The sequence below is a fragment of the Mobula hypostoma genome, chromosome 4 (assembly GCF_963921235.1).
Source record: "Mobula hypostoma chromosome 4, sMobHyp1.1, whole genome shotgun sequence".
NCBI lineage: Eukaryota > Metazoa > Chordata > Chondrichthyes > Myliobatiformes > Myliobatidae > Mobula > Mobula hypostoma.
Genome location: NC_086100.1, coordinates 31,542,580 through 31,664,475, shown reverse-complemented (window position 1 = coordinate 31,664,475; position 121,896 = coordinate 31,542,580). Strand labels below are relative to the sequence as shown.

At 41.8% G+C, this 121,896-nt stretch overlaps 2 protein-coding genes across 3 annotated transcripts; both read left to right on the top strand.

Annotated features, from left to right (window-relative positions):
- Positions 1-6,027: 6,027 nt before the first annotated feature.
- LOC134344749 (apolipoprotein D-like) lies at positions 6,028-58,555 on the top strand. Of its 2 annotated transcripts, none has more exons than XM_063044834.1 (6): positions 6,028-6,077; positions 35,902-36,041; positions 41,064-41,185; positions 47,544-47,623; positions 49,768-49,803; positions 58,181-58,555. In XM_063044834.1, the coding sequence occupies exons 2-6, from the start codon at positions 35,922-35,924 to the stop codon at positions 58,426-58,428; spliced, it is 606 nt and encodes a 201-aa protein (XP_062900904.1). In that variant the 5' UTR covers positions 6,028-6,077; positions 35,902-35,921; the 3' UTR covers positions 58,429-58,555. The 2 variants fall into 2 exon arrangements, with proteins under 2 accessions (XP_062900904.1, XP_062900903.1); XM_063044833.1 differs by lacking the exon at positions 6,028-6,077 and adding an exon at positions 34,220-34,254.
- Positions 58,556-80,660: 22,105 nt separating this feature from the next.
- On the top strand, positions 80,661-92,910 carry LOC134344748 (apolipoprotein D-like). The gene is made up of 6 exons (XM_063044832.1): positions 80,661-80,762; positions 82,391-82,523; positions 85,428-85,549; positions 87,467-87,558; positions 90,939-90,977; positions 92,681-92,910. Exons 2-6 carry the CDS (start codon positions 82,407-82,409, stop codon positions 92,908-92,910), a joined length of 600 nt encoding a protein of 199 aa, XP_062900902.1. The 5' UTR covers positions 80,661-80,762; positions 82,391-82,406.
- The last annotated feature ends 28,986 nt before the right edge of the window (positions 92,911-121,896 follow it).

Genomic DNA, 121,896 nt, shown 5'->3' with positions numbered 1-121,896 from the left:
GCTTCCAGGGTCTCGTTACCTCGAGTGTCGTGTGTGTGTCCTGCCTTAGCGAACCTGTCCCTTTTTATCCCCCTGCTGGGGTATCGCCTGTCCATCACTTCAAACAGTTCAGGGTTCAAAGGGGGAGCCGCTCTTGACAGCTTCCTCCTTCTGTTACTCTCTCTCCTGTCCCTTCATTACACATCTCCAAATGCTGCTCCATTGTTTTCCTTATCTCTCTCTCTCCTGAAGACAGTGGCAGACCAACTGCTGATCACACAGGACAGCTAACATCTTAATCTATGTGTATTCTTGTCACAGTATGAACATAGAATTCTCCAACTTCCGGTAATTCCCTCCCCCTCCCTTCTCCCATTCCAGTTTCACTCTGCCCCTCCCCCAGCTGCCTACTACCTCTCTCTTGGTTCTGCCTCCTTCTACTACCCATTGTGTTTTCCCCTATTCCTTCTTCACCTTTCCTGCCATTCCCCTCCCTGCTTCCCCTCACCCACCCCTTTATCTTTCCCCTTACTGGTTTTTCACCTGGCACCTACCAGCCTTCTCCTTCCTACCCTCCCCCCACCTTCTTTATAGGGCCTCTGCCCCTTCCCCCTACAGTCCCGACGAAGGGTTCCGGCCCAAAACGTTGACTGATCGTTTCCACGGATGCTGCCTGACCTGCTGAGTTCCTCCAGCATGTTGTGAGTGTTGCTTTGACCCCAGCATCTACAGAGTATTTTGTGTAAAGGAAAGGAGCAGCTCAGTGCAAGGCCAAGTCTGGAAATATGCTATTTCCAGCAGCCGAGAATCAGGTCATTAGGGTTTTGGGGTTTCTCAGGAGAATCAGGGACTCAGATGCAACAAAGGTTGAATTGGAGTGTTGGTGTACAAGGAAAAATTAAGGAATAGGGCCTGAAGAAAGGCTGCCCAAGCTTCTAGAGTAAGGAACCAGTTACTACAGTTAGGTAAGTAAATTTTTTAAAAAGGTCCTATTTAAGTTGGTTTCCCTGTCCTGAACAGGAAGAGGTTACTGCTGCAGAGAAAGGATTACAAGAAAAACCTGGTAAAATCAATTCAGTGCTTGTTTATTTTTTTACTTATTTACTTTTTAAATTCTTTGCACAATTTGCCTTCTTTTACACATTGGTTATGTGTTATTTATAGTTTTGCATAAATACTATTGTACTTCTTTATTTTCCTGTAAGTGCCTGCAAGAAAACAAATCTCAAGGTAGTATATGGTGACATATATGCACTTTGATAATACACTTACTTTGAAATTTGACCCAGAAGTTGGCACAATCATATTCCATTAAATGTATGAAAAAAAATGTCATACATCCAGCACCGAAACAACTACCTGAATTCCTAGGCTATGCTATTTTCAAAATGCTGAGCAGTGGGGTTTTCTCAATCTGTTGGATGGGTACAAAATGATTTCAAACGTTTAATGAAATGTCGGCTTTCAGAAGGATGAAATGCAAAGGGTTGGGAGCTAGGTTACAGCAATATAAAGCATTGCTTACATTGTCACCTAGAGTTCATTTTGGTAACTACAATTAACCTTATTTACACTTAAATATTCCAGGGCCTCTCAGGCACTCAGCAAAAGGCACCCAACAGCTCAACACGAGAAGGCTCTCTGTGAAACCTGGTGTCTTGAGGTGGGCTTCTCTGATAGAAGCTCAGTTTTAACAAATGCCAATTGTTTTTTAAGTAGTAATCGATATTGAGGAAAAGGTCTGTAGGTGTCCAGGATACATGTGGATGAATTGCACTGTGTGAGAACCTACAAAAGCAAGAGTCATAATTGATATTTGATTAAAAAAAGCAGATGTCCTGACTGGCATTCAGGCATTTCCATGGCAATTTATTCTTCAGATGGGGAGTGAATAATTGATGACACAGGGATTAATTAAAAGCGGCCAATTTCTTTTCAAGAGAAGTCGCAGACCACAGAATTGGTTACACACAACTGACCCACTGTTGTGAGCACTTATAATACCATGATGAACTTGAGGTCAAAGGCACCCGGCTTCCAGGAAGGTGCCTTGACAATGGGGGGGGGGTGTGTGAGAGAGTAAAAGGGTACTCACCCATTGGGAATTGGGATTGGTGGGGTGGGAGGGGGGTAGCAGGTTGCTCATGCCACTGAAGGATCTTTGGACTAGTATCTCAGTAAGTGGTGGCAAGCTGTTTAATTAGTAATATTACATAGAGTCATAGAATATGGGTTGAGTTTAATGATCTGACTTCTAACTATCCTGGAATCCACCTGTAAATGACCTCCAGACATTAAATTCTAAGCTGTTTTTCCATTGGAAATAGAAATAATTGTATTGAACTTTGAACACAGAACATAGAACGGTGCAGCACAGGAATGGGCCATCCAGCCCATGATGTCTGCACCAACCATTATGCTATTTTAAACTGCACACTATCTATATTCCCCTAATTTTCTGCCTGTTAATGAACCTATCTGGATGATTCTTAAAGGTGGCTTTATACCTGCTTCCATCATCTCTCTCGGTAGACCCTTACAGGTCCCCACCACTCTGTGTACAAAAAAACTTGCCCTGCACACCTCCTTTAAACTTTCCCCCTCTAACTTCACAGCTATTCCCTTGAGTATGTGATATTTCCATCCTAGGAACGAGACTCTATCTACCCCTACGCTAACAAGATACTTGCAATGCTTTCAGAGTTTCAGAATGTGCAAATAAGCAACTGCCTACAGGTGTCAGCCTTGGCTAAGCGATAGACCTTGTGGTTCTGGGTTACAGGTTTGAACTTTATTCCAGATACCATCTCTGCAGATACTTCAGTCCAACAGTTGTGAAATACTGCAGATTCAGCAAAGCCATATTAAAGGAAGAACCTATCTGCACTGTCTGGTGAATAATAAAGATCACATGATTTATTTTCAGGCAAAATAGTATGATCTTCTTGCTGGGTAATTATACTTAAAGCATTGTGCCGACAGCAGGTTATTTGAACTATGGGCTTTATTGATTTGAGCAAATCGTCTTTTGCATTTCACTACATTCAGAACAATCATTTAACATTGAGCTTCAAGGCTCGCCTAGATAAGCAGGGTAATTCCATGCAGTCCACCAAGATTTTAGCATTGGATTTCAAGTAGATTATGAGTCACTTTAGCTAAGAAGTAGACTATTAAGCATGCCAAGATCATATTAATTCAGTAGAACATCTAGTCAGTCCCATTCTCCTTCTCCTGCTACTTTCTTCATTCCCAGTTGGGCCAAGAACATACTGGCTAAGGAAGTGCACTGAGTACTTCCACTCTGCCCATTACTCTGACATTATCCCTATTGCTATTTAAATAATGAAAGTTCTCCGATAATGCCACCTTACAGTTCTTGCACAACACTATACAGTTGGCCCTCCTTATCCGCGGGAGATTGGTTCCGGGACCCCCCGCGGATACCCAAAAACGCGGATGCTCAAGTCCATTATATAAAATGGTGTGGTATTTGTATATAGCCTAGGCACATGCTCCCGTATACTTTAAATCATCTCTAGATTACTTATAATACCTAATACAATGTAAATGCTATGTAAATAGTTGTTATACTGTATTGTTTAGGGAATAATGACAAGAAAAAAATGCTCAAACGAGTGCTGGAGAGAGAACTTCCGGGTTTTCCTGATTGTGGTTGGTTGAATCCGGGCATGCAGAACCCACGGATAAAGAGGGCCGACTGTAATTTTCTCCCTCTCACTATTTGAATGATTTTAGAATACTCCAGTGGCATCTTCTTGCACTTTTTATGCTTGCACTTCTAAATCTGTCTTTGCTTCTCAAGCATATCCTGTGTCCTAACTCCACAATGTCTTCCCTAATCATTTCTGCCCCCCCATCTCCCTTTTTAAGTATGCTATCTTTTCTGAATATTTTGCACGTCTAAATATTAATCACCTGGTCCTTATCATTTATAAGCCACAATTCTGATGTTGCCTCTACAACATCCACATGGTTACTCACATTTGTAGTTCATTCTTCTTACTTCATTATACTTTGTACATTTACACAAATACATTCTAAACCTCTTTTATTCTTCATAAGCCTGCTTTTAGTCTATCTCTATCCAACAGAGTCTTGGGAAATTTGAAAGACATTAAGGAGGGTAGTAAGTGCTCATTAAATGGTAAGAGGGGCAGTGAAGGGGGGATGTTGGAAATTACTTGCATGGAAAGGAGTGATCTGAAGTGTGGATAGATGTTTGGGAATGAAAAAGGCAATTGTAAGATGTAGAAGTGATCCCTAGAAAGGTAGCATGTCCTGAGAGGGAGAAAGGAATGGGGATGGGTGATGGTGGTGGGGAGCGGGGAAGGGGGAGAGCAACTGAGAAAGAGGAAAGTGATTGAGAAGGTATATGGTAGATAGACATGGTCTTTGGCAGGTGATCACATTGCAACAAACTGGTCACCTCCAAAGATCTCTTTAAGGATAGTTGATTAAGATACACGTGCACTATATTCCAATAAGCCTGAATCTTGGCCAGCTGGTTTCTACATTTACTGATACAGCACATGCATCACATATCTTGAATGATGCTTTGGTGTCTGTTTCCCACCTGAAAAGCATTGGTCGTTCAATGTCAGTCAAAACGTACATTAATTAAAATCACCAATGTTTATACAAATCAAAGCATGAGTGGTAAGATTTGAGAGACCTGAGCAGTGGAAGTCCCAGGTTCAAAGCTGCTATCTTGTCAGGAGTTCGAAAAGGTTGTGTTAAAAACTTGAGTTTGAGAACTAACTTGAATCTGAGTAATACTCTTTGATAAAAATGACGATCAAGAAGATTTGCCAGAGAAAATGCTACCTTGCTCTTTGTTGCTTTACTAATCTGTATCCACCATGAAGACATAGGAGACTGCAGTTAAAAGCTGTTTGGGGACAATGTTTCTTTATGAGATGTACATATTTTTCTAACAACAATAACAATTACCTTTATAATGTTGAGAAAATATACATGGTCAATTTATGAACTGTTCTGCATTTTCTGGCATGGTGCAATAGAATTAAAAATAATGTTGCACTTTACAACATTCTGGTTTATATGAGTTCTCTTTAGATAAAACACACAATGTTTTAACTATCTTTCTTTGTTTAGACATTTGCTCGTGTAACCAATAATCTGAATGCACTGAAGTCTAAGTCCAGCACACAGGTCATCAGCAACATGAAAGCTATACCCAACGCCCTTGTGGAAAAGGGAGGAGTTGTGGCAATTCATCCCCTTGGATTCTAAGCAATTCACTGTTTAACAAGTTTTAATGCAATTGAATTCTTGGTGCATAATACAATAAAGACACTTTCAGCCCACTTGAATAACATTAATACATCAGTCAATAGGCTGCTTTGCAAATTTAGCCTCAAAAGTCTAGTTTAAAACTAAATGTCTGCCTGATCTTTACTTAACTCCTTAGGGTAATGAATTTTCCCTTTCCTAAGATGTTTGTCCAACTTGCGGTTGAATTAGTTATCAAATTAATCTTCTTGGAGAGTTATCATTATCACTGATGATAGGTTATTACAGATCACTGACGGGTTGAGATCTAGAGAAGTGGTATTTTTGTGAGTACATCTGCGAAGTTTTTAATTGTAAAGACTCACATTTGTCCACGATACTCATGGAATTATAGAAATGTATAGAACAAAACAGCACCAGCCAGCCCACCTCATCCACATAGGCAGTCATGCCTATCTATGCTAATCCAGTTTAGCTGTATTGGCCCCATATGCCTCTATACCAGGGGTTCCCAGCCTTTTTTATGACCTGGCTCCTACCATTAACTGAGGGGTCTGCTCTGTACCTTTCCTATTTAAGTACCTGTCACAAATATCTTTTAAGTGTTTGTAACTGTATCTGCCTCCATCACCTTCTTTGCCAACTCACTTCAAATATTCACCACCCTCTCTTTGGATTCCTCGCCCTCAGATCCCCTTTAAATGTTTCCATGGTCCCTGCCGTTCTGAACTCTTCTGCCCTGGGAAGCAAATTCTTACCATCTATCTATCTACACCTCCTCATAATGTTGGAAATCTCTACAAGATCACTCCTGCATTCCGGTAAGAATAAACGCAGCCTATCCATATCTCTTTATAGCTACAGCCCTTCATTCCAGGAAACATCCGTGTCAATATCTTCCGCACTCTTTCCATTGCTACCCTTTAATGATGCTCTTTGATGCTAGTAATAATATGGTTAAGTGAAATCCCACACATACAAAAATCTCTGCGGTAACCTTTTGTCAGCTGATGACTGCACACGTTGTGTGAAACATGCTTTTACAGGTTTTGATGCCACTGAAGCCTCTGAGGATATTAGAGAACCATCTGTTATTCTTTTATACAGTAAACCATTAGTAGGCTATTAAAGCAACTACAAGCATGTTTGGACAAGTACAGCAGCCTTGCAATCAGGTGCTTCAAACTACATTTAATGAGACCCAAGGGTACAAATTTACCCTTTTGATTTTTTAGTTGTGTTTGTGAAGGGATAATCTGCTTTGTAAATTACTTTGGAACGCACTCTTCCTGTGAGAGAAGTTTCTGCGGCTATCTGATGTTCCGTCCCGTAAACATGGTATGGAGCTATGAAGCTCTTCCACTTAGTGTCCACAACTATACAACTTCAGCAGATGTTTTCACTAGCTGTTTGCTGTACAAGAGTCCTGAGGATGAGATTTAACCCTAACCACCCCATCCCCCAAATTTCCATTTTAAACTGCTCCTCATATCATTTTAAAACCTCTAGATGATCCCTCCTCAGCATCCTGTAATCCACTGAGAATAAATCTAGCCTATCCACCTCTCTTTATAACTAACCCCTTCAGTTTGGGTAATATCCTTGTGAATGTCTTGTGATAACAGGGATGGGCATGGGCCAGAAGCTGGGTATCTGAAATTTTCAGATCAGGGTCAGAAGATGGCATACTGTTTTAACAAGTGGTCTGTGTAGGAAAGTCAGATGTACTAGATGTGAAAAAGACTTTTGACCAGAAGATACCCAAACAGAAATGGATGTTATTCTCCTTCCTAGGAGCCCGTTTGTGACTCTAACCAGCCATTCTTTCCTTCTAAGTTTGGGCAGGTACAAGCAGGGATTTGAGAAGTAAGACACAAGAGCTTTTCTTAGTCTCTGCAAGGAGTAAATGCTGAGGCTTCAGGATGCATTAGTCGGACCACATTTGAAGTATCGTCAGCAGTTATAGCCCCAGGTCTGAGAAAGGCTGTGTTGGCATTGGAGCTGCTTTAATGGAGGTGTACGAGAATGATCTCAGGTATTAAAGGGCTAACGTATGAGGATGCTTCATGGCTCTGGGCCCGTACACATTGGAAGTTAGACGAATGATGGGGGAATCTCATTGAAACCTTCTGAATATTGAAAGGCTTAGATAGAATGGACATGGAGATGATGTTTCCAATAGTGAGAGAGTATGGGATCAGAGGGCATAGCCTCAGAATTGGAGGACATCACTTTAGAACAGATATGAGAAAGAATTTCTTTAGTCAGAGCATGGTGAATCTGTGGAGTTTACTGCCACAGATGGCTGTGGAGGCAAAGTTATTGGGAATATTGAAAACGGAGCTTGATAGGTTCGTGATTAGTAAGAGTGTCAAAGTTTATGGAAGTTTTGAAGTAGAATGGGTTGAGGGGAAAATAAATCAGCTGTGATCAAATGGGGAACAGACCTGACGGGCTGAAAGGCCTAATTCTGCTCCTATGACTTATGGCAGGTTGTTCCCTGCCTGGGTTCCATGGATCCCTTGCTTAATGGTATTGGTCCATTAAAAGGTTGTGAACCCCTGTCTTATATTGGGATTTTTGGATATTGTAAAATATTGTAAAAGATCTAGCAATGACTTAAATATTTTCTGTTAAGGTAGTAAGGTGCTGGAGATTTCATTTCAGGAGTATGTATTTGCACAAAGGAATATAGGAATTTTAAGGAAAATTAATATTTATCTAGAAGGAAAATTTATCAATTCATTTGACAAAGAAGAAAAGGCAATTTTGTAACATCTGAGATCTGCCTTCATTTTCTATTTTAAAACCACTTTTAATAGAAAAGGAACACTAATTGGAGGCGATGTGGAAAACCGCCCTGTTGAATGGAAATATCTGCCTCACGTGGATCTTGATCTTACTGTTTATCTGATCCGTGCTGTTTTTCTGGTACCTCTTTATTGTAGCACCTGTCAGAATAAACAACTGTGCAGTGAATTTTGCTTCAAATAGAGCTGTATATTAAAATAAAAATCTAACTAGTTCATTCTGACTTGAGGGGTGATGCTCATCTTCCTGGAGGGCTTTGCCCTCTTACCCGTTCCCTCAGGATTCATTTTGTATTCTATATTACAACAGACATAGTGGCGCTTACTAGCATGATATGCTTTCGAGTATTTCACTGTACATTCCTCCCTACTATAAGATCATACGACAGGTACAGAATTAAGCCATTTGAACCATTAAGTCTGTTCCACCATTGAACCATAGCTGAATTATTATTCCTCTCAACTCAGTTCTCCTGCTTTCTCCCTGAAACCTTTGACATGCCTCAGTAGTCCTACTATCCATGTACCTATCCAACCTTCTCATGGAAGTTAAAATTGATCTTGTGCTGACAGCTCATTGCACACTTTCACGACCCTTTGAGTGAAGAAGTTTCTCCTCATGTTCCCCTTGAACTTTTCACCTTTCACCCTTAACACATCGACCTCTGGTTGTACTTCCACCCATCCTCAGTGGAAAGAGCCTGCTTGCACTTACCTTATCTACAGCCCTCTTAATTTTGTACAACTCTGTCTCCTCTCAATCTTCTTTGTTCTAAAGAGGGCAGCTATGGAGTCATAAGTAGCTAGCCATCTGGACACAAGCTGGGGTCTGATCAGCCCCGGCTGGGTCACCTGGAGGAGGTTGTATGATGTTGAAAGGCCCGAAACACCCGATGATTCCAGGAACATCACTGAAGATATGTCCAGAAGCATCAGTAGATGTATGTACTCAGCTAAAGAATACAGCCTTAATCTACAGAGTCTTTCCTTATAACTCACATCCCCCAGGCCTGGCAATATCCTTGTAAGTCTTTGCTACACTCTTTCAACTTTGTTTACATCTTTCCCATTGGTAGGTGACCAAAACTGCACACAATATTCCAAATTAGGCTTCAAAATGTCTTATACAACTACAATATAACAACCCATCTCTTGTACTCAATACATTGATTTATGAAGGCCAATGTGCTAAAATGTTTCTTTATGACCCTTTCTACCTGTGGCTCAACTTTCAACAAATTATGTACCTGTATTTCCAGATCCCTTTGTTCTACCACACTCTCCAATGCCCTACCGTTCACTGTGTAAGACCTACCCCCAAAGAGTTCCAACAATCTGTCAGGCAAGATTTCCCTCAAGGAAATCATGTTGACTCTTTTATTGTGAGCCCCTAAGTATCCCAAAACCTCATCTTTGGAATGACATTTATGATTTTCCAGTCCCCTGGAACCATTTCAGAAATGAGTGATTCTTTTAAGGTGATTACTAATGGCCCCACAATCTCCAGCTATTCCTTTTAGAACCCTGTGGTGGAGTCCATCTGGTGACCCATCTACCTTCAGACCTTTTAGAATAACGAGAAGTGGTCTCATTGAAATATAGAGAATTCTTAGGAGGGCTTGACCAGGAAAATGATAGGAACATGTTTCCCTTCACGAGAGAGCCCACAACCAGGTTATTTGTAATTACTTGTCCCAGAAAGTTGTGGAGGCTAAAATATACAATTGGTATGGTAATCGTGGATCATGGGGTAATGGCAGGAAAGTGGACAAGGAAAATTAGATCAGCTGTATTCTTGCTGAATGGCAGAATAGGTTTGAAAGGCTAAGTAACCTGTTCCTATTCCTATTTCTTATTATGGAGCAAACAGATAATATCATTAGAGTGAAAATCATTTCACCTGTAGCATATAAATGGAAATGTTTGTTGTTGATACTGATCTGTTCAATTGACTATAACGTGTATACCAGGGGAAGAAGATCACCCAGTTATGTGAAAGGATGGATATGTTTGTGTTTCACATCCGAAAAGAAAAATTTCAGAGATGAAGTTTTAAAAACATATTATAAAGGTTCTATCAGAGTAAATACACTAAGAGTGTTTCTAAATGTGGGGAGAGAGCAAAACGAGAAGCCAAGAGCATAACATAATGACCAAGAAATGAAATAGGAATTTCTTCACCCAAAGAGTGAATAGAGTTGGTAACTTGGAGTAGTTTGAAGAAGTGATGCTATGTAATTGTGAAAGGGAGAAGGAAATTCTAAGGGTTATGTTGATAGAGTTGGCAAAGAAAGATGGAAGAATGCTTGATTATAATGTTCACATTGGCATGGACTGTTTGGGCCTGTTTTTGCACTGCCTACTCTTAATGAAGAGCAGTCTCTTTTGTAGATTGCTAGACCTTTGATAGAACAAATGAAATTTGAACAAATAATATCTTTTAGATGTCACAATGAAAAGCAATTAAAAATACATGCTGAGTAGCCACTTTATTAGGTACACCTGTACACCTGCTCATTACTGCAAATATCTCATCAGCCAATCACGTCTCTGAAACTGCTGATCTCCTGGGACTTTCGCGCACAACAGTCTCTAGACTTTACAGAGAATGGTACAATTAACTAAAACCATCCAGTGTGCGGCAGTTCTGTAGGAGAAAGCACCTTGTTAATGAGAGAGGTCAGAGTAGAATGGCCAGACTTGTACAAGGTGAGAGGAAGGGGACAGTAACTCAAACAACAACACTTTATAATAGTGGTGCGCAGAAGAGCATCTCTGAATGCAGAACATGTCAAACCTTGAACTGGATGGGCTACAGCAGCAGAAGACCATGAACAGACACTCATTGGCCTCTTTATTAGCTGCAGGAGGTACCATGTAATTGGACCATGATGAAACGTGGCAACAGAATTTTAATCACTGATTTTCATTTCATTACCAGCCCAATAACATGAAAAGGTAATGTGAAATCTGTCAATACTCAAGTTAATCCAGCTGATTCTCATGAACCAGACCCACACCTTATATTCCGTCTGGGTAGCCTCCAACCTGATGGCATAATCATTGACTTCTCTAACTTCCGCTAATGCCCCACCTCCCCCTCATACCCCATCCGTTATTTATTTTTATACACACATTCTTTCTCTCACTCTCCTTTTTCTCCCTCTGTCCCTCTGACTATACCCCTTGCCCATCCTCTGGTTCCTCCCCCCCCCTTGTCTTTCTCTCTGGGCCTCCTGTCCCATGATCCTCTCGTATCCCTTTTGCCAATCACCTGTCCAGCTCTTGGCTCCATCCCTCCCCCTCCTGTCTTCTCCTATCATTTTGGATCTCCCCCTCCCCCTCCCACTTTCAAATCTCTTATTAACTCTTCCTTCAGTTAGTCCTGATGAAGGGTCTCAGCCTGAAACGTCGACTGTACCTCTTCCTAGAGATGCTGCCTGGCCTGCTGCGTTCACCAGCAACTTTGTTGTGTGTTGCTTGAATTTTCAGCATCTGCAGAATTCCTGTTGTTTGCGTTCCTAACAACAGGCATAATTTTAACTCTCCAGCTTGAATGCAAGCAGGATCTTCAGATGTGTTTAGATTAAGGATTTATGAGCTGGTGTTTTTAATACATTGGTTTTTCTTGGATAGGCAAAACAATTGCTGAAAGTTAGTAGAAGTTTAGACTTAAGTCTACAGATCATTTATGAGCTGGTGTTTTTAATACATTGTTTTTCTTGGATAAGCAAAACAACTGCTGAAAGTTAGTAGAAGTTTAGACTTAAGTCTACAGATCAGCTACTTATATGCCATCATCTGAGCCAAGTCCAGTTCCAGTCAAGGGTCAGAACACTACTCTTTTCCCACTGAATCAACTGCTATTCAGGACCCTGCAGTGCTGTCATAGACCCTGTCAGGTATCCCTGGATTATCATTCACAATCTCCCAGATACAAAGAACTGCAAATTCATCCACCCAACCTATGAACTACCAATCTAGTGTCCAAGCCGTTATTTCCACATGACAAAGAAGGAGGCAGCTCAGGCTACTGAGTCTATGCAGATTCACAGCAACCCCATTGCCCTGCTAATTAGATTACTTAACCTAGATTCCGGGGTAAATACAGTAGGCAATTAAATTTCATGTGTTTGGCGGGAGGACAAAGGGAATGAACTGGACTGGACTGTATTAAGGGATTCATCTTCAAGTCTGAATGAGTATGCCACAGCTGTCACTGCATTAAAACCTGTGTGGATGAGTGTGTGCCTATGAAAATGCACTGTACATACCCAAATCAAAAGCCATGGATGAACCAGGAGTTTCATAGTCTGCTGTGGTCTATTTCTATGACATTCAACTCTAGTGAACCAGATCCACAAAAGAAAACCAGGTATGACTTGCTGAGGTTTACTTCAAGAGCTTCGGAACAATTCCAATCGAGCCTGGAGGCAACATCGGATGCATGTCAACTCTGGCAGGGTTTGCAGGCCATCACTTCCTACAAAGCGAAACCCAACATCATGAATGGCAGTAATGTTTCACTCCTAAACAAGCTCAATGCCTTCTATGCTGGCTTTGAAAGAGATAATAAAACTACAGCCTTAAATATACCCATGGACTTGGCCTCCACCAGTATGTTGCAGAGCATTCCACAGGTTCACTGCTCTCTTGCTAAAAAAATTCCTCCTTACCTCTGTTCTAAAAGGTCATCTTCAATTTTGAGGATGTGCCCTCTAGTTCTGGATACCCACACCAAAGGAAGTATCCTCCCCACATGCATCTTATCTAGTCCTTTCAACATTCAGTGGGTTTCAATGAGACCCCAAGTATTCTTCTAAATTCCAGTGAATACAGGCCCAAAGATGCTAACTGCTTCTCATATGTTAACAATTTCATTCCTAGAATCATCCTCGTGAATCTCCGGTGGACTCTCTCCAATGACAACACATCCTTTCTGAAAATATGGGGCCCAAAACTGTTGACAATACTCCAATTGCAACCTAACTAGTATTTTATAATGCCTTAGCATTATCTTGTTGCTTTTATATTCTATTCCGCTTGAAGTAAATGCCAACATTGCATTTGCTTTCTTTATCACAAACTGAACCTGTAAATTAACGTTCTGTGGGCTCTTGCACGAGGACTCCTATGTCCCTCTGCATCTCTGATGTTTGAACCTTCTCCCCATTTAGATAATTGTCCGCACTATTGTTCCTTTTACCAAAATGCATTGTCAAACACTTCCCAACACAGTATTCCATCTGCCACTTTTTAGCCCATTCTTCCAGTTGTCTAAGTCCTGCTGCAATCACATTGCTTCCTCAGCACTACCTACCCCTCCACCTATCTTTGTATCATCTGCAAACTTTGCCACAAAGCCATCAATTCTATTATTCAAATCATTGACAAACAATGTGAAAAATAACAGTCCCAATACTGTCCCCTGAGAAATACCACTAGTCACTGGCAGACAACCAGAAGAGGCCCCTTTTATTCCCACTCACTGCCTCTTGCCTGTCAGCCATTCCTCTATCCGTGCCAATATCTTTCCTGTAACACCATAGGATTTTATCTTGTTAAGCAGCCTCATATGTGGCACCTTATCAAACGTCTTCTGAAAAGTAAATGAGATCTATGGCCTCTCTTTTATCCAACCTTCCTTTTACCTTCTTGAAGAATTCTAACAGATTTGTCTGGCAAGATTTCGCCTTTACAGAAACCATGCCATCTTTGACCTATTTTATCATTAGTCTGCAAGTACCCTGAAACCTCATCCTTAATAATAGATTCCAACACTTTCCCAACCACTGAGGTCAGGCTAACTGGCCTATAATTTCCTTTCTTTTGCCTTCTTCCCTTCTTAAAGAGTGGTGTGACATTTGTAATCTTCCAGTCCTCTGGGACCATGCCAGAATCAGGTGACTCTTGAAAGATCATGACCAATGTATCGTTATCTCTTCAGTCATCTCTCTCAGGACTCTGAGAGGTAGTCCATCTGGTCCAGGTCACTTTTTCACCTTAAGACCTTTGAGTTTGCCCAGCATATTTTCCTTTAATAGTAATGGCACTCACTCCTGATCCCTGACACTCACAGTCCTCTGACACACTGCTAGTGTCTTTCATGGTGAAGACTGAAGGAATGCACTCATTAAATTCTTCTGCCGTTTCTTTGTCTCCCATTACTACCTCACTAACATCATTTTCCAGTGGTCCAATATCAACTCTACTCTTCATATAACTGAAAGAAATTTGGTATCCTACTTCATATTATTGACTAGTTTGCCATTATATTGCATCTTTTCCCTTCTTTTATCTTTTTTAGTTGCCCTTTGTTGGATTTTAAAAGCTTCCCAATCATTTAACCCCACTCACTTTTGTTACCTTATAACCTCTTTCCTTGGCTTTTATATAGTCCTTAACTTCCTTTGTCAGCCACGGTTGCCTACCCTTGTCATTTGATAACTTCTTTCTCTGTGGGGCATATCTATCCTGTGCCTTGTGAACTATTTCCAGAAACTTCAGCCACCTCTGCTGTGCCGTCATCCCTGCCAGTATGCTCCTCAAATCCACCTGGGCAAGCTCCTCTGTAATTCCCTTTATTCCATTGCAATACTGATGAATGTGAGTTATGCTTCTCCCTCTCCAGTTGCAGTATGAATTCAATCATATTATGATCACTGCCTCCTAAGTGTTCCTTTATGTTAAGCTCCCTAATAAGATTTGGGGTATTATACTACACAAAGTTTGTACATCTAATTTAAGATAGCCTTTCCCCTAGTAGGCTCAACCACAAGCTACTCTAAAAGCCATATTGTAGGCATTCAACAAATACCCTCTCTTGCGATCTGACACCAATCTAATTTTCCCAATTCCCTTGCATATTGAAGTCCCCCCATTACAATTGTTTCATTACCCTTATTACATGCCTTTTCCAGCACCCTTTGCAATCTTAACTCTACATCTTGACTACTATTAAAAGTCTATATATGGTTCCCATAATGATTTTTTTACCCTTGCAGTTTCTTAACTCCACCAACAAAGATACAACATTCTCTGACCCTATGTCACCTCTTTGTAAAGATGTAATTCTATCTCTTACCAACAGAGCCACACCACCGCCTATGCCTTTCTCAAGTCCTTTCGATACGAAGTGTAGCCTTTGATATTAAACTTCCAACTATGGCCTTCTTTCAGCCACAACTAGTGATGCCCACAATGGCATACTGACCAAGTCAACATATTGATGACATGTCACATGGTGCTGAAGAAGTTTTGTGTGATAAACTGAAAAACAACAGCTTCTCTATGCAGGTTGATGGTGAGTCGACAGATTTCACCAATACTTGTCATGTTGTAGCATTTATAAGATTTGTAAATGATAGTGAATTTTAAGAAAACCTTTTGTGTTGCAAAGAGCTGCCTGAAACAAACAAAGGCCAAGATATGCTTAATATTTTGTCTTCGTACCTGCAAACAAAAAGTCTGTGTTGATGAAATAAAAGAAGTTCTGGATGATGCTACGAAAATGGCTAACTTTATTAAACAAAGACCAGTTCACTCGAGGATGCTTTAAGAACTGTGTGAAAGCCTGGACAAAGGGCACACCAATCTCCTACTACATACAGAAATCCGGTGGCTTAGCAGAGGAAGAGTTCTCAAGTGGTTGTATGAGCTGAAAGGTGAACCATGGGCGTACTTTCAAGAAAATAGGCCAGATTTTGCTGAGTGGTTTGAAGATGACGAATGGCTGCAGAAACTAGCTTACTTAGAAGACAGTTTTCATCTTATGAACCAGTTGAACAATGTTCTGGAGAAAATCTTTTGACTTCAACCAACAAGATTCTTGGACTTAAAAGGAAACTGAATCTTTGGATAAATTCTGTTGCAAAAGGAAATCTTGAAATGTTTCCACTGCTGCTTGGGCTAGAGAGAAAGGAAGGATATTAGAAAGTTGCAAATTTTATTGAAAAACCACCTGGAAGAACTGCAGAATAAAATTGAACAGCGTTTTTCCTCCCTTTCAACACAAGTATATGACTGGATGAGGGACCCTTTCTCTGAATTTTCTGCTCAGCCTGAGAACTTGACTTTGGAGAAGAGGAAGAACTTTGGGAGCTGTAGTCTGCTTGTGCAGTCAAGATGAGATTTACTGACCTGCCCCTGGGAAAGTTCTGGATTTCTATGAAAGAAGCGTATCCTGCCATTCATAGTAAAGCAATGAACATGTTGCCGCTGTTTTCAACTTCTTACAGTACTTGCGCGAACAAGCTTTTTCTTGTTTAACAAGCATCAAAAGCAAGGATAGAAATCACCTTATATCAGTTGAAAGTGAAATCCACGTGTGCTTATCGTAATTTTGACCCAGAATTGAGAATTTGCGCAGCAAAAAAAAAAGCACAGGTTACACATGCTAGGCCTATATTTGAGCCTAATCATGACACTTAATAAGAAAATGGTTTTTTTCAAAGCCTTGGATAAAATTGTGCATTAGGCTATATTTTAATTTGTAATGCTTTGGCTTATGGTTTTTCGTAACTTTACTTTTCAACATTGCCAATAAATGTTCATGTAAATAGCATTAATTAAAATCAACTTACAACCTTGGCATAAGTTAAATTTAAGGAGCCTGTCTTTAAAGAAATTAAATCCCATTTTGACTTAAGCCAGTTATGTAACAGAAATTTATTATGTTTGCCTTATGAGTTTTTCAAATTTATGAGAGGGAGAGAAAGAGGTTAATTTCAAGAAAGGTTGGCTAATAGTTCATTCTCTACACAAAAGAGAATTGACAATTATTTTTGGATTATTATTTCTATAACTTACTGATTATGCTAACATACTGTGAGCTGTAGATATAATAATTTGTACACAGGGATTTTCTGAGACCTGAAAATTATTTCAGGGTTCCTCCAGGGGAAAAAGGTTGAGAAAGGCTGCTCTACGCCCATGACCATGTGGCTAGGCATAGCTCAAGTGCCATCTATAAATCTGCTGATGATACAACCATTGTTGGCAGAATTTCAGATGGTGATGAGAAGGCGTACAGGAGCGAGATGTAACAACTAGTGGACTCATGTCGCAACAACAACCTTGCACTCAACATCAGTAAGACCAAAGAACTGATTGTGGATTTCAGAAAGGGTAAAATGAAGGCACGTATACCAGTCTTCAGAGAGGGATCAGACATGGAAAGGGTGAACAATTTCAAGTTCCTGGGTGTCAATATCTCTGAGGACCTAACCTGGGCCTGACATATTGATGCAGCTATAAAGAAGGCTATACAGCAGTTGTATTTCATTGGGAGTTTGAGGAGACTTGGCATGTCACCAAAGACGCTGACAAATTTCTTTCAATGTACCATGGAGGGCATCCTAACTGGGAATATCTCCTTCAGGTATGGGGGGGTGGGGGAAGGGTGCTACAGCACAGGGTCGAACCAAGTGGCAGAAAGTTGTAAACAGTTGGCTCCATCAAGGGCACTAGCCTTTCTAGTATCCAGGACATCTTCAGGGAGCAGTGCCTCAAAAAGGCAGTGACCATCTTTAAGCTCCTGCATTACCTAGGACCCTAGGACATGTCCTCCTGAAATTGCTACCATCAGGGAGGAGGTACAGAAGTCTGAAGGCACATACTCAACAATTCAGGAATAGCTGCTTCCCCTCTGTCATCTGATTTCTAAATGGACGAAGAAGATGGCAGAGTTTGTCACTGAAGTGTTGTTTATAATGGATACCTGTACCCAGCTTGAAGCCCGAGAAGTGTTTATTCGATCTAAGTTTGTTCAACCTCTTTTAGCCTGGGAAACATCCTGGTGAACTTCTTCTGCATCCTCTCCATAGTCTCCACATCTTTCTTGTAAGGTGGGAGCAGAACTGTATTCAGTACTGCAAATGTGACCTCACAAAAGATGTATACAGCGTGACATGTCACTTTCAGCGAGCTGTGGACGCACCCCCAGCTCCCTCTGTATATGAATGCTCCTCATTGTCCTTTCATTTACTGTGCTGTACATTTTCCGCTTGCATATGACTTCCCAAAATGCATCATTTCGCATTCATCTCGATTAAACCCTCTCTGTCATTTCTCTGCACAAATTTTAAACTGATCCTTCACAACCTTCTTTCTTAACTGCAACTCTGCTAATTTTTGTGTTGTCTGAACATAAAGGAATCAGTCGACCCGCATTTCATCCAAATAATTTATATATACACTCAGTGGCCACTTTATTAGCTACACCTCTACACCAGCTCGTAAATGCATGTATCGAATCATGTGGCAGCAAATCAATGCATAAGAGCATGCAGACATGGTCAAGAGGTTCAGTTGTTGATCAGACCAAACACTAGAATAGGGAAGAAATGTGATCCATGTGACTTTGGCCAGATGAAGTGGGCTGAGTAACTCAGAGACTGCTGATCTCCAGAGATTTTCACGATAACAGTCTCTAGAGTTTACAGAGAATGGCACGATAAATTTTAAAAAATTCTGTGGGAGAACATGCCTTGTTAATGAGAGAGGTCAGAGTAGAATGGCCAGACTGGTTCAAGCTGACAGAAAGGTGAAAGTAACTCAAACAACAACACTTTATAACAGTGGTGGGCCAAGGAGCATCTCTGAATGCATAACATGTCAAACCTTGAAGAGGATGGGCTACAGCAGCAGATGACCACGAACATATACTCAGTGGCCACTTTATTAGATACAGGAGGTACAGTACCTAATAGAACGGCCACTGATTGTATATATCATAATCCCTGCAGAACTTCACTGGTTCCATTCAGAATAACACCACTCCACTGCTCTGTCTTCCATGGCCAAACCAATTTAGAATCCAATCTATTGTGCCTCTGTGGGTCCCATGTGCCTTAATCCTCTGGTACTTTATACTTTATACTTTATTGTCGCCAAACAATTGATGCTAGAACGTACAATCATCACAGCGATATTTGATTTTGCTCTTCCCGCTCCCTGGATTACAAATACTAAATATTAAAAATAGTAAAAATTAGTAAGTATTAAAAATTTAAATTATAAATCATAAATAGAAAATAGAAAAACAGGAAGTAAGGTAGTGCAAAAAAACCGAGAGGCAGGTCCAGATATTTGGAGGGTAGGGCCCAGATCCGGGCCAGGATCTGTTCAGCAGTCGTATCACAGTTGGAAAGAAGCTGTTCCTAAACCTGGCCGTAGGAGTTTTCAAGCTCCTGAGAAAGCTCCTCCGCAACTGTGACTCGGCTTAAGGACTTGTTTCAGCCAGGAGCCCGGCCCTCCTACCATGAGGGGTGTTGATGATTGCTTTATTAAAATTCATGTAGACAATACTGTCTTGCCCTCATCAATCATCTATGTCACCTCCGCAGGACACTCAATCAAATCTGTAAGAAATGACCACCTTGCACAAGTCAGTCTCAGACTCACTCTTGTGAATCTTCTCTACACTACTCTTCATTGGTCTTCAAATGTCTCAGCAGTGTGAGCTGGGCCTGAAGTCTCCTCAGAACTGCCTCTGCCATACTAAATATATGGCAAATTGAGAAAGATAACCATTTCCCCCTTACCATTCCCTTATTGATGCTCCGTGGCATTGTTTGGAGTAACACAAAACTCTGCTGCTTCCATGCAGTCTCAACCCTAATGAGGACTGGAAAGACAAACAAACCCACAAGATATTACACCTAGGGAGAAACTAAGGGCAAGGACTCCCTGCCTTGGATATCGCACATCTCTGAACTGCATCAGCAAGAATCATCACAGATCTGGGTAAGTGAGAGGACGCAAGGTAATAATAAGTTCAAAAAGCAAACCACTGGGTGAACTCAGTGGGTCAGGCACCATTTGTGGAGGGAAATGGTGGACAATTGACATTTGGGGTTGAGTCTTTTCATCTCCCAGTTTTGCTCAGATGTTGCCTGACTCACTAAGCTCCTCTAACAGTTGTTTATTTTGTTCCAGGCTTCAGCACCTGCAGTCTCTTGTGTCTTAATTATAGCAGCATTTGGGATGACATAGTAGCACAGTGGAGCTGCTGCCTGACAGCTCGTGACTTGGGTTCAACTCCAGCCACTGGCGCTGTCTTTGTGGAGTTTGCGCATTCTGATTGTGACTGGGTGTGGGTTTCACTTGAGTCCTCTGGTTTACTCCAACATGCCCAAGATACTTGGTCAGCAGTTTTGCAGCTAGTGCAACGTTATTATAGCAACAGTGGCCCAGGTTTAATTTGCACCACCGGCAGTAAGGGGTTTGTACGTTCTCCCCGTGGGTTTCCTCTGGGTGCTCCAGTTTCCTCCCACAGTCCAAAGGCGCACAGGATGCTAGGTTTATTGGTCACGTGGGTGTAAATCAGTGGCACAAGCTTGTAGCTCTAAAAATATGCTGGGAGGGTTACTGGGCACTGTAAATAACCCCTTGTGTGCAGGTGAGTGGTAAAATCTAGCTCTGGGCAGGGGAGGATGGGAGCTGACGGGAACACAGGTAGAGTAAAAGGGGATCAATGGGAATGCCAGCATCTGCAGGTTTTCTCGTGTCAATGTAGTGCAGAATTGATGGGCTGAAGGCCCTATTTCCCATGCTGCTTGACACTGAGATGACTTTGAGATTTTTACAACAGCAAAGGGATGATGGAAGTGTGTAGACGCAAAGCTTTAAAGGTGGTAGAGCAAGGTTATGAAATAGCTGAGCACTGCCGTACATTTGGTAAAAAGGGGGATTAAATGCAGAAACAAAGAAGTCGTGTTAGATCTCAACAGCGAACTTTTTTGGGGGAGAAGAGGCGTTCTGCTAGAGAAACTCAGTGGATCAGAGTGATAGAGTTAAACAGCACAAGGATAGGCCCTCCACCCAAACTGGTCATGCTGACCAAGATTCCCATCTACTGGTCTCATTTGGCCCTGTTTGACACTTAGCTCGTTAAACCTTTCCTGTGCATGTACCTGTTCAAATACCTTTCAGATGTTTTTATTATACCTGCTTCAAACACTTCCTCTGACAGCCCATTCTATGTGCTGTCCAGTTTCTGGGTGAAAAGGTTGCCCCTCTTAAATGTCTTTCATCTCACCTTAAATCTGTACCCTTCAGTTCTTGATTATACAACCCTGATTACACACTCACCCTATCTGTGCCCTCATAATTTTATACAAATCTATAATATTACTCTAAATTCTCCGACACGATGTTCAAATGAAAAAAAGTCCCAACCTATTTCAATTTCTCTCCGTAACCCACTCCCTCGAGTCCAATATTGAGCAACTTTTCTGGGGAAAAGGATACTTCAGGTTGAAACACTACATTGGTGTTTTACTTCAAGTTCTGGCATCTTGTGTCTTTATTTTAGGAAAGATCCCAAATTTTAGCATGGAGCACAGAGGAGGTTTACTTGAATGATCTCAGAGATAAGAATGAGATTGAAGCATCTTGACAATGTGTTTTTTTGAGTATATAATTGAAGTGGTAAGTATGGAGATATTGTTGCCATCTGCACGTGAACCAGAGGTCATGCATTGAAATAGTTTTCAGATGAACAGACAGGAAATGAGAAGAATCTAAACACAAGAGATTCTGCAGATGCTGGAAATACAGAGTAGCACACACAAAATGCTGGAGGAACTCAGCAGGTCAGGCAGCATCTATGGAAATGAATAAACTGTTGATGTTTTGGTCCTAGACCCTTCATCAGGATAAATGTCAACTGTTTATTACTCTCCCTAGATGCTGCCTGACCTACTGAGTTCCTCCAGCATTTTGTGTAGAAGAAGACTCTATTTTGCACTATCTGGATTTGATTTGATTTATTTCATTTAGAGATACAGTATAGAGTGATAACATGCTCTTCCAGCCCAATGAGCCTCTGGTCTAATTACACCCACGTGGCCAATTAACTCACTAACCTCTAAGTCTTTGGAATGTTTATTTTATTTTATTCAGACATACAGTGTAGAAAAGGCCCTTCCAGCCCCTGGAGCTGTGCTGCCTAGCATTTAACCATGGGTCAATTTACAATAACCAATTAGGCAACTAACCGTACGTCTTTGGTCTGTGGAAGGAAACTCGAGCACCTGGAGAAAACCCATGTATTCCACGGGGAGGACATACAAACTCCTTACTGAGGATGCCGGGATTAAACTCTGAACTCTGATGCCCTGAGCTGTAATAGCGTTGTGCTAACCACGACGCTACCATGGCCAACGTGGGAGGAAACCGGAGCACCTGGAGGAAGCCCATGTAGTCATGGGGAGAATGCACAAGCTCCTTACAGACAGTGATGGGAGTTGGACCTCAGTTGCTGGCATTGTAATAATGTTATTCTAACCTCTATGCTGCCGTGCCTCCCCTATCTGCTTCTTAAGCAATCCATCGAAATTGAGAATGGCTTTGTTTACTCCAACTTTATGGGTTGTGAGGTCATGGATGAGCCTTTGCTCAAACGCAGACCCTTGTACAGATGAGGTGAGACATTCCTAATGGGTATTTGGGTCACTTGTTAGGTGATGCACTCCTCAGGGGTTTCGCATGCAACTGATTCATGGAGTTGTACGCAATATCTTCTCTGCTTTTCCTTCTCTAAAGAGACATGAAGTTATCCAGAGAAGAATCAAAATGATCAAATTGTCACCTTGAGCTAGTCCCATTTCTCTGCGTTTGGCCAATATCCCTTTAGCCTTCTCCTATCCAGGTACCTATCTAAGTTACTGTGGAACATCGTAGTTTTTCTTCCTCTGGCAGCTAATTCCAAATCTCCATCATACTGTGTGAAAAAGTTGCCTCTTAGATCTCTTTTAAATCCTTTCTCTCTCATCTTAAGCCTATGCCTTCCAGTTTAACACTCCCTTGCCCTGGGACAAAGATTGTAATCATTCACCCTATCTATGCCCCTCATGGTTTTATAAATCTCCACAAGGTCACCCCTCACCCTCCTCTGTGCCAGGGAGAAAAGCTGCAGCCTATTCAGTCTCGCTTTATAATTTAAGGTTCTGATAACACCCTCAGGAGTCTTTTCTGCACACCTTCCAACTTTATGATATCCTTCTTAGAGCCAGTTGACCAGAAAGTCACACGGTACTCCAAGACTCAGCAATGCATTATAGTATTCTAACAACAGGAATTCTGCAGATGCTGGAAATTCAAGCAACACACATCAAAGTTGCTGGTGAACACAGCAGGCCAGGCAGCATCTCTAGGAAGAGGTACAGTCGACGTTTCAGACCGAGACCCTTCGTCAGGACTCATTATTCTAACCAAGTATTCTAACCAAGGTTTTGTACAGTGGTAGCATGATATCCCAGTTCCTGTATTTAATGCCCTGAGTAATGAAGGCAAGCATGCCAAATGCTTTCTTCACCACCCTGCCTACTTGTGTCTTCACTTTCGGGGAACAATGTACATTTGTACATGTTCCCCTAGGTCTCTCTATTCTACAGTACTTTCCAGAGTCCTACTGCTGTGTAAGTCCTGCTCTGGTTTAACTTACCAAAGTACAACATCTTGCACTTGTCTGAGTCAAAGCTCATCTGCCAGTCTAAGATCCCCAGTTGATCTATATTCCATTGTAATTTTAGATAGCTGTTTTCACTGTCCATATTACCAATTTTGGAATCATTTGCAAACTTACTTACCCTGCCTACCATGGAGGGATTGTGATAAAAATCGGAACCATGAAGGGAGCAATCATTCCTTTGGGAATATTCTATCAAACTCCCAATAGCAGCAGACACTGAGGTACAGATTGGAAGACAGTTTTTGCAAAGATGCAAAAATAACAGGGTTGTTGTCATGCATGACTTCAACTTCCCTGCTTAGATGGGACAGAATTTGTTAGGCGTGTCCAGGAAGGATTCCTGACATAATACGTTGAGTGGCCAGACAAGTATGGGAAAGAAACACACATAAAATGCTGGAGGAATTCAGCAGGCCAGGCAGCTTCAATGGAAATGGGTTGGATTTCCAGCATCTGCAGATTTTCTCTTGTCTGAAAGGTAGGAAGGGCGAATCACAATGCCATTAGTGAGGAACTTGGGAGTGTAAATTGCAAACAGATGTACTCAGGAAAAATTTGGAGTGAGGGGTTCTGAATTGGTTTGTCCAAAGACATGGAAAGGATGGCAGGCTAATGGAGCTATGGTTGACAAGAGATATGGAATCTCTAGTCAAGAAGTAGAAAGAAGCTTTCTTAAGGTTTAGGGAGCAAGGATTAGTCAGAGTGCAAGAGCGTTACAGTGTAGCCAGGAAGGAACTGAAGAATGAACCTAGGACAGCTAGAAGGGGGCATGAGAAGGCTTGGTGAACAGGATTAAAGAATATCCCAAGATGTAATACATAAATGTGAAAACCAGAAGGATGACTAGAGTGAGGGTAGTACTGATCAGTGATAAAAGGAGCAAGCATGTGTCTGGAGTCAGAAGTGGTAGGCGAGGTCCTTCATGAATACTTTGCTTCAGTAGTCACCAGTGAAAGGGACCTTGACAAATGTGAGGACAGCACAGAACAGGCTTACATGCTAGAGTATGTTGACATTAAGGAAGGGACTGTGCTGGAACTTTGGAAAAAATATTAGGACAGATGAGACCCCGGGGCTGGTCAGGACAGTCCACAGGTTACTAAAGGAAGAAACGGCAATAACCTTTGGTCCTCACTGCCAAAGGAGGGTGGCAAATTCTATTCCTTCGTTCAAGAAAGGTGATAGGGATAACCCTGGGAATTATAGACCAGTGAGTCCTACGTCAGTGGTGGGCCAATTATTGGACAGGATTCTTAGAGACAGGATTTGTGTGCATTTGGAGAAACATAATCAGATTTGGGATAGTCAGCATGTCTCTGTGAGGGGCAGATCATTCTTCATGAACCTGGTTGAATTCTTCGAGGAAGTCACAAAACAAATTAATGAAGACACAGTGGTGGACATGGTGTATTTGGATTTCAGAAAGGCATTTGACATGGTTCTCCATGGTAGGCTCATTGAGATAGTCATGAGGCATGGGATCCAGGGAAACTGAGCTGCATGAATTCAGAATTGGCTTGCCCACAGAAGGCAGAGGGCTGGTAGATGGAGAGTATTCTGCCTGAAACTCAGTGACCAGTATTGCTCCATGGGGATCTGTTCTGGAGCCCCTGCTCTTCATGATTTTTATAAATGACTTGGAAGAGAGGGTTAGTAAGTATGCAGATGATACAAAGGTTGGTGGCATTGTGGATAGTGTAGAAGGTTGTCATAAGTTACAACAGGGCATTGATAGAAGCAGAGCTGGGCTGAGAAGTGGCAGATAGAGTTCAACTGGGAAAAGTAGGAAGTGATTCATGGAGTTCAAAGTTCAAATTTCAAAGTAAAAATATTATCAGAATACATACTGTACATACAACCCTGAGATTCTTTTTCTGTGGGTATACTTATCAAATTTATAGAGTAGTAGCTGTAAACAGGATCAAATGACAACAAGCCGTACAAATGCAGATATAAATAAATAACAATAAATAATAACATGGACGGCACGGACTAGAAGGGCTGAGATGGCTTGTTTCCATGCTGTACTTGTTATATGGTCATATGGAAATAACAAGATTAAAAAGTCCTTAAAATCGGACTGCGAACTCCAGAAGCAGAATGAGAGTAGTTCTCCCCTTTTGTTCAAGAGCCTGACGGTTGAGGTGTAGTAACTGTTCTTGAAGCTGGTTTGCGAGTCCTGAGGCACCTATACCTTCTATTGATGGCAGCAGCGAGACAGGAGCATGGCCTGGGTGCTGAGGATCTTGGATGATGGATGCTGCTTTTCTGTGGCAATGTTTCATGTAGATGTGCTCAATGGTTGGGAGGGTTTTACCCATGATGCACTGGGCCAAATCCACCACCTTTTGTCGGATTTTCTCCTCAAGGGCACTGGTATTCCATACCAAGCCATAGTGAAGCCAGTCATAGCACATCTATAGAAGTTTCTATCACACATCTATAGAGGTTTTTCAAGGTTTTTGATGACATGACAAACCTCTGTAGACTCCTGAGGAAGAAAATGTGTTGTTGTGCTTTCTTTGCAATTATATTTATATGATGGGTCTTGGACAGGTCCTCCGAGATATTAACATCCAGGAATTTATAGTTACTGACTCTCTCCACCTCTGATACTCCGGTGAATACTGGCTTATGAACCTGTTTTCCCTTTCCTGAAGTCTACAATCAGTAGTCTTGTTGACATTGAGTGAGAGGTTGTTGTTTTCACACCACTCAGCCAAATGTTCAATCTCCCTCCTGTATGCTGATTCATAAACCCCTGAGATACAGCCTGTAACAGCGGCGTCTTCAGCAAACCTACGCATGCTGTTGGAGCTGTACTTAGCTACATAGTCATAGGTGTAAAGCAAGAAGAGCAGTGGGCGAAGCACACATCCCTGTGGGGCTCCTAGGCTAATGGAAATTATGGAGGGATGTTTTTGCTAATCCAAACAAAATTTGGATCTACAAGTGAGTAGATCCTCCATCGATAAGCGTTATCATTAGTATTTATTGTGTTCTTTATCTTATTGTGTGTTTTCTGTGCTGCATTAAATCTGGAGTAACAAGTGAGGGTCTACAAGTGAGGAAATCCAAGATCCAAATACACAATGGGGTACGTTTTGAGCCCAGGTCTTGGAGTTCACTGATTAGTTTTGAGGGGATGATGGTGTTAATTGCTGAGCTGAAATCAATAATGAGCATCCTAATGTATGCATCTTTGCTGTCCAGATGTTCCAAATTGATGCTTTATGAAGTTGGAACTTATCATGGTGACTTATCCAACTTGATTCTTTACAAAAGCTCCAGCACATCCTCTTTACTAATATCTACATGCTCAAGCTTTTCAGTCCACTGTAAGTCATCCCGACACTCGCCAAAATCCTTTTCCGTAGTGAATACTGAAGCAAAGTACTCATTAAGTACCTCTGCTATCTTCTCCAGTTCCATGCATACTTTTCCACTGTCACACTTGATTGCTCCTATTCTTTCACATCTTATCCTCTTGCTCTTCATATACTTGTAGAATGCCTTGGGGTTTTCCTTAATCCTGTCTACCAAGGCCTTCTTATGGCCCCTCCTGGCTCTCCTAATTTCTTTCTTAAGCTCCTTCCTGCTAGCCTTATAATCTTCTAGATCTCTATCATTACCTAGTTTTTTTGAATCTTTCGTATGCTCTTCTTTTCTTCTTGACTAGACTTAAAACAGCCTTTATACACCACGGTTCCTGTACCCTACCATCCTTTCCCTCTCTCACTGGAATGTACCTAAGCAGAACTCCTTGCAAATATCCCCTGAACATTTGCCACATTTCTTCCGTTCATTTCCCTGAGTACATCTATTCCCAATTTATACTTCCAAGTTCCTGCCTGATAGCCTCATATTTTCCCTTACTCCAATTAAATGCTTTCCTAACTTGTCTGTTCCTATCCCTCTCTAATGCTATGGTAAAGGAGATAGAATTGTGATCTCTATCTCCAAAATGCTCTCCTACTGAGGGATCTGACACCTAACCAGGTTCATTTCCCAATACCAGATCAAGTACAGCCTCTCCTCTCGTAGGCTTATCTACGTATTGTGTCAAGTAACTTTCTTGAACACACCTAACAAACTCCACCCCATCTAAACCCCTCACTCTATGGAGATGCCAATTGATATTTAGGGAATTAAAATCTCCCACTGTGACAACCCTGTTATTATCACACCTTTCCAGACCCTGTCTCCATATCTGCTTTTCGATGTCCCTGTTACTATTGGGTGGTCTATAAAAACACCCAGTAGAGTTATTGACCCCTTCCTGTTCCTAACTTCCATCTACCGAGACTCAGTAGACAATCTTTCCGTGTCTTCCTCCTTTTCTGCAGCTGCGACACTATCTCTGATCAAGTATGCCATGCCCCCACCTCTTTTGCCTCCCTCCCTGTCCTTTCTGAAACACCTAAAGCCTGGCACTCAAAGTAACCATTCCTGTCCCTGAGCCATCCAAGTCTCTTTAATGACCACAACATCATAACTCCAAGAACTGATCCATGCTCCAAGCTCATCCATTTTGTTCATAATACTCCTCGCATTAAAGTAGTCACATCTCAATCCATCAGTCTGAGCGCATCACTTCTCTATCACCTGTCTATCCTCCCTCTCACACTATCTCCAAACTTGCTCTATTTGTGAGCCAACCGCCTCTTCCTCCATCTCCAGTTTGGTTCCCACCTCCCAGCAATCCTAGGTTAAACTTTCCCCAACAGAATTAGCAAACCTCCCCGCCAGGATATTGGTCCCCCTGGATCTCACCCAGCTTCAGTGGAAAAAGCCTGATTGCCTTGACCCTATCTATACCACACTTAATCTTATATACCTCTATCAAATTCCCCTTCAATCTTCTACATTCTCAGCAATAAAGTCCTAACCTATTCAATCTTGCCCTATAATTCAGGTCCTCAAGTCCCTGTAACATCATTGTAATTTTTTCTGCACTCTTTCAGTCTTATTTATATCTTTTTGAGAAGTAAGTGACCAAAACGGGACACAAATGCCTCATCGCCAGATCTCACCAACAGGCACAAAGATCTCGCCTGGCTGGCGGTGAGAGGGGCCCTCCCAGTCAGATCCCTCCTGTACGCCCGGAATGTCGTCTCCGCACCCCACTGCCCACGGGAGCACTGTAATGGGGTGGAGTCGGGGGCTCACCTCTTTGCACACTGTGGGTTCGCAAAGAAGGTGTGGAGGAGAATGGAAGTGACAGTAACTAAGATTCATGCCCAGCAGCTGTGTTACCGAGGACTCTGTGATCTACGGGCCGTTCCTGGGGACGCACACGGAGACAAACATCCGGTGCTGCTGGCAGATCATCAATTCGGTGAAAGACGCGCTTTGGTCTGCCCGAAACTTGATGGTCTGCCAGCACATGGAGATGTCGGTGACTGAATGCTGCCGACTGGCTCACTCTCGTCTGCAGGAGTACGTGCTGAGGGATGCACTCAAGCTTGGTGCGGCCACCGCGAAGGCCTGGTGGGGAAGGACCACAGTTTAAGGTTCATCACCCGTGGGAGTGTGAGGGGTTGGGTGGGGAGGAGACTAACCCTCATCAGCGGTGTGGACAGATAATCAACATGGTGCCCCAGGAGTGGGTGGAATTGTTAATTTGGGAAAAGCATTAGAGCCAACGCCTGCCTTTATTGTTGATAATTTTATTGTTAATAAGTCTTAACTCTTGACCAAGGGTTGAGAGTAAATGAACGGTTTATTGTAAACATCTTTCATTTGTAAATGAACAGAGAGTCAACGCATCATTTTATTGTAAATAACTTTATTGAATAAGGACTCAGAGTCAACGAATGTTTTTTCTTATATGTAAATAACTTGATTTTGTAATAATTTTGAATAAAGTATTTTTGGAGAAGAAAAAAAAATTCCAAATTAGGACTCACCAATGTCTTACAGAATTTCAACATCCCAATTCCTGTACTCAGTACATTGATTTATGAAGGTTAATATGGCAAAAGGTTTCTATACCTGTGATGCCATTGTTAGACCATTAAGACCATAAGACATAGGAGCAGAATCTGGCCCATCGAGTCTGCTCTGCCACTCGATCATGGCTGATCCTTTTTTTCTATCTCCTCCTCAACCCCAGTTCCCAGACTTCTCCCCGTAACCTTTGGTGCCATGTCCAGTCAAAAACCTATCAATATCTGCCTTAAATATGCCCAACAGCCTGGCGTCCACAGCTGCATGTGGCAACAAATTCCACAAATTCACCACCCTTTGGCTAAAAAAAATTCTCCACATCTCTATTTTGAAAGGGCACCCCTCTATTCTGAGGCTATGCCCTCTTGTCCTAGACTCTCCCACTATGGGAAACTTCCTTTCCACATCTACTCTGTCTAGGCCTTTCAACATTGGAAAGCTATCAATGAGATTCTCCCTCATCCTTCTGAATTCCAGTGAGTACAGACCCAGAGCCATCAAACATTCCTCTTATGATAACCCTTTCATTCCTGGAATCATCCTTGTGAACCTCCTCCGGACCCTCTCCAATGCCAGCACATTTTTTATAAGATGAGGGGCCCAAAACTGTTCACAATACTCAAGGTGAGGTCTCACCAGTGCCTTATAAAGTCTCAGCATCACATCCTTGTTCTTGTATTCTAGACCTCTTGAAATGAATATTAACATGGCATTTGCCTTCCTCACCACCGACTCAACCTGCAAGTTAACCTTCAGGGTGTTCTGCCCAAGGATTCTCATCCCTTTGCATCTCAGAGTTTTGTATTTTCTCCCCATTTAGAAAATAGTCTGCACATATATCTCTACGACCAAAGTGCATGACCATAAATCATTTTTATGGAATGATTTTCATGCCCAGAAGAGGATATGAGAAGTGTATGACCATATTTCATTTACTGAAATAAAAGGTAGGATAGTAAATGTGTGTGAGAAGGAATAGTGTTTTGGTGTATCACTTTGCATACCTTAATATGAAGTTGTCTTTCAAACAGTCGAGGCAAAATTAGAAAATGGAAACCTTAATAACTCATGTTTCATCCACAAATTCCCTTTTTCCTAATAGATTCACTAATGTTTTATTGCTGCAATATTAGCAGTATTCCTTTTGAATGAGATGTTATGGACACATCAACAAAGTTCTTCGCTGGATTTGAAAGAACACAATTTGAAGAGCAATAGCAGAAATGGCTTGACTGACTTTCATTCCTCAACCAGTACTAGCAAAATCATATTATCTGTTGAAGGGGGAGGTAATGGGGAGAAAATGCCTGCTCTGGAACCCATGAGAGACATTACCAAAATGTCAGCGGATCACTCTGACATACCTTCATTTTATTTTAAATTAAAGGCATTTTCTGATTTGGACACAGTAGTTGACCCCAACAGACTCTCAGGTTTTCTCTGAAATGTGGTAGTCTGTCCTGACACAAAGGGAAGTTTCCTAGATGCATCCGATTTTCCAAATTTTGTCCAATTTCACCTAAACATAAGTGGAAATTGCAACTTTTTTTCACAGAACGCAATTAAGGAGCAAAAAGCATTCAATTTATACCACTCAGCCAAATTTTCAATCTCTCTCCTGTATGCTGATTTATAAACACATTAGATACAACCTACAACAGTGGGGTCATCATCAAACTTAAACATGTTTCTGGAGCTGTACTTAGCTACACAGTCATAGGAGTAAAGCAAGTTGAGCAGTGGGCTAAGCACACATTCCTGTGGTGCTCACGAAACAGTCCTCCCAGGTGAGGTGACACTTAACCTGTGAGTCTGTTGGGGTCATCTACTGTGTCTGGTGCTCCTGGTATGGCCTCCTGTATATCGGTAGGACCTGATATAGATTGGGAGACCGGTTCACTGAGCACCCACGCTCTGTTTCCCAGAAAAAGCAGGATCTTTCAGTGGCCTCCCATTTTAATTCCACTTCGCATTCCCATTCCGATACGTCTATCCATAGCTTCCGCTATGGTTGTAATGAAGCCACACTCAGGTTGGAGGAACAACACCTTATATTTCGTCTGGGTAGCCTCCAACCTAATGGCATGAACATTGATTTCTCAAACTTCCAGAAATGTCCTCCCCCCCAACCACCACTTCACCATTCCCCATCCCCTTTTCCTGCTCTCACTTTATCTCCTTGCCTGCCCATTGCCTCCCTCTGGTGCTCCTCCCTCTTTTTCTTTCTTCCATGACCTCCTGTCCTCTCCTATCAGACTCACTCTTCTCCAGCCTTGTATCTCTTTCACTAATCCTTCCCAGCTTTTTATTTCTCTACTTCCCCTTCCAGTTTCACCTATCACCTTGTGTTTTTCCTCCCCTCCCTCCACCTTTTAACTCATTTTTTTCCCTCCAGTTCTGCTGGAGGGTCTCGGCATGAAACGTCGACTGCACTCCTTTCCATAGATGCTGCCTGGCCTGCTGAGTTCCTCCAGCATTTTGTGTGCGTTGCTTGGATTTCCAGCATCTGCAGATTTTCTCTTCTTTGTTGATAATAAATGTGCTTTGAATTTTTGAATCTTTATCATCCCTCTCAACTCCATTCTCCTGCCTTCTTTCTGGAACCTTTGACATTCTTCCTAATCAAGAACCTATCAACCTCTGCTTTAAATACACTCAGTGGCCACTTTATTAGGTACACCTGCACATCTGCTCATTAATGCAAATATCTAATCAAGCATTCATGTGCAGCAACTCAATGCATAAAAGCATGTAGATATGGTCAACAGGTTCAGTTGTTGTTCAGACAGAACATCAGATTGTGGGAAAAATATGATCTAAGTGACTTTCACCATGGAATGATTGTTGGGGCCAGACCGAGTGGTTTGAGTATCTCAGAAACTGCTGACCTCCTGAGATTTTCATGCACAGCAGTCTCTAGAGTTTACAGAGAATGGTGCAAAAAGTAATGAAACATCCAGGTCATGGCTGTTCTGTGGGTGAAAATGCTTTGTTTAATAATGAAACATCCAGGTCGTGGCTGTTCTGTTGGTGAAATTGCTTTGTTTAATAACGAAACATCCAGGTCGTGGCTGTTCTGTGGGTGAAAATGCTTTGTTTAATAACGAAACATCCAGGTCGTGGCTGTTCTGTGGGTGAAAGAGTTCAGAGAAGAATGGCCAGAGTAGTTCAAGCTGACAGGAGTTGCAGTAACTCAAATAATCATGCATTACAACAGTGGTGTGCAGAAGAGCATCTCTGAATGCACAGCAATCGGGCCTTAAGGTGGGTGGGCTACAACAGCAGATCACACCAGGTTCCACTCCTGAACCCAATTAAGTCGCCACAGAGGGTATACCCAATGATTTGGCCTCCACGGCTATCTGTGCAATGAAATTCACAGATTCACCACCCTCTAGCTAAATAAATTATCTCCATCTCTGTTCTCAAAGACATCCTTGTATTCTGAGGCTGTGCCCTCTTGTCCTAGACTTCCCCGCTATCGGAAACATCATTGCCACATCCACACTCTCTAGGCCTTTCAATATTTGATAGGTTTCAATGAAATCCACCCTGATTCTTATAAACTCCAGCCAAGGAGTTGTATAGAATGTACAGGCCCAAGGCTATCAATCACTCATCGTACATTAACCCTTTCATTCCTGGGATCATTCTCGTGAAGCTCCTCTGGTCCTCTCCAATATCAGCATTTCCTTTCTTAAATAAGGCACTCCACGTGTGGTCTGACCAATGTCTTAAGAAGCCTCAGCATTACATCCTTGGTTTTATATTCTCCCCAGTAACTCTTCTTCTCTTAATACAGTATCACTCGGGATTCTCATTTACTTTATCTGCCGGAGATGTCTCATGATTTCTTTTTGCCTCCCTCATTTCCTGCTTAAGTAAAACCCTACATCCCCTATACTCCTACAAAATGTCGGAGGAACCCAGTAGGCCAGGCAGCATCCATGGAAGGGTCTCAGCCCGAAATGTCGACTGTACTCTTTTCCATAGATGCTGCCTGGCCTGCTGAGTTCCTCCAGCATTCCCTGTGTGTTGCTTGGATTTCCAGCATCTGCAGATTTTCTCTTGTTTGTGATTGGATCTTCTATACACCTTGTTCATTTGAGCAATTGTGGCCCAGGGATTCCCAGGAGTCAGTGGAAATGATACATCTTTTTGAAAGAAGTCATCCTTCAGTAGATTGAGGTGAAAACAACAGCTGATGCAGTGTCTGAATCCAATGACACCAATAGGCCATTGGATGTGCTTTTAAAATTACTGTAACTAGTTTGCTGGAACCTGGATAAAATATATAGTTAAGGGTTAAATTAGTTTGCTCTTTGTAAGAACCAACATGGACATGAGGTTAAATTTGAAATTTTTCGAAGCTCTGGTGCCAATAGGTTTGTGGTTCCCCAAAGTGGGGGGCCGCGCCATTACGTCTCGAGTAAAAGACCGATGGGGAATCTTTGGTGCATAAAAAAGCACGCTATGAAGTAAATAGTGCCTTAATTTTACCAAGTATTAATAACACGTGCAGTATAGAATTCAATATTTTCGAGAGTTGCAGCACAGTATTTAACAGCGTAACAGACACTTTTACAGATGTAGGCATGACTGTAATCCTCCCTAGCGCTTCGGGTGGGATTGCTCTCACCTGACCTACTACCGAAAGCTGGTTGGTCGGATATAGGGTTGGTTGTGGGCGGTGTAGTAGATAATGTTATACTTGAAAGGGAGTCAGTGCCAGAATACAGCATCACTCTTTCGGCTTGCTCTGAGGTAAGCTATTGGGGAGTTATACAGAGGGAGGAGAATATATAAGTGGTTATAATTAAGTTTCCTGGATATGAATGGCCCTTATTGAAATGTCATATTTTTGCCTGTTTTATGTTAATTTTAATGAAGTATGATTGAAGGAACCGGTGATCGGAATTTGGGAACTTGAGAGGAAATTCTAGCCTTTCAAAAAAAACCAACACGTAGATGAAAGCCCCAAATAAACTGATAAACGGTCTTGTTTTCCTAAAGCGATTGTTATTTTGTTGAAAAAATTGACATGACTTGTAAGGTAAAACTATTTGCCGGAATAGATTGGATTCACCTTTAACGAGCGGACTATATTATATTGAGATGACTCTAGAGAAACAGGAACAAATACCGCCTGGAGCCCCACCGAATTCGGATTGTTGGGGAGCTGCGTTATCAGTTCTGAGAGAATGCTACAGCAACAGTAGTAACTGTGCGTAAAAGATAGAGAACGTGCCGGACGATGGAATATATGCAGTTAATTGTCAAAGACGTTTACAACATTATTCCCAGATTATAAAAAAAAGTTTTAAATCCTTCGTCTAATATTTGCTTTTTAAAGAAATCTTAGACGAAAGAACTATTCGCACATTGCCGGAGAATGAAAAGTCGGGGATACACTAAATTCCGTCCTTATCTGGACAGATTAAACCCAGAGAAGTGCATTATGTTAAAACGGAAACGACCCGAACAGTGCACCGCTCCCTGCGATGTTTAAGTAGAATCTGAATATGAAACAGGAATTAAATAATTCTGACACGTGTATGTTTTTTAAATTCAAAATTACAAAATATGGTAACTACTTCAACGAGTAAATTCTTAAATACAGGCAATGATCAGAAGGAACACACATTAAAGTTGCTTGAATTTCCAGCATCTGCAGAATTCCTGTTGTTACTGATCAGAAGGAGCTCGATTTAAATGCACGGATACTTTCATCAATATTTCTACAATCAAACAAAGCTTGAAGAAAGACGGGAACAATTCTTTTTAATAATTTGTTGTTAGACTTCCGGATACTGTATTAAGATGATTCTGTCTTTAGCAAAGAGCAAGAATCCAAAGATGTCCTGTTTAGTAGGTTAACTGGTCATTGTAAATTGTCCCGTGGTTAGTCTAGGGTTAAATCTGAGGCGGCAGAGAGGCGCAGCTCGAAGGGCCTATTCTGTGCTCTATCTCAATAAATAAAAGACCAATTGAATCCAAGATTTAACACGCCGAAGGGGTAAAGTGCATATGCCAAATGAACCTTAAGATGACATTGTCATCATCCACAACAGCCTTCTTAAATTAGGAAATGGGAAGAGTAGAAAACACTTCAGAATTTGCACAACGGATAAGTTTTCAAACGGGAGGAAGTTGGGGGATAGAGTAATAGCAAGGTTATTCCATCCATTTTAAAATGGAATTAGCCTGCAAACTGAAAATTCTCTCTTCAAAAAAGTAACTGCATTTTTTTCAGTCAAGGTACCCAGAGAACTAGCGTTGCTTAACAAACTACTTCCTCCATGTAGAAATGCTTCAGTTACCCCCCACCCTCTATTTATTTCTATTTTCTTCTATTTCTGTACCCTCCGAATGAACGAAGCGAATAACCTGTTGTACTCTCTTATCTTTCAGGGGGCTCCTGAGACGCTAACATGCAGGGGCCGCTGCTAATGCTGGCGTTTTCGATCATCTGCCTGCCTGGAGCAAACAGCAAAAATGTCCGCGGTGAATGTCCCAAAGTAGAATTACAGGAAAATTTCTCCCTATCGAAGGTTAGTGAACCATGCGGCTGTATGAGGTCCTCACATTTATTATTCCCTGCAGCCACGATACATGTCAATGAACAGCGCCCAACTGAAGCGACAGAATGGTGCACCGTTTGTTCACAGGGCTCTTTCACATTTTGGTCGTTATTTCTGATCAGCCCGATCAAAATGGACCCCACTTCCCCCATTGCCTGGAATGGAAATCCTAGTTTAAACAAGTTTTAAACAATCCAATGTTTGCCATAGTGTTGGTTCATTATTCACAACAATCAACAAAGGAGAAGGGCCAATAGCATGACTATAATGAATATCAAAGATGGTTGATTATAGAAGATTTTCTCATTTAACTTGTGATAAATATTTGAGAAGCCCTTTATTTTCAGGGTGTAGGCAGTCAATGGAGAGTCAGTGTCGATTACCTCACCCCTAATTGCCCTTGAGAGAATGGTGGCATGTTACGTTATTGAACAGCTATAGTGTTGCTGGTGAAGATACTTGCACAGTAGTATTGCATAGGAAGTTCCAGCATCTAGACACATCAGTGGTGAAGAACTGGTAATATATTTCTGAATTAAGAACACTTGTATGTGACTTGGAGGCTAACTTGCAGGTGCCTTTGTCCTACTTGGTAGTGGAGGTCACAAGTTTAAGGTTTTGGCTACAGCAGTCTGGTTAATAACTGCAGTGCATTTTGTAGGTGATAGATCAGAATATTACTCTAAAGGACACCAGTAGTTAATTGCATGACTTTTTGAATGCAGCAGAACCAGATTTTTATGTCAGTGATTGATAAATGGCTCATTAACAAATTCTGGAACTCGCCCTCGATGCATGTTAACATACTATTGGCATGAAATGGATACTTTTAAAATACATTATTAAGTTAAACATATCCGCAGGAGGTGGTAATCTTATTTATTTTGGTCAAAAGCTATGCAGAGAAATGATTAACAATTGTTGATAACTGAAGTATGGAAAAATCTAGAAAACACTGCTATATCATTAAAGAACAGTTTTGGGAAAAACTTGTCAATGAAATATTAATAGTAGGATAATTTTTCATGGATTGCCAAAACTTGCTGGACATTCAGTAGTATCTTTTGATATATTTAACAGTCAAGCTGTGCTGATTTATCTTGTGAATGTATTAAAAGTTTATTAGTACCTCAGTACAAATTTTACCCGTTATTGTAATTGTTATGCGCAAGTACAACTTGGAGTTTATGACATTAAAACAATGAAAAATTTACTTGCAACAATATTACAGGCATGTAGCAGTAGAGACAACATTCACCCAAAAACACAAATTATACAAGAAAGAACACTACTACAATAAGGAACTGAGTCTATAGTAGGGCAAAGGGGTCATTGCTTTGCTTCACTGAAGTGATGATCAGGTTTTTACCAGTTGGTTTAAGAACTGAATGGTTGAAGAGAAGTAGTTGTTTTTGAATTTGGTGGTGTGAGACTTCAGAGTTGTATACAGCTGGCCTCATGATGGTGGGGGTCTTTAATGGATGTTGCCGCCTTGAGGCAGCACCTATCGTTGATACTTTCAGTGGTGGGGAGGGATGTGCCTGTGATATATTGGGCTGGGCTCCCTATTTTCTGCAGCTTTTCTTTCCTATGTAGAATGGTCAATGCATGGATTTTCAGAGGGTATATGACCTCCTTATTATTCACTATTTCAGCTTGAGAGTTTTGTTGGATAATCCAACAAAGCATTAATGGAAAGCATTCCTGCTGTCTCACTTGAGTTCCTGCTCTTGATAAAATAGCATTGATTGCATCAATAAAAATGATTTGCATAACTTTCATGAAGAGCAATTTTTTTGGGACAAGTGTTGTAAAATATAATGCAGAATTTTTTTGGGCTCCCTATGTCACATATTCAGAATGCAAATATCTTCCTAGAGATTCAAGATCTTCTATTAATATAGCAGAATTTAATAACATTATTTCTAAGTAACTAATTGTAACAGAAAGATTAAAAACACACTTAACACCCTTTTATAGTTGAATATTGGATTGTCCAATATGTCTTGTTTTAACTTGTCTCAATCAGCTGAATGAATACTTGGGTGATATATTTTGCATTTTCTCACTGAACTGTTTTCATTCATTTCTTTTTTGTTTTTATAAATCTAAAATCTTGTAAATGACACTTGTTATACAAATAAAAGCTATGATCAGGATTCCCAAAAACTAAGTCTTCAGGGGTTCCCAACCTTTTTTGCACCGCAGACCGGTTTAATATTGACAATATTCTTGCGGTCTGGCCAACCGGATGGGGGGGGGGGTGTTCAAGTAGGGTTAAACTGGCCTCAACATGTCTTTTACAGTTAGGGTTGCCAACATTCTCACTCCCAAATAAGGGACAAAAGTAGCAGTCAAATCCTGGGACACTTTACCCCAGGAAAGGCTACCATGAACATGAAGCCTTGCGTGGGCAACTGTGTGCGCATGTGCTTTCATACTGATCCCCCCCCCCCGACAAATCGGTTTTGCCTTCATCTTCCTGACTATACTGTACATACATTATTTCTACTTTATATAGGCTATTTATCATATCATTCCTGCTTTTACTATATGTTAGTGTTATTTATTTTCAGTTTTATGTGTTATTTGGTATGGTTTATTAGGTTATTTTTTTGGGTCTGAGAATGCTCAAAAATTTTTCCCATATAAATTAATGGTAATTGCTTCGCTTCACGCCATTTCAGCATGAAAGGTTTCATAGGAACGCTCTACCTTAGCGGGGGTGGGGGGGAAGAATATGGGACAAACCAATTTATTCCAATATACGGAATGTCCTGGGACAGTTGCCAACCCCTACGGCAACTGTGGGACAGTTGGCAACCCTATGTTCAAGTTCAACAGTGCTTGACAGGGAATGAGGAAAGGTGCAGCTGACTCGTATTGTTTCCTCTCGGCCTGGTAGCACATGCTTTGCGGCCGGTACCGGTCCGCGACCCAGTGGTTGGGGACCGCTGGTCTTGCACTTCAAGCAGGATGGAGACCTGGTGAATGAGAAACAGTAGCAACATACTATCCTCTTCTATAAGTTTATGGAGGTATGGCCTGTGAGGGCAAAACAAGTAGTTTGGATAATTGGAAAACCTTTAAATGTTTCCCTGGAGATAAATAAGCATTCTGGTATCTTGGGGGAAGCTGAGGTCTAACCATTTCTGCTCCACTATTACACTCATTTGCCTGGCTGAGCTTGCTCTCATTCTGAGCAATCTCTTCCTCAACCCATTCACTTTCTCCAGATCAGACATGTAGGTATGACACGGTGGCCCAGGTCAAACATGTAGCTGTGTCCAAGTGGATGAACCAGTGTTTGTTGAGAACTATAGCAAGCCCTCGTTTCAGTCTTATCTGGACTCACACCCTCAGTCTTGTCCATGCAACAACTGAGGCAACGTAGCTTCCTAGCTGTCAGTTTCACCAATGAACCAGTGAATCGGACTCTCAGTATTCTACATTGCCAATATCCAACAGTGTCTTGCAATCACAACAAAAATGTTCCAGACAATTACCGCACCATCTGTTGGACTGAACTCTGTGCACCACCTCTGACAATGTATTCCCTGGGTAGATGAAGCAGGCTGCAATATGGTGCACAACAAGTCCAGCTCTGACGCTATCAAACATCTTGCTCGTGGAGTAGACCTGCAGTACTTGACTTTCTTGATATCCAGCAGTGTGTCGCAGTCACAAAAAGGCATGAAGGAAGAAAAATTACACCTTTGGTTGAACCCAGAGAAACCATTGCATCTGAGTGTGCTGCTATCTTACTGCACTGATTACTGATGCAATAGTATCTAAAGAAATATTTTGTTATCTTTAACTATGAACCTTGAATTACATTTATAGTAGGAATCAAGCCTTCTGACTCTGAATGCGTGCATGGATGTGGGGTGGAACAATAATGATTTAAGCAAAAGGCAGATCATTCATTTCTATTTTGTCAACTTGGGCTCATTAGTTATGAAATTGTGTAATAGGGCCAGAACATCTTGGTTTCAAATAAATTCTGAGCATGCAATTTATTTTGCCACTTCAATATAGGCCTGAGAGAGCACTGCATTTCTCAAGGGACAGCTGTTTAGATGCTGAGACTTTCTAAGGCATTGGCCACACCACAGTTAGAGTATTGTGAGCACTTTTGGGCCCTTTATCTAAAAGATCTTTCGGGATTGAAGAGGACCCAGAGGAGGTTCATGAGTGTTCCAGGAATGAACTGGTTAATGTATGTGGAACATTTGGCTGTGGCTCTATATCCACTGGAGTTTAAAAGATTGCGGGAGATCTTATTGAATCCCATCAAATATTGAAAGGCCAAGATGGAGAGGATGATTCCTATAGTTGGGAAGTTTAGGAACAGGGGGACATCCATTTAGAACAGATGAAGTGCAATTTTTTTTTAACCAGAGATCTGTGAATCTGTGTAAGTCATTGCTGCAGATGGCTGTGGAGGCCAAGTTGCTGGGTATATTTATAATGGATGCTGAGTTGATCTTGATTACCGGTAATTAAATTGACAAAGGGGCAGGGAATGGGATTGAGGGAGAGAGTAAATCAACCATGATGGAATGATGGAGCAGATTTGTTGGGCTAAATGGCCTAATTCTGCCCCAGTGCCTTATGGTCTTAGGGAAATGATAAAGCATTCATCCATCTACCTTTTCAGGTGCACAGTTTTATATTGGATATTTTTGAGGATGAATACCGAAAACCCCAACCCCTCTACCACCAATGTTGTACCTCATAAATATAATCATTATCATCAAATATGGTTATTTGCTTTGTTGCCTTACAGTATTATTTGCTAGGATAGTGATTACATTTCAACCACAGAAATGATCTGAGTCTGTACTTTGAGGTTGGAGCGGAGGTCAGCCTGAATAAAAGAAGGCTCCTAAAATGTCTGAATTTGTTGGCATTTTGTTGAGTTATTTCCCAGGATTATGATTGGTATAACTGGCCAAAATTAACTAATATTTTTGCATTTCTTTTCTATAGTATATGGGGATATGGTATGACATTGAACATCTTCCCACACATACTACTTCTGGTGATTGCATTTCAGAAGAGTACACCCTGGACAAAGATGGTTGGGTGAACCTCATTGTTGAGGAGAAGCTGTAAGTATTCTGCAAAAGGGCAGGAAGGAAAGCAAGACAAATGTCAAAAGCATAGTAAATATTCTAGATCGGAGGTTATTAACCTGGAGTCCACGGACCTCTTGCTTAATGGCATTGGACCATGGCATTAAAAAAAGCTGGGAACCCCAGTTCTAGATAATATTCTTCTTTTAAAAAAAGGTTTTGTTAACCTGTAAACTTGCTCACGTATAAATTCTGCTTTTTTTCTTTTTTTTAGATTATGAGGACACGCAGTCCTCTTTTACTGTCATTTAGTAATGCATGCATTAAGTAATGATACAATGTTTTTCCAAAATGATATCACAGAAACACTTGACAAACCGACTGAAAAACTAACAAAAAACACATAATTATAATATATAGTTACAACAGTGCAAAGCAATACTGTAATTTGATAAGAACAGACCATGGCACAGTAAAAGTCTCAAAGTCTCTCTAAGGTCCCATCATCTCACGCAGACGGTGAACCTCCAGCGCCGCCAACTTGCCGGTGCAGCATCCTGGAAGCATCCGACCACAGTCCGACTCCGAGTCCGTCCGAAAACTCTGAGCCTCCGACCAGCCCTACGACACTGAGTGCCGAGCACCATCTCTGCCGAGTGCTTCGACCCCGGCCCCGGCAACAGGCAATAGGCAAAGCCAAGGATGTGGGGCCTTCCCCTCCGGAGATTCTCGATCGCACAGTGACAGCGAAGCAGGCATTTCAGAAGTTACTCCAGGTGTTCCTCCGTGCTTCTCATGGCTGTCTCCATCAAATCCGGATTGTGCATGGCCCCTTAGTTACACATAATCGATATCATTCAGAACGGCCGCGTGTGCTGTGTCGCGCCACCATCTTCTCCTCCCTCCTTCAGTCTAGATCTAGTCTAGATCTGTCAAAGCCAAATATTTGCACCTAACATTCTCAGTAAAACTTGACAACTGGCAATAAGTTGTATGATGTAGGTCTACAACCCAGTATTAACAACAAAGTATTAAATTGTATTTAATGTTGTAAAATGATGCAGATATTTCCACAGAAACAAAACAAGGAAAAAAATCAAAGCCAAGTGAAAGAACATGTTGGCAATCGCTGTTGATTGGTTAATGAAGTGCTGAAGAAACTATATGCTTATGGAGGTTGGGGCATATAATTCGGATGTTACGTTGCAGTTTTGCAGAAGTTTGGTTGGAGTATTGCATGCTCTCTAGAAAGAATGTGGCTTGTGCTGGAGAGAGTGCAGAGGAGATTTGCCTGGATTGGTGATCTTTAGATTTGATAAGCTGGGCTTGTTTTCTCAGTACTGAGGGAGGCTGAGGAGTGACCCCTTAAATAAATTAGAGGCAGAGGTGGTGTAAGTGGTTGGTGGGAATTGTTTTTCCAATGATAAGTTTCAGGTGAAAGTTAGAAAGTTTAAAAGGGAGTCTGGAGTTTTAAAGGAAGTTGCCTTTAGTGTGGTTAATATCTGGAATGCACTGCAAGAGATATGGAATCACTGCATTTAGGAGTTATTTGGCCAGACATTTGAGAAGGCAATATAAAGTTAGTTCTAATATAGGCAAATAGAATTGGTGTATATAGACATAAAGATCAACATGGACACAATTGGCTTATGGGCCTTTATGCCTGCTGTACAACCCTGACTCTGAAATTAAATGTTTGGAAATGCATTTTGAGGAGGGTTCCAAGGTACTCAAAGCTGCAAATAATGGAGATGGTATAGATGAAGGACTAGAATAATTTGAACTAGTAACTGTTCTTCAAGTAGAAAAATTAAGTGAAGAGCTGTTTGAACAAAACAATTAAAATGTTGCAATTACAAGGGATTTCAATTATACTAAAACAATTGCAGAATGGAGAGAATTGTGGAGAATTATTATTTGAAGGGTCTGACTAGAATGTGAGCAGATTAAAGTATTGTGTAATGGTTGAATAATTAAAGTAAAAAGTAACTAAGAAATTTTGATCAAATTGTTCAATGACAAAGCAAGAATGCGATGTTTAGTACTGCCTTGAGTCCTTTTCCTTTGAGTTCTATGTCAACTCTTTGAGTCCTTTTCCTTTGATCCAAAATTAACTCCTTTTTGAGTATACCAATTATAAAGTATTAATTTAATGCATTTTTAAGATGCATTTGTTGGAGATTAATCTTTTATCTGCCTCAATCTCCTTTGCTTTAAGCATGCAAAGGGTGTTAGTCTTGTGACATTTGGAAGCTTTCCAATACATGGGAGTAGAATGCTGGGTGGTTACTGTTCGGGACCATATGAGAGGTTATTGACAATTGGATAATAGAAGGGCAAGGGATTTCATCTGGGAAGCTGAGCATGGGTATTGCCTGTCCACACAAAATCTTTAGACATTTTAGACTTCCGCCACCTCCAACGGGATCCCACCACTAAGCACATCTTTCCCTCCCCCACTCTCTCTGCATTCCGCAGGGATTGCTCCCTACACGACTCCCTTGTCCATTCATCCCCCCCCATCCCTCCCCACTGATCTCCCTCCTGGCACTTATCCGTGTAAGCGGAACAAGTGCTACACATGCCCTTACACTTCCTCCCTTACCACCATTCAGGGCCCCAAACAGTCCTTCCAGGTGAGGCATCACTTCACCTGTGAGTCGACTGGGGTGATATACTGCGTCCGGTGCTCCCGATGTGGCCTTTTATATATTGGTGAGACCCGACGCAGACTGGGAGACCGCTTTGCTGAACATCTACGCTCTGTCCGCCAGAGAGGGCAGGATCTCCCAGTGGCCACACATTTTAGTTCCACATCCCATTCCCATTCTGACATGTCTATCCACGGCCTCCTCTACTGTAAAGATGAAGCCACACTCAGGTTGGAGGAACAACACCTTATATTCCGTCTGGGTAGCCTCCAACCTGATGGCATGAACATTGACTTCTCTGACTTCCGCTAAGGCCCCACCTCCCCCTCGTACTCCATCTGTTACTCATTTTTATGCACGCATTCTTTCTCTCACTCTCCTTTTTCTCCTTCTGTCCCTCTGAATATACCTCTTGCCCATCCTCTGTGTCACCCCCCCCCGTCTTTCTTCCCAGACCTCCTGTCCCATGATCCTCTCGTATCCCCTTTTGCCTATCACCTGTCCAGCTCTTGGCTCTATCCCTCCCCCTCCTGTCTTCTCCTATCATTTTGCATCTCCCCCTCCCCCTCCAGCTTTCAAATCCCTTACTCACCCTTCCTTCAGTTAGTCCTGACGAAGGGTCTCGGCCTGAAATGTCGACTGCGCCTCTTCCTATAGATGCTGCTTGGCCTGCTGCGTTCACCAGCAACTTTGATGTATGTTGCTTGAATTTCCAGCATCTGCAGAATTCCTGTTGTTTGTTGTAGACATTCTTTTTTGTTGGTTTTGTGTGTGAAATTTGTCCTTCCAACACTATAAGGAAAATTTACAATTGCCTGTAATTTTCCTCTGACCTTTATTCTTTCAACTAACTTCACCAGTTGGGAAAACCAAATTATACCTTGAGGGTTTCACTGATTAACAGGGCAGCTGGGTCCTGGTGGTGCAATCTAACTTCATAAAGCAGGATCTCACCAGTTTCAGACCATTGTCCGTGCAGTATATTCAGAAGAGTTAAATTTAGTTGTTGATTAAAGGAAGGGAGTGGCATTTGTAGAGTTGATCTTGCTCCTGGTTTTACTTGTTTACATTCCTTATTTCTGTTGGTCATCAGAACTTCAGTGCGAAAAGTGTCTGAAATTTTTTTAATCAGTGCTCAGAATCAATTGATTTGTAAAACTGAGTACACACACTTAATGTTTTGTTGCTGGCTAGTGAGCTGGCAGTACAATAGAAAAATGCTGAAAATGACCTTTGTTTACAACCTTGCCCAAATAGGTCTGAGGGGCTACACTGGGAAGCTGGTACGATTAAAATTTCCACATTCTGGGAGTTCAAGGCACTTTTTGAATGTATCAGCTGACTCAATCAATTACACTGGACAGCAATTATTATTATTTTTTTTGAAAGTGTTGCTTTCCTCAATTTTGTTTTGGTTATGATGGACCCCTTGAACACAAACATAATTTTAGACTACTTGTATCATGTAGGAATTTAGAGAAGCAAGCAATTGACTTTTATTGAATACAATGCAGTCAGTTACATAATGCTGCTGATGCTTCGCAATAGTCTGACAAAGCTAAAAATATTTTGATTTTCATCTGTACTCAGTCTGAGGCTTCTCGCTTAAGTGTCTGGCAATAATCAGCCAGCATTGATGGATTCCAGTTGCCCTGATACCATTTCTCCATGACCACGATGTCCTGGTGAAACCTTTCACCATGCTCATCACTGACAGCATCAAGATTTGCAGGGAAGAAGTCTAAATGAGAATGCAGAAAATGAATCTTTAGTGATATGTTGCTCTTAATGCTTTTGTATGCTTGAAGCATGACAAGAAGCTGCATGTAGTTTGGTGTTCTGTAGTTGCCAAGAAAATTGTCAACAACATCCTTGAATGCCTTTTATGGGATGTTTCTCGGATCATACTTGAAGTTCTTTGAATTGCCTGTCTGTTTGCGGACCTCTAAAATAGCCTTTCTTAATCTTGGCATCGGTTATTCTGGGAAATGCCGGTCTCAAATATCAAAGTCCTTCACCTTCCTTGCTCATCGCTTTCACAAAATTTTTCAAAGCCCCAGTTTTGTATGAGCAGCAGGCAAAATATCTTTGGGTCTACAAGTGGCTTATGTGCCATACTTTTCTGCCCTGCTGCTTACCAACTGGTTACGGAGTGGTCAATCCTTTTTTTATGTAATGAGATTCTTGGCATGGTTGACGCATTTGCGAATAAAACAGTACTTGGTGTATCTGAGCTGCATTCCTAGTAACAGTGTGGCCACTTTTAGATCACCACAGATGTTACATTTGTAGTTGTGATACTGTATGTGTTTCAACAGGACTTCCAAATTTTAGTAGTTTTTTTCATGTACTGTATTGCTACTGAAGGATGGACACGTTTTGTGGTTTCACAGCTTTCACTGAAGAATCAATAAAAAGGCTCCATTGTCGTGGATCATGCTTGCAATCTAAAGCACGCCCAGGTAGGCCTGGGCAAGACGGAAAATTATTCAGCATACATTATAGGCAACATTTTATTCGACTTGAATTGTGAATTGAAATAACAAATATAGGTGATTCCAAAAGGGTAGCATGGTAGATTTTACGGTGATTTTCATAAACAGCTGCCCAAAATCCATAAGACACACTCAAACATGTCAGGAAAGCAAATTCTTTGTAGTCCGGTGTAATATTAAATAAAGAAGTATTCTACATTTTAAAAACAAAACCATGGTGATAATAACAGTTACTCATTAACAACATGGATTATTTTTATAAATGTGGTAAGAAAGTTAGCCAATGGTTTTCTTTTGAGCAGAAACAGGACTATATATCTGTGGAAATAATGCATACAAAATGGTGAAGAGGCTCAGGCCAGGCAGCATCTATAGAAAAGAGTAAACAGTCAACATTTTGGGCCGTAACCCTTCAGGACTGGAAAAAGAGATGAGAAGTCAGAGTAAGAAGCTGTGGGGGTGGGTGAGGAAGGAAGACGTTTCCTCCCTCTCCCCCCCTACCTCCCCCCCCCCCCACATTCTTACTCTGACCTCAACTTTTTTCTCCAGTCCTGATGAAAGGTTTTGGCCTGAAATATTGACTGTTTACTCTTTTTTCCATAGATGGTACCTGGCCTGCTGAGTTCCTTCAGCATTTTGTGTGTTTATTTGATTTCCAGTATCTGCAGCTTTTCTCTTGTTTGTATATCAGGGAAAGATTGGAATATAGCTTCCAAAAGTATTTCTGCTTACTTAGAAACATTATATAAATTTATAAGGACTGCCTTTCATTTTTTTAGTTATTCCTGAAATTACTTAGCAGAGTAAGCTGTTTATTCCCCTGCCCCCATCTTTCTTGAAAACAGCACTGAAGTAAATTTTGCTTCATGGTCAGTAAGTTTTGTTCTGTAGAAAATGCCCAATATGTTTTCCTTTAGTCACAGTGAAGTGAATCCTGTAAATGTTACATGGATGACTGAATAGAGAGCGAGTTCTCCAGTTGCCTGCTTTTGCTAAAAGACTCAGACTTTGGAATCAGTCAGGTTTATCATCGCTGTCTTAGGTGAAGTGAAATTTGTCATTTTGCGGCACGGTGTATAAACACAGAATTGCACATTATAGTGCAAAAGATAGGACTGATGAAGTAGTCTTCATGAACGGTTCATAAATCCGGTGGAGGAGAAGAAATTATTTCTCCTGCTCTACTTGAGACATCAAAAAACTGGTTTTGATTAAAATTAATAATTTTTCCAATGTCTTTTTTTGCAGGGAAAATGGCAGCCTCAGGTATTATAAAGGAGATGTTATTCCAACACACCTGAATGTAACAGCCAGCCTTCAATACCAATGTAAGTATCAAAAGGTAGACAAAACTTTACCTGACAATTTCGCAGTTCTCCTCTGCATTAATCTCCCTTCGGCTCTCATGAACCACTTCCACCCGAAGGATATAATGGAATTGATGGCTGTTCTGCGTAGGCTGGGGCATTGGAATGTAGTCTGAGACACCACCTGAAGATGCATAACGTTTTCCCTCTCTCACCAAGGGAGGTCTTGCTCTTGCTTTGCTTCTGTCAGGAGACAAATTATTACCTGACAGTAGATGCCATGTTCTGATCTGTCTGTTGGAAAATAACACACCCTCCCCGGTAAACTCTTCCCTATAACTGCTCAAAGTAGTGAAGAATTATTTGTGGAGAGTATTAATTTGCCCTCGGAGTATGCAGGAGCCTTAAGTGATGGAAGGAGTTCACTGCCCTTACAAAACACCCATCCACTGTGCCCTGTCTATTGAAGAGTCTGTGGTTCCTCCATTAGGGACTTGGGGACATGTGTATTCAGCAGTCTGTTATGCGAGGAAGGACTTGCCTTCATCTGCCTAAATGGATAACTTCCCAGTCTTCAATTATGCTGAGACTTTTTTTGGTTTCCACAATGATTACTAGCCCCATTATTAAGGAGTATGTAAATAAGCTTCTGCTTTTAAATAGTTTAAGTATCAAACTTTCCAGGATTGCAAATAAGTATCGGATGCATGACTTCAAAGTCGGGTTATAACTTCTAACATTTCCTATCTTACTTGTGCTAGTCTCTCACAATTTCTAAAGAAAGCCGAGAAATAGCACATAACTTCCCAAGCAATAGAAGTTATCAAGCAATTTGTGGGAGCAGGAAGCTTGTTGGTGAACATTCCTTGACCTCCATGTAAATTCAGGCCTTTTTAGCAGAAATTGTTTACTTCAGCTGCTATTAATGCTGATTTGATAGTAGATGAAATTGGTAGAGGGTTTGAGCTAGGTAAATGGGAATCTGGATAGACGGGAAAATGAGCTGGCAAGTACTGAATTACATGCAGTCAGTGACATTGATAATCACTCCCAAGGTTTTAGGCTAAGCAAGATAATTTTTTTTCGTAGATTTTTTAGAATAATGTCTATATAGTGGGGGATGAAATTTTGGCCTCCTGTTCGTCTGGAGGACATGAACAATCTAATGCTGGACAGGCAGTATATGTAAATGAATTTTTTTAAAATTAAAAAATATAAGAGAAGGAAATGTTAAATTGGAAATGGAAATATTTTGTCAGGTCAAGCTGTACTGTGAAAAGAGGAGAGTTAATATTTTAGGTCCCAGGCTCCTGTCAGTTCTACTAGGCAGTCTTGCATGATATATTGTTAATATAGCTAATTTCAAAGTAATTTAAAGTTGCATTAAAATCTCATTTCATAGGAAAGTTATTCTTACAATTAAGCCACAGTCAGGTTGGAGGAACACCACTGTGTATTCCGTCTGGGTTGCCTCCAACCTGATGGCATGAACATTGACCTCTCTAACTTCTGTTAATGCCCCTCCTCCCCTTCTTACCCCATCCCTTATTTTTTATTATTTTTTATTTTTCCCCTTTCTCTCTTTTTTTTCTCCCTGTCCCTCTCACTATATCTTCCTCTGGTGCACCCCCCTCCTTTCTTTCTCCCTAGGCCTCCCGTCCCTTGATCCTCTCCCTTCTCCAGCCTTGTATCCCTTTTGCCAATCAACTTTCCAGCTCTTGGCTCCATCCCTCCCCCTCCTGTCTTCTCCTATCATTTTTGATCTCCCCCTCCCCCTTCCACTTTCAGATCTCTTACTAGCTCTTCTTTTAGTTAGTCCTGATGAAGAGTCTTGGCCCGAAACGTCGACTGTACCTCTTCCTAGAGATGCTGCCTGGCCTGCTGCCTTCCACCAGCATTTTGTGTGTGTTGCTTGAATTTCCAGCAAATGCAGATCTCCTTGTGTTTGTATTTTTATTATTACAATTGCCCGTTATTACTTAAAATGTTTGACTTGTTTGACAACTTCCATTGGAAAGTTATGTGCCATTTCTCAGTTTTCCTGGGGACAAGGTGGCTCTCATTTACTCTGATTTTCAATCCTTTATTAAAAAAAAAGTGTATATTCTTCTAGTTTTGTTGTATTTCAGTTTGTTTAAGCTAATGTGTTTTTTTGTTTAATTTAGTGAAACGTCCATTCAAACAAGTGCCAGATATTGCAGGTATGTACTGTAAAATGTATTATTTTCAAGCATTGAGCCTCAGATGGTGGGAAGGGAAGAAGCAAGTGGGCTTTGCATCTTCTGTGGTTGCAAGATCCAGTGGTCCAAATCTTTGCAAGTGAAGTGGCAATTTACCTGCACTTCCATGCTAGTGTAATGTATTTAGCATTCATAGTGTGGTCTCCTTGGTGGCGGGGCGGGTGGGGGGGGAAGAGAGTGCAATTTGAGTAATCATTTTGTGCAACAACTGTCTTCACTCTGTCTTCGTTGCCTGATACTTTAATTCTCCTCCCACTTCCACTCTGATCTGTTTCTGGCCCCCGTACTGCTACATTGAAACCAGCTGAAAGACCAGCACCTCTTTTGTCTGGGCAAAAGCTTTTGGGACTTGACTTCAAAATTTTCAACTGTGGATAACTTTGTTTCTGTCTGCATCACAACTGACCATTTATGCCTGTTGCCATTTTGACTCATTTTTACTCTTCCTACAAGTAGTAGCTGTCCACGCCTTGAATCTTTTCATACCATACATCTCACAAGCAAAGCATTATTGATTTCTGCTTGCCATTTTGGAGTAATTTGGTCCTACTCTATTGAAGATATTTCCATTGTAATACCATGTGTCCCCTGGCTTTTCTGCTATTGGTAACTAGCTTTTTTTCTCTTTTCCACTTAAAATGAATAGTTATGGATCTGAAATGTTAGCTGTTTCTCTTTCATAGATAACTGCTATTTTCAGTTTTTTTTGTTTTATTTCAGATATCCAGTTTTGTTTCTTTTCATTCCCCAATCCCATGCTGTTATTAGTCCCATCTCCAATAATAAAGAAGTTGTTTGATTTCACAGTTGCATAGTTCTCACAGGGTGGTGGGGTGGAGTTGTGTCTGTATCAAGGAGGTGTGAGGCTCTCCTTCCCTCTGCTGGCCTGCAGGTCATCCTTAAGCAAAATATAGCATCTGCTTTGCCCCTGGTCAGGGTCATGTGAAGCCATAGGAGCAGGTGGGTGATCATATGAGCAACTAGCATATGTCACAAGCCCTGGTTAGGTGACCACTGACACCAGGCAGACAACCTCTGAAGAGAATTGATAATGGCTTGTAAAGACATTGCCCAGAAGAAGGCAATGGCAAACAACTTCTGGAGAAAATTTGCTAAGAAAGTCCACGATTGTCTATGTGATATGACACTGCACATAATCCTTGAAGAGAGTTTTGGGGTCCTTGCAGCACCTTGAAGACCGTGTTGGGGACCTGGAGCAGCAGCTGGATGACCTTCAGCTTGTACGAGTGACTGAGGAGATGATCAATCAGAGTTACAGGGAAGTAGTCACCCTGAAGCTGCAGGAGGTGAGTAGCTGGGTGACTGTAAGGAGAAATGGAAATGTGAATAGGCAGTTAGCGCAGAGCACCCCTGTGGCCATTCTCCTCAATAATAAGTATATCATTTTGGTCACTGGTGTGGGGAATGACATCCAGGGAAATGCTGCAGAGACTGGGTCACTGGCATTGAGTGTGGGGCTGTGGTGTAGAAGGGAAAGGGGAGCGGTAGTGATGGAGGACTCAATGGTCAGGGGAACAGATAGGAGTTTCTGTGGATATAAAGGGACACCCAGATGGTACATTGCCTCCCAGGTGCCAGGGTCAAGGACATCTCAGATCCCATCCACAACACTTTGGGAGAGGGAGGGAGATCCAGAAGTCTTCGTACATATTGGTACCAATGACACTGGAAGGAAAAACAGAGCTCCTGAAGAGAGAATTTGGAGAGCTGGGCGAAAAGCAGAGAAGCAGGACATTTGGGGAAGTCATTTCTGGATTGTTGCCTGTACCACCTGCCAGCAAGGGTAGAAACAGGATGATTTGGCAGATAAATGTGTGGCTAAGTAGCTGGTACAGGGGGCAGTGCTTCAAGTTCTTGGATAATTGGGATCTCTTCTGGGGGAGGTACGACCTGTACAAAAGGGACGGGTTGCACCTGAAACCGAGGGGGGGGGTGCAATATGCTCGTGGGCAGGTTTGTTACAGCTGTTGGGGAGAGTTTAGACTTATTTGGCAGGAGGGTGGGAACTGGACTGAAGGGGTTCGAGATAGAACGGATGGTAGGTCAGACTGTCAGGAAGGGCAGGCAGATGATAGGACATAATTGCAGCCAGCAGGGTGAGTGTCAGTGCATTAGGGATGCAGAATCAAAAAAGGTAGCAATTACAGTACTCAATGTTATATCTAAATGCATGGAGTATAAGAAATAAGGTGGATGATCTTATTGCACTATTACAGATTGCTAGGTATGATGTTGTAGCCATCACTGAATCACGGTTGAAGGGATGGTTGTAGCTGGCAGATGAATATCCAAGGTTACAAATTGTACTGGAGGGATGGGAAAGCAGGCAGAGGAAGTGGTGTAGCTCTGCTTGTAAAGAATGTTATCAAATTAGTAGAAAGATGTGACATGGGATCGGAAGATGTTGAATGCTTATGAATTGACTTAAGAAACCGCAAGGGTAAAAGGATGCTGATGGCACTTATATACAGGCCTCCCAACAGTGGCTAGGAGGTGGACCACAGATTATATAGAACATAGAATAGTACAGCACAGTACAGGCCCTTTGGCCCACAATGTTGTGCCGACCCTCAAACCCTGCCTCCCAAATAAGCCCCCACCTTAGATTCCTCCATATACCTGTCTAGTAGTCTCTTAAACTTCACTAGTATATCTGCCTCCACCACTGACTCAGGCAGTGCATTCCATGCACCAACCACTCTCTGAGTAAAAAACCTTCCTCTAATATCCCCCTTGAACTTCCCACCCCTTACCTTAAAGCCATGTCCTCTTGTATTGAGCAGTGGTGCCCTGGGGAAGAGGCGCTGGCTATCCACTCTATCTATTCCTCTTATCTTGTATACCTCTATCATGTCTCCTCTCATCCTCCTTCTCTCCAAAGAGTAAAGCCCTAGCTCCCTTAATCTTTGATCATAATCCATACTCTCTAGACCAGGCAGCATTCTGGTAAATCTCCTCTGTACCCTTTCCAATGCTTCCACATCCTTCCTATTGTGAGGTGACCAGAACTGGACACAGTACTCCAAGTGTGGCCTAACCAGAGTTTTATAGAGCTGCATCATTACATCGCGACTCTTAAACTCTATCCCTCGACTTATGAAAGCTAACACCCCATAAACTTTCTTAACTACCCTATCCACCTGTGAGGCAACTTTCAGGGATCTGTGGACATGTACCCCGAGATCCCTCTGCTCCTCCACACTACCAAGTATCCTGCCATTTACTTTGTACTCTACCTTGGAGTTTGTCCTTCCAAAGTGTACCACCTCACACTTCTCTGGGTTGAATTCCATCTGCCACTTCTCAGCCCACTTCTGCATCCTATCAATGTCTCTCTGCAATCTTTGACAATCCTCTACACTATCTACAACACCACCAACCTTTGTGTCGTCTGCAAACTTGCCAACCCACCCTTCTACCCCCACATCCAGGTCGTTAATAAAAATCACGAAAAGTAGAGGTCCCAGAACTGATCCTTGTGGGACACCACTAGTTTACACTAGATTACAACAGGAAATAGGAAAGGTCAATGTTATGATGGTCATGGGAGATTTTAACATGCAGGTCGATTGGGGAAAATCAGGTTGGAAGTGGATCTTAAGAGAAGTGAGTTTGCTGAATGCCCAGGAGATGTCTTTTTAGAGCAGTTTGTCATTGGGTCTGCTGGAGGATTAGCTATACTGGAATGGGTTTAATGTAACTGGAGGTGATTAGGAAGCTTAAGGTAAAGGAATCCTTAAGAGACAGTGATCACAATATGATTGAGTTCTGCTTGAAATTAGATGGGGAGAAAGTAAAGTCTGACATAGCAGTATTTCAGGGGAGTAAAGGAAGTTAGTGGTATGAGAAGAGTTGGCCAAAGTAAATTGGAAGGAGATGCCGGTAGGGATAACAGCAGAGTGCAATGGTGCAAACAACAGGAATTCTGCAGATGCTGGAAATTCAAGCAACACACATCAAAGTTGCTGGTGAACGCAGCAGGCCAGGCAGCATCTCGAGGAAGAGGTACAGTCAACGTTTCAGGCCGAGACCCTTCGTCAGGACTAACTGAAGGAAGAGTTAGTAAGAGATTTGAAAGTGGGAGGGGGAGATCCAAAATGATAGGAGAAGACAGGAGGGGGAGGGATGGAGCCAAGAGCTGGACAGGTGATAGGCAAAGGGGATATGAGAGGATCATGGGACAGGAGGTCTGGGGAGAAAGACAAGGGGTGGGCCGGGGGGAGACCCAGAGGATGGGCAAGGAGTATAGTCAGAGGGAGAAGAAGGAGAGTGAGAGAAAGAATATGTGTATAAAAATAAATAACGGATGGGGTATGGGGGGAGGTGGGGCATTAGCGGAAGTTAGAGAAGTCAATGTTCATGCCATCAGGTTGGAGGCTACTCAGACGGAATATAAGGTGTTGTTCCTCCAACCCAAGTGTGGCTTCATCTTTACAGTAGAGGAGGCCGTGGATAGCATGTCAGAATGGGAATGGGATGTGGAATTGAAATGTGTGGCCACTGGGAGATCCTGCTTTCTCTGGTGGACAGAGCATAGGTGTTCAGCAAAGCGGTCTCCCAGTCTGTGTCGGGTCTCGCCAATATATAGAAGGCCACATCGGGAGCACCGGATGCAGTATATCACCCCAGCTGACTCACAGGTAAAGTGTCGCCTCACCTGGAAGGACTGTCTGGGGCCCTGAATGGTGGTAGGGGAGGAAGTGTAAGGGCATGTGTAGCACTTGTTCTGCTTAGGCGACACTTCACCTGTGAGTCGACTGGAGTGATATACTGCGTCCGGTGCTCCCGATGTGGCATTTTATATATTGGCGAGTCCCGACGCAGACTGGGAGACCGCTTTGCTGAACATCTACGCTCTGTCCACCAGAGAAAGCAGGATCTCCCAGTGGCCACACATTTTAATTCCACATCCCATTCCCATTCTGACATGTCTATCCACGGCCTCCTCTACTGTAAAGATGAAGCCACACTTGGGTTGGAGGAACAACACCTTATATTCCGTCTGAGTAGCCTCCAACCTGATGGCATGAACATCGACTTCTCTAACTTCCGCTAATGCCCCACCTCCCCCTCGTACCCCATCCGTTATTTATTTTTATACACACATTCTTTCTCTCACTCTCCTTCTTCTCCCTCTGTCCCTCTGACTATACTCCTTCCCCATCCTCTGGGTTTCCCCCACCCCCTTGTCTTTCTCACCGGACCTCCTGTCCCATTATCCTCTCATAGCCCCTTTGCCAATCACCTGTCCAGCTCTTGGCTCCATCCCTCCCCCTCCTGTCTTCTCCTATCATTCTGGATCTCCCCCTCCCCCTGCCACTTTCAAATCTCTTACTAACTCTTCCTTCAGTTAGTCCTGACAAAGGTCTCGGCCTGAAACGTCAACTGTACCTCTTCCTAGAGATGCTGCCTGGCCTGCTGCGTTCAGCAGCAACTTTGAAGAGTGCAATGGTGTGAGTTTTTGAGAAAAAATTAGGAAGGTGCAGGATAGTTGTATTCCAACAATGAAGGAATACTCAAATAGCAAAATAGTACAACCATGCCTGACAAGGGAAGCCAAAGCTAATGTAAAAACAAAACGGGGCATATAACAAAGCAAAAATTAGTGGGAAGATGGAACATTGGGAAGCTTTTTAAAAACCTACAGAGAGCAACTAAATGAATCATTACGAGGGAAAAGATGAAATAAAGCTAGCAAACAATATCAAAGTAGGTAGTGAAAGCTTTTTATAAGAAAAAAATGAGTGGATATAGGACTGCTAGAAAATGAGGCCGGAGAAATAACAGGGGCAAGGAGATAGCAGATTAACTAAATGAGTATTTTGCATTAGTCTTCACTGTGGAAGACACTAGCAGTGTGCCAGATGTTGAAGGGTGTGAGGAAAGGCTAGTGAGTGTAGTTACTATTTGAGAAAGTGCTCAAAAAGCTGAAAGACCTGAAGGTACACAAGTCACTGGGGCCAAATGAACTGCACCTTAGGGTTCTGAAATGGGTAGCGGTAGAGATTGTGGAGGCATTAGTAATAATCTTTCAAAAATCATTGGACTCTGGCATGGTGCTGGAGGAGTGAAAATTGCAAATGTCACTCCACTCTTTAAGAAAGGAGGAAGGCAGAAGAAAGGAAATTGTAGTCGAGTTAGCCTGACCTCAGTGGTTGGAAAGATGTTAGTCAATTGTTAAGTGTGAGGTTACAGTGTACTTAGTGACACAGGACAAGATGGGAGAAAGTCAGCATGGTTTCATTAAGACAAAATCTTGCCTGATAAACCTGTTGGAATTCTTTGAGGAGATTACAAGTAGGATAGATAAAGGGGATGCTGTAGATGAAGTAAGTTTGGATTTTCAAAAGGCCTTTGACAAGGTGCCACACAGAGGTTGCTTACTATCTAGAGAGCCCGTGGTATTACAAGAAAGTTACTGGTATGGTTAGAGCATTGGCTGATTGGTAGGAGGTAGTGAGTGAGAATAACAGGATCCTTTTCTGGTTGGTTGCTGGTGACTAGTGGTGTTCTGCAGGGGTCAGTGTTGGGACTGCTTTTTATGCTGTTTCTCAATGATTTAGATGATGGAATAGATGGCTTTGTTGCCATGGTTTCAGATGATAGGAAGATTGCTGAAGAGGCTGGTAGTGCTGAGGAAATGGGTAGGCTGCAGAAGGACTTGGAAAGATTAGGAAAATGAGCAAGAAAGTGGCAAATGAAGTACAATTTTAGAAAATGCACGGTCATGCACTTTGGTAGTAGAAATGGAGAGAAAATCCAAAAATCTGAGATGCAAAGGGATTTGGGAGACCTGATGCAGAACGCCCTAAGGGTTAACTTGAAGGTTGAGTCAGAGGTGAGGAAGGCAAATGCAAATTAAGCACTCAGTTCACGAGTTCTAGAATACAAGAGCAGGGATGTGATGCTGAGGCTTTATAAGGCACTGGTGAAGCCTCGCCTTGAGTATTGTGAACAGTTTTGGGCTCATCTTCTAGGAAAAGATGTGCTTGCATTGGAGAGGGTTCAGTTGAGGTTCACAAGGATGATTCTGGGAATGAAAGGTTTATCATATGAGGAATGTTTGATGGCTCTGAGTCTGTACTTGATGGAATTCTGAAGCATGAGAGGAGATCTCATTGAAATCTTTTGAATGCTGAAAGGCCTAGACAGAAGATGTGGAAAGGATGTTTCCCATGATGGGGTAGTCCAGAACGAGGGCACAGCCTCAGGGTAGTTGGGCATCCATTTAAAAACAGATGTGGAGAAATTTCTTTAGCCAGAGAGTGGTGAATTTGTGGAATTTGTCACCACAGGCAGCTGTCGAGGCCAGCTCGTTGGGTGCATTAAGGCAGAGCTTGATAGATTTTTTGATTGAACACAGCATCAAAGGTTATGGGCAGAAGGCCAGAGAGTGGAGCTGAGGAGGGAAAAAAATTGGATCAGCCATGATGAAATGCTGGAGCGGACTTGATGGTCCAAATGGCCCAATTCTGCTCCTATGTCTTGTGGTCTTGTAATCCGCAAACTATTTCTTGCACAGCTCTAAAAATACTTTGACAGCAATGAATCTGCATGTTAAGTGTTTACCCAGATTAAGACAACCAAATTACTTGTGGACTTGGCAACCTGTTGCAAACCTCATCAATTTGTACAACTAGAAAGTATCTATCTGGTTGTGTCACAGCTTGGTATGGCAAAGGCTCAGTCCAACACTGCAAGGCATGGTTGAAAGTTGTGAACACAGACCAATCCATCACAGAAACCAGCTTCCCTTGCAATAACTCTTGCATTTCCCGCTGCCTCAACACAATCAAGGGCCTTTCCCACCTCCCCTCCCATTAGTAAACTGGTTAATTATTGTTGCATGTATGGAGTTACAATAAATGGGTCGGTTAGTTATTGTTGCATGTACTGAGGCACAATGAATGGATAGAAGAATCCAAAGCTGGAAACCACATGCCACCAGGCACAAAGAAGCTTCTATCTCGCTGTTGTAAGACTCTGAAAAGGACCACTTGCACGATAGAGATGGACTCCTGAACTTTGTCTACCTCACTGTGGCAATTGCACTTTGCCTGCCTTCACTTCCCTTTGTAACTGTAGCATCATATTCTGCATTACATGTGTGTACTTGCATATGGAATGGTCTTTCTGGATGGCATGCAAACAATCTTTCACTATCTTTGTGTGTGGTGATAATAAACCAAATTTACCGAATATTATTTCATGTTAATTGCCATTTATTCTAATTTTAATCTTGCAAATAATTCTACAAGTTAGTAAAATAGAAACTGCTGGCTTTAATCCAGATTAATGCTTTGTCCTGTATCTGCAGAGCTTTCTTTCGTCCCATACATGGTATTAGCCACCGACTATGAAAGTTATTCACTGGTATACAGCTGCTTTCAACAGATCCCCACCGGTTGGAAACATATAGAATATGCTTGGATTTTGTCAAGACAACGGCACCTAACAGAAAATGTCACAGACAATCTGCATGAGATCTTGAAATTATATGACATTAAGACTGAAGAAATGGTTAAAACCAATCAAGAAGATTGCCCTAAACATGTAAACCAATAATCAGATTACGTTCAAACTCATCTGAAAAAAAGTAATCTTTAGTTTGCATTATATTTTAATTGCTTTAGTGTAATGTGGATTATATAATTTGTGACACTGGGCATAAACTGACTGTAACTTTACTAAAAGTAGGCAATAATAAATATCTCCAAAACATGGACAGTTGTGAACATTTGTCTTTTTGCAGGTCTGTAGTGATTGTTAAAATGCTGATCAGTATCATTGCATTTGCTGATCTGCAAGGTGTATACAGATATGGTTTTCCCACATTTCAAAGGAACTTCTGCTTTGAAAACAACTTGACCAATGAAGATGATGAACTTGGTGATGATATACCGTATGTGAAAATAATGTACCTGAGGATTTCAGGCTACACAAGGAATTTTTTCGTTTGGAGCATTAGCCCCAATCAGTTTCATTATTATAGGAACTGCAAACAAGAGAAAATCTGAAGATGCTGGAAATCCAAGCAACACACACAAAAACGCTGGAGGAACTCAGCAGGCTAGGCAGTGTCCATGGAAAAGAGTAAGCAGTCAACGTTTCAGGCCAAGACCCTTCATCAGTTCCTGGCCCGACATGTCAACTGTTTACTCTTTTCCATAAATGTTGCCTGGCCTGATGAGTTCCTCCAGTGTTGTTTTTGTTTTTGGGGGGGGCGGTGGGGGGAGAGATTGTTTTCAACTTGATGGTCAGTTGTGAAGTAGTCACTGTAGATCATTTGCTGACTCATTCTTCCAGAATTTAAATAAAACAACTTCTCCAGAAGGTAGCAAGCCTTGACAACAATCTTGCCCTTGGATAGTAGTAGTTAGTTGCTGCCTGTTATGCTGCTGGTATTTAGGGGCACTAATGAAGGTCCTCCATCTGTCTCCCCTTGGTCATCCTCTCCACTGCACCCCAGGTGTGGTTTGGCTTACCTGTCAGTCATGCAAATCCTGGGCGGAGACTCAAGAATACTGTCACACACAGATGTAGGATTTTTCATTGGTCAAACTAAGTTGTTATGAAATCAGCAATCAGGGTTGTTAGCCCTGAACTGAACTCTGGAAGCTGGAGGACTGGTGGATCACTTTTAGTTTGTTCTATACCCTCTGAACTGTTTGGCATGGTTGACTCTTCCAAGCATCAAAGCACAAGGCCCTGACTTCAGCCAACATAGCTCCCCCAGTCACTGAGGCATACAAGCCTCCAAACCCTACTACAAGACTTTGGTCCTATTGGATAGCAAGTGGAAAATGTAGAAAGTGTAAAACCTTGCTTTTCAATTATTTTGTGCAGCTACTGAAGTGTAGAGCTCATTAATTCACGGCTGAGCTGTCTTCCATGTGGATATTGTGCTGTGACCATGCAGAAACTTGCGGCACTGAGTAATAGATTTGGTAATAAACATATGAAAGCAAAGTTATCAAGATGCTTATTGGTTTCAATCTGTTATATGATAATGAATGGTTTCGGTCCACTGAGGTTACCTGTGAAATGCCACATCAGTTTTCTAGGTAGCAATAAGTCTTGGACTATAAGACATAGGAGCAGAATTAGGCCATTTGGCCCATCGAGTCTGCTCTGCCATTCAGTCATGGCTGATCCTTTTTATGCCTCCTCAGCCCCACTCACCAGCCTTCTCCCCATAACCTTTTGATGCTGTGTAAATCAAGAACTGATCAAGCTCTGCCTTAAATACACCCAATGACGTGGTCTCCACAGCTGCCTGTGGCAATAAATTCCACAAATTCACCACCCTCTGGCTAAAGAAATTTTTCTGCATCTGTTTTAAATGGACGCCCCTCTATTTGAGGCGGTGGCCTCTTATCCTGGACTCCTCCACCATGGGAAACATCCTTTTCAAATCTCATCCCTGTCTAGGCTTTTCAACATTTGAGAGGTTTCAATGAGATACTGCCTCATCCTTCTAAATTCTAGCGAGTAGCAGCCCAGAGCCATCAAATGTTCCTCGCATGATAACCCCTTCATGCCAGAATCATCCTTGTGAACCTCCTCTGGTCCCTCTCCAATGCCAGCACATCTTTTCTAAGATGAGGGATCCAAAACTGTTCACAATACTGAAGGTGAGGCCTCAGCAATACATCCTTGCTCTTGTATTCTAGACCTTCTGAAATGAATGCTAACGTGGCATTTGCCTTCCTCACCACCGACTCAACCTGTAAGTTCACCTTTCAGGTGTTCTGCACAAGTCCCTTTGCATCTCAGATTTTTGGATTTTCTCCCCGGTTAGAAAATAGCCTGCACATTTATTCCTACTACCAAAGCACATGATCATGCATTTTCCAACATTATATTTCATTGGCCACTCTCTTGCCCATTCTCCTAATCTGTCTGTCTTCGGCAGCCTACCTGTTTCCTCAACACTACCTGCCTCTCTGTAACATTTGAAAACATGGCAACAAATCCATCTATCCCATTATCAAAATCATTGATATACAGCATAAAAAGAAGTGGTCCCAATATCGACTCCTGCAGAATAACACTAGTCATTGGCAGCCAACCAGAAAAGGATCCTTTTATTCCCACTCACTGTCTCCTACCATGCCAGTAACTTTCCAGTAATGCCAGTCTTCTTTCCAAGAAAACATACATTTTTCATGCTTTTTGATAGTACGCATAATCTGAAAGGCTTTGTTTTATTCTCTATCTTGCACGAGAGCCAGCACATTGCAACTTTATATAATCTGTATAGTAGTCACACAAATCTTTAGCGATATAGCATTGTGTTGCCACTTCGTTCTGTGTTGATTTTCTTTAGCATAGAGATGGGAGTTTGTCTTTAGGAACTACTCAGTGACCACTTCAATCAATGCTATCATGGACAGATACATCACACTGGTAAATTAGTGAAGATGAAGTCAAATACACTCAGTTGCCACTTTATTGGGTACCCCCTAAAGTGGGCACTGAATGTACAATTGTGGCCTTCTGCTGCTGTAGCCTATCCACTTCAAGGTTTGATGTGCTGTGCATCCAGTGATGCTCTTCTACACACCGTTGTTACAATGTTTGATTATTTGAGTTACTCTTGCCTTCCTGTCAGTCTGAACCAGTCTGTCTATTTTCCTCTGAGCTCTCTCATTAGCAAGGCATTTTCACCCACAGAACTGTAGCACAATGGATTTTTTTTTTGTTTTTCATACCATTCTCTGTAAACCCTAGAGACTGTTGTGTGTGAAAATCCCAGGAGATCAGCAGTTTCTGAGGTACTCAAACCACCATGTCTGGCACCTAATAATCATTTCACGGTCAAATTCACTTGGGTCACATTTCTTCCCCATTCTGATGTTTGCAAGCAATGAACCTCAAAGTAAAACTTATTATCAGTATACACACAGGTCACTACATACACCTGAGATTCTTTTTCCTGTGGGCATGCTTAGCAAATCTATAGAACAGTAACTGTAAACAGGATCAATGAACAACAAACTGTGCAAATGCAAGTAGAAATAAATAACGATAAATAATGAGCATGAATTAACAAGATAGAGTCCTTAAAGTGAGGCCATCACTTGTGGGAACTTCAGAAATAGAATGAGTGTAGTTATCCCCTTTTGTTCAAGAGCATGATGGTTGAAGGGCATTAACTGTTCTTGAACCTGGTGGTGCGAGTCCTGAGGCTCTTGTACCTTCTACCGGTTGGCAGCAGGGAGAAAAGAGCATGGCTGTGTGGTGGATATCTTTGATGATGGATGCTGCTTTTCTATGGCGATATTTCATATAAGTGTTCTCAATGGTTGGGAGGGCCTTACCCATGATGTACTGGGTCAAATCTACCACCTTTTGTACGATTTTCTGCTCTCAGGCCGCAATGCAGCTTGTCACTCTCCACTGCACATCCAAGTTTGTCAAGATCTTTGATGACATGCCGAATCTCCACAGACTCCTGAGAAAATAGAGGTGGTGTCGTGTTTTCTTTGCAATTACATTTATATGATGTGTCCAAAACAGGTCCTCTGAGATAGTAACACCCAGGAGTTTAAAGTTACTGACCCTCTCCACCTCTGATCCTCTGATGAGTGCTGGCTCATGGAAATCTACAATCAGTTCTTTGGACTTGTTGATATTGTGTGGGAGGTTGTTGTTATTACACCACTCAGCCAAATTTTCAATCTCCCTCCTGTTTGCCACTTCGTCACCAGCTTTGATACAGCCCACAACAGTGGTGTCATCAGCAAACTTATATATGGTGTTGGAGCTGTACTTGGCCACACAGTCATAGGTATAAAGCTATGCTTGTGTTTTTGTTGGCTATATAGAACGGTCTATATTCCAAGCCATCACTAGTAATGCTTCCCAAGTCTTCTTCTGCTGGACTGATAACTGGATTGTTGTTGCTTCATGCATCCACGCTCAGCTTGTCAATTTCAACAACTTTGCCTCCAACTTCCACCCCGCCCTTAATTCACTTAGTCCATTTCTGACACCTCTCTCCCCTTTCTCGATCTCTTTGTCTCCATCTCTGGAGACAAACTCTCAACCAACATCCCACTCTCAAATCTCTTACTAGCTCTTCTTTCAGTTAGTCCTGACGAAGGGTCTCGGCCCGAAACGTCGACTGTACCTCTTCCTAGAGATGCTGCCTGGCCTGCTGCGTTCACCAGCAACTTTTATGTGTGTTACTTGAATTTCAGGCATCTGCAGATTTCCTCGTGTTTGGATCTTTTATAAATCTTTCGATTTCCATGGCTATTTTTGACTATACCTCTTCCCACCCAGTCTCTTGTAAAAATGCTGTTCTCTTTTCTCAGTTCCTTTGTCTCTGCCACATCTGTTCCAAGGATGAAGCTTTCCTTTCCAGGACATTAGTTAGAGGAATAAAGATGAGATTCTGTGAATATGATAAGAGATACCCAGATGGCACGTTGGCTCCCAGGTGCCAGGGTCATGTCGACGGCATTCTAAAGGGTGGCGGGGGGTGAGCAGCCAGGAGTCTTGGTAGATATTGGCACCGGTGACATAGGTAGACAAGGTGAGGCGGTCCTGAAGAGAGATTTGGGTAGAGGGAGTGCGGTGGTTCGGTTGATAAAAAATGAAATCAAATCATTAGAAAGAGTGACACAGGAGCAGAAAATGTAAAATCGTTATGGCTAGAGCAAAGCAACTGTAAGGTTGAAAAGACCCTGAGGGGAGTTATATACAGACCCTCAAACTGCAGCCAGGATATGGTTTACAAATTGAATTGAATCGACTTTATTACTTACATCTTTTATATACATGAGGAGTAAAAATCTTTACATTACATCTCCATCTAAATGTGCAATGTGTAACTTACAATAATTTGTAGTAAATAGTATGAACAACAGGACAGTCAATATAACATAGAAATACAATTGTATCAGCATGAATTAATCAGTCTGATGATCCAGTGGAAGAAGCTGTCCCAGAGTCTGTTGGTCCTGGCTTTAACACTGCAGTACTGTTTCCTGGATAGTAGCAACTGGAACAGTTTGTGGTTGAGTTTATTTGGGTCCCCAACGATCGTTCAGGCCCTTTTTATATGCCTGTCTTTGTAAATGTCCTGAATAGTGGGAAGTTCACATCTACAGATGTGCTGGGCTGTCCGCACCAGTCTCTGCAGAATCCTGTGATTGAGGGAAGTACAGTTCCCATACCAGGCAGTGATGGGAGATGAAAGATGCATGTCAAAAGGCAATGTTACAATTGACATGGGGGAATCAATATGCAGGTAGATTGGTGCCGGATCATGAGGGTGTATTTGTAGAACGACTATGAGATGGTGTTTAGAGCAGCTTCTGGTTGAACCCACCATGGTATCAGTTATTCTGGATTGGGTGTTGTGCAATAAACCAGAATTGATTATGAAGTGAGGATAAAGGAACCCTTAGGGAACAGTGATCATAATGTAATAGAATCCACCCTGCAATTTGAGAAGGAGAAGTATAGTCAGTTGTATCAGTATTACAGTAGGGTAAAGAGAATTAGAGTGGTATGAGAGAGGAATTGGCCAAAATTGATTGGAAAGCAACACTAGCAGGGATGATGGCAGAGCAACAATGGCTATAGTTACTGGGAGTAGTTTGAAGGCGCAGGATAGATACATCCCAGGAAGAAGTAGTATTCTAAAGGTAGGATGATGTAACTGTGACTGACAAGAAAAGTCACAGCTAACATAAAAGCCAAAGAAAGGCCATATAATAGAGCAAAAAAATTGAGGGAAGTTAGGAGATTGGGAAACTTAAAAATCAACAGAATGCAACTTAAAAAGACTCATAAAGAAGGAAAAGACAGAATACAACAGCAAGCTAACCAATAATATTAAAGTGGATACCAAAATACATGTGAAGTCTAAAAGAGAGGTGAGAGTAGATATCGGACTGCTTCAAAATGGTGTTGGAGAGATAGTAATGGTGAACAAGGAAATGGAGGATAAACTGAATAAGTATTTTGCGTCAGTCTTCACTATGGAAGACACTAGCAGTATGGTGGAAGTGCAAGATTATCAGGGACCGAAGTGAGTGAAGTTGTACTGGGTAAAAAGTACTTGGGAAATTGAAAGGTGCGAAGGTAGATAAATCTCCTGGACCAGATGGACTACACCCCAAGGTTCAACAAGTGGCTGAAGAGATTGTGGAGGCATTAGTAATGATCTTCCTAGGAGGATAGGAAAATTGCAAATGTCACTCCGCTCTTCAAGAGAGTACAGAGGCAGAAAAGAAGTTTACAGGCCAGTTAGTCTGGCCTCAGTGGTTGGGAATATTTTGGAGTTGATTGTTAAGGATATGGGTTTTGGAGTTGATTGTTAAGGATACGGTTTTGGGGGCAAATGATAAAAAATACTGAAATCAGCATGGTTTACTCAAGGGAAAATCTTGCCTGCCAAATCTCTTGGAATTCTTTGAAGAAATAACAAGCAGGATAGATAAAGGAGAATTGGTAAATGTTGTTTATTTGGATTTTCAGAAGGCCTTTGACAAGGTGCCAAACATGAGGCAGCTTAGCAAGTTAAGAGCCCATGGTGTTACAGGAAAGATACTAGTATGGATAAAGCCATGGCTGATTGGTGGGAGACAAAGACTGGAAATAAAGGGAGTCTTTTCTGGTTGGTTGCCAGTGTCTAGAGGTGTTCCACAGAGGTCTGTGTTGGGACTGATTCTTTTTATGTTATATGTCAATGATTTGGATAAGCGAATTAATGTAACTAATGGCTTTGTGGCCAACTATGCAATGATGCAAAGATAGGTGGAGGGGCAGGTAGAGTTGAGGAAGCAGAGAGCCTGAAGAAGGACTTAGAAATATTAGGAGAATGAGCAAAGAAGTGGCCGATGGAATACAGTGTCAGTAAGTGTATGGTCATTCACTTTGGTAGAAGAAATAAAAGCATAGACTATTTTCTAAATGGAAAGAAAATTCAAAAATCTGAGGTGCAAAGGGTCTTTGGAGTCCTCATGCAGGGTTTTCTAAAGATTAATTTGCAGGTTGAGTTGGTGCCGAGGAAGGCAAATATAATGTTAACATTCATTTTGGGAGGACTAAAATATAAAAGCAAGGATGTAATGTTAATGCTTTATTAGGCACTTGTGAAGCCTCACTTGGACTATTGTGAGCAGTTTTGGGCTCCTTATCTAATAAAGTACATCCTGACATTGGAGACAGTTCAAAGGAGGTTCTCAAAATGATTCTGGGATTGAAAGGCTTATGAAGAGTGTTTGATCATTCTGGGCCTGTTCTCACTGGAATTCAGAAGAATAAGGGAGGATCTCATTGAAACCTATCAAATGTTGACTGGCCTCAATTGGCTTTAGTCATTGGGTTTCGACTTCTGGACTTCCAAACAAACTTCTAGCTTTTTTCTTAAGTATTGACTTCCCAGACCAGCTACTGACAGGACCGCAATCACCTCACCTTGAAATCCAGGCTTGCTGACCTATTGGCCCCTGTGCCCCTTTGTGTATCCTGCTCACATTGACATCCGATCCCATGGATGTCCTTCATCACACCGTCATGTTACTGGTATTCAAATGCGGTGTGGAGGCCTGGACTTCAGACATCTTTCATCACCTGTCCACATGCTTGAGCCTAAACCATAACCTGACTCCTAACCCCCTCTCTATCTTCATAAACCATCCCCATGAACTTAAAAAGACCCACCAAGTCTGAGCCAATCTCGACAGAGACCGCAGCTTGACATCATCTTCACTATACACCTTTGTAGCATCTTCAGTTTATTGTGTCTCCATTTTCCAGGAACTGACATATCTTCACATACTGGGCACTGCTGCGATCCTCCTCGTCACATCTAACATGTCTGTTATTCTGTCAAGGCATATCACTGACACATTTTATGTGACACTCATGGCACACTTCCCCCTCTATTACAGGTCAAGTTTATAATTAATCTCAGGCAAAAGCAAAAAGCTGGCCTGGGACGGGCACAGCTCTGGGTCTTACCCCACGGGGGGAAAAGAATTGTAACATCTATCGTTGAAAGTAAGGACAGTATTGAGTCTGAAATCATCAAAGTTAACTATGTTATACCCAACCCTGTCTCTCACATTTCCCTTCTTCCTTACCTCTCCACCTCTTCTAACTATTAACTCAAATATACCTTTGTGCTTTTCAAACAGATATGGGGCTCTGTGAAGGGAAAACAGAAACTAGTATTTTTATAGCATAATTTCATAATGGTAAACAATGTATTTTGACATCTAGTCACTCAGATGTTTGTGCACAGCACCCCCACACAATGGGAAAGTATTAACCATCTTCCTCCCACCCCACCTTCCCTGAACAGCCCAATCCTTCTCTCTCCTCTGGTGTCACCAACTCCCCTCCCCCCTCTGATACTAACTCTAATCTTTGCCGTGTCTTCATCATTTCTTCTGACCTTCCCCTTTCTGAGGCAGAAGGTTCCGTCCTCAGCAAGGACCTTAACTTTGTCCTCCCTCAGTGAGTTCCACACCCGCTATGATGTTGAGCTCTTCTTCTGTTGCCTCTGTCTCGAAGCCCACTTCTTTTGCAAGGATTCCACACCCCGCACTGATGGTCCCTTCTCCTCTTCTTGGATACCCAGCTCTGGACCTCTGCCTGCTCTGGACGTTTTCATCTTGAATTGCTGACGAGACATCAACTGTCTCAAGTTCAGCACTCCACTCTCCTCCTCGAACCTTACCCCCGTTCTGAATGCACTGCCCATCCACTCTCTCCTCACCAACCCCAACCTTACCATCAAATCCAAAGAAAAAGGGCATGCTGTTGTAGTGTGGTGGACTGACATGTACCTCGCTAGGCCAGGTGACACCTCATACCGACCCCTTGAAGAGGGCCCACTCTGGACTCTTCACTCTAACACAAACAAACTCTTCTTGGGCTTCCAGCTGGGTACAGGTATTGATTTTAACCAATATTTCGATGACAACTCCGCCATCTTCATCAGGGACGATGCCTAGGCATGTCAAGTCCAGTGGTGTGTGTGTATAATGTTTTATATATATATAAAGTTGTTAAAGTTGTTAAGTTTCGTAGTTTTTCTGTCGGCCCTTTTAAGGGCCTGGTTGATTTCCTTCTCCTTGTATCCATTCTGTAGTTATGTCATGCATAATCATCTTATTTCCTCGTGGAAACTCTCTGGGTCTGAAATAGCTTTTGCACAGTTCATCAAAGCAGAAAGAACCGCTCTATATTGGGAGGTGTGATGGCTTCTGTTATTGTTGAGGAATAAGTCTGGAGTGGCCCTTGTCACCAGATGTTGCTCATGGAGGATGTTGAGGAGAGGGTGCTGAGTTCATCGCCCTTACCTTCCAAATGCCCCTTCAGATACGTCGATGACATCTTCGTAGTATGGCTCCATGGACTCCAGAAACTCCAACAGTTCCACGACCATCTGAACAGCATACATCCAAACATTCAATTTATGGTGGAGATGGAGAAGAATGGTTGCCTCCCACTCCTGGACATTCTAGTATGATGGAATCTAGATGGTAGCCTCTCACATGGACTTACACCTACATCTGTGACACTTCTCATGCTCCTCAGTAACTTTCAATTCCTTGTTTCTAACTGCCTAATTTTCATCATGGATCTCTAGTCCCTGCACACTTTTGTCCCCATCAAGGCCTTAAAGCTCTCTGTTTCTTTCTTAATAAAAGAACCAACCAATTCCCCTCCATCCTCTTCTGTCTGACAGAACTGGTCCTCACCCTCAACAGTTTTTTCCTTCTACTCCTCTCATTTTCTCCAGACTCAAGTGGTAGCCATGAGCACCCACATGGACCGCAGCTATGCCTGCCTCTTCATTGGCTATGCAGAACAGTCCATGTTCCTAACCTTCCCCAGTAATGCTCCCAACTCTTCCTCTGCTAGATTGATGACTGCATTGGTGCTGCTTCATACACCTGTGCTGAGCTTGTCAATTTCATCAACTTTGCCTGTAAATTCCACCCTGCCCTTAAATTCACTTGGTCGATTTCTGATACCTCCCTCTCCTTTCTTGATCTTTCTGTTCCTGTCTCAGGAGACAAACTGTTGACTGATATCTTTCATAAACCTACTGATTCCCACAGTTATCTTGACTATACCTCTTCCCATCCTATCTCCTGCAAAAATAATATTCCCTTTTCTCATTTCATTCGTCTCTGCCGCATCTGTTCCCAGGATGCGACTTTCCTTTCAGGAAGCACTGATGTCTTCCTTCTTCAAAGGACAGGATTTCCTTTCCTCCACCATTGTGCAGCCCTCTCCCGCATCTCCTCCATTTCCTGAACATCCGCACTCACCCCATCTTCCCGCCATTTTAACAGGAGTTAAGGAGTTAAGGAGATAGAGTTCCTCTTGTCTGTACTATCATCCCAAGAACCTCCGCATCCAAAACATAATTCTCCGCAATTTCCAACATCTCATAAGGAATCTTACTACCAAACCTTCCTCTGCCTCCCTCCTCACCGCTTTCTACAGGGATTGCTCCCTCCATGATTCCCTTGTCCATTCATCCCTCCCCACTAATCTCCCTCCCAACACTTATCCCTGCAGGCAACCTAAGTGCTACACCTGCCCTTTCACCTCCTCCCTCACCTCCATTCAGGGCTCCTAACAGTCCTTCACTTGCCAATCTGCTGGGGTTGTCTATTGTGTCCAGTGCTCCTGATGCATCCTCCTCTACATTGGTGAGGCCCATTGTAAGTTTGGGGACTGCTTCATCAAACACCTTTGCTCCATCCGGCAAAAGTAGACCTTCCCAGTGGCCAAACATTTTAATTCCTATTCCCATTCGGTCCATGACCTCCTCTCGTGCCAAGTAAGGCTACTCCCAGGGTGGAGGAACAACAACTTATCTTCCATCTGGGTAGACTCCAACCTGACAGCATGAATATTGATTTCTCCTTCTGGTAAAAAAGTATTTCCCACCCCTCCCCTCTTCTTCTACTCTGGCCTCTTACCTCTTCTCACCTGTCTATCACCTCCCCTGGGTCCTCTCCTCCTTCCCTTTCTCCTCTGGTCCACTCTCCTGTCCTATCAGATTCCTTTCTCTTCAACTCTTTACCTTTCCTACCACTTGGCTTCTAGCTATCCTCCTTCTTCTCCCCCTACCTTTTTGTTCAGGTGTCTTCCCCCTTCCTTTCCAGTCCTGAAGAAGGGTTCCAGCCCAAAATGTCAATAACTTATTCATTTCCATAGATGCTGCCTGACTTGCTGAGTTCCTCCAGCATTTTGTGTGTGTTGCAAAGTATTAAGAACAACCAGCCATTGATGGTGGGCAAATTTCCCTCTATTTTAATGACCAGTGTGCACAAAAATATTGTGCTGTGCAATTTTTTTGTCCAGTGACAACAATATGTGCACACTGAATTTTTAAGTGGAAGTAAACCTGAAGCTATTCTAAGGATGATAAGTCGTTCCGCTTTAGAAGAACTCGCTTTTCTTTTGTGCTCCACACTCTTTGCTTCTTTGGAATTTGACATAGTGAATCAATAACTTCTTCAATAAAAACAGTATAAATAAGCCAGTTCTAAAATCTGCAAACAAATCATTACAAACTCCATGTTGTCAACACTGTCCTCATCAGAAAATGGAAAAGGAAATATGATTGTGTGTGATCGTGAAATATGTTTAACAGGCCAATGAGGTAGAGAGTGACAACCTTTTGTGCACATGCACACCTTGGGGGAACATTGATGGTATGATAAATATAGTCTAGTTGGCTGTGGGGAATTCATCTTCTCTTCTTTTGTTTCATTATTCAAGAAGCCAACCATGGATAATCCTGGAAACTATAGACTGGTGAGTCTCATGCCAGTGGTAGGAACATTACTGGAGAGAATTTGAAGGGACGGATTTATGAGCATTTTAAATTCATGGCCTAATTAGGAAGAACTAGTATAGCCTTGTGTGTGGCAAGTCGTGTTTTACTAACTTGATTGAGTTTTTTGACGAGATGACAAAGGTGATTGATGAAGGTAGAGCTGTAGATATTGTCTACGTGGATTTCAGTAGGGCATTTAACAAGGTTCCTCATGGGAGGCTCATCAAGAAGATTACGGTGCATGATGATTTGGCTGTTTGGACTTAGAGCTGTGTTGCCTGTAGAGACAGAGAGTAGTGATCAAAGGCACTTAGGGGGTCTGTGATTAGTGATGTTCCATAGTAATCTGTACTGGGACTTCTGCTGTTTGTACTGTGTATAGATGACCTGGATGAAATGTAGATGGATGGGTTAGTAAGTTTATAGATGATATGAAGATTGGTGGTGTTGTGGATAGCATAGAAGACTGACAAAGAAAGCAACATGATATAGGTCAGTTGCAGATATGGGTGAAGAAATGGTAGATGGAGTTTAACCTGGCCAAATGTGAAGTGCGCAATTTGGTATGTCAAATGAAAAGAGACAGTACACTGTTGAGGGCAAGATCCTTAACAGTGTTGATATGCAGAGAAATCTTGGGGTCCAAATTCATAGATCTGTGAAAATGGCTACACAGATTGACAGGGTGGTTAAAAGGCATGTGGCATTAATCAAGGCATTGAGTCCAAAAGTTAGGAAGTTATGCTGCAGCTTCATAAAACTCTCGTTATGCCACATCTGGTGTATTGCATACAGTACTGGTCGCCCCATTACAGGAAGGATGTTGAGGCTTTGGAGAGGGTGCAGAAGAGATTTATGGGGATGCCACCTGGATTAGAGGGCATGTGTTATAACAAGAGTCTGGACAAACTTAACTTGTTTTCTTTGGAGTGGTGAAGGCTGATGGGAGACCTGATAGAGGTTTATAGGATTATGAGAGTCAGAGATAGAGTAATCAGAAAATATCTTTTTCCAAGGGTTGAAATATCTACTACCAGGGGGCACGCATTTCAGGTGAGATGGGCAGATTTTTTATACAGATAGTGGTGGGTGTCTGGAATGCACTACCTAGGCGCTGGTAGAGGTGGAAATACTGGAGACTTTTAAGAAATATTTAGATAGATACGTGAATGTGAGGAAAATGGGAGGATATGGACATTGTGTAGGTAGAAGAAATTAGTTTGATTGCTAATTAAGTTGGTTCTGCACAACATTGTGGGCTGAGTGGTTACTTCTTGTGCTTTACTGTTCTATGTTCTATTAAATGATGCCATGTAATCATTTTCATCCACCTGTGATGTGGATTCCATTCAACTTTTATCAAAGCACTACTTCCTCCAGCCATCTGGCATCTCTTCGGTACAGTGCCGGAATGCCAAGCGACTGCTTGCTTTATAGCCCTGAACCCACAAGGCTCTGACCCAGAGAGCTACCGACCGAGCCACAGGTGGCACTTTGCTGTGGTGTTTTGCATCAACAGCAGTGGAACAGCATTCCATCGATACCTGTAGCTTCATGTTCTGACATGCCCCGCACCTCACTTTACCAACGCCGCCGAGCTGGGTGACTGACGCCAGCTCAGAAGAGGTGTAAAAGATCATAGCAGAGGTAGTCCCAATATTGCACAGCACGGTGGCACAGCTGCCGGGGACCCAGATATAGTGCTGACCTCGGGTTCAGGTCTGTGTGGAGCTCGTGTGCTATTCCCGTGACTGTGCGTGACACGGTTTGCTCCCATACCCCAAAGACGTACGGGTCAGTAGGTTAAATGGCCACTGTAAATTTCTCCTAGTGTGTAGATGAGTGGTGAAGTGGCAGAGGTGAGGGCTGAATTGATGAGAATGGGTGACTGAGAAACAGGATTAATGTAGGATCAGTGTATGTACATGATTGAGGTTGGCAGAGACTCGACAGGGTGAAGAACCTGCTTCTGTGCTACATCTCTCAATAACTCTACTATCACAACAAACACTACAGCAATCTGAGGACATGATTTTAGGATAACTATGCATGGCTAATAAATTATATCCTGCCAAATATTGCCCCCCATCCAAGTGGGAAAAAATCTCAAGCAATATGTTTATCTCTTTCTTTCAGTATATCGTGTAAGCAGCGGCTAGCTCAGGGAGGAAGTTTCCAGATCATTGCACTTACCGCCCTTTGTCACAAACATTCACGGGACTATCTCAGGTATATCTTCCCTGGTGATTCAGAAGTTGTTGAGGAGAACGTACGCGTTGATAAACAAAATTGGAATGTGAAAAATAACAGGTCACGATGGTGCCTGGTGAGCAGGAGCCTGCTCGCTGGTGTATTATCTTGTGTCCTGCCCCAGTTACAAAGGACAAGGATCCAGACAACCAGAGACTTGTTATTGAAGCCACCTAAAATGGCTGCAACCACTGCAGGATGAACAGTAGCATTTAAGATTTTGTAATAAAACTGTTGTCTGCATTTGTACAGAAGGTCATTGACCTCTAATGTTAATACCGCTTCTTACACAACTGAAGTCCCTCAACTGCTGAATTTATGCTCTTACTGTGGATTATATTAAATAAATTTATAACAGCTACTGCGCCTGGACTTGTGTAGATGGGCAACAATTAGCTGTGGATGGGCACTAAGAGAATGTTATTTTGTGTGGTTTACTATTTCATATCTAACTGCAGGAGCATGCTCTCCTCATTGTTGCACCAGGCTGGAAAGAGTCTTGAAATCTGGAATAAATATGACAGCTTGTGATGCTGTTGCAAAGTTCCATGGGGATAGTGATGTCATTAGGTAAGCAAACACTCAAGACATCTGCTTAACACATGTGTTCTTTGTTCATTACTAGTGTTACTGAGGTCCCCTGAGACAGCATGGAATGAACTTAAAATAGTTCAAGCATAGAGTCATAGAACACAATGGCACAGAAACAGGCCCTTCAGCCCATCTAGTCTGTGCTGAACCATGAATCTGCCAAGTCACATTGAACCTTGACCGTCACTGGAATTATTGCACCTATTTTGGGGCTGATGAGAGGTGACTAAGTTGCAATAGATGGATCTTCATAGACTTTTCCTCAGATAGTTCCAGCAAGTATGATTTACCTATCTTTACTATTAGAAGGTAATCACAGGTGTTCAAGCTCCTGCTCATAAGTAATCTGACGTGATAGGCATGTCTCCTAACTTCTTCTCTGTGGAGCAAAATGAAGCGTGATTCCCATGGGGACATTTTTCTTTGGCTTCTGTATTGTAGACCACTGTTGGTTTGCCTCCCAACCGATTACGTCTTGATAACTTAGAATAAATATCATGGTAGCTTGTGAACAGAGATACTATAATTAGGTTTCCACAGATATTAATTGTTCTTGTGCCCCTTAATCCTCCTGGAGATTTGTTACGGTGATACTAATGCAAGTCCTTATTTTATATATTTAGAACAGAATAAATGTTTAATGGCAAATGAAGAAAAGAGTAACTGTGTTTATTACATGTTTACAATGGCTAACCACTCTCCTTATTAACCATAGTGCATGATTCTAGACTGGTGAGTGAAAAATTATGGAATAACTTGATAAAACATTTTATTTAATCGTTCCCATTAAAATCTCAGTAACCACAGAGCCTTTTCAAACTTAATGATTTGTAAACCAGAAAGTGCCTCTGAAATCATTAACCAATGCCAGGCAGAAACACTTCAAAAATCTGACCATCTAATTTCATCTGAACAGTTCCTACAACAATTTGATGTTTTGAATTCATAAGAACATAAGAAATAGGAGCAAGAGTTGGCCATCTGTCCCGAAGATCTTGCCCCGCCATTCAATAAGATCATGGCTGATCTGGCCTTGGACTCATCTCCACCTATCTGCCATTTCCCCATAACCCTTAATTCCCCAACTATGCAAAAATCTATCCAACCTTGTCTTAAATATATTTACCGAGGTAGCCTCCACTGCTTCATTGGGAAGAGAATTCTACGGATTCACTACTCTCTGTGTTTTTGATGAAATTGGTGCTCCCTTGGACAACTAGCCAACTGAATTATGGCCAGAATATTGTGCTGAGGTATACTCGAGGGTGGTAAATCTGTGGAATTTGTTGCCACAAGTAGCTGTGGAGGCCAAGTCATTCGGTGCATTTAAGGCAGAGGTAGATAGGTTTTTGATTAGCCAGGGCATCGAAGGGTATGGAGAGATGACAGGGGAGTGGGGATGACTGGAAGAATTGGATCTGTCCATGATTGAATGGCGGAGAAAATTTGATGGGCTGAATGGCCTACTTCTGCTCTTATGTCTTATAGTCCTATGTATTTTCTCAGAGTGAAACCTATCTGTAATTTCTGAGTAATTGATCAATTTTGAACTAAAGCCTGGACAAAGCTGGCCTCTTTTTTTCAAATGCTCAGTTGGAGCAAAACACAAGTGTCTAGAAATCAGGCCACAAACTGTCTGCAGACACAGCATTGGCTTACACCCAACAGCATGTATGCTTCTCAAACCAACCCCCCTCTTCCATCATTTAAAAATAACTTCCATAATAGTTGTTCAGATTACTGATTTTCCTTCAAATACATTTTAAGTACATATCCAATATTTAAAGGACATTTGAGCAGGTAATTAGGTAGGAAAGATGGAGAGGAATATGGGCTCCATGCAGACAAATATGAGGAACATACATTAGAAAGGCAGCATGCTAGGTACAAATGAGATGGTCCATTTCAGTCTTGTACAATTTCATGATTCTAAAGTTTTGTAAGTAAGGCAGCAGATTTCCATGCTTAATGAATCCATTGATTTATATAACAATTTAGTAGATTTATGACCAATACTAACAGCAGCGATTTATTCAGTAGGTTTCTATTTTGAAATGGGAAGACCTTAAAGAAAAATATGGATAATGTCATTGCCCTTTAAAAAAAAGTTCATGTGGAAAATTTAAACGCAAACAACAGGAATTCTGCAGATGCTGGAAATTCAAGCAACACACATCAAAGTTGCTGGTGAACGCAGCAGGCCAGGCAGCATCTGTAGGAAGAGGTACAGTCGACATTTCAGGCCGAGACCCTTCGTCTTGCATTCACCAGCAACTTTGATGTGTGTTTCATGTGGAAAATGATGTTTTTGTTTGCGTAACCACACCTTCTGCTCTCTGTGTACCAGCACACCATGTGACACCTGGAGGAATGGAGCACTGGGTTTGCTTTGCTGCCAGGTATGAGGTGACATCTCACTTGTTGCTTCAGAAGATATAAATATAATGGAGAGGAGTGTTTTGGTATTCCAGCACATAGTGGACCAGTAACAAATGATCTGGTTTTGGTTGCCCAACTATAGGAAGGATGTCATTAAGCTGGAAAGGGTGCTGAAACCACGTGGAGGATGTTACTAGGACTGGGGGTAGGCTTGAGTTATAAGAAGAGTGGCTAGGCTGGGACATCTTCCCCTGGAACGAAGGAGCTAAGGGGTGACCTTATGGTGGCTTATAAAATCAGGAAGGGCATGGATAAAGTGGATGGTTACAGTCTTTTTCCCAGGGTAGGGGAGCCTTAAATTAGACAACATAGATTTAAGGTGAAAGAATTAAAAGGCACCCAAGACCTATTTTTACACAGACCCTGTTGGGTATATGGAACACTCTGCCAGAGGAGCTGCGGAGTCAGGTACAATTATAATGCTTAAAGAACATTTGGAAAGGTACTTTGCCAAACTCAGGCAAATGAGACCAGCTCAGATAGGCATCTTGGTTCGCATGGAGGAGATGAGGAGAAAGGCTTGCTTCCATGCCTTCCATAACTCTATCCACATGCACGGACCCCAAACAATGATGTGATAATTATAAGAGAACTGGAAAGCAACTTCACCCGTGATACAAATGTTCACATCTTATTTGTCAGCAGAAGACAAATGTGCATAGTTCACTCAGCCACCATATTCACTGTATAGCTTAGCTCATCATGTGACTGAGAAGAGTTTAAAATTAGGGTTAATGGGGTCATTGGTCAAAATAAACAACATACTGTTCTTTACATGTCATTTATTTTCCAGGAACTTGAATAAATAACACTCTTTTCTCTGCGTAAAGGAGCTGTATGTGATATCAGCAAGTCTGTTCTCTGTGGTGTTGCTAGATAAGACATAGGGCCTTATCCTGTGAACATCACTGACCATGGATAGTTCAATATGAAATATATTGAAAGATCTTTCAGTTAATTCATATGAAATGTCCTCAGCCCCATGTTCTTCATTATTTAAAGAAGGATGTGGTAGCTATAGAGACAGTGTAGAGAAGGCTTGCATGAAAAAATCCCCAGCATGATGGGGGTAATCTTACGAAGGTAGCATGTACATGCGTTCCAGAGTTGCGAAGAATGAAATGAAACCTTATTAAAATACAGAAGATAATAGCAAAGGAGCTTAGCAGGATTGACATTAGGAAGACATTTCAACTTTTATCAAGAATCAGTGAATGCTGTTTGAAGAGCCATTATTTAATACAGAGGTAGGGAGAAATCTCTTATCAGAGAGTCAAGTGTCTCTGGATTTCTCCACCCTAGAGAACTGTGGATGCAGAGTCAGTGAATGTATTCAAAGCATTTTGCATTCTAAGGGAGTCAAGTATTTTGGATATTAGGCAGGAAGATAGATTTAAGACTATAATTACATCTATGATGATCTCATTGATTTGGTAGACATAAAGAGTAAGAATTGGAATCAGGTTTATTATCACCGGCATGTGTCGTGAAATTTGTTAACTTAGCAGCAGCAGCTCAATCCAATAGATAATATAGAAGAAAGAAAAAAATAAAATAATGATAATAATAAGTATATCAATTACAGTATACTTATATTGAATAGATTAAAAATGTGCAAAAAACATAATAAAAAAGTGAGGTGGTGTCCAAGGGTTCACTGTCCATTTAGGAATCGGATGGCAGAGGGGAAGAAGCTGTTCCTGAATCGCTGAGTGTGTGCCTTCAGGCTTCTGTACCTCCTCCTTTTCTCTACAGGTACATTCATATCATCTAAAATTAGATTCTGTCTACCTTGTGCTAACAAAGGCTTATACATATGGGATTATTTTTTGGTTGCATTATCCAAATAAATTTTAACAAAACAGCAACAGACTTATATTTTAGTTACAAGAACATAATGTAGTCATCAATGTAGGACAAACGAATCCCATACTCTCTGGAATTGCTAAACTAGAGACCCATTTCTTGGCTCAGGAGGATAATGAAGATCTTACAGTTTATTCAAAACAAAAATTGCAGCAGATTTTTCCAGTGTTCTCTGTGACATTATTACCATTTGGACATTCGTCTTACATCATTGATGTACACTATCTAATTACATAGTTCACAGAATGGCATACCATTTAGCAAAAATTAGTGGGAAGCTAACAGATTGGGAAGCCTTTGAAAAAACAAAAACAATTGAAAGCAACTGAAAAAAATAAGGTGAGAAAAGATGAAATATGAAGATAAACTAGCCAATAATACAAAAGAGAATACCAAAAGTATTTTTTTCAGGTATAGGAGTAAAAGAGAGGCAAGAGTAGTCATCTGACGCTGGATAATGATGCTAGAGTGGTAACAATTGGGAACAAAAATGGCAGAAGAACTGAATATGTATTTTGCTCCAGTCTTCACTGTAAAAGACACCAGCAGCATGCCAACAATGTGGGTGTCAGAAGTAAAAGTGAGAGAAGGTGCTTGGGAAGCTGAAAGGTTTGAAGGTAGATAAGTCACCTGGACCAGATGGTTTACAAACCAGGGTTCTGAAGGAGGTAGCTGAAGAGATTGTGGAGGCATTAGTAGTAATCTTTCAAGATTCTGTAATGGGTCTGGAGAACTGGAAAATTGCAAATGCCACTCCACTCTTTAAGAAGGGAAAGATATAAAAGACAGGAAATTATAGGTCGGTTAGCCAGACTTCAGTGGTTGGGAAGAAGTTGGAGTCCACTCTTAAGGATGGGGGCACGTGATAAAATAGACCATAGTCAGCACAGTTTGCTTACGAAGAATTGCTGCCTGACAAACCTGTTGGAACTCTGAGCAAGTAACAGGCAAGATAGACAAAGGAGAGCCAGTGGATCTTGTTTACTTGTATTTTCAAAAAGCCTTTGACAAGGTGCCACATGAGGCTATTAAGCAAAATAAGGGCCCATGGTATTACAAAAAAAAAGATACTGGCTTGATAGAAGATTCATTGAATGGCAAAAGGCCAAGGGAGGGAATAAAGGGGGTCTTTTCTGGTTGGCTGCCAATGACTAGTGATGTTCTGCAGGGATTTGTATTAGGACCACTTCTTTTCACACTATAATTCATTGATCTGGATGATGGAATTGATGGCTTTGTGGCTATGTTTGTGGACAATACGAAGATAGGTGGAAGGGCAAATAGTGTTGAGGAAGCCAGGGGTCTGCAGGAAGACTTGGCCAGATTAGGGAAATGGGCAAAGAAGTGGGAGATGGAATCAGTGTAAGGTAGTGTATAATCATGCACTTTAGAAGGAATAAAGGCATAGACTATTTACTAAACGGGAAGTAAATTCAGAAATCAGAGGTGCAAAGGTACTTGGGAGTCCTTGTGCAGAATTCCCTAAAGGTTAACCAGCAGGTTGAGTCAGTGAGGAGGAAGGCAAATGCAATGTTGGCATTAATTTCAAGAGGACTAGAATATAAAAGCCAGGCTGTAATGGTCAGACCACATTTCATTGCCACAGGAGGCTGTTCAGGCCATCTTTGGGTATATTTAAAGAGGAAGTTGATAGGTTCTTGATCAGTAAAGATGTCAAAGGTTATGGGAAGAAGGCAGGAAAATTGTGTTAAGAGATAAAGCAGCCATGATCAAATGATGAAATCAGAATCAGACTCAATGGGCCAAATTGTCTAATTCTGCAATTATGTCTTATGATGTTATAAAGAGAGACTCTATAGGCCTGAATATTTTCATTGGAGGATAGAAGGCTGATGATAAAATCATGAGGTGTATAGGAAAGATCGATTGTCATAGTCTTTTTTATAGGGTTGGGAAGTCTGTGGCAGAAATTAATTGTGAGGGGGAGAATTTAAACGAGATCAGATGGAAGACTTTTTACTACAAAGGGTGAAGGGCCTACTGGAGTAAGAAGTAGATATACAGTACTGTGCAAAAGACTGAGGTGCATACATATAGAGAGGGTGTCTTTGACTTTTGCACAGTCCTATAGTAATTTTAAGTATTGCACTCTCTTGCTGCAAAGAACAGAATCATGACGTATGAGAGTGATGATAAACCTGATATGGGTCTCTATTGTGGACTGAGAGTGGGAAGGTGGCAGGGAGGGGAATCAACTTCAGGAAGAGGGGAGGGAGTGGGAAGCATCAGAGAGACATTCTGTAATGATCAATAAACCAATTGTTTGGAATCTAGTGACCTTGCCGGTTTTCTCGGGGCTGGATGGGTCTGCACCTGTGCCAGTCCCCACCACTGGCACTCCTCTGCCACCTGTCCTACACCCCTCTGGCAGTGCACAATTACAATGTTTAATGTTTGAAGTTTAGAGGTTTGGTCCAATGGAAAGCAAATGGGAATTGCTTGCTTAGTCATCTTTGATGGCATGAACAGATGGACCAAACGGCCTGCTTCTTCACCTTACAACTGTATTAACAGTATCCTTGCAAAGTGGGCTAGCACTTCATTCAAAGTCCTGGCATCCAGTTATGATTTAGTAATATATTTTATTATACTTTAGTTGAAACAGTAATGTAGGGAACGTTGATTTAAGAGAATGTTTAAAGTGTTTGATGAAGGGAGGCATTTTCACCTGACCTGGCGAACAGAGTTATTTAAGCTGGTGCATCACTGGGACCTCCCGTGGGACTGCGGTGTGGGATCGCTCTTTCGCATTCTGTTCGGCAGGACTGATCTCGTGGTTTCTCGGTAGCTGGCTCCGATATAAGGATTCGTTGTAGGGCGGTGCAACAGATACCTGTATATATCAGTTGGGGTCAACTCCAGAACGCGTTGCCGCTCACTTTTCGTTTGGCTCTGGGCGAAGGTATTGGGGTTATTGGCACCTAAAGGTTTTGTAATTCAAAGTGGGGAGGGGCCGATGTAGCGAGGGGATTTCTGTGATATCGTTCCGTTTTAATGAAATATGATAATTCTGCGCAAAGTACTACTTATTTTGAATGGAGTCAGTGCCTAGTTGTGTTTTGCGAGACTTTGAAGAAATCCGTCGAGATAAATTGAATTCCCTTGGAAATGAAGAAAACTGGTTTATTTTGCAGGTGCGGCCATTTATTAAGGAACTGGAGCTGGTTTGTGTGAACGTGGATTTCCGTTGCTGCCTCCTGTTCAGTTATTCAGAGAGAGTTTTTAATATATACAGACATAGGCTTATTTGACCGCATGGTTTGACTATTAAAACCCGGGTGGAGAAATGTAAAACTGAAACGAGGAGGGTGACAGAGATCTGAGTTAACTTGTATCATGGGTAACTTGCAGGTAGGGCTTAAACACAAGTCGAGAGTGAATTGGCGTATTTTGCAAATGAGGCAGAAGGGACAAAGTTGTTTGATACGTTCAGAGATCAAGATGAGCGGAAATCAACCATTTAACAAAGCATTAGCAATTGGAAGTGTTGGTGGGTACTGCGCACAGAGGAAGGTTGTTAACTGATCCTTTTGGCTGGCACCATCAACAAACTGAGCACCGGAGAATAAAGGATATTCCAAAAAAAAAACTGTTCTGCAAAGCGGAAGCGCTTTCCCTGTTTGTATCTGTCTTCTGCAATCTGAATCTCGAGGCCCAAATATATTCGCCCAAGCGAAGAGATTTTTGGACACACCCGCATCTGTTTCGAAAGGCGAGCAGACTCTTGTCATCGAATTACACTTGCGGCCGTCAAATCTGTTTTTCGAGGCAGAGTTACAAATTTGCTATAAGATTGAACTTCCAGTAAAATAAAGCCCAACAAAACGTAGAAACTATAATAGTCTAAATTAGTATAATTAATATAGTAATACATTTATTGTAATTATAACTAGCATGAAGTAGTATAAATTATATATAATGTGCGTTACCTGTACCTACGCACCTGTGATGCTGCTGCAAGCAAGTTTATTATTGTACCTGTATCTCACTGTACTTGTGCACTTGATGGTGAACGCGATTTGAGAAACTTGCAGCACAACATGTTGGCGCCTCTGCTAAAAGGGCATCGATTCTAGCATTGGAAGGAATTGGAAAAATAATCGATCAGTGCTTCACTCAAAGCAGTTATACTGAAGTTGCCCCCCTCCCGTGCACTTGAAAGGGAAACCGTGGCCTTATTTTCAGTCAGGAAACAGCAATCAAGACATGGTATTTCTACAGAAATGGTCAACTTAGTGGGCGAATGGGGCTAGTAATACCGAACACAGTATTTGTAACGTGAATCTTGCAACTTTACACCAGTTGAATTAGTTGCTGCGAGCGAAGTGTCTTGTTTAAATGGACGGGGCACTGTTGTACCTCCTGTTTATTACAAACTACGATAAATTGCACATTTAGACGGAGACGTAACATAAAGATTTTTACTCATCGTGTATGTGAAGGATGTAAGAAAGTCAATTCAATTCAATTACCACGCTTCTTGGTATTCAGTCAGCTTCAGACTTTTAAGAACTCTCTCTTGTGCTCCAGGGTCCCTTTAGACGATATGATGCAGCTGCTGTACCTGTCGTTGCTGTTTGCGACCCAATTTTGTTCCATTGCAAGGGGAAGCTTCGGTCCCTGTAAACATCATAATGTTCAAGAAAATTTCACCATGTCTCAGGTTAGTGACAACATTCTCTTTTTTCAGATGTGTAGTGGACCAGTTTTATTTTATGCAGAACACTGAACAAAAAAGGAACATGCCCTTAGGTCCGTGATGTTTGCACTGAAAGCAATGCCAAATTAAACCAAATCTCCTCTTCCTGCGTGTGATTTATATCCCTTCATTCCCCGCATATTGGTGTATTTGTTTAACAGCCTATCGAATGTCATACTATATCTGCTTCCACCACTGCTCCTGGCATCTACCACACTCTGTGTACAAAACTTGCCTGGCACATCTTCTTCTGATTTTTCCTCTTCTCAACTTAAAATGTGTGTCCTCTAATGTCTGACTCTTCTACCTTGCGGGGGGGGGGGTGGATTTTGACTGTCAACCCTCTCCACCTCTCTCATAAGTGCAGTGCCCACTTTATTAGTACCTTCAGCACCTAATAAAGTGGCCTCCTGGTGTATGCTTGTAGTCTTTGGCTGCTGTAGCCCATCATGTATGCATTTAGAGATGCTCTTCTGCATTGCGGTTATTTGAGTTAATGTTGCCTTCCCGTCAGCTTGAATCAATCTCCTCTGACCTCTCTCATCAACAAGTCATTTTTGCCAAATAACTGGTGATCACTGGATTATTTATTTTTTTGTTGTTTTTGCACCATTCTCATAATCTCTAGAGACTGGTGTGTATGAAAATTCCAGGAGATCAGCAATTTCTGTGATATTCAAACCACCCTGTCTGGTAACGACAATCGTTCCATGGTCAAAGTCACTTAGATTACATTTCTTCCCCATTCTTATATTTGGTCTGAACAATAACTGAACCTTGTAACCATGCCCTCAAGCTTTTATACCTTGAGTTGTTGGTGGTGCATGAGGGGGCTTCTTTAGCGTTTGACTGTTTATCGACGAGGCCGAGTTGCTAGCTCGATGCTCAATCCAGTGCAGATGAAAAGTGTGCAAGGAGCCAGCCAGATTCGAACCCGGGAACCTTCACCTTGAATGCTGGTGTGGATACCTCATAATTAACTGATTAGATATTTGTAGTAATAAGCAGTTGTACCTAGTAAAGTAGCCACTGAGTGTAATTTTATAAGCATCTATGAGGTCGCCCCATAACTTGAGATGCTTCAGAGAAATCAATCCAAATTGTGTAAAGAAATATTGTGTTATAATTATAATTTGTTCAGCAAATAACAAGTAACATCAGCAGGCTAGGGTTGTGGTTGTATGGGGAGGAATGGTCTGATAAAGCATGCCTGCTTCTGTGGTAGTTTCAACATTTCATCGATGGGGGTGCAGGAGAAGTGAGGTTGGTATTTATTTTCCAAACCCTCAATCAGGTGATTGGCTTTTCTTTTTGCATAACAGCTCATTTGTATTATCTAAACAATTCTTAGACAAATGGATGATCAGGATATAAAAAGAAGGTAAGAAGTTTTGGTGTGAGGTTAAAAACACTTCCAAGGATTGTTTCAGTTCCTGAGGTGCAATGTTTTTTCCACTGACCTATGAAGGTGGAGTGCTCAATGAAATGCAATCATTGATTTTTTAACTTCTATTTTAGCAGACTTTAACTTAGTTCCTAGCATGTTATTTAAGCTTAAAATTTTGTATGTAACCAGATCCTGAATTCCCTTCCTATTCTCGCCGTATGTTGAGCTTTCTCAACAATATGAATTAGAGTTAGGCAACACACATCAAAGTTGCTGGTGAATGCAGCAGGCCAGGCAGCATCTCTAGGTAGAGGTGACTGTACCTCTCCCTAGAGATACTGCCTGGCCTGCTGCGTTCACCAGCAACTTCGATGTGTGTTGCTTGAATTTCCAGCATCTGCAGAATTCCTGTTGTTTGAATTAGAGTTAGTGCAATTTCATGGTTTTTGTTGAATACTCTTTGGACAAGAATTGACTTCCCATGGTCTTTGCCATACCATCTGATAATATCCTACCGAATACAACTAGGGCAGCACGGTAGCATAGTGGTTAGCACAATGCTTTACAGTACCGGCAGTCAGGGTTCAATTCGCATTGCTGCTTGTGAGGAGTTTTAACGTACACCCTTGACCACATGGTTTTCCTCCGCGTGCTCCAGTTTCCTCCCACAGTCCAACGACTGAATTGTCCTGTGGTTAGGCTGGGGTTAATCTGGGAGTTGCAGGGCGGCATGGCTCGGAGGTTCGGAAGGGCCTATTCAATAAATAAATGAACCGTTTCTCTTCCCTTTCATCCATTCAATGCCTTTTTCATCACCTAACTCATTAAATTTTTCTTTACCATCTATACTTCTTTGCTATTATGCTTTTGACAATTTATTAAAACAAGTTTTTGCTTATAAAACTGTTAGTGGAGGAGTATTCTAAATCTTCATCTGTTGTTCATTCCTTTTTCTTTGGATAGTCCATACAGTATGGTTCTTAACTGTTCCTAATCCAATCTGAGAAAACACTACCATCCAAATCATGGCATGTCCATTTGCTTTTGAATGACAATGAAACAGGTTATTAATTTTCTGTAAATGTTCATCTTACTGATTTGCTGAACCAGTCATTGAAATCCCTCAGAGAAGAATAGCACTACATGACCACATGAATTTAATTATTTTTCCCCTGTTATATGAAAAACTGCCTAAGCCCCAACTTAATTTTCTACTAGACAGGAAAGATAGGCTTTTGTTCCCCTCTTACTGACTTTAATATTTGTGACCATTAAATAATGGAAGTTCCAGAATGCACTTGTACTCTCCCTGTACTTCTTTAAACAGAGCAAAGTCGGTAATAATTGTTGTAAAGTTATCCCTACACTACCAGTGGACTGGAGTTTCCTTCTAGTGGTATTTTGAATAGTGCATTATTGGTGCTGATTAATCTGCTTCAATGGCATCATTTGTCTATACTAATATGTATTTAATTTCTCAGTATTTGGGAACATGGTATGAAATTGAACGATCTGGTTCTACTGACAGTGACACCAGGTGCATTAAGGAAAAATACTCAATAAACGAAGAACATAAGATTGAGCTCCTGACACAGTATGTGGAGTAAGTACCCCAGAGATATCCTTTAAGTGAAAGGTAAATATTTCTCTTGTGTAACAACAGCATGAGTGATTTTTTTACTTGGGAAACAGAGCGATTGAGTGGTACGTCTTTGCAGTTGTGGGAGGAAACCAGAGCACCTGGGAAAAACCCATGCATTCCACGGGGTGGACGTACCGAGACTCCTTACAGAATGGTGCCGAAATCGATTGCCCCGTGCTGAAAATGCCGGTGGTAACAAATCTGATTCTGATGATTACTATATGTGTGCTCTTTATCAGATTGAATCTCCATTCTGTTTGCAGTGAAATCGAAGAAGACCCCAATCGCATGTTGATTTTCTGTTCGACTAAAAATAAATTCTTTCACTGAGATGCATCTGCCATTTTAACCAATTCTCGCATTTTATCAATATTCCAGAGTAGTTTTCTACAGATTTTTATAAAGCAATCCGAGTGTCCGGTTTTTTTTTTAACCAACATCCAAATTGTTGAGAAGCAGAGTAAACAAAGCTGCATTCGGAAGAACTTCACTTTCAAATATTTTTATTCAAATGCTCAGAAAGCTGCTTCACTTTTTGTACTGTTTCTTTAAAACCATTTAAAAATCCATTTTGTTGTCGTCACTGCAATTCCTTGATTCTTTATCTTTTCATGTCATTTGCCATTTAAGTTTTTTTTTGCTGAAACTGTATATACCAGAACTACCACAGTGCTCCTACCTACCCCCACCATTATCCCAAAACTGCACATATTTGAGCTCCCTTAGTAAAATTGGTGCTGGCTGCCACTGATTACTTATTTGGATCTGTGGTATTTTCAACCTCAGATGTTTTGAAAATTTGCTTGCCATAGGCACTAAGCCAACTGACTTGCCTTTAACTAGATTACCTTGTACCTGCTATTAAAAATGGCTTCAACCGTGACCATACTGGTCCTTGAGCACATATCGAAATGAAACTTCTATTTTTTTTTATTTCTTGGACATTCAAGTCTTCTAGGTTTTAACCCATCAACCTTTATACTTTCCTGCTACTATAAAGAAATTACTTACAGCAATATAAAATATCATATTTAAAAAAGATTATTGAGCTGCAGCGCGGAATAGACCCTTCTGGTGCTTTGAGCCATGCCGCCCACAAATCCCTCTATTTAATCTGACCGTAATCACGGGACAATTTACAATGGCCAGTTAAGCTACCAAAGACTGGTACGTCTTTGGTCTGTGGGTGGAAACCAGAGGATCTGAAGGAAACCCATGTGGTCATGGGGAGAACATGCAGACTCTTTACAGGCAGCAGCAGGAACTGAAGTTGGGTTCCCTGTACAGCAAAGCATTGTGCTAACCACTGTGCTGTGTTTCTGACACCTTCTGAGTTCACCACTACTACAATGTCCTTTCTCCAGTATGCGTCCATTCATTGACTAGCAGCTGACAACCCAACCCACTCAATGCTCATTCTGCAACTGCACTAACTGATTGCAACTTGGACTTTGAGGCCTCAATTCTGCAGCTTTTCTCAAAGATTCATTGGCCCAAATGGTGGCTAGGCGGCTGGAATTCACATCCTGCAGTCCCAGCTTCAGCAACTCCCTTCTAGCCTTCTGATGGCTCCTCACCTGTCAGAGTGCAGTTTCACTGTTTCCAAGTTTCTCTGATGGGCAGGGACATTTAGAACATGGAAATATTTTAATTGATAAACTAATTAAATTATTCAACAAATATGCAAAGTTTTAAAAGTACATTTAAAATTAATTACAACATATTTAAAATCAAGTATGTATTTTTAAATTTTGTCCATGATGTGCTATCATTGTTTCAAAAATAAATTATTCAGTGATATAAAACTAAGTATTTTAGTTAACCCAACATTTTTAATTGAACTTGGCGGATCACTTAACATTATTTTCATCTGTGCAGGAAAGGCAATTCTCTAAATATTCATAAAGGAGATGTATTTTACTCTTCTACTGAGAAAAATCCAGCCAAATTTTTCTTCAGAATTACAAATGGTAAGTATGTGAAAATGATTGCTTACCTTCTTGCAGATTGCTTCACAGGATTTGCTTTGTTTATAATTGTAGTCAGTCAATAACAAAAAGTAAATTTCAATGTCGTGAGGTGAACTTGTAGGCAAATAGCTGTGCTGATGGTTTTGCTTGGTATGGATAGCATACTCAGAGCTGACGATCTTTTAACCTGAAGAACGTATCAAAAATATTAGTGGAATGAAGAGGCAGGCATATTGCACTCTCACCTGTGTAAAACAGAGAACATTAGATTATTTTCCCTATCCTCTCTGCTCTCACGCTCCATTTCTTTCATTGACCTCAACTTTAAGCAAAGTGAACATGAAATTAGATATAGATGAAATCCTTCAGAAAATTGATTCATAGAATCATTCATGCAGCAAAGAAACAGGCCCTTCGGTCCATCTAGTCTATGCCAAACTATTAATCTGTCTAGTGCTATCAGCCTGCATTCAGACCACAGCCCCTCCATCCATGTACCTAGCCAAATTTCTCTTAAATGTTGAAATCAAACCATATCCACCTATCCTCTTGCAGTTCACTCCACACTCTCACCTTGCTCTGAGTGAAGAAGTTTCCCCTCATGTTCACCTTAAACATTTCATCTTTCACCTAAAACCCATGACCTCTAATTCTAGTCTCAGCCAGTTTCAATGGAAAAAAGCCTACTTACATTTACCCTATCAAAACCCCTCATACTTTATATACCTCTATCAAATCTCTCCTGATTCTACTATGCTCTTGTGAATGAAGTTCTAACCTATTCAACCTTTCTCTATAACTCAAGTCCTAGCAACTGAATTGGATGAAGTTACAGGATTATGATGGACTGGAAGAATGGAATGCCTTCTGGAGTAGATTATCCCCGAATTTTACAAGGCTTTGATGGCTGTCAAACAGCAAACTGCCAATGTTTAGCTGTGTTTATGCCAACAAGATTGAGATCTCAGCATGTACACACCTAGATCTGCAACTAATCTGCCTGCATACTTTATAATTGGACTTCACTGACTTGCTGAAATTCCCCAGCACTTATTTTGTGGAATGTACTTGTAGGTCCTGTATCAGGTTAGGATTGGTGTAAAATATAGGAGTTCATTCATTTCAACTAAGATTTTATAGCTTCATAGAAGAAGGGGAAGGATGAGGTATATCACCATTTTTGTGTAATCACTTGAGTTATGGCTATTTTTGTGTTTACATGTGACCTTAATTTTTTTTAACAATGTATCTATGGCTTTTAATGTTATTTCCATTTTAAAACAATTAGAAACAGTTAAAATTGGACAGATGACTGCAAGGTGCATGTGACTTTGGCAACGGTGAATGGTTTTGTGGGTGAGGCTCGTTCTGGGCCATTCATTAGAAACTGGTGGGTCTCCCCTCAGGTTCCAGCTGGCTTTCATCCGGCAAGTTCTTCTTTCTGAAAATACCCAAGATGAGGGATTCTCAGGGAGCCAACCAGCATGTATTCATGTCGTCCTGTAATTCATCATTTTCTTTTCGTTTTTGTACCCTCGAGTCAATGTTGGAAATGAAAAGGTAGTAATGGAATCAGAGAACAGTAGAGTGTGAGTGAGCTGATCAGCTTATGTTGTCCACGGCAACTCGTGGGCACCTTTGCATATTTATGCCATTTCCCAACACTTGGTCCATAGCTCTCTTCACCCTGGGCAGATCCAGGTGTTCATCTAATAAGTGCTATCAGCAACCCACCTTCAAACACTTCCTCAGACAGCGCACTCCAGGTACTTGCCAATCTCAAGGTGAAAGATTCCCCTCCTAGTCACTTATCCCTTGCCGTAAATCTTTTGGGAAATGAACCTGGTCAGGTGTCACATCTCTCGGTGGGAGAGCATTGTGGAGGTAGTGATCACAACTCTATCTCCTTTACCATAGCGCTGGAGAGGGATAGGAGCAGACAATTCAGGAAAACATTTGATTGGAGTAGGGAGAAATATGATGCTATTGAGCAGGAACTTGGGAACGTAAGCTGGGAGCAGATGTTCTCAGGGAAATACACGACAGAAATGTGGCAAATGTTCGGGGAACATTTGCATGGTGTTCTGCATTGGTATGTGCCATTGAGGCAGAGAAAAGGTGGTAGGGTAAAAGAACCATGGTCTACAAAGGATAGGGAAAATCTAGCTAAGAAGAAAAGAAAAGCTTATGAGAGGTTCAAGAAACTAGGTGCTGTTAGAACTCTAAAAAATTACAGAGGTGCCAGGAAGGAGCTCAAGAATGAAATTAGGAAAGCTAGAAGGGGCCATGAGAAGGCCATGGTGAACAGGATTAAGGAAAACCCCAAAAGGCATTCTACAGGTATGTGAAGAGCAAGAGAATGAGCTGTGTGAGAATAGGACCAATCAGGAGCAATAGTGGATCAGTGAGATCTTGGGGTCTGTGTCCATGGGATACTCAAAGCTGTTGCACCAGTTGACAGTGTTGTTAAGAAGGCATATGGTGCATCGGCCTTCATCAAACATGAGATTGAGTTTAAGAGCCGAGAGGTAATGTGGCAGCTATATAGGACCCTGGTCCGACCCCACTTGGAGTACTGTGCTCAATTCTGGTTGCCTTACTATAGCAAAGACGTGGAAACCATAGAAAGGGTGCAGAGGAGACTTACAAGGATTTTGCCTGGATTGTGGAGCATGCCTTATGAGAATAGGTTGAGTGAACTCGGCCTTTTCTCCTTTGAGCGACAGAGGATAAGAGGTGAGCTGATAGAGGTGTATAAGATGATGAAAGGCATTGATTGTGTGGATAGCCAGAGGCTTCTTTCCAGAGCTGAAATGGCTAACATGAGGAGGCATAGTTTTATGGTGCTTGCAAATACGTACAAGGGGGATGTCAGAGGTAAATTTTTCACACAGAGAGTGGTGGGTGCATAGAATGCACTGCCAACGCTGACGGTGGAGGTGGATACAATAGGGTCTTTTAAGAGACTCATAGATAAGTACATTTTTTCTATGCTCTACGTGTTAGGGAAATTTTAGGCAGTTTCAAGAGTAGGTTACATGGTCCTCACAACATTGTGAGCCAAAGGGCCTGTAATGTGCTGTAGATTTCTATGTTCTATGCCCTTTTTCCTTTTATTTGTCTCTGTTACGGGGAAGGTGTCCTGCAATCTACCCCTTTATACCCCTCATAAACCCCTCATAAACTTATATACAAACTCAGCTGTCAGTCTGTAGAATGTGAATTCCAGGTTTAGTTCTACTTTTTCCAGACTGCCGCTCCATTAAAGTACTGACAGTTTCCTGATATGTTGGAGGTGCTTACTCTTGACTACATCTAGATGTCTTCTGCTCTTGCAGTAATGTTTGTAAATTAAAATAATTATTTTGTTAATTCAACAGAATATGAACGGTGGGGCAGTTTTGGCATGAGTCCATTGGGTAAGTAGCAATATTCATAAAAATGGAATCAAGAAATTGTGTCAGGCAATCAAAAGTTTGGGACTATGTTTACCAACTGAAAGCAATGTTTTGTTCTGTAGTCACAGAACCTGTGTTTGCCTCCCTGTTGCATCAGTTTTGTCATTTAATCTCGCCCTATGTTGTTTTATTTCTGCTCATACCCTCATTTGCCAATCTTTCTACTTGAAACCTTCTACTTTTCCAACATTTTCCATTTCTGCTGAATGCCTTGATCCGATGCTTCAACTGTTTCTCTTATGACAGATGTTACAGCAAACATTTATAACTTCTTTCATTGTTCTACCTGATATCTGCAACTTTGCATTGCAATGGCTTCTTTGGTCCAAACTGTCTATAAATGCAATTTCCCATTGGGAGTGTGGAGTTAACCTTTCTGTTATGGTCCTGTGCTAATGTTGTGTCTCTTGCTGGTATGCTATATCAACTGAGGACTCCTTGCTTTCTGATTTCTTGGGTAATTCTACTATTACAACCAAACTCATTTAAGCAGGTAATGGATGAGAAGATTTAAAATGGCAGCAGAATTTGTAGGTGTCCTCAATTAAGATCTTTAATATACAATATGAAATAAGAATTGTCTTTGATATTAACTATAACATACGGTTTGACAACGCAAGTTGTACTTTCTTGCAGGAAGTGGAGATCACAGAACATGATCTATAAAAAAAAGAATCCTTGTTCGAGGTCTATTCCTCATGAACGATCAGCAGCAACACAAATCTGAAACAAAAAGTAGAAAATGCTGGAATCAGCAGGTCTGGCAGCATCTGTGCAAGGAGTAACATTTAATGTTTCATGTTGAACATTCTGAAAAAGGGTCTTTGACTTGAAACGTTAACTCTGTTTCTCTTTCTGCAGGTATTGTCTAACTTGACAAGATTTTTTTTTAGGATTTTCTGCTTTTATTTCCAGTTTCCAGGATCTACAATTTTTTTCAGCAACATAAATGCGTCTCTAAAAATGGGTTGTATGTTTAATTATGCTAAATTCAAGCATTTTAATCTTGCATTCCTTATCAAGTTTAGTGGGATGCTGAACTCTGTTCAAAAATACTCCAGTTGGAGGCCATAGTGCTTGCTAGTTTTAATGTCCTTTGGTTTTCAATTACGACTTCTGATAGGCAGTTTATAACAATTAGCTGCTGCCGAGGCAATTCCACTGTCGAAGGGAAATTTGTGTGTTTTTTGTACATTATGACTTTTTTCAGTTAAAATATATGATATAGCTATACCAGAGTCATCTTAAGAAGTTAAAAGAGCAGGTGGAGACAAAAGAGATTGCTGATGCTGGCATCTGCAGCAACACAAAGGTACTGGAGGAACTCAGTGGGTGAGGCAGAATACCAGCCGAGTTTCCCCACCAACCTTTGTGTTAATCTAAAAGAGCTGACCTTCTGATACTTTAATTGAACATTATTCAAGGCTCATGACTTTACACCAACCTATAAAATTGACAGAGTAGGGGAGTTGCAGAGTTTGGAAGTGATGGCAGAGGCCAAGAATTTGGTGTACTGAGAGAGTCCAAAAGATCTGATATGGATACTTTCACATCTATCATTTGGAAGTTCTGTGCCCAGTGTATCTAAAGTTTTATGCAGCCGCTATTTCCTGAGAAAACTGTAAGCTTTCCTATGTTAATGTAATGTATATTTGCTTTTGCAGACCACATCCTTATGCCATACTGGGTATTGGCCACCGACTATACAACTTACTCTCTGGTGCTCTCATGCGCCAGTGCTCTTATAACGCACCATGATTATATCTGGATTTTGGGAAGGGAACGGCAGTTATCAAAGAATGTCACTGATTACCTGCATGAAATATTGAAGACATCTAATATCAATGTTAATTTAGTTCCAATTGATCAGCATAATTGCACTGTAGTGTACTGATCAGAACCTGTTTGAAAACAAAACAAACACTTAAAACTAGATCAATAATCAACTTGTCTTTAGTTTATTCCATTATAAATTATACTACTTATTCAACCAGAATTTCACCACATTGATTGAGTTATGAGTTAAGTGTAACTTTCCTATCCCCAGACTTCACAAGTTTCTACTGAGCATCTCCAAAGCATGATCGTAAACTTCAAGGACACTTAATAAAAGCAATTCTGACATTCCAGTCAAAAGTTTGCCTGCAATTCTAAATTTAAAAAATTGGCATAATATAAGCAGAATAACTAACTCAGTATGCCGATGAGCGTGAAGTTACCTCATTGTGTGCAGGAGTAAATGTCTCTTACTGAGTCCTTCCCGTCATTATATTCTATTTACTCCACCACCTGCAATTCATATTAATGGACAGGAAAATCATGTTCTGGAAACATTGCTCTGTCTTGTTGATTTTGCTGTCATTCTGTGTTTTAGTTTCTTAATTATCAGTTTGTTCTTTGATTATCTTACACTTAGAATTGGTACTTATTGAGTGTGTGGGACTTTCTGAAGTTTAATATGAAGTGATATTTTCAGCGATAGAAATGTAAAATTATCACTGTGCCTTTTTCTGTCTTCCTCATGTTAATTGTTTTCAATATGAATGGGATGCCATGTTTTCTTTTTGCCCAAGGTGGCTGTGATGCTTTGAAACTTCATGTGCTTGGTGTGGTATTCATGATTTGGAACCAATAGAAAGAGACAGATTTGCTGTTGGTTCTGATCAGAACTGATGGTACTTCACTGTGGAAAGATTTTCAGTGAAATCCTGGTTTGGAGAGGTAATTTCATTGTGTTTCTGTCTTCGCGGTGGGCCGAAACCAGATTTCCTGGTTTGATTGGTGCGGGGTTGGAGGACACATTGATTTCAGATAAAATATTTAGGATACAAGGGGGACAATAAATTTCTTCCAAGAAATACAATTTTGCTTTAATGTTTTAGTTATTGATGTATCTTAATGTGGTTATGTCTTTGATATTATATTTTTATTTTAAATATTTATTTCAATCTTAACAGTTTTGAAACACCTGTGAATGCTGGCAGAGATGTGGTTAAAATCAATATGGCCAAGTCTTGTCCCTAGCTTTGATTACAGTCAAAGGCTATAAGGTTGACTTGGAGGTATTTCTATACATAATCCCAGGAGTAAACCAGTAGAGGTAAATCTTAAACCCAAGAGATTCTGCATAGGCTGGAAATCCAGAGTAACACATACAAAGTGCTGGAGGAACTCAGTAAATCAGGCAGCATCAATGGAAAGGAATAAAGAGCCAATGTTTCAGGCCAAGACTCTTCATCATAACCCTGGTAAACCATCCTTATCTGAGCCAGGTAAGTGCAGTAGTTACAGCTGGTGGGGCTGGGCTTGACATGATCTGAGCCGTAAGCAGTTCTTGCCCATTATTTGATCTTGTATGGTATCTCAAAGCAAAGGGAAAAGACTCCACTGGGTGGAGACAATACCTCATATAAAGAAAGATAATCACTTCATGAAATTATCAGACCACAACAAAAAAGTGTCTAACTACTTACCCTTAACATTCAATAGCATCATTATCCCTAAGTCCTCCATGGTCAGTCACCAACAAACTAGAATAGCCACATAAATACTACATCTGCAAAAGCTGATCAGAGACTGGGTATCCTGTGACAAATACTCGTAAAGAATTTCCTCCATCTACAAGGAACAAGACTACGATGGAGTACTTTCCATTTGCTCTCTGGAAGCTGGAACGGAACAGCCTGCCTGTCCGGTACTCCAGCCACTGAACTAAGTGCTCCTCCAAGGTGGTGCACAAAGGCTGCCGTCTGCATCATTTACAAAGTGCACCGCAGTAGCTCCCAGCCTAATCCAACAGCAGCTCCTAAACCTGTGATCTTTACCTTTCAAAAGGATGAGGGCAGCAGGTAATTGGGAACACCTCCACTTGCAGGTTCCCTTCCAAATAGCATACCACCCTCAACTGAAAAGGCATATTTGCAGAAATTCATCATTACAGAATTGAACACCGGAACTTGGCAAATGGTACTAGGCAGATTGATAGGTTGGCATGAACTAGATGGGCCGAAAGGCCTGTTTCTGTGCTGTGGCATTCTATGACTCCCATCAATTCCTACTCAATAATGTGCGATTACCTTCACCAGAAGGACTGTGGCAGCAATAGTAGGTGGTTCACTGCCACCTTGCAAAGGACAATTAATGATGGTGCTCAATAAATGCTAACCTTGACAGTGATACCAACATCCCATTCTTTACTTTCTGAAACAGCGGGATCACACTTGCTACCTCTTAATCCAGTTTATCCTTCTGAAAAACTCTTCTTGAAACAAGTCATCCACAACACTATATCATTGGCTAGTTTTAAAATAAATCTCTCTCTCTGTCTCTGTACCAGTTATGCCACGAGCATTTAGGGCAGCAAAGAATGTCCTCCATCTCCAGTGCTGTTCATGTCTTCCTTCATCGTCTCAGTAGGTTGGTTTTCTCTACTGTCAGTCATGCTAGTTCCAGGTGGAGACTCAGGAATACCATCACACTCAGATGTAGAAGGATTCTTCATTGCTGTTTCCATTACAATTTTGTTGCAGCAGTCAGGGTTATTAGCCCTGAGCTGAGCCCCTGAACCTGGAGGACAGGTGGAACACTCTTGGTATGCTCTACCCTTTGACTTTTTTGGCATAGGTGACCCTACCAAGAGCCAAGGCATAAAACTTTGACTCCAGCCAAAGTAGCTCTCTAGGCTAATGAGGGACGTAAGCCTCCAAACCCTACAACAATGTTATAGTCCTCTTGGATAAAAGTGATAGGTGAAACCAGCAGAGGGGGAGGGATAAAGTAGTGATCTGGGAAGTTGATTGGTGAAAGAGATAAAGGGCTGGAGAAGGAGAAATCTGATAGGAGAGGGCAGAGGCCATGGAAGAAAGGGAAGTGGGAGGAGCACCAGAGGGAGGTGGTGGGCAGGCAAGGAGATAAAGAGAGAGATGGAAATAGGATTGGTGAATTGGGGGGAGGGGCAATTACCGGAAGTTTGAGAAATCAATGTTTAGGTCATCAGGGTGGAAGCTATCCAGATGGAATATAAGGTGTTGCTTCTCCAACCTAAGTGTGGCCTCATGGCAACAGTAGAGGAGGTCATGGGCAGACATGTCAGAATGGAAATGGGAGGTAGAACTGAAATAGGTGGCCACTGGTAGATCCCATGAAGGGGTCTCCCAGTCCATGTTGGGTCTCTCCAATATACAGTAGGCCACACCAGGAGCACTGGATTCATTAGATAACTCCAACAGACTCATGGGTGAAGTGTCGCCTCACCTGGAGGGACTGTTTGGAGCCCTGAATAGTAGTGAGGGAGGACGTGTAGGGGTAGGTGTAGCTGTAGCACTTATTCCGCTTGCAAGGATAAGTGCCAGGAGGGATGAATGGACAGGGGAGTTGCACAGGGAGCAACCCCTGTGGAAAGCAGAAAGTGGGGGGAGGGGGGAGGGAAAGATGTGCTTGGTGGTGGGACATGGCGGAAGTGAAAAAAGAATTATGTGCAGGAGGCTTGCATTCCAAGGATCAATCTTTATTTGCCATAAACCTTTATATGTATTAGGAATTTGCTGTGATGTGCAATGAAAACATTTAAAAATTATAATGAACAAAGAATTCTATAAAAATATTTAGCAAAGTACGGATATGGAATAAAATGTACATAGAGGTATTACGTCATGAGGCCTATGTCATCAAGAACCAACTAAGATGGAGCGGTCATGTTGTTCGGATGAAAGACGAACGTCTGTTGAAACAAATCTTCTACCCCCAGCTTAAAGAAGGCAAACGTAAAAGAGGCGGACAACAGAAGAGATTCAAAGACGTCTTAAAAGCCAACATGAAGAAATGTAACATTGACATCAACAATTGGGAAACCAATGCCAAGGACAGGAAACTCTGGCAAGCCAGCATCCGAGAAGGAACAGCAACTTTCGAAGCCAACAGATGTACAGAATTAGAAGAAAAGAGAAGAAAATGGAATGAGAGGCAGCAACAAACAAAGCCCGATCTGCCATCTGGAACTACCTGTCCTGAATGTGGAAGAAGTTTCAAAGCCAAGATTGGACTCATAAGCCACTTGAGAGCCCATAAATAGATCAAACGAATGAAGACCATCATCCTCGACCTCGAGGGATAGCCATAATGACGACGAGACATATTAATGCCAGCATGTATTTACAATGTAAACAGTATTATAAAAAGTGGTTTAAAGTGTTCACAGTGCAGTAACTGGGATATTAGAGAAGGGTTGGGGGATCTAAATAGAATGGTTGATCAAATTAACTGCCTAGGAGAAGAAACTTTTAAGATGGAGAGATGTTTTAGTTTTAATAACTCTTTAACACTTTGCAGGAAGTGAGCTTTTGGAAAACACAGTTTATAGGGCGGGTAGTGTCTGCAATGATTTTCCTGCCTGCTGCTTTGTCCTGGACTTGAGTAAGTCCTGCAGTGATGGAAGACTGCAGCCAAATACCTTCTCTGTTGAGGCAAGTGCTTGCTGTAGTCTTCGTATGTTGTGAGATGATGCTGGAGTAGCCTGAGTGCTTTGCTCATTTTCCGGGGAATTAGCAAATAAATGGAATGTAATTATAAGATTTGTAACAATTTAACATTGATTTACTTCTCCTTTATCAACACGGAGAAGGATGAAACGAGGAGAAAGTAATACTGTCAAAAGCTGAGAACAATTAGCTTTGCACTAATCGGGTATTAAGAATAGACCATTTATGTTCTGTGTCAAAACAAAATAATGTGCTGATTTATGTACTAAGCCATTATTGGGCCTGTAGGGGTTTGGGAAGGAATGCTGGAACGGGAGTAAAAAGGTCTCAGGTACTGCATGTTCATCCTGTGCTTTGGTTGAGCATTGAGACCTAGGTCTAAATTATGAGCTGCATCTCCTGCGGTGAAAACTTTGACTGTTGACCTGTGCTTTAAACTTAGTAGCTTTTTAAAAGGTAATGCTATCATATCTGTTATTTGAGGAGACACAGGGCTCAGGTTTAGACGATAAGGCCTTAAGACATAGGAACAGAATAATGCCATTCAGCCCATCGAGTCTTCTCTGCTATTTCATTGTGGCTGATTTATTATCCCTCTCTATCCATTCTCCTGCCTTCTCCCTGTTTACTGTTTTATCCCAAGTCTTGCAGCCCTTGGCCATGCAGCATACTGTCAGGTATGCCCTGAATGTAAGCCATTGTTTCTGTGCTCAGATTTCTGGAGTGGCCTTTGAAATTAAAACCATGTTCTGCACAGACAAGAGGCTATCCAGCTCTGCTGCAGGTGTCAAAAACATTATTGATTCTTTTTAAACCTTTGGTATTTTGTGATTAATAACTGCTTAATCAATGTAGAATAAGCAAGTTATTATTTAGATTTTCAGAAGAGCTAATCAGTTTCAAGTTGCCACATCTTATGCCAATTGTTTGACAAACTAGGATACTTACCCTTCAAGATGCACTGGGGAAGACGGGAAAAGAACATGGAAGCCAATAGAGGGCGACAAACCTGCAGCTTTGATGACATGACAACTTCAAAAGCCAGTTCCCATTTCCAGTGTTGCTAAGAATTTAAGTTGGTGGTGGTATCTTCTACCTCACCACAGGTTTCCATCAGAATATTTCTTACTGACTTCTAAGCAGAGGTTAAATCTTTTGCAAGAACAGTGGACCCATCAAATGAATAGTGGAAATCGGTTCTTTGGAGAAAGTTAGTGGAGCTTATTAATTAGTGAATTAAACTTTGTGCTTTAAGTGTGTGTGTGTGTGTGTGGGGGGGAGGGTAGTAGGGAGAGGGTGTGTTATTTACACTCAGTGGCCATTTATTTACCTCCTGCACCTATCGACGCAGTTGCAAAGAAGGCACGACAGCAGCTATATTTCATTAGAACTTTGAGGAGATTTGGTATGTCACCAAAGACACTTGCAAATTTCTACAGATGTACCGTGGAGGGCATTCTAACTATCTGCATTCTATCTGGTATTGGGCGGAGGGGGGAGGGGCAGTGTTGCTACTGCACAGGATGAAAAGAAGCTCTGGAAACATGTGAGCTCAGTCAGCACCATCATGGGCACCAACATCCAGGATGTCGTCAAGGAGCGATGCCTCAAATAGGCAGCATTCATCATTAAAGACCCCCATTACCCAGGACATTCCCTTTCATCATTGCTACCATTAGGAAGAAGGAGCCTGAGATACACTCGTCAAATCAGGAACAGCATCTTCTCTGCCACCAGATTTCTGAATGGACACTGAACCCATGAACACTACCTCACTAGTCCATGTTCTGGAGCATGTTGATATTAAGGGAGAGGAGGTGTTGGAGTTGTTAAAATACATTAGGATGGATAAGTCCCTGGGGCCTGACGGAATATTCCTCAGGCTGCTCCACGAGGTGTGGGAAGAGATTGCTGAGCCTCTGGCCAGGATCTTTATGTCCTCGTTGTCCACGGGAATGGTACCGGGGGATTGGAGGGAGGCGAATGTTGTCCCCTTGTTCAAAAAAGGTAGTAAGGATAGTCCGAGTAATTATAGACCGGTGAGCCTTATGTCTGTGGTGGGAAAGCTGTTGGAAAAGATTCTTAGAGATAGGATCTATGGGCATTTAGAGAATCATGGTCTGATCAGGGACAGTCAGCATGGCTTTGTGAAGGGCAGATCATGTCTAACAAGCCTGATAGAGTTCTTTGTGGGGGTGACCAGGCATATAAATGAGGGTAGTGCAGTGGAAGTGATCTACATGGATTTTAGTAAGGCATTTGACAAGGTTCCACATGGTAGGCTTATTCAGAAAGTCAGAAGGCATGGGACCCAGGGAAGTTTGGCCAGGTGGATTCAGAATTGGCTTGCCTGCAGAAAGCAGAGGGTCGTGGTGGAGGGAGTACATTCAGATTGGAGGATTGTGACTAGTGGTGTCCCACAAGGATCGGTTCTGGGACCTCTACTTTTTGTGATTTTTATTAACGACCTGGATGTGCAGGTAGAAGGGGGGGTTGGCAAGCTTGCAGATGACACAAAGGTTGGTGGTGTTGTGGATAGTGTAGAGGATTGTCAAAGATTGCAGAGAGACATTGATAGGATGCAGAAGTGGGCTGAGAAGTGGCAGATGGAGTTCAACCTGGAGAAGTGTGAGGTGGTACACTTTGGAAGGACAAACTCCAAGGTAGAGTACAAAGTAAATGGCAGGATACTTGGTAGTGTGGAGGAGCAGAGGGATCTCGGGGTACATGCCCACAGATCCCTGAAAGTTGCCTCACAGGTAGATAGGGTAGTTAAGAAAGCTTATGGGGTGTTAGCTTTCATAAGTCGGGGAACAGAGTTTAAGAGTCACGAGGTAATGATGCAGCTCTATAAAACTCTGGTTAGGCCACACATGGAGTACTCTGTCCAGTTCTGGTCACCTCACTATAGAAGGGATGTGGAAGCATTGGAAAGGGTACAGAGGAGATTTACCAGGATGCTGCCTGGTTTAGAGAGTATGCATTATGATCAGAGATTAAGGGAGCTAGGGCTTTACTCTTTGGAGAGAAGGAAGATGAGAGGAGATATGATAGAGGTGTACAAGATAATAAGAGGAATAGATAGAGTGGACAGCCAGCGCCTCTTCCCCAGGGCACCACCGCTCAATGCAAGAGGACATGGCTTTAAGGTAAGGGGTGGGAAGTTCAAGGGGGATATTAGAGGAAGGTTTTTTACTCAGAGAGTGGTTGGTGCGTGGAATGCACTGCCTGAGTCAGTGGTGGAGGTAGATACACTAGTGAAAATTAAGAGACTACTAGAGAGGTATATGGAGGAACTTAAGGTGGGGGGTTATATGGGAGGCAAGGTTTGAGGGTCGGCACAACATTGTGGGCTGAAGGGCATGTAATGTGCTGTACTATTCTATGGGATGTTCTAAAGCATAGTCCATTTCTGCTGTCAATGTTCCAGCTATAAATATCTGTGCCCTCAAGTAGCTTCCACCAGATTCCCAGGCTGAGGTTTGCTTCAGATTCTTTGTAACTTGCAAGTTATTGATTCTCGCCCTATCCATGATACAGCCGGTTCACTTAATGCATTCAGCTAGTCCAGTCCCAATTCACTGCACCAAATGGGATTCTGTGGTGAATTTACTGCACTGAGCCAGATTCTGTCCTGGATTTATTGGATTCGCTGTTGGTTAGGATATCAAGTATCCTGTTGCAAAGGAAAGTGTTAAGTTCTAGATATAGAAATCTGGATATGAATGTTCTTGGAACTATGGTACTGAAGGGAGGAATGTACTATATGTCTACTATATGTGTCTATACTTCCCCGCCCTCCAGAGTTGAGTGTTCCTAGGATGTGGCTTTCCTTTCCAGGACATCAGAGATGTCCTCCTTTTCAAAGAACTGATTTTCTGTTTCTCCACCATTGATGCTACCATAACCTATCCATATCTCCTCCATTCTTGGAATGTCTGTGCTCGCCGATAGGGTTCCTCCTGTCCTCACCTACCACCCCATGAGCCTCCACATTCAACACATTATTCTCCGCAACTTCTGTCACCTCCAAAGGTACCGCTCCCTCCATGATTCCTTTGTCCATTTGTCACTCCCCACTAACCTTCCTCCTGGTACATACTGTATTCCTGCAAGTGGCAGAAATGCTATACTTGCCCATTCACCTTCATCCTTGCCTTCATTCAGGGCCCCAAACAGTCCTTCCAGGTGAGGCAACAGCTCGCCTGTGAATCTGCTGGGGTCGTCTATTTTGTCTGGTGCCCCCGATGCAGCCTTCTCTGCATTGGTGAGACCTGACATAAAGTGGGGGACCGCTTTGTCAAGCACCTCTGCTTCTTCCGAATTTCCCAGTGGCCAACCATTTTAATTCCTATCCTCAATCCTTTTCAACATACTTGTCCATGGCCACCTCTTTTGCCATGATGAGTTCACTATCAGAGTGGAGGAGCAACACCTTATATCTAGTTTAGGAAGCCTCCAACCTGATGGCATAAGCATTGATTTTACCTTCTGGTATTTTTTCCTCACCCCTCCCCCTCTTCTATTCTCCACTCTGGCCTCTTACCTCTTCTCAGCTGACTATCAGCCCCCACTGGGTCCCCTCCTTCCCTTTCTCCTATGGTCCACTCTCCTCTCTTATCAGGTTCCTTCTTCTCCAGGCCTTTACCTTCCCCATCCACCTGGCTTCACCTTCTAGCTATCCTCCTTCCTCCCCCCAGCCTTTTTATTCTGTCATCTTCTCCCTCCCTTTCCAGCCCTGATGAAGGGTCTCAGCCTGAAACATCGACTGTTTATTCATTTCCACAGATGCTGCCTGACCTGCTGAGTTCCTTCAGCATTCTGTGATTGTTCCTATAAACGTATTCATGTCCATACATTGCTTTTGCCCAAAAATAGGAAAATATGGGCACAAAATCATTCAATATGCTATCTCCGCAGTACAATATTGAGGTAGATACACCTAGTTCTGGAGAAGCTGCTGAGGTAGATAGAGTTGATTCTGATTTCCTTTCAAACCTTTTAAGAATGTATCAAGCACAAAAAACCTTACTTACCCTTATTTATTGTGCGCTGCAGAAGGAGAACTCTGCTTTGCCAGTTGTATCTTCCTTCAATCACTATACTATCAAGCAATGTAGGAATATGATATTGTCTCAGAAAAACTGGAAGATCAGAATAAATTATCACTGTCCCTATGCATCATAAAGTGTAGAATACAGTTATAAGATAATAAGATAACGAGCAGAATTAGGCCAGTTGACCCATGGAGACTGCTCAACCATTTCATCATAGTTGATCCAATTTTCCTCTCAGCACCATTTTCCTGCCTTTCCTGCCTTTTCCCCATATCCCTTCATGTCCTGATCAATGAAGAAGCTTTCAACCTCTGCCTTCAATATACATAAAGACTTGGCCTCCACAGCTGCCTGTGGCAACAAATTCCACCTGCGAACCAATGAAACAAAGATGGTCGACCATTCCGGTTAAGGCTATAATGAATTGCGATTGAAGCACAGTGTAATAAAGATACATTCAAAAAGGGTTTGATCAAGCATGTGAAACCATGTTAACATTCCTAAAATATGGTTGATGTTATCTCTGTTTATATTTATAACAAACTTTACTAATCTTTCATTTTAACCTCATTCTAAGCTGTTACCAGCTTTCTATGTGTAATTATAAAACTGAAGGACATTTTTTACACCTCAGCTAAAATAACTTTAGTTTGAGAAAAGACACCTAACACTTAGAATACAACCAATTTTAACCTGTAAGTTACAGCCTCGTTCTTCAATTAAGTCCCAGGAGTAATTGACTTTTATGACGATATTCAGAGTTAATCTTCAACAAATACCTTTGGTAAACATCGACGCTGGTCTCTGATAGTTCATTCTTGTAAATTCAAATATGTAAAGTTGGCAGTTTCTCTTCTACTGCATTCTATTAAACATAATCTGTCTCCAGAGCAACACCCACAAAATACCGGAGGAACTCGGCAGGTCAGACAGCATCTATGGAAATGAATAGATAGTCGGGCCAAAACTCTTCTTCAATACTGAGAAGGGAGAGGGAAGATGCTGGAATAAAAAGGTGGGGGGAAGAGGAAGGAGGCTAGCTGGAAGGTGGTAGGTGAAGCCTGGTTGGTGGGAAAGATCAAGGGCTGGAGAAGAAGGAGAGGAGAATGGACCATAGGAGAAAGGGAAAGAGGAGGAGACCCAGGGAGAAGCAATATGCAGATGAGAAGAGATAAAAGGGGATGGAAGGGGTGGGGGTAATTTTGTTTACCAGATGGAGAAATTGGTGTTCATGCCATCAAGTGAGGGCCTATCCAGACAGAATATAAGGTGTTGCTCTCCCACCTTGAAGGTGGCCTCATCTTGGCACAAGAGGAGGGCATGGACTGACACGTCGGAACGGAAATGGAAATTAAAATGTTTGGTCACCGAGAAGTCCCACTTGTGGTGAATGGAGTGGAGGTGCTCAAAGAAGCGACCCCTAATTTAAAATAGGTCTCACCAGTGTAGAAGAGGGCACATCAGGAGTACCAGAGACAATAGATGACCCCAGCAAATTTGCAGATGAAGTGTTGCCTCATGGAGATGGTGGAAGTTGCAGAAGATAATGTGTTGGATGTGGAGGAAACATAGAAACATAGAAAATAGGTGCAGGAGTCGGCCGTTCAGCCCTTTGAGCCTGCACCGCCATTCAGTATGATCATGGCTGATCATCCAACTCAGAACCCTGTACCAGCCTTCCCTCCATACCCCCTGATCCCTTTAGCCACAAGGGCCATATCTAACTCCCTCTTAAATATAGCCAATGAACTGGCCTCAACTGTTTCCTGTGGCAGAGAATTCCACAGATTCACCACTCTCTGTGTGAAGAAGTTTTTCCTCATCTCGGTCCTAAAAGGCTTCCCCTTTATCCTCAAACTGTGACCCCTCGTTCTGGACTTCCCCAACATCGGGAACAATCTTCCTGCATCTAGCCTGTCTAATCCCTTTAGGATTTTATACGTTTCAATAAGATCCCCCCTCAATCTTCTAAATTCCAACGAGTATAAGCCTAGTCGATCCAGTCTTTCATCATATGAAAGTCCTGCCATCCCAGGAATCAATCTGGTGAACCTTCTTTGTACTCCCTCTATGGCAAAGATGTCTTTCCTCAGATTAGGGGACCAAAGCTGCACACAATACTCCAGGTGTGGTCTCACCAAGGTCTTGTACAACTGCAGTAGTACCTCCCTGCTCCTGTACTCGAATCCTCTTGCTATGAATGCCAGCATACCATTAGCCTTTTTCACTGCCTGCTGTACCTGCACGCCCACTTTCAATGACTGGTGTATAATGACACCCAGGTCTCGTTGCACCTCCCCTTTTCCTAATCGGCCACCATTCAGATAATAATCTGTTTTCCTGTTTTTGCCACCAAAGTGGATAACCTCACATTTATCCACATTTAATTGCATTTGCAATTTAAATTGCATCTGGAGGCTGTTGGGGTGGTAGGTAAGGACAAGAGGAACTCTACCAATATTAAGGCAGCGGGAAGATGGGGTGAGTGCTGATATATGGGGAATGGAGGAGATGTGGGTGAGGGCAGCATCAATAATGGAGGGAGGGAAATCCCATTCTTTAAAGCAGGAGGACATCTCTGATGTCCTGGAACAGAAACCACATCCTGGGATCAGATGTGGTGGAAGCAAAGAAATTGAGAAAAGGGAATAACATTTTTACAGGAGATTATGGTGGGAAGAGGTATAGTTGAGATAACCATGGGAACCAGTAGGTTTATATGTCGGTTGACAGTTTGTCTCCAGAGATCGAGACAGAATAATCGAGAAAGGGGAGGGAGATGTCAGAATTGGACCAAGTGAATTTAAGGGCAGGGTGGAAGTTAGAGGTAAAAATAATAAAATTGTTGTGCTCAGCATGGGTGCATGAAGCAGCACAAAAGCAGTTGTCAGAGTAGTGGAAGACTAGTTGGGGAGTATAACCGGGGAAGGCTTCAAACATGAACTATTCTATGTAGCCAGTGAACAGGCATAGCTGGGGCCCGTGCGAGTGTCCATGTTTACCCCTCAAGTTTGGAGAAAGTGGGAGGAGCCAGATTGTTCAGGGTGAGGACCAGTTCTGCCAGAAGGAGGAGGTGGTGGTAGGGGAAGATTGGTTGGTTCTTTTGTTAAGAAAGAAGCGGAGAGCTTTGCCTTCTTGATGGAGGGCAGAAGTGTATGGGGATGGAACATCCATGGTGGAAATGAGTCAGTCATGGCCAGGGAATTGAGAGTCACTGAAGAGATCAAGGGCATGAGATGTTTCGTGGACGTAGGTAGGAAGGGATTGAAGCAAGGGGTATAGAATAGAATCTAGATATGAGGATATATCTCCTATCTCTGTTCTCTCAGATGCTGTTCTGTATACTCACCCCCTGCCACTTCTTTTTATCCTGCTTGGGGTGGTAATGTCTTAATAAAAGCAGAACAGCAATGGCTGGAGTGCCTTGGGGCAATTCAGAAGGCACAGGATGCATCCCAAAGATGTAGAAGCATTCTAAAGGGAAGATAAGGCAACCATGAACGACAGGCGAAGTGAAAGCATAAAAATAAAGGAGAGGGTATATGATGTAGCAAAAATTAGTGAAAAGTTAGAGAATTTGGAAGCTCTAAAAAACAACAGAATGTAAAGACAGCATGTGAAGACAGACTCTGGCGGATTGAGCGGACGAGACCAATGGAAGGTGCAACGGTCAAGAAGGCGATCTCTGCAAGCATCGTGGAATGCGTAGAGCAGGACAAGACACAGAAGACGTCCTGGTCATCCACTGCGCCTAGTCCCATCTCCAGCCATCTCGACTCTTGTCTTGCCACTGGATCCAGATGGGAATTGGGAAGAGAGAGTGAGGCTGACGCTGTGCAACTCTCCCTCACTTAAATCCAAATCAAGCGCTAGTCTCGACACCATCAACAACAGCCGGCTGGTGGCGTAGTGGCATCAGCTCTGGACTTTGGGGCGAGAAGTCCCGAGTTCGAATCCGGCTGGCTCCCTTGCACGCTTTCCATCAGTGTTGGGTTGAGCATCGAGCTAGCAACTCGCCCTCGTAGAAAGTACTAATGGTGTCCAGGTCTTCATCGATGATGATGGACGAACCTCATTGCACACCACTGTTGTAATACCTGATTATTTAAGTCATTATTGACTTCCAATCAGCTTCAACCACTCTGGCCATTCTTTGACTTCTCTCATTAACAAGACATTTTTACCCACAGACCTGTCGCTCACTGGATGTTTTTTTTTGTTTTTTGCACCATTCTCTTTAAACTCCAGAGACTGTTGTGCATGAAAATCCCAGGAGATCGGCAATTTCTGAGATGCTCAAACCACCCTGACTGGCATCAACAATCATTCCACGGCCAAAGTCTCTGAGATCACATTTCTTTCCCATTCTGTTGTTTGATCTGAATAACACCCGAACCTCTTGAGGATGTATGCATTCTTTTATACATTGAGTTGCTGCCACATGATTGGCTGTTTAGATATTTGCATTAATAAGCAGGTTGTGGTGTATCTAATAAAGTGGCCACTTGTCTGTGTCTATGAGCAGATAATCATAAACATTTAAATTCATGACAACTTTGATATGCAGTGATGGTAGGCCCTCACAAGTTGGCAGACCCCTTTCGTGAGTGCAGCAGGTTTTGCTGCACAAGTGTTAAGACTGAACAATGCATCTATTACTAACCTTTCAAACCAGAATGACCTATGTACTGGTCTTTTTACTGACGGTTTCTCATTATGCCTTGCAGTTAGAGTTTGTCTCTCAATAAAACAAGTTACACATAAACCTTTCAACACCAGGTAAATGTTAAGTAATATATCGAATTTAGCAAATCTTAAATACGTCAAATCCACTAGTTCATGAGCAGATTTCGGTTTCCTCCAGATCTCCTATTTAATATCGTTCATCTTTTAAACTTTTTCTCCTTTGCTTACTTTCTTCCTCTCCAGTGTAATATCAGCTTCCAGGTGCGAGACCAGATTGAAAGCAGCTGTGCAAGTATCTGTCAAGACAGCCACTTTGACTGGCGAGTGTGAACATTCATTTGCCTTTTGATTATCAATTTCCTTTTGTTTAGAAGGAGCTGACATCTGCACTGTGTTTTCTTCAATCCGCCCAGCAGAAATCAGAGACTCACGGTGGGATTATAGTGGGAATTTTAAAAAGGTTATGCGTGAATTGTGGTGTGAGATGAAATACTGTAGTAATTTTTCTCTTGAGTATTGGTCTTAAAACTCAGGATATTCTGGCATTGGAGAATGTCCAGAGGAGGTTTGTGAAAATGATTCTGGGAACGAAAGGGTTAATGCATGAAGAACATTGGCGACTCGGGACCTATAGTTGAGAAGAATGAGGGGGATCTCACTCTTGTTGAATATTGAAAGGTCTAGATAGAGGAAAGGATTTTTCCTATAGCGGGGGAATCCAGGATCACAGGGCACGTTCGATAAAGTAAGGATGTCTATTTAGAACAGAGAAAAGGAGGAACTTCTTTAGTGAGACAGTGGTGAATCTGTGGAATTCATTTCCACAGGTGGTTGCAGAGACCAAGTCATTGGGTATATTTAAAGGGATGGTTGATGGGTTCTTGATTAGTAAGGGCATCAAAGATTACGGAGAGAAGATGGGTTGACAGGTAAGATCAATCAATCATGATGGAATGGCAGAGCAGACTTGATGGACTGAATGACTTAATTCTGCTCCTATCTCTTTGATTTTATTGTCATAAAAAGCGCAGTTGGGGCCTAACTAGGTTTCTAGTCTGGCGTCTATGGTGCAATTAATAATATTATCCAGAGAAGGTGCTTTGTCTCTTATTCTTCATCACCTTGACTCTGACCAAGTAGCTCTGTCAGTGTTACATTATACCTGTCTGTCTTTGCTATCAGCACTTGTGATATTCAGCTATCCGTATTATAATCCAGAATCAAACCTGTTGCACGGCTATATTACATTGCTTTGAGTTTGCTTATTCTTCTGTTATGAATGATGGTAAAGTTATAAAGAATACTCTCCTTAACATTATGTTGTATGCCGTGGAATTTTGTAAGTTGTCCCCATAGAATAGACTGGTTATTGCCCGCCTTGCTTCCTGACTCTTAATGCTGTATAATCCCAAAATGGATTTCTTTTCAGTATTTAGGGTAAATCTTAAGAATATGATCTCTTGGCCCATGAGAAACATTTTTTCAGAGTTCTGGATATCAGAAAATATGTTTTCTGTATATAGATTTGTGATATCCTCTCTTCAGTTTATAGATGTCTCCATCAAATCAGAATTGTGCACGGCCCCCTATTTAACAAATACGATATCCTTTCACCGGAGAGGCTGCGTGTGCTGCGTCGCGTCGCCATCTTCTCCTCCCACAAACTTTGACAAACTTCTATAAATGTCTGGTTGCAAAGCAGCCTGTTGCTCTTGAATGGAAAATTCTACAAAAAGGAGTGGATACGGCCAGTCCATCACGGTAAAGCGCGCCCCACCATTGAGGACATTTACACAGAGCGCTGTTGCAGGAAAGCAGCAAACATTATCAAGGACCCCCACTACCGAGGTCACGCTCTCTTCTCATTGCTGCCATTAGGAAGGTATAGGTGCCTCAGGATTCTTACCACCATGTTTAGGAACAAATATTACTCCTCATCCATCAAGATCCTGAATCAGAGGGAATAACTTCACTTGCCCTGTCACTGAACTGTTCTCACAACCTACAGACTCACTTTCAACGATTCATCATCTCATGTTTGTGATATTTATTGCTCATTATTGTTTTTTTTCCTTTTGCATTTGACAATTTGTTTCCTTTTGCACATTGGTTGCTTGTCTACCCTGTTGGGTACGGTCTTTTATTACGGTTCTTGGATTTACTGAGCTGTTTGTTTTCTTCCAGTGATGCTGCCTGACCTACTGAGTTCCTGCAGCATTTTGTGTGTGTTGCCTTGGATTTCCACCCTCTGCAGACGTTCTCGTGTGTGAAAGGCAGCATGGAGTTTTGTTTAAATGGGTTCCCGGTAGTTAGCAGAGACTTAGTAGACTGAGGGCATGTTTCCATACTCTGTGACTCGATTATTCAAATTAGGATGATAAGAAAATCAACACTGAGAACAATATGGGGATGTCATTGCAGAATGAAAATCAATTCACTGTACAAAAACAGGTCCACTGTGCTGTTGAAGCTTTATGTAAGTTTTTCCACAGCCCTTACCTCATCTGGTCCCAGGAAGTGAATGTGGAATAGGACCTCAGAGAAACTTACACATGACATGGGAAATGACTATCAAATAAAGGAAATATTTAGTTTTTTTCATTTTTGTAGGATTTTTTTTGAATTAAGAAGGAAATATGACATTGCTGGCACGTCTGATGTCCTGAAGTGGTGTTTGAAGCAGAAATGTTGACCATCCCTCATCCCTCTGCCTCCACGTATGCTACCTGAACTGCTGAATTTCTCCTGCAGTTTGCTTTGAGCTCATTTAAAGGGCTTTCGAATTAGACTCAATGCTTGTTACCTGAAACTCTGCATTTGCATCCCTTTAAAGAATTTATCCTGTTACCATTGATTCCTTGTCACTGCAGCTTCAGCATCGCCTTCAGAATCAAAATGGCCTATTATTACAAAGCTATCATTTATATAACATTTAATTATACACCCATCCTATGAAAATGTACATTGAATAAAACTTTCAGTGCACTTTAAAATCTTTTCTACCTTGAAAACATTCAAACGGCAATTTTGTTTGAAAGCAAAATATGAAACGCTTAAGTAGAAAACATGTCTGTTACTTTGCAGTGATTTGTTTGCAGCTGGTATTTTGGTTCAGTTTATTCACATCAGATTTCTATTGTTTACTGGTGTTGGGTTGATAATATAAACACTTGTGGTATTCTGAAAAAAAATTAAAATGCAATACAGGGAAGCAAGGGAAAATGCCACTCATGTCTATTTCCAGTGTGAATTTGGTGATGTGATGTTACCAAATACTCACAGCTGCTGGCTTGAGTAAATTGTGCCTTGATTCTCTTTGTGTCTAGTCAGCACTTCAAGAGTATAGATAGGCTTCAAAGTTCAAAACTTCAGAGTAAATTTAATATCAAAGTGCTTATACTGTATGTCACTATATACGACCAGATTCCTTTGCTTTTGGGCATACACAGTAAATCTAAGAAAGACAATAATGTCAATGAAAGACTGCACCCAACAGGACAGACAAACAGCCAATGTGTAAAAGGTAACAAACTGCACAAATACAAACAAATAATAATAATAGAATTGAATCAATTAGTATCAAGAACATGAGATGAAGAGTCCTTAAAAGTGAGTCCATAGATTGTGGGAATAATTCAGTGATGGGGCAAGAGAAGTTATCCCCTCTGGTTCAAGAGTTTGATGGTTGAGAGCTTAGAAGGCAAGTAAAATCTCAGGCATGACTGGCATGAAGATTGAGACTGAGCGGAAGGGGAAGCTTGTATGCAGCCTATAGTTTTTTTTCAGGATTGATGGATATGTCACAGAGGGTTAGAAATAGTATAATTAAAGAATGCTAACTGATGATCTACCATGAAAGTCAGCACCATGATTTATTTATCTAAGACATGTAATGTCTGTTTTCTGCATGATCCAATAGTTTCCTGGCTTTCCGTTGACCAAGTCAATGTCCCTCTGAGTAATATCAGAGTTGGGAAGTCACAATCTGAAAAATTGGGTTTCTTGTATTATTTAGCAACAAATCAGCATTGAGGTTCTGCCTTTTTAGATTCAGCTTTGGTTCCCAAATACCAGATTTAAAGCGCTGAAACAAAAACAAAATTCTGTAAGAACTCAGCCAGTCAAGCAGCATTTGTGGAAAGGCAAATGATTAAGGTTGACAACCCTTCATTAGAACATTTCCTTTTATGAATCAGGTTTCAGCATCTGAGTTTTATTTGCCTTTCATATTTAACGTTCTACCTACCCTTAGCAAAAGTACTTCAGCTTTATGTTGTCAATTACAACCCAATTTTCCTTAGTGAGGCCCATTGCAATTCCTCAACCAAATGGGAGATACACACTCTTTTACCCAGATTCACCTACCAGCTGCCAGCTCCTGGGCTCTTCTCCCTTCCCCCAACCCTTTTATTCTGGCTTTTGATGAAGGATCTTCACCTGAGATATCAACTATTTGTTTTTCTCCATAGATGTGCCTGAGTTCCTCCAGCACTTTTGTGTGTGTTGCTCAGAATTTCCAGCATCTGCAGTCTCTCTTTTGTCTCCAGTTAGTTTAACATTAGAAGTGGACAAATTGTTTGAAATAATTTCAAGGCACGGTATAGATTTTCATTTAGAAAGACATAGATTAATCAAGGACAGCCAGCATGGGATTGTTCAGGATCATGTCAGATCTACTCAACTCTAAAATTTGAGCAGGTAATGAGGAGGGCAATGTGTTTGTCATAGTCTATATGGACTTCAGCAAGCCTCGTGACAATGTCCCACATGCCATGCTGGTTAAAAAGTAAAAGTGGTTGGGTTCTAAGGGAAAGAGTTGTTCATAACATTGGCGCAGTGAGAGGAAGAAAAAGATAAAGGGTGATGAGTGTTTTTTGTGATTGGAAGACTATCTCTGGAATTCTACAGGGCTCACTACTTTTTTTAATTATATATAAAGTAACGATTTAAACTTGAATGGAGGGAACATAAATAAAGAAGTTTGCAAATTGTACAAAAAGTAGGCATGTGATTGACAGTGAGAAGGAATATTTTAGGAGGGTATACAGTAGGTGTTCTAGTCCATTGGGAATAAGTGGCAAATGGAACGTAAGTCAAGACAGTGTGAGTCAATGTACTTGGGGAGGTGCAGCAGACAAGGGAATATACATTAAGAAGCAGGATATTGATAAGTGTGGATGAGCAGAAGGACCCTATTTTATATGGCCACAGATCCTTAAACAGGTACAGGTACCTGGTGGTTGTGTCTGAGAAGAGGATGCTGCAGAAGTTACAGAGCATCATGGACAATCCCTCTCATTCCCTCCATGACTTACTGGACAAAGAGAGGAGCCCCTTTAGTAACAAACTGATTGCACTGAGGTACACCACTGAACCTTTCTCCCTGTGCCTATAGGACTCTACGACGACTCCTCCTTAAGTTCAATAAAACCATATACTTAAGTATATAAGTATATGGTTTCATTGAACATTTGTATTTTGCACTATTACTTTTTAATGCACATTTTGTTCTTTTTGTATCTCAATGCTTACATTGTGTATTTTACAGTATATATTTCTGACTGAACAAGCTTGCAACAATAATTTCCTTCAGGATAAATAAAGTTTTATCTTGCCTTATAATGTGATTAAAACTCATACAGAATGGCTTTCTTTATGGACCAATACATGGAATATGAGCTGAGAGTAGAATGCAGTGCTTGTGGGATTACAAAGTACAGTGCTGGTCATCATATTATTGGAAATACATGATATTTATTACCAGATAGGATTTGATAGGTTGGGAGGCTGATTGAATTAATTGAGGGCACCAAAAGAATAAATAGGCAGGTGTTTTCCCTAAACCAAGAAAGTAGAAATCAGGAGCAATGAAGATATAAATTTAGAATAAATGCGTTATGTCCAACAACAGAGGGAACAGCTCCTTTATCACCATCAAACTATCAGTCATGCTAACCCTAATTCTCTCATTTCCATCAGCTCCACCCTCTGTCCACCAAGATTGTTGGATACACCATAGGGATGATAGACAATGAATAGTTTACCTGCCAATCTAGAAATGATTGGGATGTGGGAGAAACCTAGAACCTGGAGGAAACCCACAGGTTTACAGGAGAGTATGCAAACTCCACATAGACGACACCAGAGGTGTGGTTTAAATCTGGGTTTCTAGAGCAATGAGCCATTGAGCCACTGAGCAGTCCATAAGACATAGGAGCAGAATTAGGCCATTTGGCCCATCAAATCTGCTCTGCTATTCAATCATGGCTGATTCATTTTTTTCCCAAACTCAGCCACACTCCCCTGCCTTCTCCCCATAGCCTTTGATGCAATGTTCAAACAAGAACCTATCAAGCTCTGCCTTAAAGAGGCCTAACGACCTGGCCTCTACAGTTGCCTGTGGTAACAAATTCCACAATTTCACCACCCTCTGGCTGAAGAAATTCCTCCACATCTCTGTTTTAAATGGACACCCCTCTATCCTGAGGCCGTGTCCTCTTGTCCCAGACTCCCCCACCATGGGAAACATCCTTTTCACATCTACTCTGTCTAGGCCTTTCAACATTCAAAAGGTTTCAATGAGATCCCCTCTCATCCTTCTAAATTCCAGCGAGTACAGACCCAGAGCCATCAAACATTTGTCGTATGATAACCATTTCATTCCTGGAATTATCCTTATGAACCTCCCCTCCAATGCCAACACATCTTTTCTTAGATCAGGAACCTAAATCTGTTCCCAATACTCAAAGTGAGACCTCACCAAACCTCAAAATTACATACTAGCTTTTATATTCTAGACCTCTTGAAATGAATGCTAATATTGCATTTGCCTTCCTCACCACTGTCTCTACCTGCAAGTTAACCTTTAGGATCTTCTTCATAAGGACTCCCAAGTCCTTTTGCATCTCAGATTTTTGGATTTTCTCCCCGTTTAGAAAATAGTCCGCTCATTTATTTCTTCTACCAAAGTGCATGACTATGCATTTTCCAACATTGTATTTCATTTGCCACTTTCTTGCCCATTCTCCTAATCTGTCTAAGTCCTTCTGCAGCCTTCCTGTTTCCTCAATACTACCTGCTCCTCCATCAATCTTTGTGTCATCTGCAAACTTGGCAACAAAGACCATCTATTCCATCATCTAAACCATCGATATACAGCATAAAAAGATGCGGTCTGGACACCAACCCCTGTGGAACATCACTGGTCACTGGTAGCCAACGAGAAAAGGATCCTTTTATTCCCACTTGCTGCCTCTTACCAATCAACCTGTGCTCTAACCATGCCAGTAACTTTCCTGTAATGCTTTGGGCTCTTAACTTGGTAAGCAGCCTCATGTCTGGAGCCTTGTCAAAGGCCTGAAAGTCCAAATATACAATATCCACTGCATCCCCTTTATCTATCGTATGTGTAATCTCCTCAAAAAGATTTACCCTTAAAGAAACTATGCTGACTTTGTCCTACCTTGCCCTGTCCCAACCACTGAGGTCAGACTAACAGCTTTATAATTTCCTTTCTACTGCCATACTATAATTTCTTTTCTACTGCCTTCCTCCTTTCTTAAAGGGTGGAGAGACTTTTGCAATTTTCCAGTCCTCTGGCACCATGCCAGAGTCCAATGATTTTTGAAAAATCTTTATTAATCCTCCATAGTATCTACCACTACCTTTCAGAACCCTACGGTGCAGTTCATCAGCCCAGGTAACTAATGTACTCTTATGTCTTTCAGCTTTTTGAGCACCTTCTCCCTTGTAACTGCACTTACTTCTCTTCCCTCAGACCCTTCAACATCTGGCACATTAGACAGATGCAAAATACTCATTTAGTTCAACTGCCATCTCCTTGTCCCCCGTTATTATTTCTCTGGCCTCATTTTCTAGCGGTCCTATATGCACTCTCATCTCTCTTTTATTTTTTATATATGTAAAAATACGAGTCCATCTCCGTCTCCTCTCCTCACTGAACGCCCTCCTCGGGGTCCGACCCCATTAGTGGACTCACAGCACCTGGTCCATCCTCTGCCTCTCTCTCCCGCCTTCTGCCCCCAAAACCCTGCGCATACAATCTCTTACAGACACCCCACAGGCATAACAACTAACCCAATTGGTTCATTTGTCCTCGTATCAGTAGATAATCCAAAACAAACTGCCAGCGCAAGAATTTATCTCAGCGTTTAACATAACAAGGAAGCATTCCCAAGTATAACATAACAATGAAGTCATTTTAATTAGCCTACACAGTAACATAAAAGACAAAACCCCCTTACACTATTGGAAAAGCTTTTACTATCGACTTTGATATTGTTTGCTAGCTTGCTTCCATATTTCATCTTTTCCCTCCTAATGATTCTTTTAGTTGCTCTCTATAGGTTTTCAAATGCTTCTCAATCCTTTGACTTACCACTAATATTTGCATTATTGTATGCCCTCAGTTTTGATTTACATTGGCTTTGACTTCTCTTGTCAGCCATGGTTGTACTATTTTGCCATTATTTGAGTATTTATTTTTGGAATACACACATCCTGAACATTCCTCATTTTTCCCAGAAACGCATACCATTGCTGCCCTGCTGTCAACCCTGTCAGTAGCTCCTTCCAATTTACTTTGGCCAATTCCTCTCTCATATCACTGTAATTCCTTTACTCCACTGAAATACTGCTATGTCAGACTTTACTTTCTTCCTTTCAAATTTCAAGTTGAACTCACTCATGTTGTGATCATGTCTCCTAAAGGTTCTTCTACTTTAAACTCTCTAATCACCACTGGTTCATTACATAGTACCCAATCCAGTATAGCTGATTCCCTAGTAGACTCAATGACAAACTGCTCAAAAAAGCCATCTCGTAGTCATTCAACAAACTCACTCTTTTGAGATCCATTACCAACCTGATTTTCCCAATCTGCATGCATTTTGAAATGTTGCATGACTATCACAACATTGCCCTTTTGACATGCCTTTTCTATTTCCCATTGTAATCTGTGGTCCACATCCCAGCTACTGTTGAGAGGCTTGCCATTAGGGTCCTTTTACCCTTGTAGTTTCTTAACTCAACCCACAAGGATTGAACATCTTCCGATCCTATGTCACATCTTTCTACTGATTTGATGCCACTCGTTTCCTGCAGAGCCGCGCCACTATCCTATCCCTTCAATACAATGTGTAGCCTCGGACATTCAGCTCCCATCTACAACCATCCTTCAGCCGCGATTCAGTGATGACCACACCATCATATCTGTCAATCTGTAATAGTACAACAAGATAATCTATTAGACCATGAGATATAGGAGCAGAAGTAGGCCATTCGGCCCACCGAGTCTGCTCCGCCATTCACTCATGGGCTGATCCAATTCTTCCAGTCATTCCCACTCCCCTGCCTTCTCTCCATACCCTTTGATGCCCTGGCTAATCAAGAACCCATCTATCTCTGCCTTAAACGCACCCACCACTTGTGGCAGAATATTTCGCAGATTTACTACCCTCTGACTAAAGTAATTTCTCCCCATCTCTGTTCAATCCTGAAGTCGTGCCCTCTTTTCCCAGACTCCCCTATGAAGGGAAATAACTTTGCCATATCTAATCTGTTCAGGCCTTTTAACATTTGGAATGTTTCTATGAGATCCCCCCTCACTCCCCTGAACTCCAGGGAATACAGCCCAAGAGCTGCCAGACATTCCTCATATGGTAACCCTTTCATTCCTGGAATCATTCTCATGAATCTTCTCTGAACTCTCTCCAATGTCTGTATGTCCTTTTGAAAATAAGGAGCCCAAAACTGCACACAATACTCCAAGTGTGGCCTCATGAGTGCTTTATAGAGCCTCAACATCACATCCCTGCTCTTATATTCTATACCTCCAGAAATGAATGCCAACATTGCATTCGCCTTCTTCACAACTGACTCAATCTGGAGAATAACCTTTAGGGTATCCTGCACGAGGACTCCCAAGTCCCTTTGCATCTCTGCATTTTGAATTCCCATCTAAATAATAGTCTGCCAGTTTATTTCTTCCACCAAAGTACATGACCATACACTTTCCAACATTGTATTTCATTTGCCACTTCTTTGCCCATTCCCCTAAACTATCTAAGTCTCTCTGCAGGCTTTCTGTTTCCTCAACACCACTCGCCCCCCCACCCATCGTTGTATCATCGGCAAATTTAGCCACAATTCACCTTATTTCTTATACTCCTTGGTGTATCAGTCATTGGTGAAAGGTTTATTGGTGCGATAATGAAAATGTTTCAGTCAGAATATCTTACTGACTGAAAGGATGGCAGAGACAGACACTGTCACCTCTCTTAAAACCTTGGATGGATAAATGGAGATATATGGATTAGTTGCTTGCTGGTGGGATTAAACTGGTAACATTGGTGCATTATTGTCACAAATACAGAAACACAGTGCAAAACTTGTTTGTGTGCCATCCACTCAGATCATAAGTACATTAAGGTAGTACAAAGATAACAATAAAGACTTGCAATATTTTGGGCCCTTTCACGTCTCCGGCAGGATGTCCGAATGAAGAACTTTAATAGTGCGGTCACTGGGGGAAATGGGCAACACGAGCATCGAATTTGCGTACAACAAACTTCAGCATGTGTTGACCAGATAATTCCGAAAATTACTTTGGGATAAATTTTGCCAGCACAAGCCGGTTCAAAAATAGTAGGTGAGTAATTACGGAGGGATACGATCAAGAGGCGCCCCTCCGTACAACTCTCTTGTACAGGACGGATTTAGGGACTATGCCAGGGCTGCATACCCTCCACCAGTATTCGGGGCACTGGAGCAGCATCATTTAGAGTAATTAAACACATTCGGAGATGTGTCAAAAGTAGTCAAACACATTCGCGGCACGCAGATTATATGTAGTAAATTAATGAGCAACCCAGATCAGCAACGCCGGAAAGACCCTGCCGAGTTATGTGTGCAGTAACCATGGCTCCTGAGGGTCACATGTTGAGAGGTGGGGGGTTGCTTGCGGAAGTGTGGTTTGAGTTTTGAGAGCGGCTGAGCGAGCTAGTGCTCGGTCGGAGCCGGTGTGGGCAGGGGGGGTAATTCAGCGAGTCCCGCAGTGGGCGAAAGACAGCGGAGTAAGAAAGAGGCACCGCCTGCAGAGGTCACAGTATCTGTTGGGAGAGGGACGAAAAGTGTTCCAAGACCACCCCAAAATTCGGAGACTCCTTGTCTGAACATCCGAAATCAACTGAGGCAATCGTTTTGCGGCTGGTGAAAGCGAGAGGCACTTGGGTGAACTAACAGGGAGCACACCTTGGGTGCTCACCGAGCGGGCCAGGGTGGCAGATCGGCGTCTCTGGAGCTACCCTTTGCCGAAGTTTACCCTGGGAGGCTGAAGATGGATTTAAATGGTGCGCTGGTCTGCCTTCAACTCTTGGCGATTCGACTGGGGCTCCCAATGGAACTACAACCTGACATGTAAGTGGATGTATCTTGCCTGTAACCGCAAGTATTAATGCCCAGCAGAAATGTGTCTGTTGTATTCGGTATTTTGAAATGTTGGTTGTGAAAATTTACGCAGTTGTCAGAACTGTGCAAGTTTGTGATATTTGGCAAAGTTGTGAGATGATCCTTGCACGCGTGGACAATTATCCAGAAAGTGAATGTATGGTTTGCTAACAGACCCGAGCGAAACCTCTCTGCTCATGACTTGTGATCAAGGATAATTTTCTCGTTCCGGAATTGTCTTCGGCGAGAAGACACTGGCGTTTGAGGTGAAACTTTGATATTGGAAATAGCCTCTCAAATTAATGGCTTGACAAAGAGCTTCTGGGGTGCGTGAGGGAGTCCCAGCGGTTTCTATTTAACCTTTCGTAGTTACTCGCGCCCTGATTGTCGGATGAGCTCTGCGTAAGGAAGTGGAGAGAGTTCAGTCATGAGCAACACTCTCAAGAAAGGCAGGCAAATATCCTAGTTAGAATAAAGTGCAGGGTTGGTTTGGTTTCAGTAAGAGTTGAAACCATACCTAGAATTCACTTTCATCAAGTTTTCGTTTATGACGCTGGATTTTTTTTTCCCAACCCTTTTCCATCCATCTCAATCAAGGACAATTGCTCCCTGCTGAATGATGCACGATTGTGAATTGGGCACCCGGTGCTTCAGAGGAAACGCCGTTCAGGGCGCATTGATTAACTTATTACATAGCCACAGTGGCGATCTCAACGCTTTCTAGAAGTTGCCTTTCTAGGCGCCAGAATTATTATACGAATTGCAGAAATAAGGTGGGTTTGTCGCCAAGGCTCAGTTGAGAACTTATAACCATATAACAATTACAGCACGGAAACAGGCTATCTCGGCCCTTCTAGTCCGTGCCGAACTCTTACTTCTGCAAGCACTACACAGAAAATGCTGGCGGAACTCTGCAGGTCAGGCAGCATCTATAGATCCTTCACCAGGACTGGAAAGGAAGAGAACACAAGCCAAAATAAGCCTTCCTTCTGTACGGTCTTTTTGCAGTTGAAGAAAAGATGAAACTCATATGGTCTTTTAATATTTGATATCAAATATAGATTTTTTTTGCAAAATTAATGTCAATCCTTCAGCACTGAAACAACGCAACAGTCTACAATGGTAGATATTTGGAGGTTCTTTAACAGGAATTAAAGCTTTTTAAAACTTAAATCTGATAAATCTTCATTTAACAATTCTTATTGAGGGATGTGAAACTAAAAAAATCTAATGCAGGTTTTAAAAGTATTAATTTCTAATGTAGTAGGACACCATTCAGCCTGTCCAACCAATGTTGGCTGTCTGAGCAATCCACCAATTCCATTGCCCATTTATTTCCCTGGAAATCTCAACTCTCTCACATGCCAATTAACTCTCACTGATGGTAATTTACCTGCCAATAAGCATATCTTTGGGATGTGGGAGGAAACTGAAGAACCTGGGAGAACACAAGGGGAATATGCACGTCACAGCGACATTACCGGAGGTCAGGATTGAAGCTGGTTTACTGGGGCCATGGGGAGACAGTACTGCCTGCTGCACAAATCTGCCACCCACTCAGTTACCATCATAGAGGAACATAAGAAATAGCAGCACCCTTTGAGTCTAATCTGCCATTCGGCCCACACATGCTGTCCTATCCCAATAACCCATGATCTATTTGTTCAGATATTCATTGGTCTGTATTTTAATTGCAGTTAATAATTGACTCTCCACAGCATGCTGGGATAGAGAATTTTAAAGATTCATCACCATTTGAGTGAAGAAGTTACCTTTCTCTGCCTACCCTGCATTTTGAAATGTGAAACCACCACCAACACCATAATGCCTTAAATCATAGAAGGTATCCAGTCTGCTCCACCATTCAATCATGGCTGATTTATTATCCCTCTGTTCTAAATAGACATCCTTGTATTGTGAGATTGTGTCCCCCTGGTCCTAGACTCCCCAACTATTGGAAACATCCTCTCCACATCCACTCAATCAGCAGGTTTCAATGAGATTCCCCATCATTCTTCTAAACTCCAGCAATAATCTTCTCATGAAACTCCTCTGGTCCCTCTCCAAAGTCAGCATGTCCTTTCTCTGTTAGGGACCCCAAAACTGCTCACAATACTCCAAGCACGGTCTGACCAATGCTTTATTGCCTTATTAAGCCTCAGCATTACATCTTGCTTTTACATTGTACTAATCTTGAATGAATGCTAACATTGCATATCACAACCCTTCCCCCCCCCACCTCCAGCCATGTTGTGGACTAATTAGCCAAGGGCAATTTTCTCCGTATCTACCATGTAAGACACTACTAAAGTAGCTTCCAGGATATTTCTTTTGTACAGAAGTATTCCAAAAAAGGGGGTCAAATTATGATTTGGAAGAGCAGGAGGAATTTGGCAAAACTACTATCATCAGGTAATTGGAACTGAGCAAATTCTTGGAGCTATGGGGTGACAAACCTTTAGCTCCTGCCGGACTTCATCCTGATGTGGCTGATGAGACAATTCATACATTGGCTTTATGAGGCAATGGTCAGATTGCACTTGGAGTGTTGTGAGCAGTTTTGGGCCTGTCATCTCAGAAAGGATGTGCTGGCATTTGAGAGGGTCCAGTGGAGGTTCATAAGAATGATTCCAGGAATGAAATGGTTAATGTATGAGGAGAGTTTGATAGCACTGGGTCTGTACTCACTGGATTTTAGAAGAATGAGGAGGGGATCTCATTGAAACCTATCGAACATTGAAAGGCCTATATAGAGTGGATATGGCGAGGATATTTTCTCTGGTTGGGGAGTCAAGGATCAGAGGATAAAGTCTCAGAATACACGGCTGTCCCTTTTGAATAGAGATGAAGAGGAATTTCTTTAGTCAAATCTGCAGAATTCATTGCCAGTGACACCTGTGGAAGCCAAGTCATGGGTATATATTATGTAGAGGGTGATAAGTTCTTGATTGGTAAGGGTGTCAAAAGTTACAGGGAGATGGCAGGAGAATTGGATTGAGAGGGATAATAAATGAGCTATGATAAAATGGAGAAACACACACAAAATGCTGGAGGAATCAGCAGGTCAGGCAGCATCTATGGAAAAGAGTAAGCAGTCGATGTTTTAGGCCCTTCTTCAGGACTTGGCCCACAACATTGACCATTTTGCTTATTTCCAGAGATGCTGCCTGACCTGTTGAGTTCTTCCAGCATTCC

Coding starts and splice junctions, on each gene's coding strand:
- LOC134344749 (XM_063044834.1), top strand. CDS start 35,922: ATGCAGGGGCCGCTGCTAATGCTGGCGTTTTCGATCATCTGCCTGCCT. Junction 47,624..49,767: donor AGCCAGCCTTCAATACCAAT/GTAAGTATCAAA, acceptor TGTTTAATTTAG/TGAAACGTCCATTCAAACAA. Junction 49,804..58,180: donor ACAAGTGCCAGATATTGCAG/GTATGTACTGTA, acceptor CTGTATCTGCAG/AGCTTTCTTTCGTCCCATAC.
- LOC134344748 (XM_063044832.1), top strand. CDS start 82,407: ATGATGCAGCTGCTGTACCTGTCGTTGCTGTTTGCGACCCAATTTTGT. Junction 85,550..87,466: donor CTCCTGACACAGTATGTGGA/GTAAGTACCCCA, acceptor TCATCTGTGCAG/GAAAGGCAATTCTCTAAATA. Junction 90,978..92,680: donor TTTTGGCATGAGTCCATTGG/GTAAGTAGCAAT, acceptor TTGCTTTTGCAG/ACCACATCCTTATGCCATAC.